The sequence below is a fragment of the Canis lupus genome, chromosome 16 (genome assembly GCF_011100685.1).
Source record: "Canis lupus familiaris isolate Mischka breed German Shepherd chromosome 16, alternate assembly UU_Cfam_GSD_1.0, whole genome shotgun sequence".
NCBI classification, from domain to species: domain Eukaryota; kingdom Metazoa; phylum Chordata; class Mammalia; order Carnivora; family Canidae; genus Canis; species Canis lupus.
In genome coordinates, this window is record NC_049237.1 from 15,089,760 (window position 1) to 15,230,350 (window position 140,591).

Genomic DNA, 140,591 nt, shown 5'->3' on the forward strand with positions numbered 1-140,591 from the left:
TGGCCCATGATGCCCTGAGGATGTCCCTAGGAACCGTGTATAACAAATGAATCACTCTGAGCCTCCCCAGACCACGGCAATCTTCTCAAGTCTGAACACCTCCAGTAGTCTTTGGTCCTCAAATTCCTGGGCTACTTAAAGGCCTTGCGCAGCAATGGCCCTCCACCACATATCTCCAAAATACCTCTGCTAACATCTCTTCCAGGCTCTGAATATCCCGGTGTTGCAAAGGATCATGTCCTCTGTCATCCCTGCAACCTCGCAAGTCACCGGTTGCATCGCCCGTAGCCTGCCCAGTGCACATGGCCCGTTCACCCAGTTGTCTGCCCCTGTCAGCTTTGATCTCCTGCCACCCATCGGCTTCACACCTCTCCCCTGCTCAGCAATGGTTTCCCATACAAGATCAAATCAAATTCCACAGCTGTGAGGTCTCCCATCCAAGACCCTCTCTGCACGCCAAGTCTGCTTCAAGCCAACCTCCTTGACCTTGGGTTTCTACACAAGCCCTTTCTCCAGTTCAGTGGGTTTCATTGGTCACAGCTTCTTAACATGGGAGCCTATTGCTGGCACCTTGCCCTTTAAGGAATCCCTGCATGGAGAAGGGCTGGCCTATTTTTCTATCTCCCAATCCTCCCCAGCCCCCAGGATCCCCTCAGACGCCCCCTGCCTCCTGCCTTCCCCCTCAAGCTGCTCTGAGTTCCCAGGCTCCTCCTCCTGTGGTCACCGGAGCACCAGTTGTGCACTTGGCACCTCCAGTATTCTGTGCAGGAGCCTAACTGCAGGCTCCTAGATCTGACCCTGCTCGGAAGGCGGTTCTGCAGCCCAGGACCCAGACTGGCCTCACAGGCCCTGCACAGCAGCCCCAGCCTCCGCCCCTCCTCCCCTCGCTGGCTCTGATGTCTTACCAGCCTTGCAGAAAAATTCCAGCAAACATAAAAGTCACATCCTTTCAAACGTGATCTCTTGAGTATCACTTCTCTCTGTGCATCTTTATAAAGGAGGGGATTAATGACCTCTTGGGTCTCTTCAGAGTCAGTAACAAGGCACCTTCTCTCTTAAACTCCCTTTTCCTGAACCCCATAAGTATGCCGTCCGGTCCTCTCCACCTTCAGACGCACAACTGAATCTACCTCCCTCCAATAGTCCTCATCTCTCCGCTTGTTCTTCGTGTTTTCAGCAGAAGTCTGGCCTCCGGCATATGGGGCTGAGCCCGGTCCTCCGCTAGCCTCCAGGAATTGTCCCTTCAAATTGCCTGAATTCTCTCTGGGTCACTGCCAAGTGCAGGAGCAGGGTGAGAGTAAGCCACTCTGTGGGCAATGTAATGCGCCTGCAGTTTCTCTTTCTATGCTTCACTGGAGGGCGATTGGAAATGAATGAATACCTAGAACGAGGGTGCATTCGTGCATTTAACAAATCCAAAGAGGGTAGCTTTGGTGCAACATACAAATAAAAAAGGTCTGACTGGAGCCTTTTGTGGCTTCCCCAACGACGGGCACCAGGGGCCTCTGTACCCCTTCCTAACCCCTGCCTGCACCCCTGGCCATGCCAGGCCCCACCAGCTGCATTTCAAGCGGGGCGGGAAGTCTGTCTGGTCCTGAGGGAAGCGGGTAGCTTTTGCTGTATCACGGTGTCTCCAGATCCGTCAACTCTCCCCGATTCTTCCTGACTATTCTAATCAACTGGGTCCTACTCCTCTGTCAACTCCCACGTCCTCCCCACATCGAGGCGCCCGCGATGGTCCGCAGCCAGGCAGGGCTGCCCTTCCTTAGGCTAATTCACTGCTTCAAGCTCGTCAGCCCTGTCTACATCTTTTCGATTTTATAATCGGTGGCATCTGCGCCCCCTCCGCCGCCCCACACAGGGAATGAGCACAGAAGAGGGGCTCAACGGAACCTGCCAACTGACACTAGGCACAAAGCCCTCGGCCACCTTCTGAAACCCTCCCCTTCAAAACCAAACAAAAACGGCAAACAGGAAACGCTCGTCTTTTAAAAATTACTCTATTATTATCAAATAGAACCACAGTATCCAAAAGGTAATTATAAAGTTCTATTCCCCAACTAAGTGGCCCTGCACCGCCCCTCCGAGTGGCCGGCGGCCAAATCACTCCCCCCGTGCTGATTGGTTTCATCCATTTTATTGTCAAGGAAATTAACAGCCCGAAAGGGTTCCCCAGGTCCGCGCACTCCCCCCCGGGGCCCTCGGTAAACACGGCAGCAAGCGACCTGGTCTCACTACCCCCGTGTCCTTGGGAGGAGGGACGAAAGGAGAAGGGGGGCTCACAGCAAAGGGGCTGGGGGCGCCCCGCCCCTGCCCACCCGGCTCGGGCCTCGCGGCGGCCGGGTAGGTCTCCGGGGCGGGCCGGGCCGCGCACCTGACGGCGCACCTGGCCGGGCGGCGCGGCGGGCGCGCTCACTCGCCCGTGTGGGTCCGCAGGTGGTACTTGAGCGACTGCTTGTAGCGGAAGCACTTGGCGCAGTGCGTGCAAGGGTAGGGCCGCTCGCCCGTGTGCGCGCGCTGGTGCTCCAGCAAGTGGTGCTTCTGCGTGAAGCGCTTGCCACACTCGGCGCAGTGGTAGGGCCGCTCGCCCGTGTGGATGCGCCGGTGCTCGAGCAGGTGGTGCTTGCGGATGAAGCTCTTGCCGCACTCGGGGCAGGCGTGCGGGCGCTCCCGCGAGTGCACTCGGCAGTGGTTGGTAAGCTTGGACTTCTCGCTGAAGCTCTTCTCGCACTCGGGGCACTTGAAGGGCCGCTCGCCCGTGTGAGTCCGCTGGTGGCGCAGCAGGTGCGACGGGCGACTGAAGCTCTTGCCGCACAGGCTGCAGATGAAGGAGACCTCGTGCTTGCCCGCGTGCACGCGCTGGTGGATCACCAGGCTGATGTGCAGGCGGAAGCTCTTCTTGCATTCGGGGCACGTGTAGGGCCGCTCGCCCGTGTGCGTGATCTGGTGCTTGGTCAGGCTCGACTTGTGGCTGAAGCTGCTGTCGCACTCGGGGCACTTGTAGGGCTTGGGGCCGCCGCCGCCACTGCCCGAGCTGGGCGACTTGGGGCGCGGCTTGAGCGTGTGCTTGGGGGCGAAGCCGGGCCCGCGGTCGGGGGACGCGTAGCCGCCGCGGACGCGGTGGATGCGCTGGTGCAGCGTGAGCTGCTGCTTGTGGCGGAAGCTGATCTCGCATTCGGCGCATTCGTACGGCCCCTCCTTGATGTGATTGCGCTGGTGGATGATGAGGTTAATCTTCAGCCGAAAGCTCTTGCCGCACTCCATGCAGGTGAACGGCCGCTCGCCGCGCCGGTTCCGCTGCTGCTGGCTGGAGGAACCGCGGCTGTCGCCCAGGTGCCGCTCCCCGTGTGTCGGCGGCGCCAGCCTCTTCACCGCAGGCTTGCCTAGCTGCAGCGGCGGGGGGCTCTCCTCGCCCTCGGGGGACAGCTCCCCGGGCAGCGGGGTCTGGTACATGCTGGTCTCGTAGCGCCCCGACAGCTGCCCGAGGGCCTGCAGGTGCTGGGGCAGCTCGTCCTCCTCCTCCTCTTCCTCCTCCTCCTCCTGCTCCTCGGTTTTGATCACGATCCCCTCTGCTCCAGGGACAGGGAGAGAGACGGACAAACGTCAGCCGTTGCCCGGGGGCCTCTGCCCTGGACGTAGGCAGGTAAGGTGCCTTCGCCCTTGCCCCCACACATTGCCTGCGCATCCTCTGCCCGGGAGCCGCCTTTGGGGAAAACACTCCTTTCCGCTCCCTGTGGCCAGCCGTCGCCCACCTCTGTGGGGCCTCAGGCCTTGGTTCAGGAAGGAGCCCAGGCCTCACATGGCCCATGGGAGCCCTCTCTGGGAACCCTATGTGGTGGGAGCCCATCTCCCCAAGCTGGTGGCGGACACCACCGGCAGGAAATTAGGACACGGACACGCAGGCACCCTCCCCCCTCAGACCCCTGGGCCCAAGGTGCCTGAAGCTTGCAGCCTTGTAGACCCAGCAGTTATGTGGATCAATAAGCACCCCTTCCCTTGTGCACCTGAGCTACTTGAGGGCTGGGTTTCTACCACCTGTATGGAAAGGGTGCGGACTCATCAGGCTCCATTTCCAGCTCTAAGGCCTTCCTCTGCCTGAACTCCCCCAGCCTTACTGGTCTGCTGCTTTCCTGAAAGCACCACCTGTACTCACCTTCCTCCAGCAATCTCCCCCTCCTCTCCATGGCTCCAAATCATGCAGCTCCAATCCTGTCTTTGCCCTAAAACCTTCTTCACCTGTGGCCCTCAACCCCTCCCTGGCAGCACACAGCCACCCCAGGACTCAGGACCCCCGGCCTAATCATGGGGCACTACAACCCCCTCTCCTCCCTGGTGGGTGACTCACCTGCTCTGACCCTACCAACCCTGGACCTAGGGCCGAGGGTTTCTTCTGCCTGTCTCTCGGATTCTGGTATGCGGGCAGTGCACACAGTAAGTTTAGTTCTGTGAATACCCCAACTGTAGGATGTCTTCCTCCTCCCTGGCCCTCCATCCTCTATGCTGGCCCTTTCGGAGCACCAGATCATGTACAAGGTGTTCTATTCTACAGTGTTCCCCCAGAATGTAAGTCCTAGGGAAGAGGAATGCCCTCGACCCAGACTCCTATTTGCATTTTCTCAAATGCCTCGTACTTACTTGGCACTCCCTAAAAGCTGTCAATTGCAGAGCTCTGTTCTCAGTTACTGTGGACTCGAGAAGGCACTCACTTCTGAGCCCACCTGTCAGATGGAAGCTGCCATAATAGTCCGTATTTGCAGTATTCTTAACAGCAAATAAATGAGAACTTTTCGAGTTCTTGCCTGAGAACTTGTGACTTTTTATTCACAATCTCTTATAGGATAAGCCAGGCAAGAATTATCCCCATTTCACAGATGTGGAGCATCCAAGCCCCAGAGATACCAAGTGATAGTTCCAAAGAGAGTAAAGCCAGACCTTTTCAGAGCTTGCATCTTAGGGACCATCTAGTCTGCCCCTTAGCTGACAGGGAAACCAGCTGGCAGTGTGCATGAGCTGGCCCAGGTCTTACAAAGTAGTTGGTAGTGACTGCTGGGCCTTGGCACTTCCTGCTGCTTCTCCGAACCCAGGAAATAGTGGGGTCACACTTGGGACATAGGTATGCCAGTCCCAGCTCAGGCCTCCTGTCGTGGCTGGTGCTGCCTGGGCCCTGTTAGGACTCTCAGTAGAAAGTAAACCAGAACAGCCAAGGAACATGATGCCTAAAAGATCTGGAAGGAGGAGGCAGCTTCAGAGGTCGGCAATTAGTCACCCGGGGGCTTACCCTGAAAATGCGACACAGGGTCAATAGGCACCTTGGGACATTGAAACTCTCCTTGAGCATCAAAGGTTCTTTTTTGTATTTGTTTCCCCTTTAATGAAATAAGAATGAAACAGCTGGCCCTAAAATCCAGGACACAACAGCAACAAGTACCGCGTAGTACCTTCCTGAAGTTCTCACTAGAATGAATGGGAGTGCCCAGGGCAGGCTGGCATTTCTACTTGGAGGCTCCACTGCAGCAGAGCCTCATGGTCTGCCCTGCACCTTCCACTGTTTTACACAGACAGCCTGTGTATTAAAACACTTTCGGGAATATCATGCAGTTATTTAAAAACAAGGAATTAGATCCATATCTTTTGATCAAGAAGGATGTCTGTGGTATTTTATGAAGTGCAAAAAGGCCAACTGCAAAGAAATTCTCTACAGAGAAAATGAAAAAATTTTAAATATCATCAGCATAATACTTTAAAAAAACTATTAAATAAAATGGATGTAGATACAATTCTAAGTACAAATAGTACAGAAACTGCTATGATGTTTACATGCAAAAGAGCCAATAACTAAAACATCTAAACAAAAAAACAAAACTGGGATCCCTGGGTGGCTCAGCAGTTGACCATCTGCCTTCTGCTCAGGGCATGATCCTGGGGTCCTGGAATCGAGTCCCACATTGGGCTCCCTGCACAGAGCCTGCTTCTCCCTCTGCCTGTGTCTCTGCCTCTTTCATGAATAAATAAATAAAATCTTTAAACAAAACAAAACACCTAAGTGTGTTCCTTAAAAATTTGGTAGAATTCACTTAATTCTTATACATTATTTTCAGAATATAGAAAAAAAGAGAAAAAGCTTCCCATTTCACCTCATAAGTTGAGTATAATCTTACTTCTAAAACTAGATGAGAATGATTCAGGAAAGGATCAGGCTGATTTCATTTATGAATATAGTTGAAAAACTCCTGAATAAACAGCAGCTAAGTTTAATAGTGTGTGTAGAAAGTACACCGTGATGACAAGCTTGAGCTTTTCTCAGGACCGCATCAGACAATCAGCCACACAAGATGTCCTGAGATCAGGCTGCTGAGAGCCCACTTCCTCACTGTTGAACTCATAAGGAGCAAGAGCGCAGGATGGCGACCAGATTTTTTTTTTTTTAATTTTTAGTTATTTATGATAGTCACACAGAGAGAGAGGCAGAGACACAGGCAGAGGGAGAAGCAGGCTCCATGCACCGGGAGCCCAACGTGGGATTCGATCCCGGGTCTCCAGGATCGCACCCTGGGCCAAAGGCAGGTGCTAAACCGCTGCGCCACCCAGGGATCCTGGCGACCCAGATATCTTATAATTAAACATAAGTGATGGCTAGATTGTAGCAGGAAGAGACAGTACGTTATTTTAAAAAACATGCTTGGCCAGGGTTGAGCTCTCTGGATCACTGAGGCTTCTAGTGTGACAGAAGAACTATCAAAAACACATCAGGAGATGGAAGTTCTAGCCTTCCCACAATTGCATGACTTTGGGCATTTTAGTTGACCTTCTGTGCCTGTAGAAGGAGGGAGTTGTAGAGGTGATCTCTGGGATCCCTTGGGGTCAGCATCTGACCTAGTCTTTGCCTGGAATACCTTCTCCCCAGCCCAGAGACAGATTCTTATAAATCCTGAGGCAGGAAACCAGCACCTGAGGCCATGCCTGGGCTGTCACACCTGTGAACCCATCAATGTCAAATGACCTCTCTGAAGGACAGCCCAACTTCCCCACACAGCAGGGGCCTGCCCACAGGCTTGCACCTGTCCAACTGACCTGTGCAGTTTCTCTGCTGCACCAGCATCTGTTTGAGCTCGCTGAACTCACTGGAGCCTTCTGTGGACTCCTCCAACGTATTCTCCTGTTCCTGCATGTCCAAGTCTGGCTGTTCTCCACACGGGTCACCAAGCTCTGAGTCCTGAAAGCCGTGCTCTTCCACCTGCCCCATCAGGGGCTCCGGCGTCTCCAGACTTTCTGAGCCCTCATCGTTGGTCTGCACCTCGATCTTAATCACGATCCCGTCGTGTGCTGAGCAGGTAGGGAGGGGTGGGGGAGTAGACGAGAGAACGAAAGAACCCAGAACACATTCATTGCACTAGGTTTCTGAAGCCTAGGATTGACATCTCAAAAATTCTCAGAGACCATGAGGAAATATAATGCTGAGTGAGCAGACATAGAATTTTCTGGACATTCTGTAGCCTTGAATATCAGTACAAACCAGACTAAAAGTTAAAATAGATGTGGAGTTTGTGTTCTATGACTCCTCCATTTAAAAAAATTGTATTGTCAGGTTTTTTTTTTTTTTCTTTTATAAACAAGATCTTAATTCCCTTTCCCGGGTCAGGCCAAAGTCAAAAATTTCTTTCTCTTAGTCAAAATGAATAATGAAAAGGCTAATCACCTCCTCACCCTGCACACCTTTCCAGCCCCCACCCCACCCAGGTCCAAGGCTGACAGACCAGACATCCCGGAGCCCCTGCCCCAGCCCAGAGTCACAAGCACCACATCTGGGTGCACTTGGAACTCTTGGGTTTTTAAACAGCATCTGATTACACACATTGCCCTTTTTTTTTTTTTTTAACTTGCCAATAGGTCTGCAGGTAATTTCAAATGTCAACACACACACAGGCATCCTTTTGCATAAATGAAATTTAGCACATATTCTTTTAGCTCAGTATTTTTTCTCTTTCCATTTCCCTTCTGCTGCCCATCCCTTCCCATTTCACAGCTATGACCTCCCCACGTAACCCCTGTAATTAACATAGTATTTTTCCTCTATGCTTATGTAGGTATTTAAGGCAACACATTTATGTTTATCTGCTTTCATTTTCTGGCCATTATTGGTTTAAAGAAATAAAAACTGGCATATACAGAGTCCTCTCCATTCCTTTTCTCAAATATCTTGTAGAAATCCCTTCAAAGCAGTTTCTGTAGAGCCACTGCCTTCCTAAATGCTGCCCGTAGTCCCACGGTGAGGACAGTGCTGTGGTGTGTTCAGCCATCCCCTTCCCAAGGAACGTTCTTTTTTGTTCTGGGTCTTTTGCATGATGCAAAATGTGTACTGCAATCACATGTGGATTTACATGCCTAACTATAAAACAGGGGTTTTATTTCCACAAGAGTCCCAGGAGTGGGGCTGCAGAGTCAAAGGTGTGGCTATTTTTAATCTGATAGATGTCATCAGGCTGCTTTTGAACAAGGCTATGACAATTCATATTTCTACCAGCTGTGCGGGAGAACATCCTTTTCCCTGGCCTCCCTGCCAGCAACAGACACCACTGCTCTTTTACATTTTCCTCAGTCAGATGGGTGTAAATCGATAATTTACTGATACTTTAATCCCACTGTCCTGGCTAGGGCAATCTGAATATCATTTCTTTTCCTTCTTGGCCTTTTCAAGTTGACTCTGTATGAACTGTGTTCTGTTTTTGTCAACTAAGAGTCCTTTGGTTCTGCTAAAGATAACCCGTTTTCTCTTATCAGCATTTCAAACAGTCCCCAAATCTAGTGCTGGTCTGTTGACTTTGCCACCTCTTATCAGGCTGCTTTCTTAAGTTTTCCTGTGGTCACACACATGTCCCTCCTTCTTGTATGGCTTCTGGGTTTTCAGTGAAGTGAAGTTTTTTCAATAAAAAGAGGTTTTTTATTGTCTTATTATTTACATGTCAGTCTTTGTTCCATCTAAAATTTACTTTTACTTTGTGTGGAGTGTAAGGTAGGAGTTCAACTTTACTCTCTTCCCTATGGGTAGGGCTGTGCCCAGCATAAACTCCCTCACAGGCTGAAGATGACTTGTTTGTTAATTAAGGAAATTATAAATGTATAATGCATAAACATATTCATTCACTGAATTCATTTATTCAATGGTTACTTATTGAGCACCAACTATGTGCGATGGACTATTCTAATGACTTGGGATGCATCGGTGAACAGAACAGAGCTTCCCACCCTCAGACATCTTACCTAAGGTAATAAACATAATTAATAAGTTATATGGTGTGTCAGAAGGTGATAAGTGCTGTGGAAAGAGAAAAGAAACCAGGAAACTCATAAACAAAGCCAACAGTCCGTGCTCCTGGGAAGCCTCCTCGCTGTTAACTACACCTGCTCACGATCCCCAAGCTAAAAGCCGGGAAATCAGATCCACTCAGGATGCTAGCAGCTGATGCCCTGGGACCCAAAACCGGGTTCTCTCTGAGAATTCAAGAATGCTTGAATTCTCCTCTGAGCAGCCACCCAATCTCCAACCAACTGTGTGGAGTAGCAGAGCAGCTCTGATGGCCCCCGATGCCTTATCTACAGCTTTGAACTCGGACCCTGCCTGCCTTCCCCACAACCAAGTCTTCAAAACATCTTCATCCTAATCTCTGCCTCACAAAAAAGAGGAAGTCACCCTCACTCACATCCCTGCCTTGCTCCTGCTCTAGCTCACAGTTGTCCTGCTGTCCCCCTTTTCTCTCCCTCCTGGGGAGAAGCAGAGACCCGCCCTCTGCTGGCTCCCTGAGCCCTGCTGCATCCCTCTGGCCACTGGGCTCCTCCCTCTGCAAATACTTGTCTCCGCGCTAGAGCCATAAGCACCACCATGACTCCAGCGTCAGAGAAATACCTTCCCTGACCTCACAAACTCCGGAAAATATTTTTGTGCCTCCTCCCTACAGCACTTTTTAAAAACTAAGCGCTCCTTTGCACGTTTTTGAATAAACATATAAAATGCGTCAGTAACTGCAAAAGATGTAATTTCTGGAGTATGGTAAATATTAATGGTTTAAAATAAACTCTTTTGTCACTTTTTAACATCACCAGTGGGATCTGAGAACCCCAGCAATTTTCAACCCACCATTATTCACTTAAAAAATACAAAAACAAGTTCTTCTTTGATAGTTGAAATTTTTATATCATTCCTTTTCACCGTGAACTTCTATTTCCATTCCCACTTTGCCCACAGAATTTTATCCGAATAGAACATATTTTTATGTTCAGCAGCCTTTTACTGATTTCCTCGTCTACCACTCTGCCACAAAAATGTGTATGTAAATTGAAAGCTTAATTTTGCTTTCATTTCTAATAACCATGGGGCTCTAAGTGTTGATTGTTTTCCTGGCTTAAGTTATCCTTCGTTATTGTTACTAACGAATGATGCACAGTCACTCAAGACAGAACACCGAAGACATTGGAAATGGCTCTTACAAAGATGGAGAGGAATTTTTTTTCTTCCAATTAGTTTGCTTATCTGAGAATGAATATTCTTTATTACTTGATTGAGACGAGAGTTCGGAATAAAATCTGTTCCTATTTTTCGTTTTCATAAATACAAGCATGGGGGAAGCTCATTTACATAGATATATAGATGGGCTGGCAGGAGCTTTGTTACAGAATCATCACTTGATTCTTTGAATTTGTTCTGAATTATAATGCTATGAAAGCACATGGTTAACATATCATCAAAAATTGTTTCTAATGACCTATTAGCTGACAACTTAATTAGGTTCGTTTTCAATTTTGTTGAAAGCAAAGTATTGCAAATGATCTAACTTGCAAAAGAATTTGCCATCCAGGCCCCAGGGCGCTGCACTTGTGGTCTTGTACCCCTGCGAGCTGGACCGTCTCTGTAACCCAGAGGGCTTCTTCTACTTCGGAGAAAGAACTCCTTCATCAGCTGGGGATGGGTGAGGGATGTGATTGGTGAGGATGAGCATCACAGGGGCTCTATGTGTTGTGTGCTCTCATTGAGGAGTTTTAAGAATGAGAACAGATTGACTAAGGATTTATTGAACTCTCAAAGCCAGCTATGGCATATCCCTCTTGGAAAGTCTCCTTGGACCTCAAGGGCACTGGTACTCCAGCTTGAAGACCACTGCCTTCCAGTACCCGCCCCTACTTCAAGACCTCACTCTGCTCAACCTCTTACAATGTTCTCAGCTGAACAGAACTGTGCTCCTCTCTATGGCGTTTACTTCTTCCCCCTTGAAATGTACTGTATTTACACATTTTTGCCCCTCTCCTCCACTTGTTGGACAGTAGGGAAGCCAGTTGTCTCTCACCAAAAAGTTTTCCCCACCCTAAACAACTTTTGAAGGAGTATTGACAATCAAATTGCATTTATAAGCAGTCGTTTGTTCTCCCATTAAAAAAAAAAAAAAAAAAAAAAGGATGAGATGTCTGGGTGGCTCAGTGGTTGAGCATCTGCCTTCTGCTCAGGGTGTGATCCCGGGGTCCTGGGATCGAGTCTCACATCGGGCTCCCCTTAGGAAGCCTGCTTCTCCCTCTGCCTATCTCTCTGCCTCTGTGTGTCTCTCGTTAATAAATAAAATCTTAAAAAAAAAAAACAAAAGGCACGTATATTGCAGGAATATAGTTTGTGATCAAAGGTAGAATTTGAAACCAGTGGGGGAAAGTTTTAAATAAATGGAGTGGAAATGAATGGATAGAGTGGGGACAACTGGCTTCCCAATAAGAAAACAATCTTCACATCAAAATGAATTACTGATAAAACACAAATTTAGGGATCCCTGGGTGGTGCAGCGGTTTGGCGCCTGCCTTTGGCCCAGGGCACGATCCTGGAGACCCGGGATCGAATCCCATGTCGGGCTCCCGGTGCATGGGACCTGCTTCTCCCTCTGCCTGTGTCTCTGCCTCTCTCTCTCTCTCTATCATAAATAAATAAAAATTTAAAAACCCCACAAATTTAGATACAAATAATGAAATCATACTACTATTAGGGAAAAAAACCACCTCCTTTACTTTTTTTTTACAACTCTGAGCTGAGAAAGTGGCTGTGCCTAGCCCTCTGGGACTTCAGATCCTCCTTCTAGAGGCTGTCTGGCCCATCATAGCAGACATTACATGTGCCCAACACATACCAACTCTCATTTTTAAGTGTACATCTTTTTTTTTTTTTTTTAGGTGTAAATCTTTTTGAAACAATTTCTGTAGCTCTGCCTTGACATTGTTGGGTGATGAGGAACTTATTTAATTTGTGCTTGGCTTGTGATCTCTGTAATTATATTTCTTCCTGAGAACTCTTGCAAGATGGGAAAAAAAATTTATCCTACAAATTGTTTCCAAATGTATCATGTGTTTGTGAGCACTACATTTAATAGTTAATGAAGCTGATATAATGTTATATTTGCAGACACTTAGTTAAAATACTTAACTGTTTGCATTTTGCAATTTTCCTTTTGTTTTCTGGAGCAAGAAATATTTTACTTCAGATTTCAAATATTTTTAGAGGTTTTTGAAAAGCTCATAGGCTCAAGAACTATAATCATATACTGAATAAGGGGCTAAGTATTTCTACACTTAATACGAAACCCAGACCAAAAAAAGGTTATGGGTAAATTTGAATATATAGAAACTTAAAATTGATAAATTCAAACATATAAAAATTTAAAATAGTCATACCACACACACAAATACAAAGGTAAACCATATATTCAAAAACATATTCATATACATGAGAAAAGAGCTGATATCTTTAACTTTTAAAAATATTTTACAAAAAATAAAAAGCTTTTACAAGCTAATAATAAAAAGATGAATAATCCAAAAGGACAATGATCAGAAGATAATTAATAAAATAAAACATCCTGGTGATCAGTAAAGCCCGATGTGGGACTCGATTCTAAGACCCCAGGATCACGACCTGAGCCAAAGGCCACGACCTGGCCTCAACCACTCAGGTGCCCTGTATCAAATTTTTAAATGGGTATATCCTTTGGCCCAGAAAGTCTACTTTTTTTTTTTTTTTTTTAAGATTTTATTTATTTGCTTGAGAGAAAGTAAGAGAATGCATGTGCATGTGTGGGGGAGGGGCAGGGAGGGGCAGAGGTAGTGGGAGAAGCAGACTCCCTGCTGAGCAGGGAGCCGACTCAGGGCTCAGGGCTCAGGGCTCAGGGCTCGAGATCCATCCCAGGACTCTGAGGTCATGACCTGAGCTGAAGGCAGATGCTTAACCAACTTGAGCCACACAGGCATCCCAAGAAAGTCTACATCTAAATAAGTTTTGAGAAGTACACAAGATTTACTTATAAAGGATCTTTCATGAAGAATTGAAACTTGTAAACACTCTAAATGTACATCAATGGGAATTCATTTAAATAAATTATGAGGTCAATACATAGGATACTACAATCCGCTACTAAGAAAAGAGATTTATATATTCTGACATGTAAAGATGTTGAAGATATGTAATTAAAAAGCAAGTTGCCAATGTACTTCTACATTGTTGGATTTTCTTACAATGAGAATTTATTTATGTATTACTTATATAATTAAAGCCGTGTGTGTGTGTATTACCATATGCTCATAAATTGGAAGGAATAAAGTGTTGTCTTGAGAGAGAATTGTGTGGGATTTTCACTCTCTCTGCATTTATTCTTTTTTGAGTTATGCTGATGAAACTTTGCATTTTACTAGACAGTAAAAACCAGTGTTGTCACATTAACTTTTTCCACCAGCTGAAAGCAGAGAAATGATGGTTGACGTTGGCTTTCCAACCGTTTTATGGCTGTACTTTCTGTTAGATTTTTAAAATTTTTGGCATATTTATTTTTAAAGTCTTTATTTAATGCATTTAAAAATTTTTTGCTGAGTGAAGTAAGTCAGTCGGAGAAGGATAAACATTACATGTTCTCATTCATTTGGGGAATATAAATAATAGTGAAAGGGAATATAAGGGAAGGGAGAAGAAATGTGTGGGAAATATCAGAAAGGGAGACAGAATGTAAAGACTGCTAACTCTGGGAAATGAACTAGGGGTGGTAGAAGGGGAGAAGGGCGGGGGGTGGGAGTGAATGGGTGACGAGTACTGGGGGTTATTCTGTATGTTAGTAAATTGAACACCAATAAAAAATAAATTAAAAAAATTTTTTTTTATTTAAGTAATCTCTACACCCAACATGGGGCTCGAACTCAAGACACTGAGACCAAGAGTCACACACTCTTTGGACTGAGCAAGCCAAGTGCCCCAATTTTCAAAAGATTTTTGAAATCTTTTTTTAAAAAGTTATATATGGGGGTGCCTGGATGGCTTAGTCGGTTAAGCATCTGCCTTTGGCTCAGGTCATGTTCCTGGGGTCCTGGGATTGAACCCTGTGTTGGGCTCCCTGCTCAGCACAGAGTTTGCTTCTCCCTCTGCCTTGACCCCTCCCCTCTGCTCATGCTTGCTCACTCTCCCTGAAATAAATAAAATCTTTTTAAAAAGTTATATATGCACACAGGCTGAGCATTAGTTTTTCAAAAGTTGTTTTAAAAAGCTCTCTTCCCACTTCCAACCCATATTTCCTGCTCCTTAGGGGCAACTCTTCCAATTCCTCTAGTTGATTCTTTGGTCATTTCCCTTCATAACTCTAAGGAACATACTCCTATTGCTATTCATTGAATTTTCATGGTAAACATCACCTGTCGACTTCCGAATCCCTGATCATTCCAATTTAGTTTGCATTTCTGGTTGGATTAATACTGAGCATTTACATTATTAGATTACATAAATGTTACATAAAATTGAAGTGGGTAGTATACTACAGTTATTTTTCTATGTCTGGGGAAACTTTTTGTCTTCCCTGGGGTTTATAATTTTTTCCTTGGCTTAGCTTACTATTTTCATTAAGTCAGCTCCAAACTCTCCCACCCTTTCTGTAAGCCTCTCCTCAAAACATTCAGACAGAATGGGTATTTCTTAATTTCATCTCTTCGGAGAAAAAATTTTTCACAATTTTCTGATGTGCTCCAGTCTGGACTGGTTGCCTCCAGGTACAAAGCTGTCTTCTTGGGCTCCCCCTTGGGCAGCACCCTGGGGATTGCTCTCGCCTTGCTTGTATTGGAGCTCCTGACACCTCTTTCTTGGTGTGCTTCTTCATTTCAGCAAAGCGCCTCCCCCAGTTTGAGGAAAGGTGCACGGGTGACCTTGAGAATGTCGATTTCATCTCTCACATTTAATGAGAATAGTCTGACTGATATAAAACTCTAGAATGGTCAGAAAATATTTTCCAATTTTAAAATTTAGAGACTTTTAAAGGTATTGCTCTATTGTCTTCTCCAATATCGTTGAAAAGTCCAAGGCTATTCTAATTCTTGTTCTTTGTATGAACTCCCTCCCCTCCACTGGCCCTCCCTACCCCTCGGAAACTTATAAGATTGTTTTGTCCTCGCTTGCTCCGAAACTTCTTGCTTGAAGTATCTAAGGCAGGGGTCTGCCGTGTCACTGGATCTGCAGGTTGGCAACACCAGTGACCTCAGCAAGAGAAGCGTTGGTGGTGCGATGGGGTGGAAGCTCTTTGGAGTGGGTTGAGGGGAGGATGGGAGGCAAGGGAGGCTGCTGGGCTCTTTCAATCTGGTAAACCGGTCTTCCAGTGCTGAGAATTTTCCTTGAATTATTTCATGCTAATTCCCTCCTCCCTATATTTGCTTTTCTTTTCTTTTTTCTCTGATATTCTTATTATTTGGAGTTCCAACCTTTACTTTTTAAGATTCTTTCACTATTTCTTTTGTCTTTTAAGATTCTTTTTTTTTTTTTAATTTTTATTTATTTATGATAGTCACACACACAGAGAGAGAGGCAGAGACATAGGCAGAGGGAGAAAGAAGCAGGCTCCATGCACCGGGAGCCCGACGTGGGACTCGATCCCGGGTCTCCAGGATCGCGCCCTGGGTCAAAGGCAGGCGCCAAACCGCTGCGCCACCCAGGGATCCCTTAAGATTCTTTCATTATTTCTTTTGTCTTTCTGCTCTATTTTCTGGGACAGGTACTCAACTTTATCTTCTAACACTTTTTAATTTGTATTATTTCTAAATTCCAAGAGTTCTTTTCTATTTTTTTTTTATAATAAGCATTATACTTTTGGATCATGGATGTATTCACTTCTTTCATCTCTTTAAGGAATGTGAAATACATATATGTTATAAATATTATACAAGCATATATGTATATATTTAAGCATAGTTTTAAAAATCTCTCTGCATGGTTTCTTTCAAATTTACTTTTTCTGCTTTCTTTTCCTTTGGTCTCTGTATATGAGAGGCTTTTCCCAAATGTCTGTGGTTCTTGGTTGTCTGTATTTAAAATTAAAATACTCCAAAGAGACTAAAAGTTTGGTGCATTTAGGTAGAGCTTGCTAGGGAAGGGTTTCCCAGTAGGATGGCTCTGCTGAGTCATTTCATGAGGAGGTACCTCGTTCTGGTCCCCAAAGTGTCTGGGCAAGACTTGTCCAGCATGCTCCCTGGGGGTTCCATCCCAGATGCTCCATCGCTTGAGAGCCAAGTTAGGCATGAAGGCTGGAGATCTCAGTATCTGCACATCATACTCCTCTTATTCTCTTGTTTTCAGCATGGTGCTCCACCCTCCACTGTGCCTGGTGTCCGAGTTCAGACATTCTCTCATCTGGCTTCTCCAGAGAAGCCTCGGCTATCTACTGGGGCTGGGAGAGGCAGATGCTGGCTATACGGACTCAGGGAGGCTGTGGAGGGGACATGGTAGTGCTCACATGCTTCTCTGCAAGATGTCTCACCCATCCTGTTTTTAACTGCACCTTGCCCTCATTTCTAGAGATACCTAGCGTCTCCGGTAAGGCTCATTCCAAGTCTTGAGTAGGGGCTAGGGGTGGAGTGCAAATTGAGTTTCTTTTCTGCTTTCCTCAATACCAATTTTGGATTTAGCTTTCTAAATCAGTGATCACCCAGTCATCTGCTTTTAGGCTTCCAGAATGTGGTTGCTGTCGTCTCCTGGTTCATTCCTTTTACAAGTCCCTTCGCTCTTGCTTTAGGAGGATTCTGGGAGGTAGGAGTAAACACATGTTCAACCTGCCATCTTTAACTCGAAGCCTTTCTTCATGCATTGTGGTTTTTTAAAAATTATTTTTACTGAATAAGAAATAATACATACTTATTTCAGAACATTCTACAAAGCATAAAGAGATACGATTTCATTATGTTTCCATTCAGTTTTTCCCTATCTTTTGTTTACATCACAGACTTCATGTTACATTTACATTTTCCATTTCTACTTCATTAACTTCCCCTATCAACTGGATCACTGCCATCAGCACTTCACACTGGTGTTAGCAATCCCCATCTTAAGCAAATAAGATCCCCACCCCCACCCCCACCCCCAGCTACTGCCCGGTATTTCCACTCCCCACTCACAGCTAAACCTGAAACAGCTGATGATGTGTGCTGCCTCCCTCGCCTCCCATCCTCCCCTCAACCCACTCCAAAGGGCTTCCACCCCATCGCACCACCAACGCTTCTCTTGCTGAGGTCACTGGTGTTGCCAACCTGCAGATCCGGTGATACGTCAGTCTTCGCCTTACTAAAACCACACTGCAGGATTTAGCATGGTTGATCATACTCCCTCCTTCTGGAGACACTCTTCTCTGAAATGCCCAGCGATGCACTATCCTAATTGCGCATGCTGTATGACTGAGCCAGCCAGGTGCCCTGGCTATCCTCATTTCTTGCTACCTTTCTGACCACTCCTGTTTCCTTTGGTTCCTCTGTTTCTTCCCTCCTTCTCCAAATCCTACAACAGTGGTCTTTAGCCCCGGCTGTGTGTTAGGATCATAGTGGAAGCGTTTGGAAGCATACCAACACCTGGGCCCCACTCAGACCAATATATTCCAGATCTCTGAATCTGCTCTAAGTCAGGCCTTCCAAGGGCATGGCCTCTTTCTCTTCTTCTCTGGACTGGGTCGATGCTATCAAGGCCCAGATATCTGTCTCTAGCTCAGATCTCTCAGTTTTTAAGTTTTTATTCTACTGCTTCTTCAACACTTTCTCCTGGAGACCCCCCACGGATCTCAAGCCTGACGTGTTCTTGCTGTTTCTCCAGCTCTGCACCTCCTGGGGTCCTCTACCCAGCATCCTACTGCTGCATAGGCAGGGGTGTGCCTCCCTGCCAACACCTGCCCATCGCAAGTCCCTTGAAGCCCCTACCACTAAAACAGGTCCCCGGGGATACACACTTCCTTCCTGGCCTGTGCCATGTCGCCTGCCTGGACTACGGAGTCTCCACTGGTCTCTAGGCTTCCAGACTTTCCTCCCTCCAGTGAGTTCTCCTCAGGGTCACTGGAGCTCCTAATTGCCCTTTAGATTTCCACTAAAAATTCTACTTCCTCAAAGAGGCCTCTTCTGTTGTCCCAGGGCAGGAAAGTCTTCCACACCGGGTGTCTCATTGGCCTGGGTGCTCACCTTCACAGCACTACCGCTGCTCTTTATAATTTTATATGTGAGTGTGTGGGGGTAGTTATTATTATCATTCTCTTGACATAGTACTTGGCCCCCCCAAAATACTCAATGAACTAAATAATAAACATACAAATGACACATATGGAAAAACAACTTCATTTATGATTTTAGTGGCTACGAGTCTATCATAATGTAATACCTGTCCATCTTAATCCATAGTTCAGATTCTTTTCCATGCTACAGACTCTCAGAAAGGAAATTCTTAAGTCAAGCATATGAACATTTAAAAAATTTAAAACATAGTTTAAGATTAAAAAAAAAAAAAAGACTAAAAAATATTCAACTGCTTTTCAAAAAGACTAACACCTTGGATTTCTAGCCACGCCTTCAGGTTTGTTTTTACTCCATTACCCACCTTCAAGGGCCATGAATGGGAGCCCCTGCTCTGAGTATTTTGAGAGCAGAATTGTATCTGAATCATTTTTGGATCTCCTTGCCCTTAGGGATCCAAACCATAAATAATAGTTTACTGAATTCACTTAGCCAGTTCATAAAATCGTCACGTGCAGTGTACTTGAAATTATTAAAATTCTCAACGTTCCAGGCTCTTCCCCGTCGGTATCAGACTGGCACTGGTTCTGCAGCCACCCTTCTAAGGGAGAAGACCTGAGAGCAGACAGGTTACCGCTGGCATGTTTGGGGCTCTGATAGCCATAGATTCACAGGACAGTCCTACTATACAGAAGCTAGGGTCTTTGGTTTCACACAGAGGTGCAAGCTTACAGCCAACCCTGTGTGGCGGGGGTTCCCATGTCCTCCCCGTCCTCCCTCTTGCCTGGGCCCCGAGTGGCTGGAGATAGTCAGTAGAACAAATGGAACATTCCAGCCTTACAAGGCAGCCTCTGTGAGGTTACCACTTCCCACAGAAGCTCAGGCCGTGGACGTGCGTGTGCCAGAACAAACTGGGCCTGAGGCAGAGTGGGTTGAGGTTATTTGCTTTCGATTTTGGCCCTAGTCTGTGGGAGGCCCATCTGTGACGAGGGTGTGAACCAGCACACAGGGGAAGGGGATCAGTGTCGTCCCAGCGCTACTGAGAGGATGCTAGAGGAGCAGCACCTAGACCACAAACCCCCACTGGGACATTAGGCTGGATATTAGGGTATTTACCATTAGCTACCCTCCCATATTCTCATCCTCTGCCTCCCAGGCCTGCTTTCTTATTTCTTCTGCTTTGAATCGTTCTCTTCTTCCCATGTGACCCTTGTTTTTGGCTGTGGCCAAACTTTGTGGATACACTTATTTTCTTCCAAACAAAAGGACATCCTGCCACATGCCATTCTCTGTCCCCAAGTCCCCAGTCTCACCTGCCTTTAAATCACCTTTTTTGTCTGCCAGAATGAACTCACATCAGCCTCTACTATCCATTTAAATCTCTAGGCAAATCTCTAGAAAGTAAAGACACTGGATTTCTCTGAAAGACACTAACACTTATTTTTTCACAGGCTTCTGTCTCTCTGCTACCTTGGCTCTTGGTTCACGGGGCTGACATTACTCTGTACGTCTCTGGACCTCCTGATAGGAGCCAGTCGATAGGTCCCAGGATCAACGACATTACTTCATAACAAGACCTGGCTGTTGGTGCCAGTGAGTTCTCCAGCCAGATTATCCTTTTTCAAAAGATATGATCACCCATGATGTCTGGGTGTGAAGGACAAGGATCAGCTTCCACTGTAGACCTTCAAGGTAGAAGATTCAAGTCCAAAGGCAATTCCAAAGCAGGAGCTCCAGAAAATGGACCACGCAGCACTAAAGCACCCATGGGGCAAGCATGTGGGCTGGGGAGGGATGACGCTGCATGCAGAATGACAAAGGCTGCTGGCACATGCCAGTCACCACATCAGGCCCTACAGCTTAGTACCCATCCTACTTTATAGGCGGGGAAAACAAGCTTCCAAAAAGGCTGAGTTCACTAAAGTCATCCTGCCAGTGAGCAAGGAAGCCGGGATTCAAATGCAGGCACCTGATGCTGGAGTCTGTACTTGAGACCCATGGCCAGTCCTGCTGGGCACCTTTCTGCTGCTTCCATCAAACTGCCCCATCTAGACACTGTCCTGCATAGTACACAACATTTCATGGAAAATCTCTCCCTCCACTATCCCTCCACTGACTGGCTGTGGGACCAGATACAGCCCTTCTCTGGAGAGCTCCACGAGGCACAGTCACTGGCACCCTGACAAATGACCACTTTTCTTTCAGTTCTGGTTTTGGTTCCTGCAAAGAGTGAGGTGACACCTGGTGTTGTCAAAAACTCCCTGAGACCCAACGGCATTCTTATTTACCAGCCACTTGGGCCACTGGGGGGTGGGTCAAGGAGGTGTCAGGCAGGTCTTAGCACCTGTAGGCCTCCTTCCTGCACAAAGCTTGCTAAAGCGGCCCTCCATGGTCTACTGTGGACTGCAACACCCCATGCTGGGCCTCCTGAGTGATGAAAGATCCAGAAGGCAGAGCTCTGGGCCACCCAGGAGCACTCACCAGCACTGGGATCTGCGGGTGTCTCGCCTTCCTCAGAGTCCTCCTGCTCCTGCATGGTTGGCCTCTCCCCACGTTCCATCTGCGACATGAGGTCTGGTTTGGAAATTGCATAGTCTGGGCAGAAGGAAGGAAAGAAGACAAACTATGTGGTGAGGTTACACTGGATGTTGTCAAGGTATCACCTGCATGAGTGGGACACTAGGAGTAGCCACCCTCCCAGTGGTAATGTTGGAAAAGAAACGGGTCAACCTCCCAGCCCTCTTCCTTAGTCACCACAGTGTGTGGGCCTGTGCATGCATGCATGGGGGGCCTGCATGCATGTTGCTGGGGTGAGGGGGAGCCGCACACATGTGTGCATTAACCACGGCCTCCCATGTGGGAGCAGCAGTGGGCGCCACCTGCCCACGCACAGAAATTAGCCCCCTGTCATCTAGGGATCCTGTTGCTCACAGGTTGCCAATGCCTACTTGGGCTTTTCATACCAAAAGCACAAGAGAGATTTGAAATTTTACAGAGTAAAAAAAAAAAGAATCCTGATAAAATCTAGAAGCTAAAATACTAAATACTAATAGTGTCCCTCACATCAAAAAAAAAAAAAAAAAGAAGTTTAAAACTCTGGAAATAAAGTTACAAGATGAAGAAGCTTGAAGGAAACACAGAGGTGCATGCACGCACACATAATAGTCGAAATATTCGTCAGATGTAAGGCTCCTCTGTAAATGGTTAACATCCATTATTATAATAAAGAGCCTCTATAATTAGTAAAAAAATAAAAATAAAGCAAATATAAATAGGTAATTCATAGAAGAAATGCAACTGGCCAGTAAACACAGGAAAAGATGCAGAAGTTCACTAATCATCAAAGAAATACATTCTAAAATAAGGAGGTGTCATTTTTCACCCATCAGAGAAGACAAATATTTAAAAGAAAAGAACATCAAGTCAGGTCAGGGCCTGGAGATGGCATTGCCATACTCTGGAGTGTGATTATACACAGCCTTCTGGGGGACGTGGCCATCATACTGTAAATATGCATCGTCTTCATTGGGCAGACCTCCTCCCTGGAATCTGTGCTACCAAAATACTTGTGTAAGTGCACATGGATACACAGAGATGCTGATTACAGCACTCTGTGATGGGCAGAAGGTGGAATCAGCGTGTTGCTCATCAACAGCAGAAAGGTCAAACACCCAGGGGCTCATCTGGAATGCTGCACTGTCTTTCTGAGCAGGCCTATATGTGCAGACATGGAAAGTGGTCTAGGGCCTATCCTTCAGGAGATTAAGTGACCGATCCCATTTGTGCAAACCACAGATTGTATCCACACAAGCACCTGCCCTCATGTGTCTGTTTGCATGTGCACAAAAGAAGATGAGAAACAATGCAGGCCAAAGGGTTCATGGCTGTTACCTCTGGAGGGCAGTACCAGTGGGAGGGTGGGGATTGCTCTATACTGTATAAATCTAAATTGTTAAATTTTCACAACTATGTATGCGCTTTAAAAAGAAAAGAAGAAATATGAGTTAAAAAGAAAAGAGTTAAAAAAAAAAAAAGAAAAAAAGAAAAGAGTTGCCCTAACAGGGAGGTATGTGTATATACAATTAATAGTTCTAGCAAGAATCAAAGTTTCTATCCAACTTGCATATGTAATGTTTTTCTAACTTTTTGTGTGTGCCCAAAGAGTTCCCCATACCAGAGCAAAGGATACATATAAAACTAAAGTATATTTTCCTAGGTTTTCCTCCTTGAATATACTTATTGATGAAAATAACAAGAATGAACAGACTTTGGGGTAAGCGGCTTCTCAGTGGAGTGGTGCCTCTGTCTACCAGTTGTCCTCATCTCTGCTGCACGAGTACATGTGGGCATTTATTCTGAGTGTGTGCTCTAAAATTCAATTTTCTTTGTTTTTGATTATTGGTAGTACTAGAGTTCAAAATTCCCACGGTTTCCAAGTGAGCCTCAGGCTAGGGTCACAGAAACCCCCCACCGTGAGTGAACCTCCTCCTTACCCATAGAAACCAGAGACTCGTAGTTGCCCCTCATCACATTCTTATAGAGCTCCTTCTGCCACTCAGACAGGTTCCCCCACTCCTGCTCTGAGAAATGGACAGCGACATCATCGAAGGTGACGGGGACCTGAAAACACACAAGCTCAGCTTAGACCAAGTGGAAGGCAGTCACAGGCCCTCAGCTGCCAAATCCCAAGGCAACAGATGACTCCCCCTACCCTCCACGCCACCCCCCACACCCCCCCGCCGGCTCTGGCTCAAACACCTCTTCTTAGGACTGGAGTGGGAAAGGCCCAAAGGCATGGATGTAGGTATTCACCACAGACCTCTCTAGAAATCTGGCCTGACTTCAGTACTGTCCTGGCCTCACAGAGAAAGGGCCTCATTTTGCTGGTCCACTTTCTGTCTAATGGGATAATCCTTGCTGCTATAAAGCATGGTCTGCAGACCAGCAGACATGGCACCAGGGGACGTACTAGAATGCAGACCCCTAGGCCCCACTCTAGACCTCCTAAATCAGATTTTGCATTTAGTAAGATCCCCAGGTGATTCAAGCACACAGTAACATTTGAGAAATGCTGGCCTGGAGAATATAGTCCAAGTCTCTTCCCTACATAAGGCTGAGTTCAGGGACAACACACAAGAGAATTAGAAAGAAAACCACTCCACATTCAAGTTCTTTCAGAATCTTCTGGGAATAGTAAAACCTAACTATTCTCTAGTTTTTTAGGATACCTCTTGGAATCACATTTTTACTGGCATTTACATAATTCATAAGTCAACTGATAAAAATTGTGAGGCAGGATAGAGCTCTGGAACATTTCACCAGGGTCTCGGTCCACCTGGACAGTGAACTGCTAAGCAATTCACACTTCTTGTGAACTGAATGCCCTTCCAAATGGACCATCCCTGATCACTAACAGGTTCTCTGATCTGTTCCCCTAGGGCTTTATCAACAGGACAAATCACTGGATTTTGGCATGTCTTGAGCTTCGGGAAGTAATGCTGGCAACTAGGTATCACTCTATTTGTTTCCTTTTAACCATCTCTTCTTCCCTCTTTTAGATGAAACTCCTAAAACACATGCCAATTCCGGTCACTGCTTGGGAAGCCCCAGTTGGGAGTGGTTTACCTTGGGGACCTCTCCATTGCTGCCTGGTGGCAGCCGCAGGATCCAGAAATTTCGATTTTTCAGTAGGTTCTCCATGTTCTCCAGCCGCCTCTGTAGCAGCCCATACTCCTGCAGCAGGGTCCCCAGCACTACCCACTTGCTCTCCAGATGGTTCGCAAACTCCACAGCCGTCTTCTCACAGTCTGCCAGCTTCTTCTCGGCCGTCCCGGTCCGTCCCTCCAGGGTCAGGAGCCGCATGGCCTGGGCCTCTAGTTTCCTCTCCACCGCTTGGACGGCAGCCCACACGGCCAAGCGGGTAATCTCCGCTGTCGGGAGTGGCGTGTCCTTCTGGGCTGCAGAAGAGATCTGGAAGGGAGTGTCTTTTTGGGCAACGGGGCTCTGAAGCAGGGCGTCCATGTCAGTCTCAGGAACCGTGGGGGAAAGGGTCAGGGGGTCTTTCTCCGGAACTTCAGGCGAGTGGAGTGGGGCCTCTTGGTGGGGGGTGGAGTGGGAGAGAAGTGAGATTTCTTGTTCAGCAGCAGCTGGGGGTGGATACTGGGTCTCTTCTTGGGAAGTCAGGGAACCCTGGAGATGAGTCTCTTGCTCAGAAGTGGCAGGATACAGGAGTGAGGGTCCCTTCTGGAGAACATGCGGCATTCGGCCAGAGGTCTCTAGCTTGGGAGTCTGGGATAGGGAGCCTTGTCGGGGGATGGGAGGAGATGAAGAAGGAATTTCTTTGGGGGGAAGAACACGGGATTGGAACAGAGTATCTCGGGGGAGTCCAGTGGGGGTCTGGCGGGGGCTTTCTTCTTGCAGAACACTGGGGAATGATGGAGGTGATGGGCGTTGGGTCTCCATGTCCAGCTGTGGGACCTGTGTTCAAGGAAAGAAAGGATAGGATTGAAGGCCACGGTCTCCAGCTGACAAAGTAAATGCCAAAGACAGGCACCCACAGAAAAGGGGCTGCAGGTTCATGGGCAGTAAGATATGTTCCACAGACATGAATGTCTGTCTTCTGGAGAACCCAGCATGGATTCAGAGGTCAATTATAAAACTGTTAATAATAACAAAGAAAAGGTGGCAATGCCACCTTCTGTGTTGGGAGAGCCATCTCTTTCTTGATGACACACATGTCCAGGGATCCCCATGACCAGGAGTGGACGAGAGGGGTAAGGACACTGGCCTTGGCTCTCAGACCTGTGCGTGTCGATTGCTGCCTGGTTACTTGACCTCTCTGTTCTCAGTGTCCCTGCACGTAAAACGAAGACAGTAGCTGACACATCTGCCTCCTCACTGAGTTTGAGCACTGGGCATCAAATACAACAAAACTCTAAAACGACAGCAGAATTTTGTCAGCGCCAGGCACTGTTACTACCCCAAGACTCCCAGCGAGGGGGGAGGAGGCTCCGGCGGGGCCAGTGCTGTTTAAAAGACTTACCTCAAAGGTGACCTCGACATCTGGCCCCACTGCTTCCACTTGTGTCAGCAGGCAGTCCCAGTGTTATCTTTCCCTCCCTTCTTCCAGGAATGGGAACACACAATTACCTTACATTCTCCATACTCTCTGGTAAAAGCTGAATTGTGGACTTTATCAGTCAAATTTCTCAGAGCATTTATATGGTGTAGGTTTGCCTCTAAGACATGTTATATGGGCCCAGCCCCTCCTGGAGAGGCCAAATGCGCTTCTGGGCATCCCAGGCTGACTCCTGCTATGAGCAAAATGGGAAGAGAGACACCTTGCCCGAGCCAGGCCAGCGGATGGCAATTCAGCCACTTGTATGGAAGCCCAAGTCCCCGGGGTAGATGGTCCACTGCAGCAGGTGTATGCTGGTGGTCTGAGCTCTTCCCTACAGTTGGTGAGGTGGGGAATGAGGAGCCAAGGCCCGGGGGGACTGGATATGGGGCTGGAGCCCCCCAGTTCTGTGACTCACATCAGGATTGGTGGGGACAAGAACCAGAATGAAGACCAATTCCTTTGGGGATTTTCATTACGCACTCTCTCCCTGTTCCCCACCTTGCACACTCAAGGTTGAGAGAATTCTTGTGTCGCCAGGGAGGTGAAGCCAGGGTCTTCTGAGTGGCCAGCCCGTGTTTACTTATCCAGACAATCAATAGCTTTAGTGGAACTCAATATAAGTTCTTCTATAGCATGTTTGTCCATTTGCTCATAATCTTCCTTCAGCGAATGCGCTGATGGCCCATCACTGTGCCATGTCCAAGTAACCTTTAATACAACCGAAATTCCCATTCTCTTCGTTTGAAAGTGAGCACATCCCCGCTGTCCAGTCTGATATACAGTATGTGCTCAATAAATGTCTGCTGAATTAATGAATGGTATAAATCATTGGGTCACGGGAAAAAACATGTTAGGGTAAATGACATTCCTTGGGTCATCTAGGAGAGCCCTCTCAACCTATTTCTATCTCCTACCACTTCTCTTTCCTTTACTTGCTCATACATTCACTTATGAGGGCCTTCACTGAGACAGCACCATGCTGTCAAGCCAAGAATTGAAAACTGAAGGCCCGTTCAAGCGGAATATTTTTGAGGTGGCATGATCCAGTAGCTCTGCAGCTAACCAGATGTGAGAGCTAATTAGTCAGATAACAGCTAACAGTTAGTCAGCATTTACTGTGCACCGTGAACTGCGTTAAGCATTTTAAAGGGTGATCTCACACGTAATCCTTAGGAAGCCCTACGAAATAGGACTCTGAGAACTGTTACCCACACTTAGCATAATGAAGACTCTGAAGCCTAGAGAGGGCCAACTAACCTGCCCAAGGTCACAGAGAGGGCTGGCTGCCGAGACTGGCCTTTCAGCCTCCACTGTAGGTTGCCTCCACTGTAGGTTGTCAACAGAGGCAGCAGCTTAGCTCAGTTAAGTGTTCTGAATCCTTTCTACCTCTAAAATTCAGAGAGGCTTGGAGATTCAACAAAGACCTGTGGGAGGTTCTATAGTGGGGGAGGCCCTGTCCATAAAGGCATTTCCACTTAAAGCTGGGATCAGGGACCCTTTTGAAAACCTAATGAAAGTTGTGAATTCTCCCCCTCAAAACACACACACACACACACACACACACACACACACACACACACAAAATTCTTCAAACACTTTCAAGTGGTTCACAGACCCCTAAACCTGAAGACTCATTAACAACTAAGCCACCTCTCAACTCTTAGTAGGTGAGGGCAGACAGGACAGCTCCCTGGGACAGAGGCCTCACACAGGGGAAATGACTAGCATAATGCAACACAATAGGGTCATTATGACCCTGTCCATGGATGGGGGTTAGGGTATTTGCCTACAACTAATAGGAGAAGGGAATTCCCTGGGGGGCCAAGTTAGTCCCCCAGAGTAATACAGGGGTTTAACTAAAACAATGGGGAGAAGCTCCAGTACAGTACCTAAAGCCAGCAGAGTAGATACCTTTACCAACTAGTTTAATCAGAGCTTAAAGGAAAATAACATTTCTTTGCTCTCTTACTAGACTGGCTCTCTCCACTTTTAGATTCGGAAGACTGTAGAGGGATGAGGGGGACACGGGGGCATACCCCCTTTTCCACCCCCAAATAACACCCCTTGCTATGATGTCCTCTATACCAATAAACCTGTGGCTTAATTTTACCCAAAGCATAAAGACAGGGATGGAGCTGTAAATATAGTATCTAAGACTAATAACCTGGCATTCTCAAACTGTTGGGGTGTGTGTGTGTGTGTGTGTGTGTGTGTGTTTGTGGAATTCTGGACCACGTATCATAGGATTTAACCGACCCTCCCTACCTCCTGTATCACAAGTGGATGGGTCTCCAGGATACATGCATCTTAGCAGGAAAAAATATATATACATAACCATTAATATAAATTTATTTAAAAAAAAAAAAGAAAAAGAAAGAAAGCAAGCCATGCCATTTTCTTGTGTGACCCAGTGTGGTTAACTCAGAATTATATACCACTCGAGGGCCCTGGAGACTGAAGCCCAGAGGTAGGCATTCTTAAATCTCCATTTTATTTTATTTTATTTTATTTTATTTATTTTATTTTCCAAGAGAGGATTATTATTATTTATATATTTATTTTTTTTTTTTTATTGAGCCGGGAGGCTCTTTAAAAAGCATATATCCCGACCCCTTCCTGTCCACGATAGTAAACTGAGGCTCACAGACGCTGACTCCCATGCAGCAATCCTGCTCCCCAGCACAGCCACTGCATCTTCAAAGAGCAGGTCTGCGGGGAGATTTTTAAGAATGGCCCACTACACAAGACCGTCAGCCACTAAGCCCTTAGGAGCTCGCTCCCCAGACCCCATCCGTCCCGACGCCCCTAATTTGGCGGGGGGCCCCCCTCCAGACACAGTGGCTGCAGGCCCAGGCGCCCGAGCCCGAGGGTCACCTGCTCCCCACGACGCTGCGCAGCCGCTCGCCGGGCTGGGCGCTGCCCGGCCTCTCACCCCGCCGTCACCTCCCCCCCGCCCCCCCGACGGGCCGCGTCCACCACGCGGAGGGCCAGGCCCCCACCGCCCGAACCCAGGGGAGGCCGCCGCCAGAGCCGCCCCCTCCCCGTCCAGGCCCGCCGCCCGGGAAGGCAGGCATTTCTGGGGACGCGGGCACCGGGCCACGGAGGACTCGCTACGTGACCTTGGGGCAGGCCGGGCAGGTCGCCGCCAGGCGTCTGTGCCTCAGTGTCTCCGCTCTGAGAAATGGGAGAGCCGCGTCAGCGCCGCGCTCCGGCCGCGGGAGGCTCGGCGGGGGCGAGCTCTGCGGAAAACGTGCGGCGGCAACCCCGACGGACGCAGCGCCGGCTCCGCAGGGAGCGAGGCGCGCCGCCCCGGGCGCCCACCCCCGGGCCCGCGAGCGCGCCAGGCCCCGGCGTCCCCGCAGCCTCGCCCGGACGGCGGCCGGATCCTCGGCCCCGCTCCCATCCCGCAGCCCCCCCCGTTAAGGGGCGCGCGAGCCCTCCGGCCCCCACCCCCACCCCCCGCCCCCACGTCGCGGCGTCTCCGACCCTTACCGAGACCCCAGGCCGGGCCGCCGAGCCCGGGACGCGCAGGCCGTCCCCCGGGCCCCGAGTCCGCGCGTCCGTGCGCGCGCGGGCCGCCCTCACCGGAGCCGGGGCCGCCTCGGCCATGGCCGTGCGCTGTCCGGCCCGGCCCGGAGTCGCCGCCGCCGCCGCGCGGCCCCACGCAGGCCGGCCCCCGGCCTCTCCGCAGGCGGCGCCCGCCCGGCCCTGCCTTCCCCGCCCGGGCCGCGCGGCCGTCGGGCCCGGCCTGCTCGGGGCGGGCGGGGACGGAGCGGCCGAGCCGGGCGGCGGCGTCGGAGCGGGGCGCGCGGCGGTGCGGGCGGCCGGGCGGGCTGCGCCCCGGCCGCGAGCTGGGCCCCGGCCCTCAGCACCGGCCCCCGGCCCGCGCGCGGCCCCTGTGCGGCCGCGGCTGCGACCCCGGCTCCGGCCCCGGCCCCGGCTGCGAGCTGCGCTGCCGTCCCGGCGCCTCTTCAGCAGGGGAGCTGCACAGCAGCTGCCATGTTGATACAAACTGCATCCTGGGAGGCATGTCCCTCTCAGGCCGTTTAAAGAGAAACACTCCGAGGCTCGTCGGAGGCTGCAGGAACCCAGACAGCTCCATCTACAGCCGGTAGGAGCGAACAGTGTCGAGCGAGCCGCCGGGCGGCGACGGACACGCCCTGAGCCCCGGGCCAGCCCGTCGTGGAGCCCGGGCCGCGCCGCGCGGCCTGCCCCGCTCCGGCCCCCCCCGCCCGCCGGCCTCTCACCTGGGGTCCTCGCCTCCCCGGCGGCCTCGGCGAGACCCGGGGGCGGGAGAGCCGAGCGCTAACGGCCGCGCGCAGCCGAGGCGACGTGCCGGGGTCTGGAGGCGGCTTGATTGGCTCCGACAGCCTCTTCCTCCCGCCGGGTCCCCCTGCTCCTCTCAAACCCAGAACCCGGGTCGTTCCCTTTCAAAACCTGCGCGCACAAAGGGAGCTCAGAAACCCGTCACACCAGAGACAGCCCGAGTTCATGTGACCAGCTCTGTGCAGCCCGGGTTCCAGGGAAGCGGGCTGTGGTTCCAAGGGTAACAAGGGGGTGGGTGCTTTTGTCCAACGCCCGAGGGTTGTTTTCGACGCGAAAGGACACAGTTGCGAGCATCAGAGGGAGCTGGGGCTGGAAGGGGCCGGACCCGTCATTTGGGAGGAAACTGAGGCCGAGTGGGAAAGAGACGAAGTTGCTGTGCCAGTCCCTCGTAGGAATGCTCTCTCTCACCTTGAGAGACAGCCCAAAAGAAATGGTAGAGCCTAGGGTTGGCGGTTCCCTTTCCTGGACAGGTTCACCTACACTCATGTTTGTGGGATAGCTACTGGGCGGAGGGAACCAGAAATGATATTTGGGGGCGCGGGAGGTAGGAAGGAAGGAAGGAAGGAAGGAAGGATAGCAGGCCCCCTGGGGACAAGTGACAAAAACCCTACTGGAACTACCTTAAAGGGGGAAGAAAGATAGGATATCTTTGTTCACCTCTGGGGACCCCAGGGGGCGGCCAGGGATGGAGCTGCTTTGGAAGGCAGCAGGAGCAGGACTCAGGATGCCAGTCAGCCCAGACGTCTCTTTAAAAATGGAAAGTTATGGATACAGGTAAGGCCAGTGCCCTGGACCCCATTTCCTTCCCTTCCCAGAGGTTGGAGATCCCACTCATGTCCTCGTGAATCAGTGAACAGTATATACCGCTGGGTTTGGTATTTTAAATGTTTATGTGAATGATGTAATTCACTCCATATCAGATTGCAGCTTGCTCTTTTTTTTTTTTTTTTTAAGCATCATTGTTTTTGAGATACAGTCATGTTTAAACAAGAATATCTGGTTCATTCATTTTAACCACTATATAGTATTTCACTGAATAAATAAACTCCAGTTTACTTCCCTTTCCCCCGAGGGGAATGAAAACAAACCTGCTGCCAGGAACATCTGCACTCCTATCTCATTGTGTAGGTTTGACTTTCTCTGGGAGAGACCCCAAGACTTCCCTAAGTTCACCAAACCGCTCACCAGTGAGGTGGCGCCCAGCGACGCTCCCACCAACAGTGCATGGGGTCCTGTTTTCAGAGCCTTGCCAACAGTTACTGATTCTGGGCTTTGAACCTTGTCAACACAATGAGTTTGAAATCATAGTTCACTGTCTTACTTTGTGTTTGATATTTGTATTTCCCAGGTTATTACGAGAATTGAACACCCTTTCATATGTACTAGACATTTTGGTTGCTCACTCTTCAGATTTTCTCTTCATATCCTTCCTGTCATGAACTCTTTTTCTTACTGGTTTGTAGGTTTTTGTTTTTGTTTTAGTTTTGTAACTGTGAACCTGTCATCAAACTTAATGTGCTTACTGATAGGATTGCATTTTATTTTATTATTTATTTTAAAGATTTTATTCATTTATTTGAGAGAGAGAGAGAGCGAGAGCGAGAGCATAAGATTGGGGGAGACGGAGAAGCAGAGTCCCTGCTTAGCAAGGAGCCCCACGTAGGACTGGCATGACCTGAGCTAAAGGCAGATACTTCACCAACTGAGCCACCCAGGCACCCCTATATCCTACCTTATGTGAGTTATATCACTTCACTTCAATGCATTAATCTTACAGCAGGTTAGCCACCATCTTTTGTGTTATTGGTAGCGTGCATTTAATGTTTCCAAATGTGATAATCAGGAATTTGAGTCCTCTAACTCTGCTCTTTTCTTTCCAGATTGTTTTGGGCCATTCGGGATGCCTTGAACTTCCATTTGAATTTTAGGATCAGCTTGTGAATTTCTACAACTAAGCCAGCTAGAATTTTGATGGGGTCCAGAAATCAACTAATCTGCTAATATCCCTCGAAGAAGTACCCAGATGGATGAATATATGATCATTCTTTTTCAGATGAATGTAAGATAAGAAATTCAGTATTAATTCTGGATTTTCTTATTACCAAAGTAAAACGAAAGACTCCAACCACCTGAGTAGTTAACTTATTTAAATTTATTTTCCTTTGTCTTCTGGTATATGTGAAAAGTGGAAGAATAAAAATATACCTTCCATTTGACATTTTTAACATGAATCTACTTTTATAACTGTATATCCTCTTGGTATATTTCCCCCCTCAAGATTACTAGTTGCATATTTGATACATTAATATTAAATAAATATTCTGTAATCAGCTGAAATTTTTTGTTATAAGCTTTTTACAGTAGCAATTGTTCCAAAGAACAAACATGTAAAGCAGTATTAAAATAGGAGCTGGGGCACCTGACTGGCTCAGTTGATAGAACATGCAACTCTTTTTTTTTTTTTTAAGAAATATTTATTTATTTGAGAGAGAGAATGAGTTTGCACATAAGCTAGGGGGACGGGCAGAGAGAGGGAAAGAGAATCTGAAGCAGATTCTGTGCTCAGCGTGGAGCCTGACAGAGGGCTGGATTCCACAACCGGGAGATCATGACCTGAGCCGATACCAAAAGTGGGCTACTTAACTGAGTCACCCAGGTGCCCCATAGCATGCAACTCTTGAGCTTGGGGTTGTGACTTCAAACCCCATGTTCAGTGTAGAGATTATTTAAAATCTTTTTTTTTAAATGTGAGTACAAGGAGTTTTGCTTTTTTTCTTAAATGGTTCTTCTCTGTTGCAAACATTTTGTTGTTTTTTTTTTTTAAGATTTTATTTATTCATGAGAGACAGAGAGAGAGAGGCAGAGACACAGGCAGAGGGAGAAGCAGGCTCCACTCAGGGAGCCCAATGTGGGAATCGATCCTGGATCCCCAGGATCACACCCCAACTGTAGGCAGCACTAAACCGCTGCACCACTGGGGCTGCCCGCAAACATTTTATATATCCTTTTATTATTTCTAATTTATTATGCTGTGATTTTTTTAAAATTTTTTATTTATTTATGATAGTCACACAGAGAGAGAGAGAGAGAGAGAGAGAGAGAGAGAGAGGCAGAGACATAGGCAGAGGGAGAAGCAGGCTCCATGCACCGGGAGCCCGACGTGGGATTCGATCCCAGGTCTCCAGGATCGCTCCCTGGGCCAAAGGCAGGCGCTAAACCGCTGTGCCACCCAGGGATCCCTTATGCTGTGATTTTAAAAAGGGGTCTGAATAAAATTGGTTATTTGGAATTTGTTATGATCTGCTTTGCAGCCAGCTTTTGTAAATATTTCATGCATGCTTGAAAAGAACATAAAATCTCTAATTGTTTGGAGAGAATTAGTTTAATACACTTTTCAAATATTCTAGATTCTTACTAATTTTTGTTTGTCTTATCAAATAGAGGTATATAGAAATCTCCCATTGTGATTGTTTTTCAAAATTTCCCTCATAATTCTGTCATGTTTTGCTTTATATGAGTCCATGTTGTTAGGTACATGGTACCTTATTTTTTTCATAATACAGTGATCCTGTTTATCCTAGTAATGCTTCTAGGATCAAAGTCTATTTTTGGGGAGCCTGGGTGGCTCAGTTGGTTGAGCTGCCTTTGGTTCAGGTCATGATCCCAGGGTCCCAGAATCGAGCCCCATATTGCTAAGCAGAGAGCCTGCTTCTCCTTCTCCCTCTGCTGCTTCCCCTGTTCTTGCTCTCTCCCTGTCAAATAAATAAATAAATAAATAAGATCATTTTTAAAAGTCTCTTTGGGGCCACCTGGGTGGTTCAGCGGTTGAGCATCTGCCTTCAGCTCAGGGTGTGATCCCAGGGTCCTGGGATCAAGTCCTGCATCAGGTTTCCCACAAGGAGCCTGTTTCTCCCTCTGCCTATGTCTCTGCCTCTCTCTCTGTGTCTCTCATGAATAAATAAATAAAATCTTATTAAAAGTCTGTTTTGTCTAAAGGTATTTACTAGTCCATTTTCTTTCGATGAGTGTTTGCTAGTCCAGCTTTTCTCAATTCTTTACTTTGCACTGCATTGTACTCTTAAGTTTTAGGTAAATCTCTTATAAACTGTGTGACAAGATGTCAAGTGTCATTTTGTCCTTGTCTGGAGATCGAGGCTAAGGCCCAGAGCTGAGCAGCCCACAATCTACCCCACAACTTACTTTTGTGTGGCCAGAAGGAGTTGGGACAGTCATTCACCTGCGGAGCTTTACTAGGAGGCCCCACCTGAGAGCGGGCATCTCGTCCTCACACACGTACATGTACAAAGAGGACAGGAGAGGAGGCAGTGCTTGGTCACCCTCCTCTTTCCACGTGAGAGCATTCACAGTGTCCTCTGTGGAGCCCAGGACTATGCTTGTCGCCCTTTCCAGGCTCCCTCTTCCATCACAGGGAAGAAGGGAAGTACTCTGGATACGGATCCCCCAAAGTTTGTGAGTACCCTTGCACATGGAAGTGGATGGCTTTTAACGCAGAGATTTCTGAAGGCTTAAAGACATCACAGGCAAAGGAGAGGCTACTCCCATCCTGCTCCAGCTCCCCTCGGACCCCAATGATGCAAGATAAGACCCAAGGAGCTTCCTTGACCTCCTGTAAAGGAGCATGTAGTGGAAGGGGACCTCTGAGGTGCCCACATGCCCACAGGCCACATAATGGAGGGTGACTCCTGGGAAGAGTAGGGGCAGACATTTCTTGATAGCCCTCGGGAAATGCTTCTCCCTGACAGAGGAAGTCAGGGTAAAGCTGAGGACTACGCCCAAGACCACCTCATGTCGCCCCTCCTGGAAACCATGGTACCCATAGACCTTCACAGTCCCAGGTGAACCAAGCTGAACAAAGTTTCTATGGCAACACACAGGTGCACATCCTCCTTCACGTCCTTTATGAACCCTCCATGCTTTGGCCAAAGGTGAGGCTTTGTGAAGGCCTAAGTTAGAGTGAAGGAAGTGTGGGAAGACTAGATCCTGGGACTCCAGGACCACACCCCGAGCTGAAGGCAGGCTCTAAACCGCTGAGCCACAGGGATTCCCTGATCTCTATTTTTATCATAGAAGTGTCACTGGTCACTCTGATACCTTTTCCTTTCATGTCAATCTGTCTTTTTCTCCAGCTGCTTTTAGGATTTTCTTTTTGTTTTTGGTGGTTCTAGTTTCACCACGATGTTTCTACCTGTGGCTTTACCTTTGAGCTTGAGGATTGGCCTCTTGAGTTTGAGGATTTATGTCTTCCATCGTCTTGAAGCTCGTCAGCCTTTCTTTTATAAATTTATTTCCTCCTGAAGGAAATAAATTATCTCTTTCTAAATGAGAAAATATGATTAGATAGATCTATTGTGGGTGTTTTAATCTCTGCTCTTAAACATATCACATATGTTTTGTGTCTCCATCCATCATTTTCTCTTTCATGCTGGGTATTTTTCTCATCTGTAGCTCATTTTACTAATTCTTTGCAGCCCTGTTTAGGTCAGCTGTTTAACCCATCAACTGAGTTTTTAAAAGTTCAAGGACTATTTTATTTCCAGAAATTTTGTTGTTTTTTCAAATATTACTTTCTTTTCTTTCTTTTTTTTTGAACCTTTTCTTTCTTTTTTATGATAGTCACAGAGAGAGAGAGAGAGAGAGAGAGAGAGAGGTGCAGAGACACAGGCAGAGGGAGAAGCAGGCTCCATGCACCAGGAGCCCGATGTGGGATTCGATCCCGGGTCTCCAGGATCGCACCCTGGGCCAAAGGCGGGCGCCAAACCACTGCGCCACCCAGGGATCCCAATATTACTTTCTTTTTAATAGTATCTTGATTTTTTCTTAAGGTTCGATTTTTTTTTCTATTTACCAGGCATTTCCCATGCCGCTTCTTCCACTTTCTGCCCTTTGTTAGTTTTATGTCTTATAAAACTATTCCTGTCTTATTCTATTTTGAATTCATGTATGAATTCAAGTTCTTGGATTGTGATCCTGCCTGTTTGTTGTATTCTCACTAATGGTGGACTATTTCCTTGTGGGTTTTGCAATATGTGATTGTGAGCTTATATTGAGCCAGGCTCACGGTCTGGATTGTGGGATAATTCCTCCTGTTTTGGGTTTCCTTCAGCCAGAAACCTCAAGTGCTATCATTGGTCCTTGTCCAGTTTTTATGGCAATTGATCTGCCCTGTGGGTAATGTAAATTTGAATCTCACCCACTGCAAGGTACAAGCTGTAGTTCTAGATTCTTAAGGAAGATATTGCCCCACCCACTACTATCACCCAGAGCCCAGCCTGAGGCATCAGCTTTTTGTTCTTTGTGGCAGCAGTGGAGTTCTTCTGCCACTCAGATCTTTAGGAATTTACCATTCAGCTACAAGGAGTGCTGTTAGCTGACAGCTCCAGTTATTAATGCCTTCAGGAAATGCGTTGGCTTTCAAGCTTAGGCCACGTCGTACTTGGGCAGTCCCAGCCAGTGAGTGAGCAGGTGAGTTTTTAGGGCCTGGGCATTTCTGCTCAATACAGGATTCCTCGAATAGGAATTACTTGCTCTAGTATCCTTTGTTTGGTTTGGTGGAAGTTCATCAGAACCACAGCATGGGGATGCCTGGGTGGCTCAGCGGTTGATCCCAGTTGACACCCTGCCTTTGGCTTAGGGCATGATTGCAGTTCAGGGATTGAGTCCCACATCAGAATCCCTGTGAAGAGCCTGCTTCTCCCTCTGCCTATGTTTCTGCCTCTCTCTGTGTCTCTCGTGAATAAATAAATAAAATCTTAAAAAAAAAAAAAAAAAAAGAACCACAGCATGTTCTGTTCTTGCTGCCCAAACCTGCTTGCACTCCTCGTCCCTTTCATGGATGTTAGGTCTGTGCCCTGGTCAGAGATTTTGCCTGCAAAATCCTGCTTCTTCATGCCTTTACCTTTCATAGCATTATTTCCCCCTAAACCTCCTGCACTTTAAAGTGTGTCTCGACATCTGCTTCCTGAGGACCCAACTAAATATCATCTTTTAGTGTTGGGTGCATTTTTTCTAAACCATGTATTTTCTGAATATGAGGCCTTTGGGGGACTTTCTCTGGAGGAGGCATCAGCTCCAACTCTGAACTTCATGGGCCCAAGGCCTATATAACCTTCTTCTCCCAACCCTGTTAGATGCAACAGTCATTCACACGCTTATAATGTGGGTGTTGTTTTGTCTTCATTTCTGGTACACTAGGATTTCCCTTTATTCCATCCTAAGCTATTTAAAATTATGTTTATTATATCCCATCTGGAATTTCCAGATATTTCCATCAGGTTATACAACCCGCAATATTTGCATTTATTTCTTTTTGCCCTATTTTTGAAGACAAATTATTTAAGTGTATATGTTTAATGTCCAAATTGTGCTTTTAATATTTTTAAATAATCATGTGTAAATTGCACAATACTCAGGGTTCAAAGGAGCTTGACAATTATGTCAAATCAGGCACTTTGTTTATAGCTGTCAGGGAAGAAAGCCTGCCTTATGACTTGTGTAAGTGTACTGCCTCAGCTTTATACATACCCCTTTATTATTTTATTATTTTTAAAAATATTTTATTTATTTATTCATGAGAGACATTGGGGGGGGGCGCGGGCAGAGACACAGGCAGAGGGAGAAGCAGGCTCCATGCAGGGAGCCTGATGTGGGACTCGATTCCAGGTCCCCAGGATCATGCCCCGAGCCAAAGGCAGATGCTCAACCTCTGAGCCACTCAGGTGTCCCTACATACCCCTTTATACACACTTCCAGGAACACATTATATGCAAAGTCGGGGAGCATCTAATCAGAAGACAGAAGAAGCCTGAGCAAGGGCACTTCAGTGCCATCTTCAGAGACACCAGGGACAGCTAGGTGATGCTGAGCCATGATCTGAGGGGTAAAGAGTGTACCAGGTGCATGGGGGTGTGGTGGGCATTGCATGTAGCAGAAACAGCATGTGCAGAGACATGGAATAGCATGGTGCTCAGGGAAGACAGGCAGTCCAGTTTAGGCAGGAGATGAAGATAGGGAGGAGTCAGCTATGCTGGACTAAAATTTGGATTTTCAGCAAGTAGGTGATGGGAGCTATTGAAGGATTTTAAGCCAGGGAGCAAGAGTGCTCCAATTTCCCTGTTAGAAAGGTCACCCTGGGTCAGTATGAGGGGTGGAATGGGGCAGGACGAGGTGGGAGTTACACCCTTGAGGCTCAGGAGGAACCTCAGAGGAGGAGGGGTTATCTTCCCAAGACTGAAGACATAATAGAGTAATAGTTAAAGGGGCCAGCACAGTCCTCAAAGGTCTTGATGCCATTGAAATGCTTAAGGCACAATTGATCCCTCTCATCTTAAGTCTGCCTGGGAGCAGGACAAAGATGTACCACTGCTACATAATGGAAAGTCAGAAGGTATGGGGGCCATCTCTGGAGGCATCAGGAATAGAATGAAGTTGTGGAAAGATGAAGAAAAGATGTCAGGAGTCGGGCAGCAGAGGGTGGCTGAGACGAAGGAATGGCTAGGCATGATGAACCTCAAATGTTATAACATGGGAGCATCCGCGGAGGATTTGGCCTGGCCTCAGACAGGAGGTGAGAAATGCCCTGGGACTTAGGGTAGTAAGCCAGACATGGCCCCCCAAAGCTGTCCACATCCTAATTTCTAGAATCTGTGAATATGGTACCCTACAAAGCAAAAGGCACTTTGCAAGTGGGATTAAATTAGAATCTTCAGATGAAGGGATTGTTCTGGGTTATCTAGGTGGGCCAAGAGTCGTTGCAAGATTATTTTAGAGAGAGAGGGAGGGAGGCAGGAGAGTCAAAGTCAGAAAAAGATGTGATGATAGAAGCAGAGGGTGGCAAAAAAAAAAGAAAAAAAAAAAAAAGAAAAGCAGAGGGTGGAGTGACTCGCACAGGAGAGGGCTGTGAACCAGGACGTGCAGGTGACCTCTACAAGCAGGAAAAGGCGACACAATGGATTCTCATCTGGACTCCAGGAGGAACACAGCCCTGCTGACACCTTGAGTTTAGCTCTGTAAGATTCATTTTGGACTTCTGACTTCTAGAAGCATAAAATGAATCTGTACTGGTTTAAGCCATAAAGTTTGTGGTCATGTGTTAGAGCAGCAAATGGACACTTGAAAGGACTGCAGTGCTTTGGCCTAAGCAGGCTGCTTCTGAGCGGTACCTCAGCCTGAGGTGCTTGCCTGGTCTCCTAACCACTGATAGGGTACTCCCCTTTCTGGATGTTGATACTGAACTCTACCCCCGCCCCCCAAACCCTGTCCTGCCCACGTTCTCTGTTTTGAGAGTGCACCCAAGCTAGAGCTTAGGAGTCGTCCACTGAGTGAACAACTAAATGGTTGGGAGCTTTGGTGTGATACATGGGGTTCCTGCCCACAGGGCATGTGGCAACACCTGGGCCTGGTGCTGGGGTAGATGTATGGTGAGCTGGGCAGACACCAGAAGTGTCCCTCGTTGATTTCCAAGGACTGGAGACAGGTCCAGTGGGCGGGGAGGGCGGTGGACAAGAGGCACACTTGAAAGGGGCCAGAGCTACTGGTAAGGAGTGACGCCATCCTCACAATGGCCCTGGATGAGGCCCACTTTTGCTCCTTCCCCATCTCCCACTCCCATGCCCTTGTGGCAGTTTGAGGCAGATTTTATTTTACATTTTCTGTAAAATAAATTTTACAGAATTTTACTGATCATTTTCTTAAAACGACAATGATCAAAATGAAAACGACTGAAAATAGGAGCTAAAACATTAACAATTGTTAACTCTGGTTGACGGGAACATGGGTGTCAGCGCAACACAAACGCCACGGGCGGACTTCACTTCCGGACCAGGAACACAACCACCACAGGCACCGTCAGTCCTTTCTTCACCTCCGCCCAAGACAAGATGCAAAGAGAGAACATCCTGCATCTGCTTTTCTTTGATATTCTGCCATTTTCCCCCCAGGCCTAGCTTCATGCCCCGCATATCAAATTACATGAAGCCAAGTTACATAAACCATGATTATATCCTGAAGCAAAGTGACTGGATGTGTCACAGTTGTCCCTCCGCAGAGTCTAACTTCTCTGGATTCTTGCACTCGCAGCCCTCAGGGACAGCGGCCCCCTGGGATCAAGGTGACCAAGGGCAGGAGGACGGTGTGAAGAAGCTGGCCACATAGCTCCGAGCGAGAAGTATTTCGAGGTTCATCAGTGCCCAAGGTACATGGCTAAGAATGGAACCAACCAAAGTGCCTTGGTGCTGGTTAGGTTTTATTTTAACAGGATGTTTCCTCTTCATTTGTTTTTCAAAATATCAGTTATATCAATATTAGAAGTGTAAACAGGTACAAAATATACAGTACATAGAAACAATTTTTCTTAACTAGTCTATTGCCTAATAAAAGTACGCATGAGGGAGCTGACTGAACGGATGCCATGGTCTCTTGCTCCTCAGGGGAAACAAATTACCCATTTCGGGGTACTTACTCAGGGGGGGAGGGAATCAGTGGCTGCTCCAACAAAACGGGAATGGATTCTTGTGTGGTAGGGACAGCATTGTGGTAGAATCAAGAGACTTGGGCCATTTCTGATTCTACCTCAAAGATGTCAAACGGGAAATGAGCAAGCCCTTGCCCCTGACCCAGCCACTCAGACCTGCCACCGCGCGCCCTCTGTGGGGATGAGCTCACAGACCCAGAAGGCCAGTGCTCAGCTACATCCTGACCCCTGACGATTTTGCTCAGGTAGATGTGGTACAGATCTTAAGAGGGTGAAACCAGAAACCTTCCCTCCTCCCATGGATGGGCCTTGTCTAATCTGAGGCTCTCCTCAAAGGCTGGCACAGCAAGGTGCGCCCCCCGTGTGAGGCTGGGATGTGTCCCCCTTGAGGAATTTATTTCCTCGTCTCTAACAAGAAAGAACACTTGTCCTGCGTGCTTCACAAGGTCACAGCAATCAAATGAGACGTGAAGTGAAAGCATTTTGACAATGAAGAAACACTACACAGAAAAGAAAAGAGAAGCATCTCACTGGAGTGGAAAGCAGCCCCACGTGGGGGTGGGCAGGCCACGCTTTGTTTCTGGCTCTGCTGGTATCTGACATTGAAGGGTTCCACTTGCCCGCCTCTGCCTTCTCCCCTCTGCAGCTCTACCACTTGGTGTTCAGATAACTCCACATTATAAGGCCCTGAGTCACCTCACAGGGTGACACCACCTAGATCCCTTTTGATAGGGGTGACAGATGGCCAGTCATAGGCCAGCACTATGGGGGGGCCTTTTCAGGTAGAGGAGAGCTGGGAAATGGGACGGGCTACTGGTGGACAAGTCCTTCTCCCAGTTGACACGAGGTGGGGGGGGGCGATCCACAACTGAGGAGCTGGTGCTGACTTGGGGTGGGGAGCTGGAGCCCCAGGCCCAGATCTGCCCGGGGCTGAGCACAGCCTGTGGGATGGAGGTCTCAGCAACCCCAAATCCTCGGCCACCACCAGCCCATCATTCCATCCCTTGGAGTCAGTGGGGCCACGGAAGTCTACCACCCCACCCCACCCCACCCCCACCCCCGAGTCCCGGGCTGGCCAACTCCCGGTTCGCTCACCGTCAGGCCTGGTAAGGCCATGGCCGGCACAAACACACACTCCGGAACCAAAAGTACACTACGAAGTTTAAACTGGTACTACGACTATTTTCCAGCTTTTTTTTTTTTTTTCCTCAAGAATTAAAAAAAAAAAATTCATAATTAAATTACTTAAAATTCTAGGCTGCTCAGTTTCACAATCAGAGAATTCTACTTTGTTTCGAGGTGGAAGCCGGATAGTTTCTCTTTCTCCAGTGATCAGTTCGGCAACTCGGAAATTTGCTTTCCCCGGGGCCCCGCTTTCACCGCCACCCCGATGTCCAACTCGATGTCCGCAGGTGGGACTTCCGACCTCCGCGGCCTGGGCTGGGGGTGGGGTGGGCTGGGGTGGGGCAACAGGACCGGGAGCCCCCCTCCAGCCAGCCCGGGGGTGGGGTGACGGGACGGGGGTGCCCCTCACAGGTCTGCGCCGTCGCTGGGTCCCAGGACGCTCAGGCCACAAGTCCAGTCGGTCACAAGGTCTGTGGAGGCCAGGGGTCCTTTGGCGGCCGGGCTCTTGAAGGGGTCCGGGGGCCCGGCCGGGAGGGGCGGGAGGGGCTGGCCGCGGACCGGGGCCTTGGCCCCCGCCGCGTGGTTGCGCTGGTGCTTGCGCAGGTGGTCCTTGCGGATGAAGCTCTTGCCGCACACGGTGCAGGCGAACGGCCGCACGCCCGTGTGGGTTCGGTAGTGGTCGATGAGCTTGGAGCGCTCAGTGAAGCGCTTCTCGCACTCGGTGCAGGGGAAGGGCCGCTCGCCGGTGTGCAGCATGCGGTGGCGGATGAGGTGCGCCGGGCGCGTGAAGCAGCGGCCGCACTCCCCGCACCGCAGCGCGCTGCCGTCCCGCGCCCCGCTGCCCGCAGCGCCCGGCGCCCCCGGCGCCCCCTCGGGCAGCCCGCAGCCACGCTGGTGCGCGCTCAGGCTGACCTGCAGCTGGAAGCTCTTCCCGCACGTGGCGCATGTGAAGGGCCGCCCTCCCGGGGGTGCCGCGGGGTGCTTCTTCAGGCCCGGCTTGTGGCCGAAGCCTTTGGTCCGGCCGGGATATTTACAGGGGTCGCTGAAGGGTCTCGGGGCCTGGCTGGGGTCCAGCACGGCCTCTCCGGTGTCAGGGGAGCTGTAGGGCACCCCTTCAGGCCCAGTCCTCGGGTTCAGGCCCACGGGGGGCTTACACCTGAAATTCCAGCCCCACCGGACCCCCCCGAAGAGCCAGTCCCCGGGAGGGGTCTCCTCCTGGGCCACTGCGGGGCTGAGCTCACCCATGTCCCGCTCTGGCCGGGTGGGCTCTCTCAGCCCCAGCACAGGGTCTTGGCTGGGGAAGGAGCTGCCCTGGCTTTCCCAGGCTCCTTCCTGGACGGGACTAGGGAAAAACCTTGTGGCTTGGCCTGGTCCAAACAGGGTCCCATGAGCCTCTAGGTCAGTAGGATGCACTGGTGTGGCCACCACCTCCTCTTCCTGGACTTCTGTTTTTATCACAATTTTTACATCTGCTGAGAAAGACAGAAAGACCCAGTATCATTCTGTCCCCACACCTGCTTAGAGAAGGAAGACCGGATACGTGGGTCAGCTTCAGGACTACCACTGCTCAGCCCTACTCTCCCCACCTCAGGATCCAGCTCAGCAGAGCATCCTCCCGGTGGTCATGTGGCTGCCTCCAACTGGGGGGTGAGGACCTTCACAGGTAAAGCCACCATCACATCTGTTCACCACATTACATGTTCACTTTGGCTATTAAAGGCTAATCACACATCTATCCTAAGGTTGAACCACTGATGCCAAGGTTGCCAAGGGGCAAAAAACACAGTGTTGGGCTGAGGTGGATCTGCGATGGTACTTTAACCCCTCCTCCCCCAACACAGACCAGCTGTGGACTTCGGGTGACTTTCTGACCAACAGCTCATCTGTGATACCCTATATCATAGGGTTGTAGGAGGATTAAACCCTATGACATGTCTGAAAGCACTTAGCATGCTATTTGGAAGGTAGCAAGGATTCAGTAAATGAGGCCAGCTACCTAATGATAAATATATTAATGAAATGGTAAAAATGTCTTTGATTTTATATAAATGTATTTGAATCTCACATCTTGAAGTTTTATATCAGGGATCTAGGCTTTTATCACATTTTTTGGGGGGGGGGTGCTAAAATATGATGGAAATGATTAAGGTAATAGGTAACTGGCCTTCAAAACAGGAGTAAATAGAAAAACAATCCCTAAATGTGGTAGTGGTTCTTCCTGATTCTGGCCCTCACATGCCTGTCTTTGGCGGTATTGATATCTAAGAAGCCGTTCTGGTTTGGTTTTGGTGTATCAAGGTCAGCCTGAAGCCAGGGTTGCTGAGTACGGGCAGGAGGGGCATCCTCTCAAGGCATCAGCGTATCAGGGTTGACCAGTTAAGACCATATGAGATAGGAAACAAACTGAGGGTCACTGCAGGGGAGGCGGGTTGGGGGACAGGGAAACTGGGTGATAGGCATGGGGGAGGGTGCGACATGATGAGCACTGGATATTATATAAGACTGATGAATCACTGATCTCTGCCTCTGAGACTGATAATACATTATATGTTAATTAACTGAATTTAAAAAATGAATAAAAAAATAAAAGCTCTAAAAAAAATAAAAGACCATATGAGAAAGGGACAGTTGGAAACATTCTTAAGAAAGGCTGTTCAAGCATAAGACTTTGGAAGGAGATAAAGGACAGACTGTTCAGAGTCCGAACATCACAGACACCTAGCAGCCTGGTGGCTGAAAGGTCAGGGCCGTTCACCAGTAAAAGTGAGGCCCTGGGCTGAGGCCACCTTCCAGGCAGACGTGAGCCCTTCCCGTCCTTTCTCTACCAGCCCATACCTTCTGTGGAGGCTGCCGTGTTGAGCTTCAATGTCCCGTCTGAGCATGCTGAAGAAGGATGGTGGGGAGGGAGGTCCGCCTGCCAGGAAGTGGGTGGGATAGTGGTTGAAAAGTTGGAGTGGACACCTGCAACGAGAGATCAGAGCCCGTGGGTTAGGGGAAGGAAGGGGGCAGAAACCCCGTGGGAAAGGAAGGGCAGGCTAGACCCTGAGATCCTGCTTGGGTCTCTTCTGTGGGAGCATAACAGTCCTGCCTCTCTGCACCAGGTTTTCTTTTGCTCCTTCTCTGAGGCAAAAGGAAGCACAGATGTCACCGGCCTATTTCATATAGTCCTCTCGGTTGCGAGGCAACTGGCAATTTAAATGCCTGATGGTGGGGGCAAGAACAGGAGTGCAGCTGATGAAGTTCAGGCAGAGACATACCAGGACAAGAGCATCACCAAACCGAAGGGGGAGGGGCTTCAAAATATCATTTGGTACGGCCCCCTGCCTTCAGGTGGGGAAACTTCTCAATGAATCAGGCTAGATGTTTGAGAGCCCACAGCCCCCACAGTGCTTCCAGAAGGTCTTTCCCCACACCTTGCCCTTAGTCCCTGTACCTTATTCCTGGTATCTGTTCTAGTTGCGGCCACTCACCAGAGGCAGCATCTGTAGAGACGTCTCCTGCTCCAGAGTCCAGCTGGCTGAGGCCCCATGGCTCCTCCCCGATATCTGGCTGTCCGGTTGCCCATGCCTCTACCCCCAGAGCCTGCTGCTCCTGGAGCTGGAGCTCACCCTCCTGCTTGATCTGCATTAAGAGGTCAGGGGCAGGAACTGGGGGCCCCGAGCCTAAGAAAGGGAAAGTGCATGAACATACAGCATCAGGGCCCCTCGGCCCTCAGGTGGACACACATCCAGCCAAGGAAATGGGACAGGGGCTTACCACGGTCAAACAGCGGAAGAACCTGGTGGGAATGCAAGACCAAAGCAAGCAGGGCCAGTAGAGCCTTCTGGGCAAAGCATGAGGTTACACGGTGTTGAGCACAGGGTAGGATGGGAAAGGGTGAGGAATGCAACAGTGCATTCTCAGGGCTGGACCTCTGGCCCATGGGGAAGACTGAGCTGCTTGCTCTGGGGAAGTCCTGCCCCCACTTTTAACACAGAAATGCTACAGAAAATGCAACCCCAACTATCCCCCAAAACCTTACCCCCATATATGTATATAAGTGAGCAGAAAAGAAAGATTCCAGATATAAGAATCAAAGGGCAAATACAAAGCCAATCAAGAGTTCAAACAGGAGCCAAGTGACCTGGAGAGTTGCTGGAACAGGACACAGGCCTTAGGTGCTGGGCTTTGGTGTCCAGGTGAAGCTGGGAGCACCGCTGAGCTGCCTGCATGAAGCCCGGAGCCAGAAGGCTCTGTCCCATCAGTGAGCTGGGGACTAGTGAAACTCCATCCACCTGAGGGCACTACAAGGAAGCTGCCACCTGCCTGGGGCCATGAGTGGGATGGGACAGCCACCCTAAGAAATTAGAATTTCCCCACATCCACACTGAATTTGTGCCTCCCACATGGTGTAGAGACCCAAAGCTGAGAAATTCACAGAAACGTTGGCTGACCACCATGGCAGCACAGGAGGCCACCCCCAGCACGGGAAAATGCAAACCTGCTCTGCAGGGACACCCCACATCCCCCCACAACTCAGGTCCCTGTGAGAAAACTAAACCTGTAACCAGAAGAGGAGCCAAATGACATGAGAGCTGCAGCTGCATTCACTCCCAAGGAGTAGGGGAAAAAGAACAAAGCTGAAGGATATGGGGACCCAAGTCCCACCCGAGGGACTGACACACCGCAGCCCAAGGGTATCTGGTGCCAGGTCACACCATGGAGTGGCCTGGAGGCTTTCAAGTGGCTCCTGAGGACCTGCAGAGGTGGACAGTGAGTCTCAGGAGGACAGCACTGAGCCATTACCAAAATCACAACCAATCACACGCTAATAGTAAAAGTAGTTGTGTCAGTGGGTCAGCAGAGGTCAAACACTGCAGGATCTGGGCCTGTAGAGATGCCAACCTGGGATTATCATATGCAGAGTATAAAGTTTCATATGGAAAAAACAAAAAGGGGGAGAGGCCGATAAATGAGAGAGTATCAAAACTGACCAGATTTTGGAAAAGAACAAAATACAATAAAATACAATAACTGTAATGTAAAAATCCAATCTATAGGGCAAAAGAACATAACACAAACAACTGAGCAGGGGACAGTGCGCTAACTAGAAGACAGATAAGAAACGATGGATGGAGTTGAAGATATGAAGAGACGTCCACAGTTACTAAGGATAGTACAAAAATGTTCCAGAATAAACAAGCAGGGAGGAGGTGGGCAAGGCGATATTCAGAGAGATAACATTGCAAAATTTCCCAAACTGTTGAAAACTATTGAAAATTAAAGCTGGATCAAGAGGAAGAAATCCATGCCCAGGCATGCTGTGGTAGGAGTCAGAGGCCTGCTTGGCAGAGAGAAAGGCAGATGGCCCACCAGGCCACAATGGCTAGACAGGTGGCTGGCTTCTCAACTTCCTCCTCTCAGCAAAGCATCTTCGAGGGGCTAGGAGAAAGTAACATTCACCTGAGAATCCACAACCCTCAAATACAGGAATGGAACAAGAGTATTTTCAGACACACAAAAACTCCTGTACAAACACAGAATGGGAGTCTGTCACTGACAAACCCACAACAGACTTCTATTTGGAAAAAAAAAAAAATTCTCCTAAAATTCACCTCTAAAATTCTCCTAAAATTCACCTCTAAAAGAACAGAAACAGGGACGCCTGGGTGGCTCAGCAGTTAAGCATCTGCCTTCGACCTGGGGCGTGATCCTGGAGTCCCAGGATCGAGTCCTGTGTCGGGCTCTCTGCATGGAGCCTGCTTCTCCCTCTGCCTGTGTCTCTGCCTCTCTCTCTCTGCGTCTCTCATGAATAAATAAATAAAATCTTAAGATAAATAAAAAAAAAAATAAAAGAACAGAAACAGAACATAGAACTTTCAAACTAATTAAAAATAATAGTTTGAGGAAGAATCTAAATGGAGAACTCGCAAAGGAGGGGTAGTAAAAAAAGAAATATAGAAAAAGTGGTCTAAAGTCAAAACACAATTCAAGATGGTGGGTGAGAATCCGAACACGCTAGTGACCACAATCAGCACTGTCCGTTGGAGAAACTGGGCAGGCCACATAGCTCATTCTAGATTTTCTAGTACTATGTAAGTAAGTAAATAAATAAATAGAAACAGGTGAAATTAAGTTTAACAATAGTTTACTTAACCCAAGCTAATTAAGATATTATTTGTCAAAATGTGTGGTCTATGTCTACAATGGTAGTACTTAGAGGAATTTTATGACCTCGTATGTTTATATTAAGAGAGGGGCACCTGGGTGGCTTAGTTGGTTAAGCTTCTGCCTTTGGCTCAGGTCATGATCCTGGGGTCCTGCAATCGAGCCCTGGGTCGGGCTCCCTGTTCAGCTGGGAGCCTGCTTCTCCTTCTCCCTCTGCCTGCTGCTCCCGCTGCTTGTGATCTCTCCCTCTCTCTCTCAAATAAATAAATAAATAAAATCTAAGAGAGAGAGAGAGAGAGAGAGAAGATAGGTAGAAAACTAAGGGTCAAGCAGTCAATGCAAGATACAAGAAAAGAACTAACCAAAAAACAAAAAAAAGAAATAACATCAACAGAAATCCTTTGAAAAGTAGAAGACAAGAAATTATATGAGAGTGTAAATTAACAAAAGAGAACACAAAGATAGAATATAGAGAGCCAAAAGCTGTTTTTTTGAAGAGAATATTATGCCACTATATCTAACAGATTATCAAACAAAAAGGAGAAAGCACCAATAACCAACAAGGAGAATGAAAAAAGAAAGTGATTATAGGAACAGCAGAGATTAGGGGTGCCTGGGTGGCTCAGTTAGTGAAGCGTCTACCTGGGGCTCAGGCAGTGATCCTGGGATCCTGGATGTAGCCCCACATCAGGCTCCCTGCTCAGCAGGGAGTCTGCTTCTCCCTCTCCCCCTCCCCCTGCTTTCTCTCTAATGAATAAATAAAAAATTTAAAAAGTAGCAGAGATTAAAAAGATAACAAATAATTTGTAAACTCTGGAGAAATGGACAAATTCCTTAGAAAAACTAGAACTTGCTAAAACTGACTAAAAAATAGAAAACCTGAGTAGTCCTATACCTATTAAACAACTTAAATCAGTAGACAAGAATCTCACCTACAAAGAAAACTAGAACCTAGATGGCCTCACAAGTATTTTTTACTCAAAATTCAAGGAACGGGTAATTCCAATATTACACAAACCCTCTGAGCAAATAAAAAAGGGATCACATCATAGCTTATATCTTTAATATCAAAAGTAGACAGAGTCTGAGAAAGTAAAATCATATAGACCAGTCTCACTCATGAACAAAGATTCAAAAATCCTAAACAAAATAACTAGAGTATTAAATCCAGCAATATATATATAAAGGATGATGACTAAGTTAGGTTTATTCCAAGATTACAAAATTGGATTAAAATCACACAATTTATCATATTAGCAAGTTAAAGGAGAAAAACACATAATCATCTCAACAGACATCAAAACAGTATTTTTTTTTTTTTTTTTTTTTTTTTTTTACCAAAACAGTATTTTAGAAAAATTGAATGTCTATTCTTTTTAGGAATATCTAGTCAACTGGAAATCCAGGCAGCTTCTTTAACCTAATAAAAGGGCACTGATAAACTTTTAACAAATGTTAGATGCAATGTGAAAAGTTTAAAAGCATCTTTTTGTTGTTGTTGTTCAAAGATCTTATTTATTTATTTATGAGAGACAAACAGAGGGAGGTAGAGACATAGGCAGAGGGAAAAGCAGGCTCCCTGTGGGAAGCCCGATGTGGGACTTGATCCCAGGACCCCGGGATCACGCCCTGAGCTGAAGGCAGATGCTCAACTACTGAGCCACCCAGGCATCCCTAAAAGCATTCTCTTTAAAATCATTAACCAAGGATACCGCTATCACCACTTCTATTTAAGGATTTCTTGTAAGTTCTCAGCCAGCACCATAAAACAAAAGGAAAATAAACCATAAAGATTTGAAAGGAAACAAAAAAGTCTTATTACTCCTAGAGGATATGATTCTCTTTTCAGAAGATCTGAGGATCAGCAGACAATTATTAGAACTGTTATTAGCCATAAGGAGATTTTGAGCAAGGTTCTTAGAAATATCAATAAATATAAGACAAATGGATTTTTGTACACTTTCAAAAAGGGTTTTAAGGGAGTCCATCAAATACTATTTTTCTTCCCTGTCCTGGAGCTTAACAGAGAAATAAAAGAGGAAGGCAGGTGAGGGTAAGCTAGTTTTACTACTGATAACTGAAAATTACCAGTGGGCAAGAGGGATCCTAGTACTGACTCTAGGATAGGAAGTCCCCCACTGGACCATAGTGAAGGAACCTATACCAAGCAGAGCAACAGAGATGGCCTGGCCCCTGGAGGTGGCCAGGTGCTCCAAGGGAGGAAGATGGATGGGCAAGGACTATGCTTGTCCAACTCTGCTTGCACACTCTCTGATGATGAGGTATGTTCCTGGTGGGCTCCGTGGAGGGATGCCCGGGGGCAGAGAGAGAGAGACAGGATATCATATAATTGAGCCTCTACTACATGAGAAAAAGTGCTGGGAAAAGGAGTTCCCTGCCCACCCTCCCCAGCCCCCAGCATATGCCAGCAACAAACAAAAAGTAGGTCAAAAAAAAGGCACCACTGGGGCACCTAGGTGGCTCAGTTGGTTAAGCTTCTGATTCTTGGTTTAGGCTCAGGTGCTGATCTCAGGGTCATGAGACTGAGCCCCGCTTTGGGCTCTGTGCTAGGTGTGCAGCCTGCTTAAGATTCTCCCTCCCTCTGCTGCTCCCCTCCCAGCTCTTAAACTCTCTACAAAAAACAACAAAAGGCACCACTGATAATACATGGAAAAAATTTTAAAAATAATACAAGGAACCTAGGAATATATCTAACAACAACAAACTGTACAATACAAGATCTTCTTTGGAGAAAATTCTAAAACTTCATTGAGGCATACCAGACAAATGAGCTAAATGGAGGGGCTTAGGCCATTCACAAATAACATGCCTCAAAACAAAACAAAACAAAAACAAATAACATGCCTCCATATAGCAAAGGGATCCGTTCTCTCCAACGTGATTAATAGGGTGAATACAATTCCCATCACAATCTCAACTGGATTTTTCATGGAACTTGGTATAAGGTAATTAGGAAGATGAACCCAAAGAGCAAAGGAAAAGAAGACCCAAAGAGCTAGTGAGAAAGAACCAGGGTTCCGGCCTCGCAGCCAAGAGCCTGAATGTGAAAGACAGAACTCTTAGAAAAAGATGTGAGATCTTACTGCCTTGAGGTAGGGGAAATTTCTTAATTGTGACCAAAAAAAAGGACAAACCATAAAGGTAAAGTCCAAGTACATTAAAATCAAAAGCATCTGTTCTTTAAAATATACCATATATGGAGAAGATATTGGCAATACACACACCTGAGAAAAAGATTAACACGCAGAACATGAAAGGAGCTTCTACAAATGAGTAAGTAACGGGAAAACAAAAGAAAAACGCACAAAAGCCATAAACAGGCATTTCACAGAAAAGGAAAAACAAATGGCCTATAAACAGAGGGTATAATGTTCAGTCTCCTTAATTAGGAAAATGCATGTGTTAAAATAGGAATCTTCAACCAATGCACTCCTACCCGATGGGCAGAAGTGAGGATGTGAGGCATTTCCAGGGCTGGTGAGGATGAGGTGCCATGGGGACCTGTTGTTGTTGTTGGGCGTCTGGGCACTGTGCACAGGTGCTGGCGGGTGGGGCCCCTTTACGGAGCACTCCCAGATGTTACCTGGAAAAGTCGAACATGCACCTTTCCTACGACCTGGCTGTTCAATCCTGGGACTACACCTAGGGAAACTTTTACTCATGCACCACAATGTTCACAACAGCATTGTTCCTAAAAGCAAAAATGTTAGAAACAACACAAGCGCCCATCAACAGAAGGAAGGAATGCACTGTGTCCCAGTCATAAAACAGAAAACCATACAGTCATGGGAAGGAATGAGGGCAGCTGTACTGTGTCACCATGGATGATTCTCAGAAACAATGTCCAGTGAGGAAAGCAAGCTAAAGAAGAATATAGATGCTGTGATCTCATTCATAAAAAGTTCACAATGTTATTTAGGAACATATACATACGGTATAAAAATGTAAAGAAAAGCAAGGGATGGATCACGTCTATGTCTGGATTTTCTGTTTATTTGTAAAAGGAAGGGAGGGGGATGGGATCAGAGAGGGTGATGGAAGGTTCTGGTTGTGACCTATTTCTGATGCAGGGGTACTGAGAATGTGGGGGTCCACGCTTATTCTCTAAGGGTTACATGGATTTCATTCTTTTTTTTAAATTTATCTATTCATGAGAGATACAGAGAGAGAGAGAGAGAGAGAGAGAGAGAGAGGCAGAGACATAGGCAGAGGGAGAAGCAGGCTCCATGCAGGGAGCCCAACGTCAGATTCGACCACAGGTCTCCAGGATTAGGCCCTGGGCTGAAGGCAGTGCTAAACAGCTGAGCCACCCAGCTGAGCGACCTGGGGTGCCCATAGATTTCATTCTCTACCCATTTGTTAATGTTATGTATGATACAGTTACAATGTTTTAAAGAAACAAAACACAAAATTAAGAAAGCAAAACCAACAAAACCCATTTGATACAATGCAACACTTGCTCACAGTAACTTCATCCAGAAGTGGAAGGAAACAAAACATCTATAAACTTTTATGAGAGTATCATCAAAAGTCTATGGCAAAAATCATCCTTACTGCTGAGACCTTCGAAGCACCTCGCACAGATCAGGATGCTGGTTATCCCCAGGACTTAACAACATCCTGGCCAAACTGCTGAACAAGAAAAATAATAAAATTTGTAACGATTTTACACTGGATCTTAGCCCAAAGGCTGAGAAGAGAAGTGATAAAAGTTGTAACGATTTTAAAAGAAGAGATAACTTTTGTGTTGTCTACAGAAAAAAAATCCATGAGAACCTAAGCTGACAAGTATTATAAATAATAAGAAAGTTGAGCTAAAGTGGTCTTTTACTAAAGAAAGTCAACAGCAGAGCTGCATACTTGTAATAACTATTTAGAATGAACTTAATGTGAAAATGCCACTCACAACAGAAACAATGATCAGAGAAAATGATGGAGTCTATTCAAGCCGCACAGAAGCCTTCACTTGGTGAGTCTTCTCCTGGGGGAGAGGGGCTCATGTTGTGAGGAGGCTAATTCTCCAGAAATGAAATGAGAAAGTACATGCAGTTCCAATCAAAATTCCAGCAGGATTTTCTGAGAATTTGACATGAAGATTCTGAAACTCAGAACAAAGGTTGAACAATAGCCAAGAAAAGTTTTGAAGAGCAAGTAGGGAAGGCTTGGTCTTCTAGATTGAGGACTTCTTATGAAGCTAAAACAGCAAGTGTTGGCATAGAGGCAGACAGAGACCAAAACACCTGAATAAAGAGCCCAGAAACTGTGCACGCATGCATGGGAACCTGGTTCATCACCAGGCTGGCATTACAAATCATTGGAGAAAAGACAATATTCAGCAGACTTTTTTGGGAAATCAGATGTCCGTGTGTGTGTGGGGGGGGAATTTAAATTCTCCCTGGCAACCTACACAAATATTAATTCTTGAGAGATTAAAGACTTAAATGTGCAAAGCAAAACTTCAAAGTTTTGTCAGAAGATGGAGAAGAAAGTCTTTCTGACCTGGAGTGAGGTAGGGAAGGCTATCCTATGACAGGAAAAGTAGATCATAAAGGAAAAAACTGGTAAGTTTGACTGGACCCCAAATTAAGACATCTATGCAAGCACAACAAAGTTAAAACACCTGCCCCAGACCGGGAAGATACTTGTAATGCAAATAAGAGACAAAGGGTTTGGATCCAGAACCTGTATACAGAAGTCTGAATCAATAAGAGAGTGAAAAGCACCAGTAGAAAAACAGAAAGAGACAATTCACTGAAGAAACCAAATAAACATGAAAAGGATGCTCCACTTCAGTAAGAGTCGGGGAAATGCAAATTAAAATAAGATGTCATTTCAACCTCCATCAGATTGACAAGAATCTAATGCTGAAGGAGGGCAAAGATGTAAGACAACAGGTACTTGTAACTGCTGATGGGAGCAGTACAAGCTGTGTCACCATGGCAATGGTGAGGGTGCCAAGTATGCCCCGTGATGCGGGGGGTCTGCCCTGGGTCTGTTCCCCGGAGAGCCCGCAGTGCAGGGACACAGAGAGACGGGTGTCTCTGTGTCTCTGCCCACTGTGGTATCAATCGTGAGAGTGAAAAATCAGAAACAGCTTAAATGCAAATCAACAGACCAATGGAAGACAAATGGGAACAAAGTTGTTTTGGAGAACAGATATTAAGCATCTGTTAAAATTAATGATCGGGATCCCTGGGTGGCGCAGCAGTTTAGCGCCTGCCTTTGGCCCAGGGCGTGATCCTGGAGACCCGGGATTGAATCCCACGTCGGGCTCCCGGTGCATGGAGCCTGCTTCTCCCTCTGCCTATGTCTCTGCCTCTCTCTCTCTCTGTGTGACTATCATAAATAAATTAAAAAAAGAAAAAGAAGAAAGGAACTTAAAAAAAAAAAAAGAATAAAATAAAATGAATGACAAATCTGAAATACATGATAATTGAGTGATAAATACAATGACATTTATACCATTTCTCAAAACACACGAAACTGTATCATATGTTCCTTGTGGTTACATATATACATAATAGCTTTAAATAAAAGTTTTAAAATGTGGGTAGAAAGGACGAGATAAACATCAACTTCTGGACAACTGGTTACCATGGGGAAGAAGGAGTCTAGGAAATCTAACAAGGAATTTAACACACCTATTTTAATACACAAGTATTTTAAATTCTGTACACTACATACATTCAACAAATAATTGAATTCCTACTCTGTGCTAGTCAGTATTTGAGGGGCCTGAAATGATCGTATGAACACAAGAAATAAAAGTACTTGTCCTTTTGATATTCACATCTTAATGGGGAGAGCCTGGCCGGCCATACAGAAATCTATAAATATGAAATCTATCATCTGTCTCTCTGAAATATGTGTAATATCTACCTCTATCAACTCTGTAAGTATGAAAGATATATAACAATCTAGAAATACATATACTAGATGATGCTATCTGCTGTGGAACAAACCAAAGCAGGAAAAGGACACTGGGAGTTCTGGGTGGGGAAGGGGGCTGCAATTTTAAATAAGGTGACAATTTAAATTTTAAGTCAGAACCCCAAAGGAGGGAATGGGTGGAGCCTAGGGAGTACCTGAAGGGCATTCCCGGCACAGGGCACTGTGCGTGCAAAGGCTCAGAGCCTGGAACAGCCCCGAGTGTTGGGGGGACAGCAAGGAGGATGGTATGGCAGGAACAGAGGGAGCAAGATATTAACAGAAAAATAAGCCAAAGTATCTGAGTCAGAGGGAAGCCAGTAAGGGGTTTGGAAGCAAAGAACATAGGCCTTACTCCGGGGGACTGAATAGTGCAGGAGTGGGCAGGCTGGTTGGGAGGGGAATCACAAGAGATGATGGGTTTGGGTGGCAGGGTAAAGGAGATGAGATGTGATAGCATTCTGGATGAGTCTGGAGGAAGTGTTAGCTTCTAGAAGTTCCGATGGATGTAGGTGTGAGGAAGGGTCGAGGCTGACCTCTGGGTCTTGGCCTGCAACTGAAGGCCAAGGAGCAGAGGAGACACTGAGTGGAGGGATGAGGGGAGGAAGAGATCTGCTGGGCACGTACTTGGCACAAGATGTCTATCCCATCCAAGTGGAGACAGACTAGGCAGCTAGGGGTGCAGAATTCAGGGAGGAGCTGGACAAGGGCACCATGGGAGCTGTCGGCACAGAGGTGGCATGCAGAGCCCTCACAGCCACTGCCAGGATGGCAAGTGTGGGTGTGGAGGGAGGAGGGAGGATACCGTGACGCACAGAGGTCAGGAAGAGCACCAGGAAACAGAAAAGGAAAGGTGTTAAGTAAGGCAGGAGAAAACCAGGAGAGGAAGTACCATCAAAGAAATGAAGCTGGGAAGAAAGCGAGCAATGGTGGCAAATGTCACCAATGGTAAGACCAGATCTTTAATGCCATGGGGGGCCCCTGTGGCCTTGACAGGAGTATTGATGGAAGGGCCTCCAGAGTGGGAAGAGGAATGGGAGAAAGCAGGCACTGGAGGAGGGTACTCCTGGGGAGCAGGACACGAAGGTAGAAATGGGGCAGTTGCTGCAGGGATGTGGGGTCATGAGTGGTCAGTGCCCAAACTGGACAAGTGACAGCAAAGGCAGAGGCTGGTGGGAAGGATGGGGAGGCAACCCGAGGCCTCACCAAGGTAGCCTGCGCTGGGTCTGATGCCCAGTGGAGACAGGTCTTTGGAGGAAGGGGTGGACACAGCAGCAAACCCAGAGACCAGGGCCTGGGTACAAGCAGATAGGCTGGTGGGGTGGGGGCTGTGAGTTGTTTCCTTTTTTTTTTTTTTTTTTTTCTCAATTAAACAGCGTTTTTTCAACAGGAAAACCATTCTAAGCTGGTGGGCCAAAAAAACACAGTGGGTGATTTGGCCTGTGGGCCAGAGTTTGCCATCCTCTGGGCAATTGAATGGACCAAGGAGACACTGGGTGACTTGGGAGGGCAGTGCTGAAGGCCCCCCAGCCTGCAGGTGAGAAAAACAGGGCTCAGGAGGTCTCTCCAGCTGTGTGCAGCTGCGTGGGAGCAGGTGCAGATTTAACCAAGATTACAGTTCTGCCAGGTGAGTACAATGACGAAGAGGGGTGAGGGGGTGAGGGTGACACTGGGCCAGAGCCTTGGCTGGGCAAAGAGGGAACCCAGGACCAGCTGGACCATGAACGGGCTGGATGCTAGGGTCAGGGCCTAGGAAGAGAGATCTGCAAAAGAAGGAGAGGGGTATGGGGTGGGGACAGGTTCAAACTGAGATGATGGGAGGGGTGCATCACTGTCTGCAGTGGGTGCTGGGGCGGGGAGTGACCTTAGGGTGGGTGGTGGAGGGGGAGCGGAGGCTGGGGACCTCGCAGGGCCTCTGGGAATGCTGCCCTAGCCGGCCAGAATGGCAGGAGCAGAGACAGGGTCTGCAGGAGGCAACTGAGGGAGAGGTGGGGTTTCCAAGGAGGAGGGGAGCACAGGGGCCACATGGAGGAGCAGGGACACGGCTGTCCTGGATGTGAGGAAGGGGTGGGACGCAGTGGATGCAGGCTCCAGGATGCAAGAAGAGCTAGGACTCATTTGGACAAGAATGAGGGGGATGCTCGGGGAGAGCCTGGGGATCTGAGGCCTTGCTAGGGACTGAGTGCCCCAAAGTAGTGGGAAAATTTAGGAACTGAAGACAAGTGGGATGGCAGGTCCAACAAGGGGCTGTGCAAGCACAGACAGGGTGCGGAGCGAGCTGGGGGGTGGGGTAGGGCTTTTCCAGCTGATGTGGGTGGGGTGATAGGGTCCTTGATGTCAGGGGAGGTGGAGAGCGGAATTTGTGTTGGAGGGGAGGGCGTGTCGGGGGTCTTACCAGCAGCCACCGTATTTCTGGGCCCGTTCTCACATTCATGAGTGGCGGGGTGGGAAGCGGAGAGGCCCCCACATCTGTCCCCCCACCCCAGGCTAGGAAGGCAGGCTCCATGTCTAAGCCTCTTCTCCATTCACAGAGCGTTCTGCTTAGTGATCTCTCTGTCCTCCCCTTCCAGCTCTGGCCTTGGCACCTAGCATAGTCTCAAGGGATGTCTGTGGAACTCAACTGGTGACAGCTGTCCTGAACACCGACTGTGTGGCCGGCTCTGCGCATGGGCTGCTCTGGCAGCATGACACTCTACTTGCCTACTTACGGTGGAAGACGCATGTCAGTAATCACAAAGGAAACACAGTAGGACTTTTTTAGTAACACAGGCATTCAGACAAGGGAACCCGAGGCAGGTGGGACAGGCAAGGCAGTTCTGTGCAGAAAGTGGGCTGAGCCTGCAGAGGCAGGGTCTCCTGGCCAGGGATGGACTGTCACCTCCCCGCACCTGCCGAGGGCCTCACTTCAGTAACCTGGCTTTCCTCACGCAGCCACCTGCCTCCTCCTGAACTTTCAGAGGTGCTGGCTGGCTCCAGGAAGATCTGAGGCAGGGATATCGGGTATCCAGATCCACCTTAAATAAATCTGTCGTTATAATCATGTTGAAACACGTGGCCAGCCACTGGGATTGGCTCCTGGCTGGGGGTAAGGCTGGCTCTTCAGAACACTGGGAAGGAATCAAATTTTGTCTTCAACACACTCCTACCTTCCCGATCAATGTCCTATCTTCTCTTCCCCTGATCTGTGCACTGGCTCTATCTCTTTTCTTTTTTTAGAATTTTACTTTTTTTTTAAAATTTTATATACTTATTCATGAGAGACACACACACAGAGAGAGAGAGAGAGAGAGAGAGAGAGAGAGAGGCAGAGACACAGGCAGAGGGAGAAGCAGGCTCCACAAAGGGAGCCCGACGTGGGACTCGATCTCAGGTCTCCAGAATCAGGCCCTGAGCTGAAGGTGGTGCTAAACCACTGAGCCACCAGGGCTGCCCTATCTCTCTTCTAAAAGACTAGGTTTGCTGCCTGTTTTCCGCACTGGGAAGTATTCCTGGAGTGTCTGCAGAGCAGGCTATAGGTCATAACTATTAAAAAACTTAGACTTAAAACATTCGAGTCTGAGGTTTCTTCTTGGCCCTTCCTGGAAAGGTCATACCCCCTGTGGCCCTTTACTTCCCTGTTTCCACCTGACTGCCTGGTGTCCCTTGCCTTCTCTCAGCTCCTCACCTGGACTTGGGTCCACAGGAACATCTGGAACCTTGGGGCCAGGGCGACGCCAGCTGCACGGCTCCTTCCCCTGTTCGGTCTGGGAGAGGACCTCGGGCTTGGAGATGGCATAGTCTGAGGAAGGACACAAAGGTTAGCTTTGGCCATGGAGTCCCATTCAGAGCTGGGGACAGGCAGCCTAGGAATCCAAGAGTGGCCAAGAAATGAAACTTCTAGATTAGTATAGAGCACTGGTTCTCCACCAACAGGCAATTTGTCTCCTAGGGGACATTCAGCAGTTTGGTGTCTTTTTTTTTTTTTTTTAATTTATTCATGAGAGACACAGGCAGAGGGAGATGCAGACTCCATAGAGGGAGCTTGACGCGGGACTCGATCCTGGGTCCCCAGGATCAGGCCCTGGGTTGACGGCAGTGCTAAACTGCTGAGCCATCCAGGCTGCTCCGACATTTTTGATTGTCACGACCGGGGGTTGGGGGGTGAAATGCTCCTGGCACTGGTGGGTCAAGACCAGCTGCTGCTGAACATCCCACATTGTACAGACCAGCCCCACAACAATCATCTGGCCCCAAATGTCAGTGCCCAGGTGAAGAAACACTGGTAGAGTCTCCCCATTAGGCAGCAGTGCATTTCTTCAAACTGAAATATAATGTCACGCCTACACCTGTTCCCATCTTCACTGAGCATGCCTTACTGCCTACAGATCTGAGGTCACACAGAAACCAAAACCGTGCCAAGAGGAAAGAAGCCCTGGAAGGAACAGCCTCTTGGGGCTACCATGTGTGGACCGTGACAGTGGCCCCAGGGTCTGAGGGAGCAGAGCCTCGAGGGATGAAGACAGCACTGGTATGGGAAGCATGGTCTGCCCAGATTCTTCACTAACCCAGAGGAATGTCACCAGAAAGACCACATATTCCTGTAAGAGAAGGCCAAAGGAATCTGGGCCCATGACATCCTGGACCTGAGAGCAGCCAGAGGCTTGACTCTGTCTCAGCAGGACAGAGACGTCCATGCTCCGTGCCTGGTTAGGAGAAATGCCACCACCCCTCTCTGTCTGGCAACCTGTGAACTTCACCGGGTACAGGGAGCTTTTGACTCGGTCACCTGGTACTCATCTTTAGTAAGAGGAGGAAATAACTCTTTGCATGGTCAGAGTTTCTAGTGATTTACACATCCTGGTGACGAAAGCCACCAGCATGGAGAGGAGTTTGGAGACACTCAAAATCACATTTAACAGAAAAATGAGTATCAGGCCTTACCCAGGGACACCAGTGTCTCGTAGTTGCCCCGCATCACGTGCTTGTAGAGCTCCTTCTGCCACTCGTCCAGCTTGCCCCACTCCTGCTCAGAGAGATACATGGCCACATCATCAAAGGTCACAGGCACCTGGAACAGTGTCACGCACGCTCACCCACACACTTACAGGCACCACCCCTCAGGCCATCCCACCCCAGGTGCCTGAGGGATACCTTGGGGACTTCTCCTTTGCTGCCTGGTGGCAGCCGCAGAATCCAGAAATTTCGGTTTTTCAGCAGGTTCTCCATGTTCTCCAGCCGCCTCTGCAGCAGCCCATACTCCTGCAGCAGGGTCCCCAGCACGGCCCACTTGCCCTCCAGCTGGTTCCCGAACTCCACAGCCGTCTTCTCGCAGTCCGCCAGCTTCTTCTCGGCCATCCCTGTCCGCCCTTCTAGGGAAAGCAAGCGGGCAGCCTGCGATTCGATCTTCCTCTCCATGGCCTGAATTGTGGCTGCCATCGTCCACGGAGAAATCTTTCAGAAACAAAGAGAAGTCTGTGACCACTCAATCCCTCCACCACGTTCCTGGAGCCCCTCTCCCCCAGGGGGAGGGGGCTTGGCAAGGGGCGCAGAGCTCCTATTGAAAGTGGGGATTCCCTGTGCCACATGCATGATCTCAGCCTAGCTATCAGCTCCTCTGGGTAACCCAGGCACCACCGATGTGCGCTGTGCACCACCTTCCATCCACGGCCTGGCACTCACTGCCCTGCCCGGTGCCCTCCCGCATTTGCCCATCCCAGCTCTCTGAAGGCAGCACTGCATCTTTTGTAGCACAGCACGTGGCCCGTGGAAGGTGCTCAGTGCAATTCTGTTAAATAAACAGTGACTTAGCACTGCCAGCGCCTTTCAGGGGATAAATAGTAAACTGCAGATTTACTAGAGCCCAGCCAGCACCTCCCATCATAATCACACAGGAACTGTCTACGGATGATGACCTAGCAAAAAAAACAGCTGGTTCACTGAACCGGCACAAACATGAGCATTGCTCAACTGCTTTTTTTTTCCTTTTTTTTTTTTTTTTTTTAAAGCATCTCGTGCCTCTTTTTAATAAACATAAAAATCAAACAGCTAATTCCTCTTCCCCCAGTACAATCAGATGGTCTCCTCCCAGCTGCTCCTCCTTAAACTAAACATCACCATTAGTGTAAATCTCCCCTGGCCAAGAGTTAGACTTTTTGACACAGGTAGTGTGGCTGGTCAAGGGGACAAAATCAACACAGGTCCACTGGGGCCCCAGAGTCTGTTTCTCTCACCATACCCACCCCTCTCAAGGGCCTGAGACATTTTTGTAACTACCCCAGGATCAGTGGCACACCTTACAGATTTTAAGGTAAAACACATGCCATAAGGCTAGACTTTTGTATGTACGACAACTGTCATAAAGCTTCTCCCAAGCAGTGACTTACTTCCCTGTTGCTGGAAAGTTCACATGGTAGCTTGAATGACCTGACTGGCAGTTGGGAGACCCTGAGGAAAGGGCACATTTTGCTTTGGGCAGGGGCTGAACCACCTGCCCAACCCACATCTGAAGGTGGGACCCCTGGGTCAGAGAGAAGGTCCAGACATCTGTGCCTTCTTCTGGCAGTGCCTGAGGACGGATGTTTCCTTACAACATTTTGGAAACTCTTCCCAAACAAATGGCTGGTGACTATCTGCATAATGAAATGACTAGTAGGAACCAGTGTGGGCTCATTTGGAGAAAGTCATCGAGAACTACAGCAAACAGTGAGAGAAGAGTAAGAGCAGAGGCCAAAAAAACAAAAACAAAAACAAAAACAAAAAAACAAAAAACAAAACAAAAAAACAACTGTCAAGCACCATCAGTGCTTCTGTGGTTGTTTGGAGGGAGGCTGCATCAGATGACCTCTGACCCAAAAAAAGGGGCTTTCTCACTTGGTCTCCAAGGATGGGAGCAGCTGGATAGGCAGAGAGCCCCTGGAGGGACTCTTGCTCTCCAGGGGTGGGTGCTTCTGCCCCAAGGCTGCAGGGACTGTGCTAGGCTGGCACCTCAGGCCACCCTTGACAGCTGCTATTCCTTCCTTGCCCTCTTATCCTTTCTGATCAGCCCCTGCCATCTGACTCCAGCCTCCAAGAGTTCGCTCCAGAAGTATCCATTTGATTCATCACCCAGCTCCCCAGCTGCTGAAATCCTATTCAGCCTCCACATGCAGTTGACTGCCATATTACTGCAAACTTTGCGTTGCAGGAAAAGGACACCCGCATAAACTCAACTCCCTTATAAACAGTTAAGGCACACACAGTGTGCTCACCATTTTAATGGGGCAGGGAGCCCTGTATAAGACCTTCACCCCATTTAGTGGGAGGTGGTGGCTGTTTCTGCTCAGACCCAGCTCCTTACTAAATGGTGGGTGGATAATATGGGGCTGTCCTCAGACTCCTGCCAAGGGAGCAGAAGCCCTATCCTTGGGAGGACCTGATGGTAAGAGACTCCAAATTCTTCAAGGACTCCGCACCCACAGGATGAAGTCCAGGCATTAAAACCCCTTCCAACTCTCCCTGCAGCCTTCTCTCCCACTGCCTCCCTACCAAAACCATCTCCCAGGGAGCAGTGACTGCTTTCTAGTCCTTGAACATGCTGGGCACTGTCTTCTCTCTGGGAGTGCCAGCCAACCTCCCTACCTGAAAAGTTCCACTGGTCCACTCCGCCAGATGAAATCCTAGCCTTCCCTAAAAGCCCAGCTCAAATCACAGAAGCACAGGTCAGGAAGGGGTGCCAGCCCCTCCCTCTCCTTCCCCTGCCCTCCCACAGCACCTTTCTACCTCAATGCAAGAACCACTCACCTCTTTCTGTTTGCACTACTATCACCAGGGTACCTGCCTGATCCCCCAACACACCATATGCCCCTGAACACAGACCAACTGTGTCTTTTCACACACTTTCTAGCTGTGCGATCCCAGGCAAGTTAACTTCTCCAGGCCTCGGGTGTTTCTTTTGTGTGACGGAACGAGCACCTACCCTACAGGTTTGTTGTGAGGACAAAATAACGCTAACAGGGCTGGTGCCTGCCTGCTTCTACAAGAGGGAGCAGCTGTCTTCCGCCCCGACCTCGATCGGGCTGGGCACTCGGTGTGTGCGGAATCCAAGCCGCTTCGGACACCTCCCAGGTGCCACCAGGCCGCTGGGGGGAGCTGGGGGGTAGGAACGCTGAGGCAGAGCGGTGGGCAGAGAAAGGAGGCGCGGGGTGGGGGGCGCGGAGATGAAGGGGCCAGCGGATGGGGCGGGGGCAGGAAGCCGCGGAGGGCTGCAGGAACTCGGCGTGGGGCGGCCTCCGCTGCGGGCTCGGCCGGTGCCGCCCAGCTCGGGCTCGGCCGCGGATGGGGGCCCGACCGGGGCGCCGTAGGCCCCGGCGGACCCCGCGCCCCGCTCGCCCGGGCCCAGGCCCGGGAGCCCGGCGCGGCCCACGGAGCCCCTCCCCGGGGCCTGCGGCGCCGAGTGCTGGGCCCGGGCCCCGAGTCCGCGCGTCGGTGCGCGCGGGCCGCCCTTACCGGAGCCGCGGCCGCCTCGGCCATGGCCGTGCGCTGTCCGGCCCGGCCCGGAGGAAGTCGCCGCCGCCGCCGCCGCCGCCGCCGCCGCCGCCGCCGCGCGGCTCCACGCAGGCCGGCCCCCGGCCTCTCCGCAGGCGGCGCCCGCCCGGCCCAGCCGTCCCCGCCCGCGTCGCCGCGCTCCTCGCTGGCCGGCCCGCGCCGCTCCGCCCGCAGACGCGCCGCCGCCGTCAGCGCCCGGCCGGTCCACACTGCATCCTGGGAGCCGGCGCAGGCCCGTGAGGCTTCCTGGAGGCAGCGCGGCCGCACAGCCCCACCTGCAGCCCGGAGAGGCGAACGGCAGGCGCGGCGCCCGCCCCGCCCCGCCCCGCCCCGCCCCGCCCAGCGGCCCGCCGACCCACCCACCCGCCGGACCACCCGCCCGCGGATCACCTGGATCTGGGTCTTCCGACCCACCCGCCTCCTGACCCCCCGCCTCCGGACCCTCCGACCCCCTCCCGGGCGCCCCTCCCCGGCCCCCCGACCCCCCGCCTCCGGACCCTCCGACCCCCTCCCGGGCACCCCTCCCCGGCCCCCCGACCCCCCGGCCTCCCGACCCCCCGACTCCGGACCCTCCGACCCCCTCCCGGGCGCCCCTCCCCGGCCCCCCGACCCCCCGCCTCCGGACCCTCCGACCCCCTCCCGGGCGCCCCTCCCCGACCCCCCGATCCCCCGGCCTCCCGACCCCCCGCCTCCGGACCCTCCGACCCCCTCCCGGGCGCCCCTCCCCGACCCCCCGATCCCCCGGCCTCCCGACCCCCCGACTCCGGACCCTCCGACCCCCCCGACTCCCCAACCCACCGGCCTCCGACTCCCCGACCGCTCCACTCCGGACCTTCCGACCCCCCTGACCCCCTGACCCCCTGACCCCCCCACCCCCCCACCCCCCCGACTCCCCGACGCCCCGACGCCCCCGACCTCCGGATCCACCAGTCCACCCGCCCGCCGACGCTGCCCGCCCCACCGGCCTCCTGACCCCGGCCCCCTGACTCACTGACCCACAGACCCACTTGGACCCACGGGCGCTGTCCGACCCACGGGCCAGCCGACCTGCCAGCCCCCCGACCCCCTGAACCACCGACCACCGACGCGGCTTGACTCAGTTTTCCCGACCCCTCCCGACCCCCCCCCCCCCCCCCCGCACCAACGCTGCCACACCCACTGGCCCCTGACCTCCGACCCACTGGCCTCCAGACCACCCCCCCCCCCGCCCGGGACCCACCGGCCTACAGCCCGGTGTGCACTCAGTCACCGCCCGGACCCCGCACCCGACCCGCCGCCCTCGCGCTCTGGACCCCACGCGCCCGAGACCCGCTCATCAAAGCTCCAGGGACCAGCCGCGCGGGGGTGGGGGTGTGACCGCGGCGACAGCAGCCGCTCTCCCTGCGAGCCCAGGGGACCAGCGCCTTCTCCCACGAGGGCTCCCGCCACGTCGCCTCTGCTGCTCTAGGTCCTGCCAGGCAATCTGGGCTTTTCATGTATTTATTTAGTCAGACAGCTGTAGCTCACGTCTGTGTTGGGTTGAGATGGAATAAATCCTTCCAACAATAGGAAAATAGTCGGGTAAATCCCGGTAGGCAGCCACTTAGAATTCTCTGTAATGTGTTTATTATTTATAACAAATATTTCTAAATGGAATGAACACAATACCATATTTATAATTATTTTGGTGAAGAACTTGGTGTGGGAAGATGTTCGTGGTATTTTAAGAGGAGAAGCCTGTCCAGAATGATCTCAGTCTTGTGTAAAAGAAAAAAAACACACGTGCCAGTTTGGAGGCATATAGATGAACACAGAGTAGTTTCCGTTTTCCTTCACAGTAAGACCACGGGCCGTTTTTACACATTTTCTAACATTTTATTTTTCCAATCCGTGTTTTTATTTTGTAGTGATAAGAACCATTTTTAAAACAAAAAGGCGACAAGAATTAAATAAATAAACGGAAAAACTCCTTAAGAGGTAAACCCAGGCTCGCGGATGGAAGGAGCCTTGGAAGGGGGCCCCCATGTGGTCACAAAGCCGCATTTCGAACTTTTCCTAAAGAGGAACCTACGCCCCACGTGGTCCAGCCCTCTGCTGGGCTTTGGGGTCTAGCAGACCCGGGTCTTCACTGGCTCTTCGCTTTCTCTCCACCATCCTGGCCTGAGGGTAGAGAGCAGAGGTCATCGCAGATGCATTCTTCTCTGTGTGTAAAAGCGGAGCCTCCCTAGGAGTGGGGGTGAGGGGGACACTTTGCTCAGGAGTCTGCTTCCTGAGCCTGATTCTCTTTTTCTCACTGATGTTAGCCAGGCTGTTGCTTTTCTTTCGTTCGTTCTTTCTCCTACCACCCCCCCCCCCCCCCGCTTTTTTTCACTTTATTTATTCATGAGAGACACACAGAGAGAGGCAGAGACACAGGCAGAGGGAGAAGCAGGCTCCCTGTGGGGAACTCAATGTGGGACTCCATCCCAGGACCCCGGGATCATGCCCTGAACTAAAACCTAAAATGCTCAACCACTGAACGTCCCAGGTGCCCCTGCCCCCAGCTCTTGAAGTTTGCCCCTCAAATGTGGGGATGGGTAGGGAAGGGATAGAGGATTTCCAGGTGGGAACCCTGGCTCCCTTTTGGGGTAAGTCCCTGAAAGGATATAGTGGATCCACTCTCTGCAGGAGAATGTTCCTTTTCCTATCTTTCTCTTCTAGCTTTGTTTCTGCGTGATTCCTTCCTCTCCCAAGTAACACATTCCCTCTACCAGGGTGGAAACACGTTTTATGGGCTTGAATCTTATATGATTTAGAGAATCTTATTTTTTTTTTTTGCTTTTTTTTTTTTTATTTATTTATGATAGTGAGAGAGAGAGAGAGAGGCAGAGACACAGGCAGAGGGAGAAGCAGGCTCCATGCAGGGAGCCCGACGTGGGATTCGATCCCGGGTCTCCAGGATCGCGCCCTGGGCCAAAGGCAGGCGCCAAACCACTGCGCCACCCAGGGATCCCTAGAGAATCTTATTAAGAAAAAAAAAAACTTCACAAAATTGCAAATTTAGAAGGAAATTCGGAGCTGGTGCAAGTCTTGGGGCAAGACAGCCAGCCTCTCAGATGTACAGTGAAAGATGGGACTGGGCTATTCTGTAACTTTCCTGAGTCTGGGTTTCCTTTCACCCCAATTTGCTTTGACCAACTGAAGACCACCGTGTCTGCTCTCACTATGGCCTATATGCTGGGCTCTGCAGGAGAGCTTGCTCAGAGTCTCAGGGTGCCACATGTTGGTTGGTCAGTTGCTGGATTACCTCGGGGAAGGGGGCTTCTTTCTTTTCAAGGAAACAGAGGTGTTATCTCCTTGGTAATATGGCCTCTCAGGGTCCCAGCACTTCCATGATGAAACGGATCACCTGCCTCACCGAGGATGTGAGCAGTGTGGGGCAGGGTGCAGCCTGTGTCTCTCCAGTGAATTCTTCCCGGGAGAAAGGATCTGATTGGGCTGGTTGTTACCTCCAATAAAGAGTGCCACTTTTGAGCAGAGCTGAAAGCCACACCCACAGGTGGTTGGGCCCATTCATCCATGTACTTTCCAAGATTGGCAAACTGCCTAGCATATGACTGGGAAGAAAGTGTGGGTGTGCATGTGTGTGTGTTATGCCTGTGTATGTTTTTTTTTTCCTTTTTTTTTTCAAACAGGGCAGACCTTGTAGAGTAGGTAAAATTTGAACTGGATCTTGAAGGACGGGGAGAATTTTAATAAACAGAGCATTTCAGACCAGAGGGTGGTAGTAGAAGTGTTACCCAGGGGACAGCCTAGAAAAAAAATTGGGGTGGGAATGTTTAGAAGGAACATGGTCCCATTTGGCTAGGACATTATTTTTATTTATTTGTTTGTTTTAAGAATTTTTATTTATTTATTCATGGGAGACACAGAAAAAGAGGCAGAGGCACAGGCAGAGGGAGAAACAGGCTCCCTGCAGGGAGGGATGCAGGACTCCATCCCAGGACCCTGGGATTACGACCTGAGCTGAAGGCAGATGCTCAACCACTGAGCACCCAAGTGCCCATTGGCTAGGACTTTAAACCACAAGGGAAAATAGGCTGAGGTGCTGGATTCAGTAAGTGGGGTGGAGTAGTGACTGAGCCAGTCATGAGGCTGATAGGGAGACTGACCTGCAGGCCATGTGTGGGAAGGATTGAGGGGGACAAGAGATTAGTTGGGAGGATGCTACAGAGTCCAAGTGTCAGAGGAGAAAACGTCTGGCCAAATGTAGCAGGAGCAGGAACAGGAAGGAAGAAATGACGGGGAGAGAGAGAGAGAGACAGAGAGCTGTAAATGATATGCAATAAGAGGCGGTAGCCAACTGGAAGTGGAGTTGATGTGAGCAAGAATTCCAGACTAGCACCGAGGAGCTATGTCCAGTGTGTGTGTAGGGTACGCACCTGCCACAGAAATAAAGTGAATACAAACAGGAGCTAGTTTTCAGGGGATCCCTGGGTGGCTCAGTGGTTTAGTGTCTGCCTTTAGTCCAGGGCATGATCCTGGAGTCCCAGGATCAAGTCCCACATCAGGCTCCCTACATGGAGCCTGCTTCTCCCTCTGCCTGTGTCTTTGCCTCTGTGTGTGTGTGTGTCTGTGTGTGTGTGTGTGTGTGTCTCATGAATAAATAAATAAATATTTTTTTTTAAAAGGAGCTAGTTTTCAGGGATATGACTGAAAAATTCAACTTTTAATATGTGCCATGTCTAGGTAGAAATTGCCTATCCTGGTGGATTCTCAGACCAGCTCCATCTGTGGGAAAGCTTGTGAAGGGTACGGATTTCTGGATCCCATCCCAGATATACAGAAGCGGAGTCTCTGGGGATAGGTCCTGAGTGTTATGAGGGAATCTTTTAAAAAAGAAGATCTATTTTTAGCAAGCTTGTAGTAGGGGGTGGGTGTAGGGGTGGGGCTGGAGCTCTGCTGCACTGCCAAGTTTGGGAAATAGTGATTTGCACCACCAAGTTTGGGAAATAGTGATTTGCCCAACCTTCCACATAAAACAAGAATCCATTGCAAAGTCTCCCTGGCTGGCCCTCTAGCCTCTGTTTGCAAAAAGAATAAAGACAACATCCCCCCCCCATTCGATTAAACTTTATTTACTTATTTGAGAAAAAGAGAGGTGGGAGCATGAAGGGGAGGGAGAGGCAGACAATCTCAAGCAGACTCTCCGCCAAGCATGGAGCCCTACATGGGTCTCTATCTAAGGACCCCGAGATCACGACCTGAGCTGAAACCGAGTCAGCCGCTCAATCAACTAAGCCACCCAGGCACCCCATTCTTTTAACTTTATTTTTTAAAATCTCCTCCCCTTAGATTAATGTGAAAGACCTTCTGTAGCCTCACCATCCATTTCCAACTTGATGGTATGGTGTGTCCATATACATGTCAGAAACAGACATGAGATTTCCATGCCTGTGCCTTTCATCATATTCTTTCCTTTCCTTTTACCCACATAAGGCACCCCCAATCTGTCCATGACCAGTTCATGCTCTAAGTATCCCACAAAGCCTTTCCATTCCAATCAAGTCCGCAGTGAACTCTGCTTTGGCCATGCTCATAACTTAATATTTTGGTACCATTCATTCGGCACTTAGAGAAAAATTATAACACAAGGTAACAGTGTCCTAACTCGCCTCACAGATCATAAGCTTCTTGACAGCAGGGGCTATATCTTATTTCTTGTGTCCTCTAATGCGTTCGCTAGGGTAGGTTTACAGAGCATGCAGTAATCCCATGGTATCAATCTTGACTGATGGTTTTACGTATGTGATACTTGAGGGTCTCACAAACTCATCACTCTCTGCTGGTCCATCACCACTGCCATTCCCATCACCTCCATCCTCCCAGAAAAATCCAAAGTGGGTGGTCATGGATTATGTGCAGCTCACCCAGCAGGAGTGGGGAAACTGGTGACCATGGGATTCTATGTCAACCCAGGGAATTGGAGAGGCCTGAAGCGTGTGGTTCAGACTGCTCAGATGTAGGGGCTGCTGATGCAGGAGCTCCTGTTGTACTTCTTATGCCGGGGCAGGTACAGCAGTATGCACAGAAAAATAGACCTCCATTTTTCCAGCTTCCAACCTTAGGCTTAAGGTTTTTCCCTTGGGACCAGGCACACACCCCAAAAGTTCAGTGCTAGGCCTTTCAAAAAGGTTGTGGTAGTCATTACTGCTGTCCACCAAAGATTTCCAGTTGGCTTCCCTGAGGGACATGGCTGGATTGTATGTCCTGACCTCTTCTCGTTGGGTCTGGCCAATGAGCTGTCATTTCTGGGCCAAGCATTTAATTATAAGTTGGGGCCTTCCAAAGATTTCTTTCCCTCTACTATGATGATTAACAATATTTCAGAAGGCGGCTGTTCTATTAGCCTACATCCTGGAGGGAGGAAGGACTGAATAGGATGTATGTAGCAGATGCACTAAAAAAAGAAAAAAACAACAACTTTGCTGTAAGAAGTCCTATAATGTGTGGGTTGATCGCTACTGCGGCTAAACCTCGCGCATCCTGAGACAAGGACCTGGTGGAGGTTGGCCAGGCAAGAGGGCAGGTGTCCTGAAGATGGTGTCTGTTCCAGCTTGATTTCTCACATGAGCCTTTCTCCCCTGCCCCTGGAAGGGGAACAAAGGGACCCTGGGCTTCTGCAGAGAATGTTGCCCCGCAGCTCCGAGTGGCAAGGTGTTGGAGAACTTGCAGCTGGCTCTGGGACAGTGCTAGTTCCTTTCCTAGAACTGCTCAGGGACAGCTGCACGGGGAGGCGGTGGTTTTCAGCTCTGAGGAGCTCCTTCTCTCCCGCTCTGCTGCCAGGAGGCTCCACAAGTCTCCAGGACCTGGTGGCTGCAGGCCAGCGCCTCACAAACATTTCACACAGCCATGCTCAAAGACAGAGCGCAGTGCAGGTGTGTCTTGTGAGCCTGGAAGCTGCCCCACGTGGCCTTGGCAAGCCAGGAGTTGTCATACACTAACGATCCATGTAAATATTGCAGTTTCTTTATAACACTTCCATGCTTGTTTGAATTTTAAAAGATTGCTTGGACTTATTGACTACTAAAAAGATCTGATGATTCAGTGCTTCAAGATCTTTCTCTTGCTGCCATGCCCCTCATCACTCCGGGCCTCCCTTTTGTGGTGGAGGGAAGGTCCATGCCTCAGTCAAAGCTAGTTCCGGGGTCTCAGGTCTCAGGTACTGTTGGGTTTCCTCTTCTTTTTTTTTTTTTTTTTAGATTTGTTTATTTATTTGAGAGAGAGAGCAAAGGAAGGGGCAGAGGGAGAGAATATCCAAGCAGACTCCCGCTGAGCATGGAGCCAAATACGGGGCTCAGTCTCACTAGCCATGAGATCAGGACCGGAGCCAAATCCAAGGGTCAGATGCTTAACAGAGTGAGCCACCCAGGTGTCCCTGAGTTTCCATTCTCAGTGAATCTGGAGGTCAGCTCCTGAGGTGGCTTAAGGGAACTGGGGTAAGGCGGGCATGTAGCAAATGTGTAGAGGAAGATTCAGTGCCCCGGCATCCATGATTACCCTTCATACTTTCTGGAACCTTCTGTAGCCTCAGTTATTCCAATATGCTGATGTCAAAACTTGCCTACACTGAGGGTGCCCATGACTGATGACAGCTTAGAGAGTGACCCATATCAGGGTCCCTGAATCTTCTATGGGAACAGAGCTTTGAGCCTCAGGAATGAAAGATTGAACCCTAGAGCATCCCAGGCTTCCTCAACAGAGAGAAAAGCTATGGCCCTGGACTCCCTGGGGCAGAAGTGAGGTCATCTGGAGCTGGTAAAGATGAGGACTAAAGCAAAAGAAGGTATGTGGGCCTTACTTTAAGCAAACTCCAAATGTGGAAAAATCCAGATTTATATGAAACAAGTGTCAGATTTTTTTTTTTAATTTACTTATATATTTGACAAAGAGAGAGAGAGAGAGTTCCAGAGAGCGCAAGTGGGGGGAACAGCAGAGGAGCAGGGAGCCCGATGTGGGGCTTGATCCAGGGATCCTCAGATCATGACCTGAGCTAAAGGTATATGTTTAACTGACTGAGCCATCCAGGTGCCCCAAGAGTTTGTTTTTAGGTTTATTTTAAACATTCAGTAACTGAAGTTATTGAATTCCCCATAACTAAGTTACCCACAGCTTTTGAAAATAGCAAATTAGATTTCTCATCATGTGCATTAAGAAACACATACTGTGCAAAACATGGCCCACCCCAGCAAAAACATTAATTATAATAGAAACAAACTTATTACTAGGTTCTGATTCATTTTTACGAGAGATTTTGAAGTTTTATAAGGCTGACCCTTGAGTCATCAATTTTGGGTGACCTCATAATGAATACAATACAGCTTTATGGCTTTTGGGGGTTGGAAGGGAACCTGTCACATCAAAGGCTAGTCAGCTGAAATTAGGAATATTTTATAGGGACATCGAGTTATTTCTAGCTTGGCTAGGGACAAAACCCATTCAGTAGAAATTAGTCAACCAGTCCGTACTGAGTTACTAGCAGGTTCTCAGCCTGGTACTGGACATGAAGATTATATAATCAAGGTGATCATATTTTCTAAACAAAAACCCCAGGGTTTTTAGTATCACAAAGGATTTTTATGTCACTTATTGACACTAAGAGATAGTCTGGCAGATGTAAATTGACCCTAGCTATAGAAAAATCTGGAACAATTTAATAGATTCCTGTGGATAAAAGGGAACATCTGAAATTAAAACTATCCTAGGAAAACAAGCATGTGAGTTCGTCTGTTCAAGAAAAACTGCTCAGCGTTCAGCACAGTGATGACAGATGCATCACCACCTAAAAGAAACTCCCTGTTCAGTGAGAGGTGGATGTGCATACCAACAATGAGAAGAGGATGGATATGGAGAAAAGATCCAGTGGAGTGAAGGAGTGCTACATCTTGCCTGGGGCAGCTGGGGGAGGTATTAGGCAGGGAAGGCCTCTCAAAGCACACAACTTGAACCCAACAGTGAAGAGTCAGCAGGAGTTTGTTAAGCAGACAAGGTGGGGGGAAGAACATTCCAGAAAGAAATCAGAATGTCTGAAGCATGGGATGGGGGATGGAAAATTAACACACTTTTAAATGACTCATAGAACCGAGAAAATTCTTTGAAATGAATGATAATGTAAATAGGACATATGCAAAGTTTGCATGTTACAGCTCCAAACACATTTAGATAGAATTTTTTTTAGATAGAAATTTAAACCCTTAAATTCATGTATTAGAAAAAGAAGAAAGGCTGAGAAATCAGATAAGAACAGAAAACAAGTGTTCATGGATAGGATCAGCAAAGCCAAATTTGGTCAGCGAGTAACAAAATCGATATGCCATTAGCTGGAGTGATCAAGAGAAAAAGAAAGAAGACACATATGGATAATATGAAGGCTGACAAATGATGGGCCCCTGGCTGGCTCAGTCGGTAGATCTCAGGGTCAGGCTCAAGCCCCACGTTGGGCTTGGAGCCTACTTTAAAAAAAAAAAAAAGGAATGACAAGTGAGAGAGTAGTTCAGGTCCTGGAGACACCAGGGAGATATAAGAGCACTATTATGAACAACTGGAGGCCAAGCCATCTGAAAAATTAGATGTAATTTTCAAGGAAAATGTCAAATTCCTTCAAAAACATAATTTATTAAAATTGACCAAGAAGAAGTAGAAAACTAATATTTTCACATCTATTAGATAGACTCTCAAGCTAGAAACCTTCCCAGAAGGAAAACTTGAGGCTCAGATGGCTTCACTGGCGAATTTGTCCAAATGGACGAAGTAATACTAAACATATATACAGTCTCCCAGAGAATTAGAAAAATAGGAGGTACTTCCCAACATGTTTTATGAGGCCAATGTAACATTGATATTTAAACCTGACAAGGTAAGAATGGACTATTGTTGTCCAATCTTTCTCATGAACTAGATGTGAATAAAAAGATAAAACATCACAACCAATCAGATTTATTCCAGGAATAAGTCAAGGTTGATTTAACATTGATCCATAAAATTCATCACATTAATAGAATAAAGGAGGAGATCATACAATCATTTTTAAAGATGCAGAAACAGCATTTGAAAAACTCATAACATCTCTTCATGATTAAGAAACATTTAACATACTATTCATGGGCAATGTAGTTTCTTATGGCTACTATAACAAATAACCACAGACTCGGTGGCTTAAAACAACCCACACTTATTATTTTACACTTCTGTAGGCCAGAAATCCAATATCAGTTTCACTGAGGCAGAAATGAAGGTGTCAGCAGGCTCCAAGGGGAGAATCCATTCTTTGCCTCTTCTAGCTTCTGGTGGCTGCCAGCATTCCTCGATTTGTGGCAGCATCCCTCCAATCTTGGCCTGCATGTCCTATATATATTTTTTTGTCTGTGTCAAATCTTCTCCCTCTCTCTAGAAGTACACTTGCAATAAGTACACAGGGCCACCCAGATCATCTAGGATAATCCCAGTTCAAGATCCTTAACTTAATCACCTCTGCCAAGATCCTTTTTTTTTTTTTTTTTCCCCATATAAGGTAACATTTACAGGTTTCAAGGATTAGGACTTGATATCTTTGGGGGCCAGTATTCAATCTTCCATGGAAGGTAATGTTGTTAATCTGATAAAGGGGGTTAGAAGACTTTCATAGGAAAAAAAAAAAAAAGACTTTCATAGTAAGCATCACGTTTAATGAGGAGATACTGGCAGGTTTTCTTTTGAGCCTGGGAAAGAGGAAACGACATCCAGAGTTAACGCTTCTGTTTAACTATGTGTCCAAGGTCCTGGCTAGAGCAGTAAGGAGAGAAAAAAAAAGGAATAATAAGCACAAATAATAAGAAAGGAAGAAATAAGATTGTCATTAGTCACAGTTGATAGTATTGTGTGTGCAGAAAATCCAAAGGAATATACAGACAAACCATTGGAATTAAGTGAATTTGCCAGGTTGCTAGTTACAAGATAACAATACAAAAATCAATTCTATTTCCATATGATAGAAATTTAAAAGGTAGAAAAACTTTGAGCAATTCTATTTCCAATAACATACAAGAAAACAACTACTGAGAAATAAAAATAATCAAAGATGTACAATATCTCTCTGCAGAAACCTATAAATCATCATTGGAATAAATTAAAGACCTAAAAATAGTAGATATACTAAATTCATAGAATGTAGTGGGATATACTAAGTTAATAGAATGTATTAATTATTAATACATAATAATATGTATAGTAACAATAACAGTTCTCCCGTCTTTATAGACTCGAATAATCTCAACCAAAACCATATAATTTTTTTGTGGATATTGACACACTGATTCCAGAATTTTTATGAACATGCCAAAGGCCAGGAACAGCAATACATTCATGAAGGAGAACAAGGATGGGTGGATTGTACCGCCGGATATACTATATATAATAATCAGTGCAGCAGGGATGGGTAAGTATGTAGATCAATGGAGCAAAACAGAAAGTCTAGAAATACACCTATACATATATGGGGCCCTGATTTATGACAATCGTGGTGCACAGAATAGTGAGGGGAAAAATGGTTTTTCCAGCTAACAAGGCTGGATTAGTTGGATAACCATGTGGAGAAATGTCTAGACTCTCACCTCATACACCAAACTCAATTCCTGGTAGACTGTAGCTCTGAATGTAAACAATAAGCAATATGTTTCTGGAAGAAACCTTAAAAGAATATCTTTGTGATCTGGTGAAAATATAATGATTTGCTCATGAGACAGCAGAAAATACTAAACATAAAGGGAAATACTGATAGACCATTATAGTTAAGGATTCAGTTCATCAAAGGACAGCTTTAAGAAAGCTGAAGGTTTCAAGGGGAAGATATTTGCAATGCATATAATCAACAAAGGATTTCTGTCCAAATTTAAAGAAATGCCTACAAACCAGTGAGAAAAAAAAATCAGGCAACCCTATAGAAAAATGGGAGCGGAGCAGGACATTTCACATAAGACATTGTCCAAATGGCCAATAAATTGGTACATGCAACCACTTTGGAAAATTTTATGTTATTAACTACTGAAACTGAATGGTTACATACCTATGATTCAGCAATTGTGCTCCTAAAGGAAGTGCATACATGAATTCATCAAAGACAGGCACAAGAATTTTCATAGCTGCTTATTTATAATAGCCCCAAACTGGCAACAACCTAAATCTTCTTCAACAATAGTTTAGATAAATAATGAATATTCTTGTAGCAGAATACTATACGGCAATGGAAGGAAACAAACCTTTCTTACATACAATAGTGTGACTAGATGTCACAAACAATAAAGGCAGAAAGATATGTAAAGTTCAAAAATAGGGCACAGATGAGGTCAGGAGTTAGAATAGTGGTTACTTTGGAGAGAGGATGCTAACAACTGTGAGGATGCACAAGGGTGGGTTTTGGGGGTGCTGGGAATGACATTTCTTCTTTTCGTTTATAATTGAAGTTTTAAACATACTCTTCTAACTTTTTATTTAGAAAAATCTCACATCTAAAGAAAAGATATAAAAATGGTACAATGAAAATCTTCATACTCTTCCTGGGTCACCAGTTGTTAACATTTTGCCACCTTTGTGCTGTGTGTGTGTGTGTGTGTGTGTGTGTATGAAATTTTTTCTGATTCATTAGAAACTTTGTTGAAGTCATCCTGTCACTCTTAAGTAGTTCAACATTGATTTTCTAAGAACAAAGGCATTCTATACAACCACAGCACACTCAGGAGGCTTATCAATGATATGGTCCAATCATTTATTATGCAACCATATTCTATATTTCTCAGTTCTCCCTAGAATGTCATTGTTAATTGTCCTTTATTTCCAACGTAGGGTCCAGTCAAGCCTTAAGCACTTTATATGGTTGTCACGTGGTTTTAGATTGCTTTAATCCAGAATGCTTCTCCAGTCTTCCATTTTCTTTCGTGAAATTGACAGCTTTGGAGAGTCCCTGCTGAGTTATTTGGCAGAACTGTCCCTGTGGTCAACATACATATGATAGCTTGGCTGGATCTCACCAATGAAGCGTTGGAGGTGTGGGTATAGAAAGTCCACAAATAGGGCAAAAAATGTGTTAACAGGATAGTGGTTTACTTTTGGAGAGAAGGATTTTTCTGATTGTTTCCTCATTATTTAATGTCCAATATTTCCGCAAAATGGCTACATAGGTGACACTAAGTCCTTCTCAGGTTTTATGTTATATTTATGTTCATGTGTTATGCATATATGTTATATATGTTTATCCTATGTCTATGCATTACATCAAGAGGCAATGATGTCACTTGGCTCCACAACTGATGAGGTTGAATTTGATTATTCAGTCAAAATGATGTTTGATGGATCTTTCTATAATCCTGTTTCCCAACAATTTTCATCTTGCAAATTTAGCATCCATGAATGTTTCTGACCAAAATCAATTACCACACTGATGGTTAGGAAATGGTGATTTGAGATTTCTATTGGTCCTTTTACATTTATTATTTGACTTTGTTTGTTTGGGTTTTTTTAAATAAATTAATTTTTTATTGGTGTTCAATTTACCAACATACAGAATAACACCCAGTGCTCATCCCGTCAAGTGCCCCCCTCAGTGCCCGTCACCCATTCACCACCACCACCCGCCCTCCGTTGACTTTGTTTTGGATTAAGAACAGCTTTCCTTTCTCCACCTAAAATAAGAAAACAAAACCTGTAATAAAACGGAATTCATGGATTCTTTAATTTAATGAGCTACATTCCTATTTTTGTTTGTCCTATATGCTCAAATGGTCCCAAATTGAGCTAGTGCCAGGCATCTTCAAGTGAGCCCTGTGTTCTGTTGACATAGTAATCACCAATTTTGGAGCTCTCTCTCTCCTTCTGGCACAAGATGTTAGGTTGTTTACCTTTTAGGTTTTTTTGCCGGGCCCTGGATTCAGCCATTTCTCTAAGAGTTCCTGGTTCCTTTTAATGGTATTTAGTAACCACAATGTGAGCATTAGGAGTGCTCATTGCCACAGAGACTTTGTTTCTAGCCCCTTTCAGAGGGCAGAGTCAGGAACTGTGTGTGCATGTGTGTACACATTTGTGTGTATGTTCACACTGCTGCTGACAATTCCAGTCCCTCTCTAGGGGAGAATTCCAGTTCCTTGCCTTCCTCCGCTCTGGATTAATATTCCCTGTCTCCCACAGTTAGGGCCCTGGTTCCCCAAAATATCAATATATTTATTCATTTGCTTAAAAATAGATTTTGTGGGCAGCCCCAGTGGCTCAGCGGTTTAGCACTGCCTTCAGCCGGGGGTGGGATCTGGAGACCGGGGATTGAGTCCCATGTCGGGCTTCCTGCATGGAGCCTGCTTCTCCCTCTGCCTGTGTCTCTGCCTCTCTCTCTCTGTGTGTATGTCTCTCATGAATAAATGGATAATATCTTAAAAAAATAGATTTTGTAAGTTATACCAAAACAACTTACCAAGTGAAGTTCAATGTCTCATTGTAGTTCAATATCTCTTTTTTTCCCCTTAGAATACATAGCACTGAGAATGTTTTCTTCTTCGTGGTCATGTTATCCATAAGATATACCATTAAGTTTTTTTTTTAAGATTTTATTTACTTATTCATGAGAGACACAGAGAGAGGCAGAGAGAGAGGCAGAGACAGGAACAGCAGGCTCCATGCAAGGAGCCCGATATGGCACTCGATCCCAGGACTCCGGGATCATGCCCTGAGCCAAAGGCAGACACTCAACCGCTGAGCCACCCAGGTGTCCCACCATTAGGTTTTTGGATTTTGCTTATATTTATTTTTAGATTTATCTCCTCATACTTATTGCAGGTCTTTTTTTTTTTTTTGAAGTGTAAAATATTAAAGTGATTTAAAAGTCTAGGCAATAGGAAAATGTATACTCAGGGAAGAGCCACTCCCTATTCCACCCCTCCACACCTCATTTTCATCCTCTTCTGAATAATGTTCTATTTATCGATCTGGATGTAGGGTTGCCAGGCTTATTATAATTTTTTTTGTAATTCATAAAGATGAACACTTACAATTTGTGCATTTTTGTATGTTTCATACCCAAATGAAAAAAGTTTAAAAAATAAACCCACTGGAATGTACCAGTCAGTATTCAATCAACGCAGTGGAATCACAGTAAGTGTTATTGAATATGGGAATTATTATAGAAATAAGACCTTGCACAATTACGTGATGGGCTGGTAGAGGGAACAGTCCAGGAGAGGGAGTTGGAGGATCAAAGAAGAGTCACCTCCTAGGGAGGTGGCAAGGGATGGCAAGGTGGAAACAGATGAAGAGAAATCCAGCCAAGCACATCCTGCCACTAGAATGGGACCAGGAAGGGGCTGGTGAAAACTTGGTAGGAAATTACCACTTCTGCTTAGCTACCAGTTCTCATCCTCAAGCAGGTATCTGGTGGCAGCACGGGTGCTACTGCTGATAGACGGAGCTGGTGGTTGGGAACAAAAGCTGGGATCTGCTGGTGCCTGTGTCTGTACATCCCAGCACCTAAGCACAACGACTTTCAGAGCATTCCCTTTAAGGAAACTGAGGCACCAGAACCCTGTCCTGGCCAGTCTGAGCCCTGACTCTCCAGAGCCCCTCCTGCAGGCTTCTCCATTCTGATAACCACAGCTCCTCCCCTTTTCCCTCTCAGCTCCAGGAGTGAGCGCCACTTTCTGGGGTAAGAGGTGTGCATTGCTCTGCTGCTCTCTTTCCTCGCACATCCTAAGCACAACTTAACCAATTCCCCACCTTACATTCTCTCTGTGGAAATGCCCAGTGTTGCTTCTGATTTCTGACTGTACCTTCACTGGCAAATCTCTCCTGATATGTGACTCACCTTTATTCTCTCTTTCCAGAGGATTTCAGTGCACAGAAGTTCTTCATTTTCATGAACTAGAATGCATCCATCCTTTTCTACATTTTTTAAAAAAGATTTTATTTATTTATTCATGAGAGACACAGAGAAAGGCAGAGACACAGGCAGAGGGAGAAGCAGGCTCCATTCAGGGAACCCAATGTGGGACTTGATCCCAAGACCCCAGGATCACATCCTGAGCCAAAAGCAGAGGCTCAACCACTGAGCCACCCAAGTGCCCCTTCTTTATGGTTTTTCTGTGTGTGTCTTAATAAAGACATTCTTTTTCTGCTTCAAATTCCTTAAAGGGTTTTTCTCATAGTTTCTTCTAAAGTTGAAAAGATTTGTCTTTATATTGAAGTCTGCGATCCACCTGGAGTTTATTTTGGGTATGGAGATGTATTGGAAAGTGCATCCTTCCCCGCGGCTCTACCTACCATGCTACCTCTCCCATATAGCAGGTTTCTTTCTATGGATGGGTCCATTTCTAGAATCTTCCTCTGGTTTTAATAGCCTTCTCTGTCTGTCCTCAGGCCAGTACTACCCTGTCTCACAGCTTTATAAGTTTCCACAGCTTATAGGGCTAGTTTCCTTTGGAAAGGCTAGTTTCCCTTCATTTTCTTTTGGAAAACCCTAGCTTTCCCCAGCTCTTTCTCTTCCGACAAAACCTTTAGGACTAGCGTGTCAAGCGTGATGAGAATCATGATTGGGATTTTGATTGGAATTGCACTGAATCTATAGATGAATTTGGGAAGCATTAACATCTTTACAAAATCATTGTTTTGTCCTATCCAAAATATAGCATATTTCTTCATTCATTTAGGTTTCCTTTAATGTCTTTCAAGGAAACTTTAAAATTGTCTAAACAAAGGTTTTGGGGGCACCTGGGTGGCTCAGTTGGTTGGGAGTCTGCCCTTGCCTTAGGTAATAGTTTTGGGATCCTGGTTTGCTTCTTTCTGCCCCTCCCCTCTGCTCCTGTGCTCACATGATCTCTCTCATTTTCTCAAGTGAATAAATAAAATCTTTAAAAAAATGGTTTGGGGGCACCTTGGAGGCTCAGTTGTTGAGCATCTGTCTTTGGCTCATGTCGTGATCCAGGGGTCATGGGATTGAGTCCCTGCAGGGAGCCTCTTCTCCCTCTGCCTATGTCTCTGCCTCTTTCTGTGTGTCTCTTATGAATAAATAAATAAATAAATAAATAAATAAATAAATAAATAAACAAACAAACAAATAAATAAATCTATCTTTAAAAATTTTTTATTTTTAAAAAAAAATTTAAAAAGGTTTTGTACAACTTTTATTTATTCCTAGGACCCCATATTTTTGTTACTATTTTAAATGCTATCTTTTCAAATATTTTATTTCTAATTCTTCATTACTGGTGTATAGAAGTAGATTTGATGTTGATAATTTCATGGTTTGTCTTGACATTTATTAAACTCGGTAATTCAAATACTTTGTAGGTTATTTTCTATTGAGATAAGTATAGTATCCGTGAATAATGGATGTTTTGTGTCTTCTATTCCATTCCCCTCCCCCCTCTTTTGCCCTAATACACCATCTCTGGTTTTAGGTACAATCCTTGCCTTGTTTCCGAGTTCTCGAGAGAAGGCTTCCAATGCTGCCCCACTGTGAATCGTGATTCGTGGTGCTGTTTTTTTTTTTTTTTTTTTTTTTTTTACGCCCTCCTAATGGATTTTGAGAATCTTTTTTTAACAAGAGGAATTTTAGTATGAGGATTTCCCCACTTCCTTCTCTGCCTTTTCGCTTTTCAGTAAGAAGGGGGAACATCACTAAAAGAGCCAGAAGACCAGCAAGGGAGATCAGCTGGTAAGGGGCATTCTGTGGTGAACTGGCTCCTCTCTGGCAACAAAGAGGAGAGCCCCAACTTGGGGTGGAGGGTAGGGGTAGGGGGTGGGGTGGGGTGGCATGGAGGTGTTGAGTTTAAAGGAACAGACACCAAAACACCAATGGTGTTTATGTGGCTGGTGGCGCCTCAGATAATCTGGATTTACTGCATACAGAAGCCTTTGTGAAGGTTGCTATCTTTGCTTCCATCCAACAAATTTATCGCACACTAACTTTTATGATTACTGTTGTGGTGGGTCCTGTAGAAAGATGCAGAGACATTGCTTTTTATTTTTTCAACAAGGAGGACTTTCTACTTGGGTCATGAACGTAAGTCACTAAACTAGATTGAAGGAATGATGGGGGGTTACTCCCCTTCCCCCGGTTTCCCTTTGTAAGTCTGTGCACTCTGAGCACGCAGACATAATAGGCATAATACGCACTCTCACTGCCCCTTGGGCCCCTTTTGGGTGAGTGTCTTTTCTCTACACTTCTGTGATCAATGGCCTTGATCTTGACGGTATGCGGGCCAGTAGGAGGTTCACCTCCTAGGGCAGCAGTGCTGTGCCTCAGGGCAGGGGTTCATCCAGCAGAGGTTCTCCAGCACCATCCCTGCTGCTCCAACTGTGCGGACCTTCTGGTGTGAGCCTCCTTAGGACAGTTGGGGTGGCTTCCTGGGCCCCAGGCTGAGGATTGTACCACTCTAGCTAAATAATTCCAGCCATTTGTCTATATTCAGTCAGGACCCTGCCAAAAGCCAGGAGGTAACTGTGGCGAGAGGACAGAGCAGAGAGATGAGGAAGGAAGCCCCCACATCCATCCCGTGGTGGGACAGTAGGGTGCAGAGGGCAAGTTGTAAGTAGGTGGACTCGCTGAGCAGAGCAAGGAAGGCCAAAGAGGCCCAGCTCTTAGCAATGAGTTTTCAGGTAGGGCCTTCAAAGCGGTGCTAAGAAAAACAAGACTGCAAGATTGTGAGCAAAGAAGTTTCTGGGAGCCAGAGTTAGGTGGAAGTGGGAGGGGTGAAGAGGGTGGGATCTATATGGAGGAACAGGGCCAAAAGGTGCTAATATCCTGAAGGGAGACTTTCTTTATCTCCAGAGCTTTCTAAAAATTGATAGAAATTTCAGTGCACAAGGGAGGCAGGTGTTGCAACACAGGTGAAAAGATATTTATTAGACAACTAGTAAACCAGGGGTTATAGCTCAGGGGTAGAGCATCTGATTGCAGATCAAGGGGTCCCCAGTTCAAATCTGGGTGCTCCCTGGCCTGAGTTTGGCTTTTGTACTCCCACCAAATGAGACCTTCTGGCTGGCACTTGTTTGGCAGATTGAGGGATGCTGTCCTTTGTGAAAGCTGCAGGAGACAGAGAGGGAGCTCTCTAAGTCATCTCCTGTGCTAAGGCAGTGGAAAGTTCCAGAAGCAAAAATGTGGTTGGAGTCATGACCATATTAAGATGCTATGTGGACCCAAGGTATGTCTGAACAGGAGGATTACCAGGGAAGGTGATTAAACACACACATTCCTCAGGCCCCCAATCCAGAGGGACTGGTTTACTGGTCTGAGCTGGGGCTCAAGAAGCTCTCTTTCTCAATAACACTCTTCTTTCTTTTCATCCTCCCACATCACAGAAACACTAGATGATTCTCCTGGGCTGCCACATTTAGCAACCGCTGTTCTGGAGCATTCTAAATGCCTTTCTAGGATAACATCAGTGGCTTTAGATGTCTTGGTCATGAGCTGGGGTGAGGAGGAGCTGCAGGGATGTCGGGTGGAAGGAGGTTGGGGCCGAGAAAGGACAAGGTGAGCAGGAATGGATCCAGTCTGCAGTGGAGCTGGTTTCGTGGGGTGCCTAAAAATAAACAGAGGGTGTTGATGGGGCGACCAGTTGCTTAGGAGCCAGCTAGAACAGGTGGGGGCAGGTGGAGGCAGGGGGTCTACCTACAGATCAAGGGTCTCCCATGCAAACCCACATGCCTCCTACCGCCTCTCAGGTTTTGACTTATGAATGACTGTCTTCTCGCTGTTGGGCCCTGCAGGGTTGAGTCTTCCTGAAAGGAGAGAAGGGAGCCCAGATGGTTTTAATCTTTGCCAGAAAGCCTCTCCAGCTTCTTGGGGCTGCAAGTGAACTTCTCCAGAACTGGCCTAGTCCCCTGTTAACACTTACTGTTAGAGCTTTGCAGATATTACCTTTCCCGTGGTCCCACCTCCACCACCTATGAACACCTATGTGGGGGATTGTGGGGATGGAGACTCAACTCCTTTCACCTGCACCTCATCCCTACTGAGCTTGTCATTCCTACAGAACACCTCATCCCTACTGAGCAACTCATCCCTACTGAGCATGTCATCCCTACTGGGCACGTCATTCCTACTGAGTGTGTCATCCCTACTAAGCATCTCATCCCTACTGAGCACCTCATCCCTACTGAGCATGCAGCAGACCCCTGGGTCTCCAGTTTCTCTGCTCTGAGCTGCCTCAGCAGGGAGTGCACAGAGCAGGGGGTCTAAAGGGAGGGCGGCGAGGGAGCCCTTCAAGGAGAATGCTGACTGTAAGGAACTGGCTTATATATATGAGAGGCTTTGAGTCACTGCACTCAGGAGGCCCTGTGTCACCCTGGGGCTACTTTTCTGCCCCCTGCATTCACATGGCGACCTCGGTTGCCTGCCTTCAACAGGGACACTGGGAGTGCACTGTGGGGCATCTGCTTTCCATCTGAACAGCAAGCAGACACAGGTAGGGCCCACTGGGGTGAGTAAGTTGTAATGTTTTCTCAGGAAGATGACCAAGGTTAGGGAGTTCTTCAATGCTGGCTGGTGGAATTTTGGAGGAAAGACCAGAAAGGAGTGGTTTCAGTTCTGTTCTAATTAGTGCTCACTTAGACTGTGTGCCAGCATCTAGATGGTGGACTAGTTGTCCCTTAAAGGCATTCACAATTCAGGTCCATATACCCACATCATGAGCATATGGCAGGGGGTGCTTCTAGCCAAGTGATTCCTGCAAGCTATATCAGACTTCAATGTGTCAGTTTACTGCTCTGTTTTATTCCACTTGAAATTCTTATTCAGGACATCAGGAGACCTCTCACTCTATTTGACCTCTCCATAGATTTAAACACAACAATAGCTAAAAACAAAAATCTAAAGCCAGTCCTTGATAATCCCTGGCAGGTTCCACACCGCCTCTCCCCATCAAAAACAAAGGAATAATAATAGTCAATAATAGTATCATTGTAGCTACAATCTGCTTACTCACATAAAATATTAGCCTAAGAAACAAATACATTATGTTGTAAGGAGTAAGGCAGTTTCTTTGCATATTTTGAACAGTGTGGAAGGAAGCCGGTGCCTCCTCTAGGAAGCCTCTTTGGCTCTTGCAGAGATGCAGGCAGGGGCAATCTGGGCAGGAGAAAGAGCATAAGCAAAGTGGGACATAAAGTGCCTCCAGAGATGTCCTAAGTGCTTGGGGACGAAGAGTGGATGGAGTGGGTTGGAGCTCCAAGGGGAGCAGAGCCAGAGGTTGAAGGGCTTTATATTCAAGCATTTGGTTTTAGTCCACTGAAACCCTCTATCTTTTCTCAGCCCTCCAGAGTTTTCTTTTACCCCTTTGCTCCCTGCATCAGTTTTCATCTCTCACTGAGGTCAGGTCACTCTGCTCTGGTGGGAAGGACACTGCATTGCACCCCAGACCGCTCTACCCTTTCTCCTCCAGGAGAGCACCCAGTGGCACTACTTAATCAACATTATTTTCTCAGGGCCAAAAGGATAAACAAGTCTTTTTGAGGTAAGCCAGGAGTTTCCGGGAAGCTGCACTTGTCAGGACTTTATGGTAAGAGATGGCTTGCGATGAGGGCCCTTGAGTGGGGCCAAGGGGAAAGGTGGGAGTTTGGCATGATTTGCTCATCCATCTGAGGCCGAAGTGGGCTTTGTCAAAGTTCCAACTTGTGTGGCATTTATTTGTAGGCTTTACAAATTCAGGATCTAGCGGGTGCAAAGTAATGAGAGGTTCAGAACTGTCTGTGTGGATGTTAAACAAGACTACATGAGGGGCACTTGGAATTGAAGCAGACCTCTTGGTCTTCACTCAGCTACCACATCAGGCCCCTGGTCTGGCCCAGCCACCTCTCTTCTCCTGGAAGCTAAGACCCAGGGTCTTGTTGCTTGTCCTTTGTTCTCAGTGTGCCTTCCAGCTCACCAGCAGGCCTGCTCCATTGCTAGGCAGACTCCTTGCCAGTCACTCTCCCCATCTAGTCCCCAGGCCTTGCCTTCAGCAGGCCCTCCTCAACCCTGACCTCTGCATAGGCCAGGAGGGAGTGGGGATGGAGAAGCTAGAATCGCTTCCTCGGGGTTCATTTTGGCTCTTCTGGTTGTGGAAAATCTTAGGTATTCAAAGAAAACTAAGCAGTTGAAACATGAAGTTATCATGAACTTCAGGAAAAACAGAAAGTTTTACCAGAATTCTTAGTTCCATTTAGCACTATGAACATTACTAACTAATAACAATGAAAATACTAAACTTAGAAAATTACTTAACCAAAAGTCAAGATACAGTTGCAATAGAAAACTGAGAAGGGAAGAAGGCACATAAGTTATAATCTTCATCATAAAAGTAAGACAGTTGATGTCTAAACCTGATTAAGTTAGATATTACATATTATGAGATATTTATATTATTTGAAATCATGGCAGCAAATGGACTAGAAGAAACAGGCAAAACGGTAGAAGGTGGTTGCCTCTGAGTGGCAGGAAGGAGATAGAAAGGATTGATTTTTTTGTGATAAGCTTTAAAAACAGTATTTGACTTTTAAAAATAATTGCACAAGGTACTTCAATAAAAACAAAAAATATAATATTAAAAATATCTATGTTCTGTGGGTGGCGGTGTAGCTCAGGGTGGAGATATTCACTGTAACTCAAGAGTTCCCTGGCTGGAATCCAGAGGCCCTGTGTAATCCTCATGTCTCCATGTCTCTGAGATACTTCTAGAACAACTCCTTGATCCAGATCAGGGACTGGAAATTTCACTAACCTCCCCAGCTGCCAAATTTGATGAATAGACCCACACCCTGGAGAGACATCTTCATATGTAAGTACTGCATGTGTTCCCAAAGAGTTTAGGCAGGATCTCTTCAAGTTGCTGTTTTGTGGTGTAGAACTAGAGAAAAGCAGACAAGTAAATCCTAAGAGGCCTTGCAGTAATTAGTCAGTGCTTCTTCTGGCTGCTGCTATGACCACAAACTGAAGAAAAGGGGGGAGATGCAGACATGTGGAGGGGTAAGGCTGGGGACTCCAGGGACTGGACAAGGACCTCTCTGGGCTGAATTTGTGGAGGAATAAATTGCTCGTTTTATCAGCTCTCTAGAGACAAATAGAAACAATGTGTTGTAGGAGTTCTGGGTGTGACTATGAAGGTAAAAGGTGCTTATTAGACATTCCTATCAAGTAGGGGGGTATAGCTCAGGGGTAGAGCATTTGACTGCAGATCAAGAGGTCCCTGGTTCAAATCCAGGTGCCCCCTGCCCAATTGTTTTTCCTATTCACAGCTGTTGCCCATATTCCAATGTCCTTTCATCCATGCTAATTATGGTCCCTCCTGAAATCAAAAGCTACAGTTTGGCCCTTGCACAACAGCAATCTGGATGGATTGCCCCTTGCATGATTGCCTATACTAATGCGCTGGGTATCCCTCCTCCTCTTGGCATCTAGCCTTTTCCCCCTTTCTCTATATATCTCATTTCTTTAACTCTATTGGGTCTTTAAAGAGAAGGCAGGGACTCATGCTGGAAATTCTGCTGGGCTTTTCCCAGAGTAGACCAGCATAGATACAACAAACTTCCCAGGATAGGACAGTAAATGGTAACCTTAAATTATTACCCTCACCCCTCCTTCCCACCAAAAAGTTTGGCACAGTGGGGTCATGGTAAGACCTACAGAGACAAATCATAGCATACAGGTTCTCTTAATGTAGGCTAGACATTTCCCTCTGGGGTCTTTTCCCACACCAGAGCTCACTTACACACTTGCTTCAACCTTCTGGGTCTACAGCCTGGCTTAGATATTCTAACAAGGGAGATGGGAACTCTGCAGTATTGCTCCTCTAAACCCCAACTATTGGAGCTCTGCAATACTGTCTGAATTAGAGTTCATTTCTGTTTTCATTGAAAGGAGAAAGACAAGGACTGGGAGCCCTGATGGGTGGGTAGTTTTGGAGATAGTTGGGCGGGTCTTGGGCTAAACCAAAAAGGCAATGGGAAATGGGTTGTGGGATTCTTCAAGTGGCTTCTCTCTTTTCCTTGCTAATGACCCTACCAGGAACTAAGGCCTGGAAAGCTGCAAGTTGAGGGAGGATATCTTACCATGAACCAGGTCCGGCAACTTCCAGAAAGTCAGTCCTGGAAGGGGGCCATGACTTCATTTTGCAGAGCTAAGTGTTACCAAACAGATGAAAGGTATAAATTATGTAGCATCTGCAGCCTGGGGGTATAGCTCAGGGGTAGAGCATTTGACTGCAGATCAAGAAGTCCCTGGTTCAAATCCAGGTGCCCCCTTATTTATGTGCAAGTTTGGATAGTCCTTCCCCCTGCCCCTAGGATGGCTCCAGATTAAGAAGAAAGGTACCAGGAGACGTGCATAGACCATCCAGCTACACTCATTGACTCGCTGAACATCAACTATTGGTAGGTGCCAAGAACTTTGCCATGCTTTGGAGTTGTGAAGACAACTTGCATACATTTAGCAGCAACAGGTAGACATCAGAAGTTCTTGTGGGGATGTCTGATTTGATTCTAAGGGTCCCTGGGGTGAGGTAGAGAGTGTCACCCCAAATAAGTAGCTCAATCTCCCTTGCATCTATAAAATAGAGGATAATGATAGTACCACCTCATAGGGTTTGTGTGGGGGGGGGGGGCGGGGGGAGAGAATTTAAAGCATTTGGAACAGCACCTAGTACACAGATGTCAGTTATTATTAGCTGCAAGTCGGCCCTCAGGTAAGTGAACAGATGGTGGCTGTGTGAATCCTTTCATTATCGAACTATTTTGGAGACTGTCTGCTAAAGGCAACGATTTTGGTCTTAGTGAATTATTCTTTCCAGTGGATATGAAACCTTAGGACCAATGTCCTCTGGAGAAGTTCATAAAACTAGGCCACCAGTGGCAAGGGTGGTGCTTGTCTCTGTTCCCTGTGACAGAGATGCTATGATCGGTATAAGCTGATTCCTGAGTAAGAGGGAGTTCTTGGGGCTTCTTATGCTACTTAAATTTCTTTCCAGACTCTAAGGAACTGTTCCTACAAAGCCCAATTTATTTTATTTTTTTAAATGATTTTATTTATTTATTCATTATATATATATATATATATATATATATATATATATATAGAGAGAGAGAGAGAGAGAGAGAGAGAGAGAGAGAGAGAGAGAGGCTACCTTCCTCAGGCCTTCTGAGTTTATTAGCTTGTGGGAATAAAGGCTGATGTCTCAGACAGATCCCCTGCCCACCTAAGAGAGCCGTGAAATTGGGAGAAAAGTCACCTGGTTGGTGCTGAAGAAGCCCATGGGCTCCTGAGTCATATAAGGACTTAGAGTTGGAACCTTGCCTCGGTCCAGAAAGTTCCTGATCTCAACCATTCACCCTCTTGCGGAGGGAGAGGGATCTTGACATTTACCAAGTTCAATGAATAGAAATGAGAGTGAGTAGTGGGCATGGAGATGTGAGCAGAGACCTCTTCGCCCACTGTGGTGTACTAGATCTAAGCTGTTATGTAGCCTGTCACCCCACAGAGGAATGAACGTATCTTCCCAACAAGTGTCTTTCCTGTGTTGAAGCCACACTTGTGATTGTGCCATTATGAATCAGTAGGGTTGGCCCGTAGACAGCAGGCAGCCAGCCCACTGAAAATGCATTCATTATTTGTCTTTCTGCTGCATGTACTCCCCTCATCCCTGCCCGCCCCCCTGCCGGGCCACCTGGGAGGCCTCTGGTAACAGCCCTGCAGCCTCCCCTCTCCCATCAGTCACACTCCCGGGGCAGGGCAAAACCCCAGAGAGCAATCTGGCCTCTCAATTGAATTCCTCAAATACTTAATGCTGAGCTAGAGGCCAGGCCTGGGGTTCCGGAGGTGAGTGAAATCTAGTCAGATATTTTCTTCGACCCTTCCCCTTTTCAGAGGCTCTCCTTCTTGGGAAGAGTGATTTGCAACATAAAATATATTAGGAAGGAGCCTGGCCAGTCCAGGCTGACTCCATGAGGGCTCTGCAGAGATGGTGGGGTCAGTTGGGTCTGGAAGGTGAATGTCAGGCAGTTTGTGGAAAGCACATATACAAAGAAACAAAGATGCCATGGTTTTGGAGTGCTTTCTGGATCAAAAAGGTATGTATGGTGCATGTTTGTAAGAACCTGTATGTCATCGTGTATGCACATGTGTGTGACCATGCGTGCAGGGGTGTGTGTGTGTCTGGAAGAAGTTGGAAATATGTGTGTGTGTGTGTGTGTGTGTGTACACTATGACTATGCAAGGGACAGGGTGGAGGGCGTGTGACCGTGACCTTATGTCAGAGGCAGACCTTCAACAGAGGAGAGTCTGTTTGTAAGAGAGGTTTTGGAATTCAGACTTTGTTCTGTGGGTCACAGGGAGTCCTGCAGGCTGCAAAGAAGCAGCAAGAACCATCACTTTATCTCATGATGTCACTTAGGAGACATTAGCAAGAATGTTTACATGACTGAATTTGCCAAGACTCTTCCTTAACTGGTATTATTTTTTGAGCACCTACTGTGTGCTGGAACCATGCCTGGCAGTTTTATCTGAAGTTAACCATATTTGTCACAAGAAACGTATTCCTGTTTAAGACCAAGAAACTGAAGCTAATAAAGATCTTGCCCAGTGTCACAGACGGAATAAGGAAGCAGATGCAGAGGAGCAAAGGAATTCCAGAGAAACCTTCAGGAGCAATTATACAGGACCTGGTGACTGATGAGATGTACAGGATGAGGAACAGTGTGAGAAAGCAGAGTCGGATAATGAGAATGACTTTTGTCCAGAGAGAAATACAGAATAGCTACAGGGAAGGTGGGAGACCTAATCTAATTTAGGCTAGAGATCGGAGTGGGCTTTTGGCAAGGGGGAAGGAGCAAGACTGAGAAAAAACGGAGTCAGCTTCAGTCGTGGGCACCAGGGTAGAGGAGTCGTTTACTTGGAAGGGATGCGGGGCGTGTTTTCTTTGAGAAGAATGGGAAAGTAGAGGGGTCTCTGAGGTGTGGCTGCTTCTGTCCTGTCTGTTAAGCAGGGGTAGGGTCTCTGCGGAGTGAGGGGACAGATGGGGGAGAGGCATGTCCTTGATGAGCCTGTGATCCAAAGGAGTCAGAGGATCTGCTGTGGGGAGGGATGTAGCTTTATTGGAGCTGGGATCAGGTTTTGCTCCTCCATGACTCCACCTTTTGTGGACACTGAGAAAACCGCTGTTCCCTAGAGACTCTTGTCCCCACCCAGGTCAGCACAGGAAAAGAGCTAATGATTTTATTCCCGATGTCCCAGTTTTTTTTTATTCTAGGCAAATGCCAGCCCAAGGAATCTAGGTCACTCTTAATAGCAGACAAGTTGCTGGTTCCCTTGTATACACTCTGGGTCCAGGATCTGTTAGACCCACACTAACCATCTTTTGTGTGATCCTATCCTAAGAGAAATCTGTTAGCTCCCTGGACTCTCATGGATTTCTACCAGTTCCATTCCAGGGTGCAGGGATCTCATCTCTCAACTCCTGGGTCTCTTCCTATAGTTACCAAAAAAAGACAGTGAAGGAGCGTAAAAGAACTTAGAAGTTTCAGGACAAAGAAGGAAGATGACTTAAACCAAAATATTACCAGTGTTAACATTAAATATAAATGTATAAAATGGCACAGTAAAAAGACAAAGAATATAACTGGATCAAAAAACAACAACAACCACCATAGGTCGTTCCTGAGAGATAGGTAGAAAACAGAAGGATGTAAAAATATTAAAAATAAAAGGACAGAAAGAAATGTAACTATGGCAACTATATATCATGTAGCTGTATTAATACCAGACAAAATTGTTTTTGAGGCAAAAATCATTACCAAGGATAAAGACCATAATTTTGTATTGATAAAAAATCCAATTTACCAGTTGAGTACCACAATTCTAAATTTGATGCACCTAATAACAAAGCCTCAAAACATATTAAGCAGAAATTAACAGATTAAAAAAGGAGAAACGGGAAAACTTCCAACTGTGCGAGAGATCTTTAAATCCTTCTTTTGTGAATTGAAAGGACAAGCAGAGATATATCAGAAAGATATAAAAGATCTGAACAACATGATTGACAAACAGGGCCTAATTAACACATAAAGAACCTACACTCAGCAATTACAGAACATACACTCCCCCCCTCCCCAAGTCATTTATGGAACGTTCACACAAATTATTCATATTCTGAACATAAAGCAAGTCTTTACAAATTCCAAAGCAATTCAATCACAATGAATATGTATTCTGACTGAAATAAAATTAAGTTAAAATTCAAGTAACAACAAATAATGAGAAAACCTAACAAATCATTGGAAAATCCCCATCTTCTTGGAAATTAGAAACTATACTTCTAAATAATGCAGGGGTCAAAAAAGGCAAAAAAATTGCAATTGAGTTGGAAGTCAGAAAATATTTGAACTACACGATAGTGAAAGTACCAGATACTGAAACTTGTCAGTTGCCACCAGGGCAGTGTGCAGAGGGCAATTTAAAGCCTTCCTGCATTCACAGTATTACGAAGAGATAAGGTGAAAGTTAACTAACTCTGCAACTATCCCAGAAAAGATATAAAAGGGACAGTGGGCATGCTTGGGTGGCTCAGTCAGTGGAGTGACTGATCCTGATTTTGGCTCCGGTCATGATCTCAGGGTCATGAGATCCAGCTCCATGCCCGACTTATGTGCTGGTGGGCATGGAGTCTGCTTGGGATTCTCTCTCTCTGCACCCACCAGCCTCTTCTAAATTTTTTTTTTTAATTTAAAAATGAAAAGGATAATAGAGTAAAGCCAAAGGAAAAATAAAGAAGCAAGTAATAAAGATGAATTAATGAAGGCATAAATAGATTTTTTTCATTTATTTTCATAAATTGATTATATAGAACACAAACATACAAGAGATATGACCAATGAGGCAAAAGTTGTTCTTTGAAACAAATAATAAAAATGATAACCCAGACAAGACCAAGGAAAAAGAGAAAACACTAATAACTGATATAAGAAATATTCGAAAGAATACTTCATTACAATTTTAAAAAGATCATAGGATTATATTATGAATGACTTTGTGCCAATAAAATATAATATTCAGATGGCATGGAAAATTTTCTAGGACAATATAACTTACACAAATAGAGTGAGCAAGCTTAGCAGGACTGAGCTGGGTCAGTGGAAAAATCCAAGATTTTAACTGTTAGAGATGTCAGTACACCAACTTCCTACCCAATGAATGGTAAAGCTCTTCACTCTACTGTCTTCCAACCAAGATCATTTCCTTTACCAAAACGTCCACTCTTACATGGTCCCTCCAAACTTCCTTGTAAATACATGATATATGTATAATTGATGGGTTCATATCCAAAACATATTAAGAACTTGGGCAAAAGAATAAGAAAAATACAGACAACCCAACAGAAAAATGAACAAGAGATTTGAACAGGCCCTTCACAAAAGTAGAGACCCAAATGACCAATAGGGATTCAAGAAGAAACTCAAACTTCCTTAGTCTTTGGGGAGATGCCATTTAAGCCACAATGAGATAGCACTATATCCTCACCAGGACAGTTAAAATGGAGAAGGCTGATGGTACTGAGCATTGTGAGGATGTGGAGCAGTAGTATCTCTCCTACTTTGCTGGTGGTAGTGCAATTTGATATAACCACTTCAGAAAATGGTCTGGCATTATCAGTCAGAGTTGAAAATGTGAACCCTCTCTTATTCAACAAAAATATTCCAAGCTATAGACTTTAGAGTGCACATGTACATATAAGATTGTTCATTCCAGGGATGCCTGGGTGGTTCAGTGTTTGAGCCTTTGGTTCAGGTCATGATCCCGGGGTCTTGGGATTAGGTCCCTGCATCAGGCTCTCCCCATGGGGAACCTGCTTCTCCCACTGCCTGTGGGTCTCTCGTGAATAAATAAATAAATAAAAAAAATGTTCACACCAGCATTTCTCTTAACAGCTCCCAACTGGAAACAGCTAGAGTGTCCATTAGCAGTAGAATAGATAAATAAATCATGTATAGTCATGCAATGGAATGCTAAACAGGAATTAAAAAGAACACATTAGTGTTAGAGTGGACAAACATGAATAAATCTTAGAAATATGAGGTTGAATGAAGGAAGCCAGACTCAAAAGAATAAATCCAAGAACAGGCAAAACTAATCCATGGTGATAGAATGCTGGTTATCCTTGGGGAGAGGAGGGCAATTGGAAAGGGGTGCTAGGGAATCCTAGGAGGTGCTTAAATTTTCTGTGTCTTGATTTGGGTGATGGTTTTGGGTGTGTGTGTATGTAAACATTCATTGAGCTATACATTTAAGATTTGTGTACTTTGTGTACAAATTCTTCAATAGAAAGTAAAAAAAAAACAAGTTAATTACATCTTCCATTACAAGAACGTCTTATCTGATTAATTTTTCAAAGATACGTGATCATGTCTGAGTCTTTTGCTCTGCAATCTGGATTCCATGTCTCTCTTTTAAGACACTCCTTGATTTATTCAAATAATTCCATGGATGGAGTTTTTGCAGGTCCATTCCAATGTTTACTATTTCCGTTGACTCTCATGAATGTTAGCTAGTTTTCTCCTACATTTTTAAGTTTGTTCAGCAAACAGTGACATAGAGCTTCCTGTGTGCCAGTCCTGGTTCAAGTTTTTTATCTGCATTAACTGATCGAATCTCTACACCAGTTCATCAACTATATGGTATTATCATTTTACAGCTTATGTGGCAGAGGCATAGAGAGGAGAAGAAAGCGGAGAGAGAGGTCTCACAGCTGGGGCAGGTCTTGGATCCAGGCTCTCTCTGCCTTCTGAGTCTACCTTGTGGGCCTCCATACTACTCTGCTTCTCTCACACTTAGATTTGTTAAAAAACCCGACCCAGGGGAGTTCTAGGAAGTTTGTTTCCTGGTGCATTTCTTCAGGGAGGATTTACATTTGACTAGGAGCCTGGGGCACCAGTCACCTGAGTCCAACATGAATTAAAATAACTGCCTGCAGCTTTTCAGACCAGATGAAGGGTGTACACTTGCTCCTTAAGAGCTTAGCCCCTCCTAAGTGCTGTCTTTAGGCAAGCCTGTTTCTTTTCTGATTGCCCACCACATGTCGGGGTCAAGGCTTCATCTCTGGAATGGCCCCCCACCCCTGTACCACTGACACTGCAGGCCACCGTAATCTAGAGATGTCCACATGTCCTACTACATCGGTGCTCACTTCTGGGGCTCTTGCTGGCACCCAGTCTCTGCCCTCTGGAGAGTTCTGTGCTCTTGCAGGCTCTTGAATCCTTTCCATTTGACCTGGCAGTCTACCCTCTTTGTCAGAAACAAGAAATCCTGAGGTTTAGCATCATGGTAGAAAGCAGTGTAGAGATGAGAGTTTCTGCAGCCTCCTGGCCAGGAGGGGAAAAGAGAAGCTTCGAACTGGCTTCCGAGGAGATTGCCAGGGCTCCAAGGGAAAGGCTGGTGGGTAAGAGGGGGAAATGCCCATAGTAGGGAGAGATGGTTTGCAGAAGAGAACGTTTGCCAGCTCCTGTGACAGCAGGGGGAGCAGGGACTTGGCAAGGCTGGAGATGAAAAGGTGCTAATCAAAGATAAATTCATCTTTCAGATGTGATGGGGCATTGCCCACAGATAAGAACCCCTCTGGGTCAAATGGGGTTCTTCTCTAGTAACATTTCTTGGTCCTCGAATTATGTTAGTACAGGTCTGTTCGTGCTCTTGAGGATTCCTAAATCTACTCAACCATCTATTTCTGATGACTTCTTGAAGTAGATCATTCTCTGTCTAATTAGCCGGAGAAATGGAAGTTGGGAGGATCATCTTGTGTCCCAACTTGTGGATTAGTAGAAAGTACCCTGAACTGAATGTCAGTTTGTAAGGGTGGTGAGGGTCAGGCCCTCATTCAGTAGGTTTGGATAGATACTCAATCACATCAAGTTTCTGGGTTTTAGGTTCTCACCATGACGGGCATGACATTTGCCTCTGCAGGCATTCTAACAGCCAGTGTCGAAGCTTCTCCAGGCTGCTGCCCACCCCTAGGGGCTCCAGGCTGCTGCCAACCCCACAGGCTGAGGGGCTTTTGAGAAGGGAGCCTGTTGCTTGCTATACAGCACGTTGGTGAGTTTTCACCGAAGCAGGCCTGGCAGTTCCCGAGAGAGGTCCTTCCTGAAGTGGTTACTCATCACTTTACAGGTAGGCTGGGTGTGGCTGCACAAATGAAGAATATTAATTAAATCATACCATAGCAGAAGGGGGTATAGCTCAGGGGTAGAGCATTTGACTGCAGATCAAGAGGTCCCCAGTTCAAATCTGGGTGCCCCCTACTTATTCCTCATTTAAATGGATGCTGTATTTTTTTTAAACTTCTTCCTTATTAGACATCGACCTAAAGTTGTCTTTCCCCCACTGGAACCAGCAAAGCACCGAGATCTGGGGCTCAGGGAGGGGGCCCTCTCTACCTGCTCAAGTGCACACTGAGGCCCTGTTCAAGACCATTGTATGTCTTGTTCAAGCTCCACAAGTAAACTTCTGCATAAGGGACCAGTGAATTCCATCACCCATCTCAGAACTAGGGAGCATAATGACTTTGCATGGTTTGGAGGACAAGCAGCTGAGTGTTGGTAGACAGACTCAGAGTTCAAGGAGTTCCAAGATCCGGCGTGGAATTCAGAAGCGAGAGTCATTGATTTCTATCCCGCCTCACACCTTTATGACCTTTCTCCTGACTCCCTAAAATACATTTCACCACCCTCCGGGCTTAGATCAACAACAGACCTACACTCTAGATAGTTCTCATAATGAAGTATTTGGCAGCAAGAAAGCCTCAATCTCTATTACACGGGGCATCGGGAAAGTGCCGCAGAGAAGTGGCCATTGAGGGCTCCACAGTGGGACCCTGCCTAACCCAGGATGCTGGTCCAGAGCCAGCAGGTGGCAACGAGTCTCTGTCCTCTGTCCTCTGAGTTCTGTTATCAGCACATGACATGAGTGCCTGAGAAAACAGAACTCCTTTTATCTTCGGGGATGCCCTTGGAGTTTCCCTTTCCTTGGAGCTAATTCCTTTTTGTTAATGAGAGACTTGAATTTCTTAATTAGTGCTTGCTTATTTTTCCGGTTTCATAAACACTGGGAATTTTGGCCAGAGAGCTGGGTGGCTTGTCCTTTTCCTGTCCCTGCCCTCTCACGACACCTTCTGATGTTGGACCTCTCTTGGTGGTTTATTTCCTCCTCCTCCCTGAGGGGCCCGCTGGGATTGTGCAGGCGCTGCCTCTCTTTCTTACTCTTCTGGAGTATTCCCTAGGGACCCCTGCCCCCTGACTTAGTGTTTATGGGGCCGTGTGGATTTTCATCACTGAGCTGGGGCCGATCCCTTCCTTGACTATCTTGCTCCAACTGTGAATATAAAAACCTTTCTCACCTTTGGAACTGTCTGTCACCCTTTGGTTTTGTTGAGTCTCTGAGGACCTAGGAGGTGAGCATTCCTCTCATGATTTTCAGACTCCTCATGGTCTACACATCATCAGGCGCCCCCTTGGTGCCCCCTTGGCACCAGAGCCTTGAGTCCGAGAGGCCTCTGGGCAGGCTGAGAGGTCAGGGTGGAGTAGGCAGGTGTGGAAGAGGGCAGCGTGTGGCTGAGGGGCCAGGTGATGCTGGGGTCTGGGGAGGGCAATGGGCTGGCCCTTTGAGCTCAGACCAACCAAGGACATTGTGCATCCCAGCTGGGTGGTCAGTGCACCACCGGTGTGTGAAACCACAGCGACAGTGCTGGAGGGCAGGTGGCAGGAAAACCCACAGAATTGACAAGTGTCTGCAAACATTGCCGCAGATGTGGTGGGGGGAAGGACAGACTAGGGGGGCTTCGGGTTTGTGGCTGGCTGGGGTCCAGGGAAGGCAGGAAAGGAAAGAATACTCATAGCACTTTCTCTCAGTTATTTTTAACCACTCAGTTACCTGGAAGGCTGGAATGTGTAAACATTTGGGTTATTACATGTGTAAATTGGAAAATAAAAGAATCCCCTCATTGGCAGCAGCTGTTTGGTTTATTTTCTCCCATAGGAGATAAGATGATATATGTATTTTATAGATATGTTGTCTATAGCATATAAATACATATAAAAATTTATATTTACTTATTAAAGATTTATTTATTTATTTTTATTTATGATAGACACAGAGAGAAAGAGGCAGAGACACAGGAGGAGGGAGAAGCAGGCTCCATGCCAGGAGCCTGACGTGGGACTCAATCCTGGGACTCCAGGATCGCACCCTGGGCCAAAGGAAGGCGCCAAACCGCTGAGCCACCCAAGGATCCCCTATATTTAAATATATATTTTAGGGGTACCCAGGTGGTGCAGTCGGTTGGGCATCTGACTTGGTTTTGGCTCAAGTTGTGACCTCTGGATGGGGTGATCAATCAGGCTCTGCACTCAGCACGGAGTCAGCTTAGGATTCCCTCTCCTTCTGCCCCTCCTCACCTTTCTCTCTCTCTCAAAAAATTTTATATATATATAAAAATTTAATGTTTATACATTAATGCCTTTGTATGTGTGTATAATCTTTTTTTATTATGTAATCATATGCATACATGGTGTCTTTTTGAAAGCCCAAATGAGTTCACATCATACACATGCCACGTAATTTGCTTTTTGCCTTTAATGATACTGTTTAAGAGTCTTTCCATGATCGTACTCTGGACCTATGTTATCTTTTTCTGTTGCATCATACCCCATTCTCTGACTGCACCATGTTTGTAACCTATTTCCTGTCAGTGGATAGTTAGGTGGTTTCCAGTTTATTGCTAACACAAGAAAGATAAACGCTGCAGCAAGTTTCCACATACGGGCATCTTTGTGCACTCATATGGGTGTTCCTGAGGGATAACCTCCCAGGAGTGGAATTCTCCTAGAGTATAATTTTTCTTAAGTAATATTTTTATTATTTTTTATTTTTTTTTATAAAGGTCACATGCTCAACATGGAAAACTTGAAAGATAAATAAGAGCACCGAAAAAAGCTGAGATCATCTATAATTTCATTCAGACACACTGTTTCGTAACCGGTCTCTTCAGTTGACAAAGTATCATGGACATTCTTTTTTTTTTTTTTTTTTGAGAGAGAGACAGACAGAGCAGGAGCAATGGGGAGAAGCAGAGGAGAAGCAGGCCCCCCATTGAGCAGGGAGCCCTAGGACATGGAGCTCGATCCCAGGACCCCAGGGATCATGACCTGAGCCGAAGGCAGATACTTAACCAACTGAACGTCCTTCTATGTGATTAAGTAACATTTGGACATGGGCTCTGGACCTTCTCTCAGCATAGGGGAAGGCGCTGCCACCTGGTCACAGTTATGTCACCATGCCAGGGTGCCTGACATGGATGCTCAACAACTGTTACTGCTGGAGAGAGAGTGATCTGGATGATTTTAAAGCTCTCCCTGCCCATAGAGGTTAACAAGGTGCCCAGGGATATCCTCAGCCAGGTGCATATAGTAGAGGGAGAGGCCTGGCTGGTTTCCTGCAGGAGGAAGGCCAGAGCTGAGAGAAGCAGAGCTGGCAAAGGCATTCCAACCAGGGAAAACTGATCCCTGATGTATCAACACAGATATAAGGTGTTATTTATTCCACTATACCAGTTAAGGGGGTATAGCTCAGGGGTAGAGCATTTGACTGCAGATCAAGAGGTCCCCGGTTCAAATCCGGGTGCCCCCTTCCTTAACTTTACTTTTTTTTTTCTCTTTACTTTTGATCACAGGTGGGTCCCCTGTAATACAGGAGTAGCAGAGCCAGCAGGGGGCACTGCAGTAGGGTAGCTGCTTAGCTTTCTGAGCCCAGCACGGGGAGGTTAGCCTGCTCCAGATTCACAGACCCATGCCCCCAGGGAGGAATTCTGATTGGCTCTGTTGGACTGACCCCAAGGAGTGAAACTGTGAAAGACAGATCTTTCCTACCTCTTTTCTCTCTGCCTTTGGTGTAGAATCATGAGCTCCAGCGAGTATAAGGAAGCTGGAGTTGCATTCCAAAAATCAGTGAGCACAAGGACATGTAAGGAGCATCTGTCCTTAAAAGCTCACCTCACTCTGACAGGAAGACTTCTGGCCCCTGTAATTAATTCCAGAACCCCTTCAGACACTGACCTACTCCCTCAGGTCCAGTCAGTCCATGAGCCCTGCTCTGCTGTAAGCAGGAGGCATTCCTGTCCACCGTCCCCCTCTGCACAATCCTCTGCCTCCACCAGCCAGCCACAGCCTGAGACATCAGTGTCATCCCAGGGCTGTGTCGAGTGGAGGGCTCTGGACTTCTCCAAGGCCAGGGGTCCCCACTGGACTGCCCATCACTGCACCTGCTGTGTGAGGCAGTAAGAGCAGCAGAGTGTGCTTTCATGGAAATACAGCTCACAGACTCCAGGTCAGACTGCCCAGATCAGAGCAGTTGGGCATGGGGCCAGGGGACTCTATTTTTAACAAGCTCATGGGACGATCCCTGTGGAAAGTCAGAATTGGAAACTGCCAATTTAGTTTGGTGCCCATGTTATAGGCTTGAAAAGAGGTCATAATTAAGAGACATGCCCAGGCACACACACACACCTGATTAATACTAGGGTTGGGTCCACATCCCACATGGCTGGGCTTGGGTTCTTTCCACTTCCCTAACATGGGACAAGACATGACGGGGCCCACTGCTGTCGGCTGCTTCTGCCTCCCCGTAGCCAGGGCTGCACTGGGCTAGATGAGTGAGGCCTTCCCAAATAATGATCTGAATGATGTCCACCTCACATCCAACATGAAACAAGATAGGCTCACAGCAGCCTGGGAATCTGAACCTCAGACCTCCTGACCTACGGTCAGACCTCCTCCCTTGAGCCAGGGGCTCACTTCAAATTGTGTCCTATTGACACCATTTCATGATTGTGGCCTCTCCCAGGGAGGGACCCCCCCCCCAGGACCCAGTAGTTTCTGTTTATTCCTGTCAGCCCCCTGTCCTGGCTGACTCACCATTTCCTGATCATAAGCTCCTTCCCATTTCCCACTGACCCCTCATCTGATGCCTAAAGCCCCCTCTGGCCTGCCCAGTAACTCCTCCTCTTTCTGTCCCTGGATGGTACACTTTAATGCTTCCCTTCGCCTTCCCTCTTCACTCCACCTCTTCTGGGCTCATTTGTTCTCACCCCTGCTCCCCCCTCCCTCAGCTTCACCTCTTCAACCACTGGCTGGATGTTGCTTCTTCATCTCAAGGCCAAATCCCGGGGCTGAGCCTGGGGGAGGCATTTGGCCAGGAAGGCTGAAGCCACCCTCTGAGTGAGCAGCCCCTTCTGCCTTGAAAGGCCTCATGTCTGGGCTCAGCACATCTAAGGGGGCAGGGATTGGGTCTAAGGCTGCCTGTTTGGGGTACCAAAGCCCCACAGCCTTCTGAACTGGCGTGGGGACTCTCACTTTGTTGCGGAGCCACTGCCTAGGACAGTCAGATCACACCCCTCCCCTGCAGGGGACCCTACACTATCCCTTCCTGGAGCCATTGGCTATGTGGATTCCAAGCCTGTAGCACAAATATCCTGGTGGCCCAGGAAGACCCCCTGGGTGTTTTCAGTTCTCACAGCCTCACGGCGAGTGGGCAGCTTCTGCATTTGGTGGGCCAGGGCCAGGGGTGCTGGACCCTCTGCAAGTAGTTCTATCAGCCCCGATGTAAGAGGAAACCCATGAGGATTGGTAGCACTTGGAGCTGGGATTGTTTTCTCCATATCCTCTCATAAATCCCCTTTACCATTTGGGGAGTACTCTTCTTCCCAGATAAATGCCCCAAGTTTCACGCAAGAGACCAAGGAGGCTCCCAATTGAAATGAATTTAGCACCTGCAGGATCCAGGTTTGCCTTTGGGGTTCTGCTGTGCTACGAGGTGCCTTCAATAGATTTTCTCATTGAGGTCATCAGAGCCCCACATGTCCTTCCGAGGACTGAGAATGTAGAAGCTGGACCTTTGATCCAGTCATTCCCAGTGTGATGGAATCAGCCAACGGGTCCCTTGCTCCCAGTGGCACTTCATTTCAGCCAAGTACAAGCAACACTTTATTCGGCTGTTTTTGCCTCTGTTAACCCTGGGCTGCTAGATTCCTAACCAGGAAGGACCAACTGGACTTTTACTGACTTCAGTACAACTAGGTCAGGCAGGTAACCCCCGGTTCCCACACATCTGCATTTTTCTGAGGATCTCTTGCTTGCAAATTACTCTGGGTCCCAGTACGAGTCACCCACACAAGTACAAACCCAGCACATGCCTCTGTCTGATGGAATCAGACTAGACAGTCGTTGGCAGGCTGGCAGGAGCCCACGGTCCTGGAGGGAGGGTGGGAGGGCGAGGCTCAAAGGGACCCCCAGTGGCTGAAATCGCAGCCAAAGCTACAACTAGCAGGTGGGGCAGGAACCACTGTAGCCCCCAGAGACCGCTGGATGGACCACCAGCTCTGCTGAGGAGCCAGAGCTCTGTGTCCTGGAAGGAAGCGCACTCTGTAAAGTCTGAGCTGGGACCTAGGCCAGCAGTGGGAGGGAAGTGGGGGGCAGCAGCATTTGGCACATCTGTTTGGTATAGCAGGTTGCAGAGCTGTGCTTTCTCACCAAGACTCACTATTTTGGGGTGGGGTTCAGGTGCTGGGTGGCCACAGAATAACACAAATACCCACTGGAGGCCACTAGAGAGGGACTGACCAGCATGGTGGGGGTGGTTGGTAGAGCCCACTTGAATCTGTGAGAAAGGCAGGAGGTGAACCCCAGGGGTCCTGGTCTGTCCCTTATCTCTTCATATTGGTTTCTTTCTTTTATATGTATATGTATATATATATATAGCTTTTTCTTTATGTTTCATTCATTCATTTATTTATTTAATTGAAGTTCGATTTGCCAATATATAGTATAACACCCAGTGATCGTAGAGGTTTCAATGTTGGGGGTACAACAGCTGTTATAGGGCATAAAAGCAAGCATAATAAGAGGCGCCTGGATTTGAACCAGGGATCTTTTGATCTGCAGTCAAATGCTCTACCCCTGAGCTATACCCCCACTCATACATAGGTGTCTAATAAGCACTCTAATCCTGCGGAGCCACACCCTGACCGCCTCCACCTGCAGAGGTGTCCTCGGTAATACTCTGCTATCCCACAGCCCTGCAAAGGTGCCCTACCTGTCTGTCCACCCCTGCCCCTTACCTCTACTTATAGCCAGCACTTTTCCATCCCTCAGCCCCTGGCTGGAGGCACTAGCCTTAAAAACGTTGAGGTTTGCAGCTAGGACATCCTCCAGACTCACCTAGAAGAGCAGGACTCAGAATTAGCTGCTCAACAGACCCTCTGAGGTTAGGGTCGGGGAAGTAGGGCTAGGAAAAGTAGATGTTGTTGGGCCTCACCTGGGAACCCCTACACCAGACTCTCTGGGAAGGGGGCAAGGGACAAGTGGAGTTCCTCACAAGTTCCCGATGATTTTGGAGCTTCCCATTTACTTTGTGGCTTGTCCTACCTGGTATAGATCAGGAGGAGGAGGAGAGACCGTCATTAAAATCAGGCCCATGGAGATCCCTGGGTGGCTCAGCGGTTTTCCCTGTGTCTCTGCTTCTCTTTCTCTCTCTCTCTCTCTCTCTCATAAATAAATAAATAAATCTTTTAAAAAAAGATTAAAAAAAAAATCAGGCCCAAATAAAACATGCCTGGTTTAGTGACCAAGTTATGACTTGAATCTACATTTATGATTAAAGGCATCTCTGCGCTAAACTGGGTGGGAGATGACCTCCTCCCCCCTTCACCTTTCTTTTCGCCCTTTATGTTTCATTGTTCCATGTGCTGGATGGAAGATAGAACCTGAGAGAAGGTGCAATGTATGGAGAAGTGGTGAGGTAGGAAGGAGAGGTTCATGGCCATTGGAGCACAGACCCAGACAGGGTGATTGCAAATGTGTGGTCAGAACAAGGGGAAGGGCCAACAGGTGACACATCGACTTGAACCAGGGACTACATGACATGGGGTCAGATGCCCTTGCCCTGAACTCTGTCCCCGTTGAGTGTCAACACCAACACCAACATCTGCTGGGTGTTCCACTGAGCACCGCATCCCCTGTGTGGTTGTGCCTGAGCAGCCATCGTGCATAGTACCTTCTCATCTCTACTGAACTAGGAGGAACTGGCTGACTAACCTCATCTGGACAGACCCCTATCTGACTCTGAACTTACTCTGTCCTCCAGAGACTTCTAGAGATCTTACTTGCCCACAGCTCTGCACCTCCTCCGTCTCTATGGGGGGCAACAATCATCGTTGAGAGCTGGAATCTTCCCTCTTTCCTTCCCTCCCACTCTGCTCCTACTTCAACTGCCCACTCCTTCTAGTCCCACCCTGATGATCACCCTCTGCACAGCAGGGTTCCCTGGGCTGCCTTACATTGTCTATTCTGTTCCCTCTGCTCTTCTCATTCCCTACTCCTTGGTTTTATTTATTATTTATTTATTTATTTATTTATTATTATTATTATTTTTTAAATTATTTTTTATTTTTTTACTGCTTGGTTTTAAAGGAAGGTGCCTCACTGGAGAGGTCATGGCGCCATGTTGGCCCTACACCATCAGCTCAGCACAGCTGGATGACTTGGGACCAGATACAAGGACTGGCTATTGGAGCACCAGACTCAGGCCTCAGTCTCAGGCCATCTCCTGGACTGTGACCAGAGTAGTTCTATCATTGTAAGAAATTATATGCAAATTATAAACATACTATCTCTGAAATGACCTATTTGCTTTTCTCCACACAGGTTAGTTTTGTTTAAAAAAAAAAAAAAGCAACAATTCTAATTGTCGGAGTCACTTAAAAAAGATATGCTTTTATCTGAAAAGAGACAGATTTCAACAGATTAAAAATGGATCAGTGGAGACTGGTCCCAACCGTCCGGGATCCCCCAACCCCACCTGTTTTCCTCCTGATGATGCTATCCCAAGGGCTCAGTATCCAGGCTGGTGGTCTCATAACACAGAGACATCCAGATTCAGGATCTCTGGCCTCATTTTGGTGCCACCAATGGTTTTATTATTTGGGACAGTTTTTGCATTTCTTTAGAACCAGATGGATTTTTCTCATAAAGCTTCTGTCCCTCATCCACTGGGCCAGTCCAAGCATGGCATCACGTTGCATTCCAAATGCTAGAAAGCAAGAAGAAGGTGAAGGCATTTGTACCATTTGGTATTTTTCAGCAAACTGCCTTTTTAATTTAAAAGAACTGATTGGAAATACACCATAGAATTGCTAGGAAGCAGAAAATAAGCCTTGGAAAAGGCATAGCCATGTCGGCCTGAGAGACTCATGGCAAGAGGCCAGAGTGGTCAGGGAACTGCATCTACACCATCCAGAACCAGCCATTCTGGGTGCTTTATCTCTTGCCCATTGCTTGAATCCTAAGGAGAGCATCAACATGAGATAGCTAGTACCAGGGCATGGCTACTTCCTCGGTATAGAAGACCCTAGATTCTAGTTCTGCTAGCCCGCATCCAAGGAAAACTGGGACTTTTTAGGAAGGGAAATGGGTGTTGTGAAGCCAAAAAAATTTCCTAGATGTCCACAACACCTGTTTTTATTGAAACATTGCATCAGCAAATATATAGGAATGGCTACTGTGCTTGACCATGGAAATGGTTGTTGTCACATCTGAACATATGGGAGAATGGGAACTTTGGGAGTTCAGTGTTTTCCTGTTCTTTATCTTTTGCTGAGGCATCTGCTAAATATCCCTTTGAACTAAGCAACAGAGCTGTATCTCTTATTCCAAAGCTCAGTTCACTGTTGAATAGAAAGCAGAAAGGCTAGGGCATCACATACATTCAAATGGAGAGACAGCCAAGTGTGTATGTATGGATTTGTGCACCCATGTGCCCACGAGCTAAATATTAGAGAAAAGCTTTGGGGATTATAAAATATAAAAACAGCATAAAAACATACATACACGTAGGTAGAACTTGACAGCAAGTACCCACCCCTCTCACTACCTCACCATTCAGGGAGATCCTTTGTACCTGAGTATTTTGCTATCCTGGCACCATTACCTGGGTAACGGGAAAGGTCCCAATAGAGGCCAAAATGAAAGCAAGATGTAGCAATTTGCTTGTCAAATTTGAGGAAATGCCCTGACATCCTGTGAAGCTTCATTGAAGTGGCAATTCATCCAGGAAGTGGGTGAAACTGTGAAGCCAACCAGGATCACGATTGGATGATCTTCTCTTTGTTTTTCAGGATCTCAATCACTCAGTAGAGTGGGGGGAGTTTTTAGCTTTGGCTTGGGCCTAGATCCTGTTTTGTCACAACAGCTGGTCCCTGAAGGTTTTGTCCTCCAGGGGGAGCTTTATTTCGGGAGTGGTACTCAAAATATTTAGCCATCGCGGCAGCACGGATACTAACCAATCAGAAGAGACGTCAGCTACAAAAAGCCATTAGATGCCTACCAGATGAGTAAGCCTCTGATCCATTGGTCAACTGAATCTATGTGGTCAATTAATCAGCCCATTTACCACTGAGGGCCCATGGGTTCGCAGATTTTCAGCCCTGAAGAATCAACTGGATTTCCACTGTCTTCAATCCTGAGTAGGTCAGAAAAGCAATCTTACATCCACCGCACTTTCTTTGAGGTCTTTGGCCTGCAACTAGGTCCAAATGTCGTATCAGCGTAGGCACATGGTTACAGAAATAGGAACTGGTTCTGTCTATGGAAAAAGGTGAGACAATCATTGTCCAGGTGGCAGGGAGCCAGCCCGGAGCACTGCAGGGAAGTTGGAGACTCAGGTTCTCGAGACAGGGGCGATCCAAGGGGACGCAGCCAGCTAGGCTCTCGGACCGGTTAGGGAGCTGCTGGACGATGCGTGGGCTCTGCCAACACTAGAATCTGTGTCACTTGATCTGAGTGTAGTGTGAGTCAGGAGCACCTGTTGGTCCAGAAGTGCTAGGGGGCAAAGGGGAGAAATAGCCTTTAATTTTGGCTTCTGCAGCTGCAAGGAGAACCATTTCTTCTGCCAGGGCTCACGTAATTGGGGATCCTCAAAAGATGGAAAGAGGGTTCAAGATTGGGAGGGAAAAAGAACACATTTGAATTACAATCGGGGACCTCTAGGTTATCAGTCAAACGCTTTTCTCAGGCTTGTCTAATTGGCATGTTTCAATTCTGATTTTAAGGCAGAGTCGAGTTATCAGTTATGCCTGTCACCACACCTAGCAGTACTGAGCCACTGCCATCTGTCACCACGCTACCATGCCCACACCTTCCTTACCTTGTCCTCATTCTCTTACCTCTGCACCCCTGGCTGCTGTCTGTGCCTACACCTTACCTCTTATATTCCCTCAGTCCTGGGCTGAAGGCACTAACCTGAAAAGTCATTGATGTTTGGCACCAGAATGTTGTTTAAAATTATATAGTGTAAATTCCAAAATAATTTTCCAGCCACTTGGAATCACTGGATGTTATAGTCAAAGTTAGCGGGGGGCAGGGGGGTGTGCCTCCCCAAAACACAAGTTCCCAGGTACCTCCTCAGTTCTACAACATCATAATTCCTAGGGCTTATCTGTTTTTAAGTAATTCTGGTGCGGACAGGCTGAGTATCCGCTGATCATAATGTAAACTTTAATGAGGAGCTAAGGAACTTCTGCTACACACACATCATTGGCAACAGCACCATGACATGCCCCACAGCCCAGAAGTCATTTGAGAAAACTGACACAACATCCAAGGAGGGTGGTGATGTAGGTGACTTTACAAAGAGCAGGATCCTAAATGAGACCTCTGTTTGCATTTGGCAATAAGTTAAGCCATCTGTAGGGGGCACCCGGATTTGAACCGGGGACCTCTTGATCTGCAGTCAAATGCTCTACCCCTGAGCTATACCCCCTTGCTAGAGCCAGGCTCCTCCTTAGCATAGTTCACCTGTGTTGCTGCATCCAAGCATTCTATAGCATACTGTATGTTCTATTCTCTCTTGGTCTACCTATGAACTTGGCAAGCCCACCACAAACTGGCTGGAGATAACCCTTCCGTTCCCCAAGAGACCCTCCCTTGTCTAATAGCACTTTTCTACCCTGTAGCCACAACCTGAACTCCTTGGATAAACTGCAATCTCCTCCCCACTCCTTGCCCACTACCTGTAGGAGGGGGAAGGAGAGGACGTCTAAGAATACTGCCTGGATTAGCTACATCTACAATAATGTTTCATAACAAATCCTCCCCAAATCTGGATGCATGCAACAATAAACATGCATTTTCATGTTCCTATGTTAGCAACATGGGTGGCAATCAGTGGGTCTAGTCTGGGTGTGACCTGGTTGGTGGCCCTGCGTCAAGCTGAAGGTCCATCTGTGCTTGGATTCTTTATGTGAGTTAGGCTTAGGTTTGCTCCAAGTCTGTTTATTCTCGGGTCCAAGTTGGAGGAGTGGCAGCTTGCAGGGCAACTTTTCTCATGGCAAAGGCAGAAATGAAAAAAAAAAAAAAAAGTCAAGACCAACTATGCAAGCAGGTTTCAAACCTCTGCTTGTATCACATTTGCTAGCATCCCAGCAGTGAAAGCAACTCTCAGGACCCAGCCCTAAATCAAGGTCAGGGAAATCTGTCCCACTTCTAACGGCAGCATCTGAAAAGCCTCACGGCGAAGGACGTACACAGAATAAGCACACAACTGAGGCCAACATTTTAATCTACTGTGATCTGCCCTCTTGGTCATAACTACTTCCACATGCATAATCTACTCAGCTTGATCCCAAGACCCCCAAAGCCTCCTGCAGTCAAAGTCTGGTATCTTATGATCTACATTAGATCCAGGGGAGGCTTCTTTTGATCAGGAGAACTATAAACTTAAAAAACAAATGATCTGCCACTCACACACCCAAAATCCAATGATGGCACAGAAACAGACTTAGTGTAATACACAATTTGCATCCAAAAACTGATCATGATAGGAAGCACACACAGTCATAGAAATTAGCTCACAGAAATTGAAATGCTAGGCAAAGTGGCCGTGCACTCTGCTACCTTGGGTTCCAGCCAGAGCCCCCTTCTGGATCCCAATTTTAGAATTTGCCAGCCTTTTCACAATAATATTGTATAACAAACTACTCCCAAAACTCAGTATGATTAGGCTCTGGTTCTGCTACCTCAGGAGAGCTCCCTGTCCATGGTACTGCATGACTTGTGGTCCAACCCTCTGAGAAGTCTTCCTTTTCCTTCATCCTTCTCTGCAATTTCTCAAGAGATCATTGGAAAATATGTCCTTTCTGGTTGTTGAGCCTTCTTCTCAGTTTGCTTTCCCCCTGTAGAATATGCTGGAAGCCAGGTCCTTTTACTTACCTGTCTCCGTGTCTTTTTGTCCAGGCTAGTAACACTCTTGTCAGTACAGCAACTGATTTGACTCCATGTGCCAGAAGCCACAATCACAATTCTTTTTGACATATGCTCTCCCTCCGGCTCAATTATAAATATTTGGGCACGCCTTAGTCTTTCTAGGAATATTTTTGTCCGACTGAGAGGATGTACTGGGCACCAGTTTAATTTTTCAATGCTCTTGATAAAGTGCATTCAGACTATGAGTTCGTTAAGCTTGATTCGACTATGCAATTCTGAGCTGTCTAGATTGCCTCAAAATTCTGACTGCAAACCAATAAGTTCTCTTCTGACCTCAATTTTTTTGTAGCACCTTATTAAAAACAGCCTGAACCAAAATAGCTCACACCCTCACTATTTTTCCTTGAAATATCCTACCCCTAATTCCACAAGTTCAAATGTATTTTCTGCCTTCCAGGTTATCATGAGCCTCTGACTTCTCAGCCCTCAATAATAGTTTTCCATTTCCCCAGGTGATTGTAAGAGTTCCCTTGCCACCCATTGCTTCATTGAGAAGACATGCCAGGTACTTCACCCTTTTGTTTTAGCAGTAGCCCCCTTCTGTATGTCAAATTTAGCATTTGCCAGTCTAATGTACAATATGTTACAAAACAAGCCACCCCAAACTGGTGACACACAACAATAAGCATTTATTCTCATGCCCATGGGTCAGAATATTGAATGTGAATCAGTCGATCTAGGCTGGGCTTGTCTGGGTAAGTCCACTTCAAGCTGCGGGTCCAGCCAGCCTTGGCTCCTTAAGCTGGGCTTAAGGTTAGGCCATGTGTGTCTATCCTGGGGCCCAGGCTGAAGCGGCAGCAGCTCACAGGATAAACCCATCTCCTGGTAAGCCGAAGCGCCAGAGCACAAAGCACAAACCCAACCTTGCAAGTTGATCTCAAGGTCCTGCCTGCACACACTTGCTAACATATTGGCCAAAGCAAACCACACGATGTACCAGTTATATATATATATATATATATATATATATATATATATATATATATATATATATATTTTTTTTTTTTTTTTTTGACGCTCGTGCTCCCACACTCGCGCTGCAGTGGGGGAGGGACCGGCTTCTCCAAGCGTTTCTCCTGCAAGTGAGCGCAATAATAACAGCTGTCAGTAGAGGGCGCAGCTGTCAGTAGAGGGATGTCGCAGGAGAAAAGGGGATTGTCTCCCTAATTTCTGCCAAGTGTTGTTGGTGGGTTTTTTTTTTTTTTTCCTTCCCCTTGGTCTCTGCTGCATGGCTGGTCAGAGGTGTGGGTGTGTGAGGGCCCACCAGGCACCCAGAGAATGAAGTTCCATGGCGATCTTCCATCCACAGCCGGGCAGGCCACCACCGCCCCAACTCCCCGTAAGCAACTGCCACCTGCGTGCGCAGGCCAACCCCGCTTGCATCTGCGGCTCCGAGGTTTAGTCCCCGAGCCCTCCGGGTGCAGATGCTGCACGCTCCAGACCTCACACGTCCAAGCGGCTCTCCTGTGCCCAAGAGGTTCGCTCGCCCGGGGACAGTGAACAGGGCAGGCTGCGGCAACCTGGCGAGTGGGCTGCAACCAAACCTCCCCGCCACCCCCCGGGTCTAATCGCAGCTTTGTAGAGGGGTCCCCTTTCCAGATTTGTCCTTTGAGTCCCTCTCCCCCGGGATAACTGGAGTTTGTTTTGCACTTTTGTAGTTACTCTTTTCATAACACAATATTTCGTTATATTAAACTTCCCACTTACGTTACTGTGTGGGTTTTGTCTCCGGGTCGGTCCAGACTGGTACCTATGGCCTAGCCCAGAGCAAGGGGGTGCAGAGCACACGTCTGGGGGAGAAACGGAAGAGTCACGAAGCAAAGGCAACGGAAACTGAGAGGTGAATGGAAACCGAGGGGTGAATTGCAGCTAAGAGGTAGACCTACCAAACTTCAATATGCCGGGGAGAAAAGACACCTGAGACGCCAGGGTGTGGGGAAAAGTGGCGGGGAGGGCACCTGACGACATTCAAGAGAGTGGGGCATCTGGGAAGCCATCCTCTGTGTTCGGCAATAAAGCAAAGCTCCAGCAGGGGGCACCCGGATTTGAACCGGGGACCTCTTGATCTGCAGTCAAATGCTCTGCCCCTGAGCTATACCCCCTGACGCTGGGTTGGGTGCTCTGTACATTACTTCACCGTGACGCCACACCCAGGCATTCCACAGCACCTCGGACGTTCTCCTCGTTGCTAGCAAGCCTGTGACACCCGCAGGCCCTCCAGACTCACCAGAGGCCACCCTGTTCCCACGAGGCCGCCTTCTCCTTCCCGCAGAGACCCCTCGCTCCTCTGATAGGCGCTTTCCACTCCAGCCACACCTGAGCTGCAGGAGGCACCAGGCTCTGCTGACCCCGCCCCATCCTTCCTCCCCTCCCTCCTCCCTCCTCCCTCCTCCCTCCTCCCTCCTCCGTCTGCTCTGGCCATCCTCCCCAGCCTTACCCCTGCTGGCACTCCAGCCTGTTCCGCACTTCTTCCCCTGGCTCCAAAACCCGTCCCCTCTTGGGACAGTCCCCTAGGGGCGCGTGTGACCTCCGAGAGACAGCCCCAGAAAGGCAGGAGCCCCTGAATCCTTCCACCGCACAAGGGAGGAAGCTAGGGCAGGCCTGAAGGCTGCTGTTTGGGGGCCCCAGGGTCCCTGCTTCATGATCAGAGATCTCTTTCTTCTGTTGCCCAGCAGGAGAGCCCAGGCCCTGCAGGTCCCCCCACCCTCCCGCCCTCCCTGCTTGCAGACCTCCATTCATATACTGGGAACACACATCAGTCCTTCCTAAAAAGCATCAGTGCATCACCTAAGGGGTATGTTACATGGTATCAGAGACTGGCCAGATTCACCTTCCAGAGACCACAGAGGACACTGAACCATGAGATGGAAGATAGAGTAGACGAGTGGAGATCCTTTTCTCATTGCTCTGCAGCTCACATCTATTATTACTGCGCTACACAGGTAACATGTTTTACCTCAAAAACACAACGTAAACTCAAAATCAGTATTCTGGTGAGAATAAAGCAGTGCCCATCCATGATATTTCTACTACAATCCACCTGCTCCCATGTTGCTGGTTACTAGCCACCTACACAACACCATCCTTTCCTTAGAGGATGTAACTGGAATGTGGGGGCCCTTTGCCCAGCCTGGCTAGGTTCCCCAGGTGAGGTGATATCCATCTGCCGGAGCTGGTTCTAGCCTCCATGCCTGATGTTTTCACCTTTGTTTCTGAGTCCACTGAATAAGTGCTAAGTGGGTGGGATGATCCCACTTTTTGCTGATTAGTGTCCTATCTGTCACGCATGGCACAATGATGCTGTGCATTTAACTGGCATTGTAAGATCACACCCTGCTTTGGCTTGGAGGCTTTTTCAGTGATTCAGAGGTAAGAGACAAGGCTGTCTGCACTCAGCGCTGACTAGAGGAGAGCCTTTACATATTTGAGCTTCATTTTCTTTGTCTGAGTCCCTTAGCCACTCTACTGTAGGTTGCTTCCTGGTGTTCTGTGGTAACTTACTAGAGCAGGGCTTGGCCCTCACTGGGTACTTCATTCCAGGGGACCCAGGCAATATTCAACTTTCCTGCTTGGTCATGGTATGTCAATGACAGCCAGGTTCCAAATCCTGAATAACTGGCCAGATGTTCCCAGTTTTCACCCCAACAAGGCCAGATAACCAACGCCATGGTCCCCTCACTTCCCTCACCTGACTTCTAGGATTAATTTTCACACAGCCAGCATTCTGTCCCAGTAATAGTAACAGATAGTGGCTAATTGAAGCAAATAAGGAAATGCCGGGACAATGACAAAAATCTCAGAACCCTCAGGAGGTATACTCTGAAAATGGGCAGAATTAAAGGGCAGCCGGGTCAGAATCATTTGCCCCCAAACAGATTCCTGGTTGAGGGGGCTGGTAATGCCCCCACTGCACAGGGTGCAGCCATCAGCCCGACTGTCCATGCCAGAGCTCTGGCTCCCCTGGAATAGATTCCAGCCTCTTCCTGCCTGTGTGTACCTTGTGCCATGTTCCGAGTCTTAACCTGTGCATGTGATTGGCGAAGCTTAGGGCACGGCTGGGGTTGGTGGGAGGGCAAAGTCTGCTACTTTTGCCTGTTGTAGTGGAGGTAGGTCCTGGTTTCCACCAGCCATGCACAGTGGTGGACACTCTGCCCCCCAAGTGGAAAGGAATTTCAAATGTTGAAGGTGTAAGAAAGATAGTTGCATATGCCTACCACCAGTATGGAGATGATTATGGATCAAAGCCAGAATAGGGACTGGGGGAAATTGTATAGCCTTGCCAGGGACTTGCCTTGTGGCCTAATCTGCCTCTTCTCTTCCTCCTCCTCCTCTTCTTTTTCATCTTCTCCTTCTTCTCATCCCCCTCTTTCTCCTCCTCCCCCACTTCCTCATCCTCCTCCATCTTTTCTTCTTCTTCTTCTTCTTCTTCTTCTTCTTCTTCTTCTTCTTCTTCTTCTTCTTCTTCTTCTTCTTCTTCTTCTTCTTCTTCTTCTTCTTCTTCTTCCTCCTCCTCCTCCTCCTCCTTTTTCTTCTTCTTTGAAATTCCAATGTAGTTAACATACAGCATTATATTAGTTTCTGGTGTACAGTGTAGGGATTCAGCACTTTCATATGTTACTCAGTGCTTGTCAAAATTAGTGTTACTCTTAATTTCTCTCCTCCCTTCTTGCAGAAAGATGTGGTTATCTGGAATGCCAACAAGTCTAAATAAAGATGGCAGGTCCATACCATGGAATATTTTTCAGCCACAAAAAGAAATGAGCTATCAGGCCACAAAACGATATGGAGGGACCTGAAATGCCTATAGCTAAGTGAAACATTGATCCTGAAAGGCTACATATAGTATGCTTCTAACTGTGACATTCTGGGGAAGGCAAAACTAGGGTCAGTGAAAGATTGGTGTTTGCCAGGGGTTGGCGGGAGGGAAGAGGAATGACTAGGAATAGCAGATGGAATTTTTAGAACAGTGGGACTATCCCTATGAAGCTAGGTAATTGTGGATACATGACGTCATGCATTTGTCAAAACCCATAAAACAGTAGGAACGTTGATGTAAACTATAGGTATCAGTTAATGATAACGTATAGATATTCGTCCATCAATTTTAACAAATGTACCACACCTGCAAGATGTTAACGACTGGAAACCTGTGGGTGGGGGTGGGACTAGGTAAGAGGGAATAGGGGAACTCTATGTATTTTCTACTCTGGGTAGTGTAAACCTTATACTGCTCTAAGAAATAAAGTCTACAAACATACGTATTTGTAATGACAGCATGTGAGGGCTCAATGGATGATGTTTCCGAGACCACCTGATCTATGTTCCAACTACTCCCCTAGGAGCCTGAGCGCTGTTCCCCCCGCCCCCCGCAGCAATATCCAGAATCCAACACAGCAAGTCGCCCACGTCTTCCGTGGGCTTGCCTGACACTTGGGGTGGGGCGGAGACCCTTTCCTTCTAGGCCTCCGTCTGCACCTGGCAGCTTCTCAGGCCCCTGCCCAGGCCACCGGCTTTGAGAACCAAACACGTTTGGAATCATCAGGCCTAGACCTTCCCCAATGCACCTGTCAGATTATCTAGCGGCGCAGCGGGGTTGGGGGGGCTGCTGGAGGAAGGGGAGAGAGAGGGCGCCTCGGTTTTACAATACAAATGCCCTCCCCCCTTCCCGGGCCTCCATTAACAGAGTGCCCAGCGGGTGGGGGCTGAGACCCAGGGCCGGTGCTCACGAGCAGCGCCCCCGCGCGGCTCCCGCACGCACCCCTAACTGCCGCTCCCTCCCTAGAGAAGGGAACTCCCCAAGCACGCTCGCCGGTCAGAGGGTCACCACAAAACCTCCAATTCTTAACAAGGTGGCCTTTCCACCTTTTCACCCTCTCGCACTTTCTGTCCGCGGAGCCCTTCAAGAGGGAGCCAGCCCAACTTTAAAATCCACCTAATAATAGACGGAGTGAAATCACTCAGGTCATTCACAATGACCAGGAAAGAAAACCGACAGGGGGCACCCGGACTTGAACCGGGGACCTGTTGATCTGCAGTCAAATGCTCTGCCCCTGAGCTATACCCCCACAGCCGCTAGAGTTTCCTAACTTGCTTCTTTTCACTAAGGTTGCACTACCCCAGTGTCCAGTACACTAACTGCCATTCATTCTCAGGAAATCTGCGGAACTGCATGCTTCTGGTCATCAGCCTCCTCTACCGACTCCTCTACAGGCTATGTTTCAGCTGGGCTGGTTTTGTTTTGTTTTGTTTTTCTTCTATGCGCAATTAGTTATTCATCCATCTTGTCCGGTGATCTATACCATCTTTGTTGCTTTATTATCAGGAAAACATTCTTATTTTTAAAATTGTATATTTAAGTAAAAAACCCCATATAATGTAAAATTAAAGCGATCTAACAGGCAGATTTATATTTTAGTAGGAACCTCACATACACACACACATTTTTCCCCAAAGTAAAAAACTCAAAGTATATCTCAAATCGCCACAGCCTCAAATGTACTGTTTGCATTGTGTGTTGACCTAAATATTCTCACATTAAACCCAGGATAGTCATAGTTATTCAGGATTGTTTAAAATGCATATTTTCTAAATCATGTAATTCCTTCCTTTACTGTGTTATTTAAAAAAAATAAGTTGTAGTTGAGAATTATAATTCAAAGTATTAAGCACCGATGTACATAACCTTTCTGCTGTGTAGACCCTTGAACCATGGCATTTTGAAATTAAAAAACTTTTGACACTTTGGTGATATGAATAATTGAATAATATAGTTGTCTTTATTGATATTTTCTATTATTATAAAATAAGTATTTTTTTACATATGAAGAAAAACAACTTCCAACCTAGAATTCTGAACCCAGGGAAAATAATATTTAAGCATAAAGGCAAACCCTGGGTGGTGCAGCGGTTTAGCGCCTGCCTTTGGCCCAGGGCGCGATCCTGGAGACACGGGATCGAATCCCACGTCAGGCTCCCGGAGCATGGAGCCTGCTTCTCCCTCTGCCTTGTGTCTCTGCCTCTCTCTCTCTCTCTCTGTGTGTGACTATCATATTAAAAAAAAAAAAAAAAAGGGCAAAGAAAGGACATTTGAGATGTACAAGATCAGAAAGCAGAATCTCATTAAATCCACAGCTGAATCGTGTGGGGAAGAGACTTGAAATGCACATGGATGAGCCAGTGAGCCCTGCAGCCTCCTCTCTGAGCCAGGACCTCATACTTGATATCTTCATTCAGAGATCTACTAGGCCTTTCAAACAGAATATGGGAGAAAGAGAATTATTAGTTCTCACCCAGGCCAGCTCCCCACTCCACCTGCATTGCCCACCTAAGTGGTATGATTCTCCCAGTAACTCAGGCCAAATACCTGCCAGGTCACCTCTATCTTTTGCATCCAAAGCCAGCAGCAAGTCCTGTCGGCTTTGGTGTCAGACGTGTGTGCATCTGAGCAGTTCCCGTGGCCCACTACCATGACTTTTGGTCCAGGCCCATGTGACCTGTTATCATACTCTCCTGACAGGTTTTCCCCTATGTGTATTTCAGACATGAGTCAGGAAATGTTTCCCGATCGGCTTGGTAGTCTTGCTCCCCTGAGAGCAAAATCTCAGTCCATGCTGCAGCCTACAGGATCTATAGGAGCTGGCCCTGGCTGCTTCCTCCCCTAACTCCTTCCCTTTTTGCCTCCAGCCACACTGATCTTCAGTGTTCCTCCAAGGGTGCCACTTCAGAGCCGTCCGGTGCTTCTCCCCTGCACTCAGGGCTCTGCTTGCCATTAGCTCATCAGTTAGGCCTCCTCTGGTGGCTCTGTCTAAATTGCACCCTGTCATTTCTATCCCCTTGCTTTGCTCTGTTTTCCTCGCAGTCCCCATTACGACCTGCATTATAGTAATACAGATTTTTGTTAATTATCTGTCTCCCTCACAATTCATGGCTTAAAAACAAAACAAAACTAAACAAAACAGCAAGTTAAGAATAAAAGCAAATTTCTGTTAAGGAAATCTCCAAGGACAAGGATGTTCGGATGCATCTCTGGAGAACTCCACATTTCCATGTTCTCACCTGGATACTTTCCTTTGTGGGGCCAAGGATACCTTCTCGCCTTCTATTTCATTTGTAAATAGGAATAATTCTACAACCAATCCCCTCAAGCCTGACTTTTCTGAGATGAATTCAGCTTTTGAACTCACACTGGGCTGCTCCAAACAAAACAGGTGCATCTCTGGCTTTACTTGCTTGAACAAGTTCTCCCCATATTGGTGAGGGGTGGAAGGCTTCTTGGGTGTTGGTTTCCTAAATGGCAAAGTGAGAAGGTGACTGACTAACAACTGAGAGCATCCCAGTGGTCCCAGGTAGGCACTAGGAGAAAGGGGAGAGGGACCTCAGGACACTGTCTTTGGTGGAGTGAAGGCATCAGTGCCTGGTGACCATGCAGAAGAGGCACCGGTGAACAGGTGCCCTGGCTGTGGCTGCAGATGTGTAGAGGTCTAGAGTGGTGCTTCTCAAGGTGAGGCCCCAGGATTACTTGAGACCTTGTCCTTACAAACTTTTAGGGGTGGAGCCCAGCCATCTTAGTTTTAACAAGCCCTCCAAATGATTCTGAGGCACCTTAAAATTAAGAAACACTGATCTAGGGCAGAGTTCAGATGACAAGCAGTTTGACCATCGTCTTTGGTTTTAATCCTGATTGATCCTGGAGGGGGTGCTCCAATTCCGAACCCATTCCTTTCTTGGGTGTTTCAGTACCTGAGTCTTTCTCCAGGTGGTACAAAAGGAAGCCATGATGGTTCTGCGGACAGTGTTTCTCAAAGAGGGTCTCCTGACTTTCCATAAGGAGTTTGTTCCTAACCCCAGATCATATCTGCATGTTTGACAAGCTCCTGAGATGATTCCTAAGTACAAAAATCTGAGACTGGCCCAATGTAGTCCATGCACCAAGTCAAATCCTGGTGTCCTCCATTAGCTTTCCCCTTGTGGTCTTTGAGCTGTGTGGCATATTCATGCTCTAGAAGCCTGCATTCTAGTCCCTCTGCTGGTCTTCAGGTTTGTATAAATCTATTCAGATGGCTCCAATTGTGTGGCCTTTACATTTTTTGACTGATGGAAGATAGGGATGTGAAGAAGTTAAGAGAATCATTGGTTCAATAAAGTCAGAAAGAGTGGATTTAGGTTCTGATCCTATCAATAGAGGGCTTTGTGTGGTGGAAGACTAGTAATCCTGAATATCTGCATTCAGATGTTCGCTGTGAATGGCACAGACTAGTGACTCTGAAGACCCTTCCAGCTTTAAATGTTGGGATCAGTGCTCTTCTAGAAAAAAGCAGGGAGGCAGCTACAGGGAGGGGGGGAGGCTTTTGCTCATTTTGCATCAGAGAGGTAAAATTGTGGTGAGGTAGTCTTGGCAGCTTCCAGGAGGCCCAGCCAATGAACATTTATGACAAAAATTTATAGGTGTTGGGTGTGGCTGCACAGGTTAAAGGTATTACTTAGGCCCACACCTACATCAGGGGGTATAGCTCAGGGGTAGAGCATTTGACTGCAGATCAAGAGGTCCCTGGTTCAAATCCAGGTGCCCCCTGCCATTTCCCACTTTTGTTCAGGGAAGCTGGTACTAAAGATTCAGCTCCTTTCCCTAATACTGAGCCTGGGGATATTGAGACTTCCCAAATCTGGAAAAAAAAAAAAAAAGTCAAGGGTACCTTAAAACCCTGTCACCGAACACCACAGCCCCACAGTGATAGATTCCTCCAACTTTGACTTCATATTTCACTTACCATGGGTCTTGTTCTACATAGGCGTACTTTTTCTACATGTTTTTATTGTTCTACATCAGTGATATGCTGGTAAATATTTAACAACCAGCTCTTGGTGGAGGGTATTTTTTATTTTTAGTGTTTTCCAGTTTCATGGTACAAATAATCTCACTGTGACCAATTTCAAGCTACAAACATAAGATCTTCGAACATGGGATGAAGAAGATATGCTAACAAGTGACTCTCTGGTGCGAACCACACCACTGTTTCTAATCCATCTTCCCCCAAAGAGGCATGGATGGGCTCTTTGGCCCCTACTCCATCCTCACAATGCTTCCTGACATCAAAGCAGTGGCTGACATCCACCTGTTTATCTAGAATCATCCATTCACTCAAGACATTTTTGATTCCCACTCAATGCCAGACACAGGAAAGACATAGTTGGGAAGAACTGTCTGTGGTGGGTAAAACAGTCAAATGAAGAAATGGTCAAGTGTATGATAAGGATTGCTAGACAAAAGAGAGGGTCATTTTAAAATAAAAAGATTTCTGTTACAGAAATCTGTTAGATTAGATAATCTAAAACTCCTTCTACCTCAAAACACCCAGAAGTGAAAGATAAAATATCACTTTATCAAATGCTGTCAAACAAATATCCAATCACAGGTATAGATGAGCTCTCATGACAATAAAAGATATCTTGATTGGGGAATAAACTAAAGTCTTAACCCCAAGAATGCCTGTGGTTATGGTGGGACAGCTGAGGTGATGAGTTTTAAGAGCCATGTGGATCCAGATTAGGTCTAGATCTGAAACACCCCTCTTGCAAGTAAAGTCATATTCCCAGAGAGCCACACCATTAGTAGAAGGGTGGGCTAGTAAAATACCAGCACAAACAGACAAGAGGTCTTTCTCTTCTCAGGGAGGAAGGGAATCTCCCCTGAAAATTCATAACCACAGATCTATACTTGTTAGAACTTTGAGTTTATGCTACCTGCATGGTTCAGAAATTCCCCAAGCTAAAAGTTGACATAAAAAGTGTGCCCAGGCTAACAATGATTGTGGAGAAGCAGACACAAACTCTGAAGGGCACATCTGCAAGTCAGGCCACACAGAATTCCCATGGATGAAACCTGTCTTAAAGTGGGTTCACAATTAAAAATAATAAAGTAAACAAGGAATCAGCCAACCATGAGTGAAGACCACCAGACACAATAAAGAATGTCAGACAGGAGAATTACCATATAGATACTATGAAGTAAGTGTGGTCAAAATTATTAAAGTCATAGGAAATTGAATGTATGAGAATATATGACTTTCAAAAATATGAAGCAGATACATATAAAATGAAAAATACAATCACTGAAATTAATAGTATAATAGCAGATTAGACAGAAAGATGAGAGATTTGTAAATGAAATAGAATATAAATCTTTTAAAAATTCCAGGAATGAAATGCAAATGTGTAAAAAAAAATGCAAAACAAAAAAGAGTGGCTAAGACTAGAATAGAGTTCTGATAAATGTCAAATATGAATTCTACAAGTATAAAACATAACAAGGGAGAAGCAACATTAAAATATATAATAGCTGAGAAATTTCCAGGCTTGTACAAAGACCTCGGATTTAAGGAATGAATCCCAAAAGAGATAAAGCCACACCTAGGCCCATTGCAGTGTCTTCATAATACCATAGACAAAGGGCTGATCTTTCTTATTAAGAGTTTATTTATTTATTCATGAGAGACACAGAGAGAGGCAGAGACACAGGCAGAGGGAGAAGCAGGCTCCCCGCAGGGAGCCTGATGCAGGACTCGATCCCTGGACCCTGGGATCACATCCTGAGCCAAAGGCAGACGCTCAACAGCTGAGCCACCCAGGCGTCCCCAAAGGGATGATCTTAAAAACAGCTAAATAGAAAAGACACATCAGGTACAATGATGGCATAATTAGAATGACAGCAGACTTTTCAACAGAAGCAATGATGGTTGGTGGACAATGGAATAAAGTATTCTGAGTGAAAGACCATAAGTTAGAATTCTCTACTCAGTTCAACTATCAGTCAAAAGCGACAGAAATATAGCTGAAATAATTTACTTCTAAGATATCCTTGCTGGAAGAACCTTTAAAACTTGTAATTCCAAAAGAAGAACACTGAACCCAAAAGGAAGGGGAAAGAGGCAAGAGGAAAAACAGTGAACAAAGATACTAGTGAGCACATTGGTAAATCCAAACAGCACCAATTATACAAGACAAAAAAAAAAAAAAAGAGCTGAGGAGGGCTTAAAAATAATATTTAACCATAGAGAACAATTACACAGAAGACAGGGGAATGATGTGATTGAACTAATACATTGAAATCCTTCTTTTGTGTGGAAAGAGGGTGGAAATACTAATTATTGTTAGACTATATCAAATCAGATGTGTGTGTAAAAATTTAAAGAGCTATCCCTAGATATATAGAAAAGGAAGACTAAATTAAATAGTTTTCAAATTAGTAGAAAGATGTGAATCAAGGTGAATTCCTCAAAGGTGTATAAAGAAAAAGTGATCAATCGAATAGAAGAGTGGAAAGAAAGGCATAGGAAAACATCAGAATAAATAGAAAGCACAAAAACGATGGTAGAAATGAATAAAAATATATTACTAATCACAATAAATACAACTGGACTATTTGCCAATTGAGACAGAAATTGTCATTCTGGATTCAACAACAAACTCTAGCTATATGGTCTTAGAAAATGCTCTCCTGAAACATAAATAAAAAGTTTGAAAGTGAAAAGTTGGGAAAATATACACCAAATGAATACTGACCAAAATAAAGTTAGTTTAGCTATATTGATATCAGATAAAATGAATTATAGACTAAAGGTATTCCTAGGGCAAAGACTGTTGCTTTATAATAATAAAATGAACTTTCTCAGAAAAATACAATTCTGTACTTGTATTCACAGTGTCAAAATATATAAGGCAAAAATTGTCAGAAATACAGGAAGAAATGGACAAATCCACAACATTAATATATTTTAATACATCTTTCTTAGTAACTGATACATCAAAAGGCATAAAATGATAAGATGGAGAGGACACAAATAACACAATCAATAAATTTGATTTAATAGACCTAACTAGATCCCTACAGCCAACATTAGAATACACATGCTCATTCAAAGCAAAGTTTCAAACATTTATTACATACTTGATTACAAAGCAAGTCTCAGAAAATCCTAAACAAAAAGTGACATTATATACCACATTCTCTTAGTACAAGGTAAAACTCAATAACAAAAAGATAACTCTAAAAAGGACCCATACATTTTGAAACTAAAAAGTACTTTTAAATAACCTCATGGGTAGAAAAAGAAATAATGAAAAATAGAAAATATTTTAAAATTGCAGCCATTTTCACATGGAGCAGTGGACAGTACCATTTATCTATAAAAGGAAGCTAGCCAATTTATTTGGGAAAACTTTAGCTGGCTTATTCACCAAAAATCAATTCACAGAATAGCCAGGTAGCCAAAAGCCAAATATGATGAAAATGAAACCACTGATTATTGATTTGCTCCAAACCCATCTGAATTATTGAGAATTAAAAAAAAATCTGTTCCATCTGCACTCCTACCGTTGTCCGTGTCCAGAACTGCCACATAAACACTTTAAATGGAATTTAGGACAGTTCTCCACAATCATCTTGCGATGCGGATACAGAGACAGGGGTGATGCAGGAATAGGGTCAGAGGTACTAATAAAACTTTGGGGGTAGAGGGATAGGAAGGTTTCTCAATCATGGGGAGAATTGGCCACTCAGCAAATTGAGTTTTGGCAAACTGGTCATTCAGCAAATTGGATGTTGGTGAATTAATATTAGGAATGGCTGAGCCAGAGTCTACAAGCAGGGTCTAAGCCTACTTAGATAGGGTGAGGTTGAGTCAAAGAGGTGTCAAGATTCTACATGCAGCAGTAAAGGTGTGTCTTGGGTAGAGGCATTACTTTTTTCTAAATTAAGTGATTTTAAAGCTTTAGGGATCCTGAGATGGAGGGTGGGGTGCAGGCAGGCTCTGGGAGAAGGGTGACATTGGCTACTAGGAGGAAGTCTACCTCAGCAGGAACGTGGGTCACACAGCACAGGCAAGGGGCTTACCACTGGCTCTATGTCCTTTAGGGATCCTGAGATCAGATGCTGAACTTAAGCTTTCCTTTTCCAAGCAGTGAGAAGCTTGTGACATCTTCACATCCTCCTACACCCGGTTCACACACACACACACACACACACACACACACACACACACACGGGTCCTGTGCCAGGGATTCTTTAGGTATGAAGGAGGGGGCCTGGCCCGGGGGTGAAGCTGGGCAGGAACTGAGAGTGGTCTCCTCTCACGCCTTTCCGTGGAGGCCAGGCCAAGGATGACAACCCTGTACCCCAGAGTTCCGGGAGGTGACCAGTAGCAAGGCCAGGAGAGACCTACGGGGGGCCAGAGCTGCTTCCGGGAACAGCACTGAGACTTCTGGGCGAGAAATTCTCTTTCCCCAAATATTCCAGAGGAAGAGAACCTACGGGGCAGGGAAATGGGGGGCAGCGGGCTCCCCCCGCGGCGGGCCTCTCCGCCTCGCTGCACCCCTGCTTCTGTCTCACAGAGCGGGGTGAGCTCCACACGCCCACCTTCTCTGAGCTGTTCCAACAGGGGGTGGTCCTCCAGAGACGGGACGAGGCTCCCAGTCCTCGGCGGACCTGCCCCCCACCGCCAGCCCGCCGCGTCCTGGCCAGGAAGTGAAGGGGCTCATGCTTTGTTCACTCATCACACACTTATTTGAGGCCCTCTTACGTTCCAGGAGCTTCTGGGGTCACCTAAATCAACCAAATCGACCAGCAATTGGTCACACGAGATGTCATGACCGGGCTCAATGCTCTGGTGAGCGAGGGGCACAAGTCTGGGTGGCAGATCTGGATGTGCGGGGGTCTGGCACCCACCGCAGACCGCGGGGCCGCGCCGTCCGCCCTGCAGCCCCCCCGCCCCCTCCCCCAACACACACACCTCCCCTTGGCCTCGGAAACGGTTGGTTTACGGGATGTGATCTCTGGGAGAGGCGGGTCCCGCTTCATCTGAGCATCCGCACCTGGCACAGAGGATGCGCTCACTAACTGTTGGATGCACGCATGGGTGATGGATGGATGATGACGGACGGATGCGTACCTCGGACAAACACACCCGCAAGCTGGCCACCAGGCGGGACCCGGCGCGGAGCCCCTCCCCGCAGTTTCCTGGGGTCCTGAGAGAAGCAGGTGGGGAGGAGGCTTCGGGGAGACGGCCCCGGCTCCGCCCCCCGGCCCGCGCCACGGCGCCCTCTGGGAAGTGTAGTTCGCGCCTGCGCCCAGCGGGCCGCCGAGGCCGGGGGTCTCCGGGCGGAAGCCGGACCACCCCTCCTGCAGTGGGGGCCTCCGGCGGCCGCGCCGTGCCCAGCCTCGCCTCTCCCCCGCTGCCCGTGGCCGCAGCCGTGCTTCGTCCCGCGCTGACCTCGGTCGCCGCTGTCGCTTAGGGTCGCGGCACAGTCTGCGGCCGGGGAGCGGGCGCCGCGGGCCGCGCCGGAAGCTGAGCGCGGAGGCTGAGTCCCGGGATGGCGCGCCAGGTAAGGCGAACCGGAGGACAGACGGACCGACCCACGCCTCGGCGGGTCAGCTGGGCGCGGCGTGGAGCCGTCCCCCGGCGGGGGGGCAAAGACCCCGGCATCCACCAACTGTGGTATCGGGCTGCGCTCGGCCCGACGGGCCTGGTGCGCAGGAGTCTAGGTCCTCGGACGACCCCCGGCGCCCTCCCCAGCCCTTGACCCCCAGTGCCCTGTGCGCGGAGCCTGTCTCCACCTGCGGAAACTCGTTCCTTGGGGTTACGCGTCGCCCTCCCTCGGCCTGGCTTCTTTTAATTATTAGTTATCCTGGGAGCCGTGGGCATCAAGGCCTCAGGGGAAGGCGTAAATCTGATGCTTTTATTCTGGGTAGGATCCTGGATCCTTGGGGGAGGGGACATGAAACAAACTCCCAGGTTGTAGATTCTAGAGCTGGAGGAAGAGCCACATCTGTCACGAGTTGGGCGAGTTGTGTGCGGGACTGGGGAGATGCCAGGAAAACATGATGATACCAATGGGGAGTTGTTGCAGTTCCTCTGGGTGGACGCCTGGAGCCAGTTCTGTAATTTTGGTGGCCATGAACTTGGGCCATCCTCAGCCAATTGTAGACTCCATGGTTTGGAGGTGGGTGGGTATTGGGATAGCGGGCTGGGACATTCTGTGGCCAGACCTAGCCGCCTGCAGCCAGAACCTCCAGTCATTCATGGCCTGCAATCGGGAGAGAAACCAGGAAAAGTGGATGTTGTGGGAGCAGGGGCGGCCTTCCTTGCAGCATTGGCTGTGCAGCAAAGCAGCCCAAGGATACCCTTGCTCGGGTATGCCCACTGGTCCTGTGCTAAGCTCTCCTGCAATTTCCTCTTCTACGAAACGAGGGATTTGGACCACCAGTCCTTCAGATCTGATATTCCGAGTAGGATGCATCCTCACACTGTGTAGCCTCACAGAGAAGGTAGGTAGGAGTGGCTTTGGGGATTGGTAGATAACAGAGAGAGAGTTACAGGGAAGGCCTCTTGTCTTCCTGTCCAGTGTGACTCCCCAAAGGCCAGGGATGTGTGAGCACAGCCCATAAGTGGGAGCAGCAGGGTGCAGGGTCCAGACTGGGAACCCAAACTTGAGGCACGCTGGGGGATTTGATCTAGGCTGGGAAGGAGTGTGGAAAGATGGACAGGTCCTGTGGGCACCAAAGCTGTGGTTTTCTTGTTGGGCTAGTGACAGGGTAAGGAGGAATGTTTTAGGAGGAACAGCATGGTGGCAGTGAGCTCAGAGGCTGCACAGTTAACAACAGCCCTGGGTCAATCCAGAAAGCTTTTCTCCTGTTGGTTGAGGGAGGGAGGCAGACCTGAAAGCCCAAAGGAGTTGAAGTAGGGCCCAGGGAGGACAGTGGATCCAGACTGCAAGACAACATCCTCTAAGGCAAGCATACTCCCCACTTGTCCTCCACCTTTCCTGGGCAGAGGGAGGCCATTGATTGAACCACCTATTCTGGCCATAGTCAGTTCCCATTTCCATTTCATAAGAACTTTGTTTTGGAGAATTTGTCTTGATGCTAAGATGGTGAAAGACCTGGAATCCATCTCTTCCAGCTGTCTAAAGTATATTTAGCCAGGAGATAAAGAGGCAAAGTCAGGAGTAGTGTGTGCTGAAGAGCCCATTCTGTGTAGCTGGAGGTGGCAGGCTCTGACCTGCAGGTGGACGTCAAGCAGACAGATTTGACCATGTAACACTAATAGCCCTTAGTCCATCCCAGTATTTGTTCTAGCCTCTTTTCCTATGTTGATTCACTTACTTTTCACAACATCCCTGTGCTGTAGGTCATTATGATCCTGATTTTATAAATGAGTTCACCGAGGCCCAAGTGGGTTAAGTAGTTTAGCAAGGTCCCATAGCTAATATGGAGCAAAGCAGGGATTGGAACTCTAGCAGTCTGGTTCCTGAAGTCCAGCCCTAACTCCCATGCAGTAGCTCATCTGTGTGTCCAGCACTTCTTTTTTAAGATTTTATTTATTTATTTATTTTAGAGAGAGAGAGAGACCGAGTGCACACAAGCAGGGGGGATGGCCAGAGGGAGAGGGAGAAGCAGATTCCCTGCTGATCCCAGGACTCTGGGATCATGACCTGAGCTGCAGGCAGATGCTTCATCAACTGAGCCACCCAGGCACCCCTACATCCAGGATTTAAATGCCACATTGGGCCAGTGATAGGACCAGCTGCTGGGAATGTGGTGAGCCACCCATTACTGAAGGAGAAATTCTCTTCAAGGAGGAATTGAAGAGCCATCCTGTTTTGGGTGGAAATCAGCATTAAATGATCCCTGCCCCAGGACACCTGGGTGGCTCAGCGTTTGAGTGTCTGCCTTCCGCTCAGGGCATGATCCCGGGATCCTGAGATCAAATCCCGCATCAGGCTCCCTGGGAGGAGCCTGCTTTCTCTCTCTGCCTATGTCTCTGCCTCTCTTTGTGTGTCTCATGAATAAATAAATAAAATCTAAAAAGAAAAAAAAAGATCCCTCCCTTTAAAGTTCTAGGCAGTTGTCTGATTTCTGGTTCACAAATGCACAGCATTTGAGAGCTGGCTACTGGGAAGAAGGAGGGCCAAGCCTGTTTTCAGGGGTCTGTGCCCCAGCATATGTTTCATTTCCAGCAGGGCTGGGCAGGCCTCCAGCCTGTGACAGGGCTGCAGTGCTCCCCTGGCCTGTGGCTCTGAACTAAGAATTTGTCAGAGTCGTAGGAGGCTTGAAAACCTAGATTTCTGGGCTTACTGATGATTTAGTAAATCAAGGATGGGGCAGAGAAGTCAGACCTAATTAAAAGGAACGTGAAGTCAATCATTTGAACCTAAAAGCACTTTTATTTTTTCAGTCATTATGTTCTAAAAAGCTTCTGATAAGGCCGAGGAGAGAGTATTTTTCACTCCGTTTGTTAAACAGAGAACTTGTCTGCTGACATCTCGGGATAAACTAGCTCCCCAGAACATTCACATGGCTCTGCTGGGTCCTTCCTCCCATGTTCCCCGCCCCAGCCAGAGCAGTGCCGTTTGGACTCTGCCATTTAGCAGTGTCAACAGGAACATTTCTTTGTACTCAAGATCTGCCACTACAGACTTTACTGGGTAATGATAATTTCTAAAATTAGATGTTTGATGCTTGTTTTCTTAAGGTGTACCAAGATTACTGGTGATAGTCACAATTAAGCAGAGCAGAAAAGATCTCAGTTCAGAGATCCCAATCCTAGACTTGGCCCTGTGATTTTTCTACCAACTGGTCTGACCAGCTGCCTGTGGAGATCCGCCTTGTTAATCAACGAGAGCTCTGAAATGCTCGGAAAGGAAGGATCACACTTCTGATGTTTGGGTACCTTGACAATAGAGCCTGTGAGGACACATCTCAGTATCTAGCAGAGTGCCAGTAACCTGTGAGTGTTCAAGCTAGAGGTGATAGGGAAAGGCAGGTGGAGCCAAGGTAGGCTGAGTGTCTCACATACCTGGGCCACATGTAGGATAGCATGTGTCAGGGAAACCTTGCCTGCAGAGAAGTAGCCACATGCCCGTGATCTCTGTCACTGTCAGATGGGAGATGTTCAGGCTGGCTTCAGTTCACATGAGCTATGTCCCATAGAGAGGGCACAGGAGAGCATCAGCTAATATCCCGGGCTGGGGAAGTGGCCTTGGTAGAAAGAAGATCCTCCATGCTCAGTAGCTGATATCAGCATGACCTTCCCTGGAGCTCACTTGGACCTGGTGAACCAGCCATGTGTTGTGCTACCAAAAGGTAAAGAAGAAATGAGCTTTGAGGCCACCCTGACTGGTCTCTTCTTACTGGCCTCCTGGGGGTGTGTTTTGGGTAGAACTCTTGTTTCGAAGGTACAGAGCCTGATGTTGGTAGGGCACCCAGACTGTACATGTCTGCCGGTGGCTTGGGCCCCCTCCTGCAGATGGCTAATCTTTCCTGTGGGGTTGGTTTGACTAGTTTCCGGGTCCTGGGGACACCTTATTTTGTTCTGGTGTATTGGCCAGAGTGGGAGTTTAATAAATTTTTGTGTGGCAAACAAAAGACAGCAGAATAACTGTAGCCCACTGGCCCTTTCCTGCCCCTCCCCACCTTTCCTCCTCCAGAGCAGTGGGTGAGTGGGGTGATAAATAGGGGGTTCCAACCTTGTTCACTGACTCTGGGATCCTCTTCCTTAATGTTGAAAACTCCCCCGAACCCTACATAGTTGTATACTTAGTACATTCAGTTGTAGTGTTTGCAAATATTTTAAAATCAGTTCAGTATTACTTTTAAAGGATGTGCACGTACTCATCACAACAGCATCTATGTATGTTTAAACATAGTGACCGAAACGTTCAAGCAAAAACACATGTGGTTAGCCAATAAGACAGTGTTTGTGCCCATTCTGACACTGAGCCAGTTGGGACAAGTCTGAAGTTCTGGGACTACTGTGCAGATGAGGACTTTCTGACTGAGGTGTCCCCCTGCTCCATCAGCCCTGACGTTCCTCAGCCTAGGAGAGAGAGAAGAGTGGGAGTGTATCTTGGAGGAGCAGAGAGACCAGAGAGCAGAGCCAGGCAGGTGGGCCATGAGCTCTGGGATGGAAGGGAGTGGCTTGAGCAATGGGGAATGAGGTTTCAAACCTAGAACAAGGCTGGGCCATGAGGTCCCCTGCCAGGTGGGGGCATACTCTGAGCCCTTAAGTGTCTGTGTCTTGTCAGGAAATATAAGGGGACCCTGTATTGGGGCCCAAGTCCCTCACGAGGAGGACTCCCAAGACTCAGCATAGACTCATATTCACAGCTGTGATTTGTTACAGTGAGAGGACACAAAGCAAAATAAAATGTAAAGGCACATTGGGCAAAATATACAGGAGACCAGGTGTGAGCTTCCAGAGTCTTCTCCCAGTGGAATCACATGGGATGTACATAATTCTTCCGGCTGAGTTGTGATGGCTGGTGTGAAAGGTGGTCTACTAAGGGAGGCACCTGGTTTAGTCCATAGAGCACGTGACTCTTAATGTCCGGGTTGTGAGTTCATGCCCAACATGGAGCCTACCTACTTTAAAAAAAAAGGAAGAAAGAAATGAATGAAAAGAAATGTTGTCTACCAGGGAAGCTCACTAGAGACTCAGCGCTCAGGGTTTCCATTGGTGGCTGGTCATGTGGCTATTTCCACCTAACACAGACCAGAGTCCCAGAGCAAAAGTAGATGCCCAGCATGAACCACGCTGTGCAAATAGTTGGCCCAGTAAACCACCCTCCTGAAATCCAAGTTCCCCAACAGTAGCCCAAGGCCAACCTTGCAGGGACAGTGGCCTCAGGCCTGATCCGCTAGCTGTTCTGCATAGACCCTACCATTGGCTATGTTGTATCTGTCCAAAGTCCAGGAAAAATGAGGATGGCTCTTTGAGAGATGTTTTTGAGGGTGTCTGAATGTGTTCCTGAAAGGGAGCAACTATACTTGGCCTATCGGGGTGGAGAGGACTTCCAGAAGGTCTGCTGGCTGGCCAAGTGGGCGGGAGGGCATTTGGGAGCCTCTGGACTGAAAGCAGGTAGTCTGTGGATAGGCTGCCTCCAGCCAGGTGTGTGGACAGGGCCCTGACCAATTCAGCAGGAGAGTGGAGGGCAGTTGTGACCATGTGGTGGTGCCAGCTGTCAGAAGGTAAGAGGTGTGTGGGGAGCAGATGCCATCAGTGACAATGCCAAGGTTAGCAGCGATGGTTTTTATTTTTTTAAATAGTATTTATTTATTCATGACAGACAGAGAGGCAGAGACACAGGCAGAGGGAGAAGCAGGCTCCATGCAGGGAGCCCGATGTGGGACTCGATCCCAGGTCTCCAGGATCATACCCCGGGCTGAAGGTGGCGCTAAACCGCTGAGCCACCGGGGCTGTCCACAGAGATGGTTTTTAAAGTTGCTGACTTGAGTTGATGAAACAAGGCAGTAGATTAACTTCTTTGCGTTATTAGGAATGTTTTCATTTTGTTCAATAATTTTAATTACAAAGAGTTTAGCATCTGTTTCTACAGCAGAGGGACCCTTCCCATAATTGATATTCTGTTTGCTTAATTTGCACGAAGGTCATTTTTGCTGTAATTTTAAGTGCATGCCTCTCAGACGCAGGTAATCTTCTAGGGTCTGATCGCCATTTTAATGCCCACGTAGGGATGATTTTTAAAGAAGTGAGGACAGAATGTTTCTCATGTCTTACAAAGCAGGGGATACTGTCCAAGGATGATCCCAGGTCTCTTCAGAGCCCTTCCTTGCAGAGTAGACCACAGCGTACCAGGCTGCAAGCCTACAGGGGTGAAGAGTGGAGAGGTCAGGGAGGGGGCCAGAATGGGGGAGTGTGGCGACCAAGGCATGGAGGCCTGGATGGGTTCCTGCAGTGCATAGTACCCACGGGCTGCACGGGCTTGGTGGTAAAAGGTCATGGGGGTCACTGTGGCTGGCCGTGGCCCTGGAGGTCAAGCGCGGCCAGGGAAGTGAGGGCAGGCTCAGCCCAGCATGGGCCTGGAGTCCAGCAGAACAGCTGGACACCAGCACTGACCTGGCTGGGCCAGAGGGTCTGTAGAACTGTGGCCATAGGATTTGGGGTCTGAGGATCAAGGGCCACCAGTACAGGTGCATCGGCTGCTGGTTTTCTTCATTCCCAGTCACACAGCCGTCTGTCTGTCCTGGTACAGGAGGATCTGCCTCCTCTAGACTTGCCAAGCTGTTTGAGGTGTTCTCTCTCTCGCTCTCTTCCTTGTGGGGCTGGGAGGGGCCGCATAAACATTTTGCTTACTTGATTCCTGGCTGTTGGGTCATCCCCCACTAAGAGTATGGAGTGTTTGGTTCCTTATCAGACTTACCTGTTTTATGTGTATCTTGTCTTAATGTTGTAGTGATAGGACCCCAGGGCCTTGCACATTCAAGGCCAAGGTTGCTTATTACCTCCAGTAACTCTCCAGCATGGTGACTTTAGGGCTGGCTGGGCTTCCCAGCCTGGAGTTGACCTTTTCTTAGGCCCAGGCTGAGGGTCACAGAGTGTGAGGGCTCCTGGGGGGTTGCTGTGACAAAGAACCACACCAGGCAGGCTTTACCAGCAGGTGGATTCTCTCCCTGTGCCAGGGAGCCAAAACCAGGGTGGTGATGGTGGGGCGGGGGTGGGGGGCTGGGCTCCCTCTGAAGGCTCTAGGGGACAATCCTTCCCATCTCCTACAGCCTCTGCTGGTCCTGCCTTTTCCTTGGCTTGTGGCTGCGTCATTTCATTCTCTGCATCCATTGTCACCTGACCTTCTCCTCCCTGTGTGACCCTATTGCTCCTCTTCAGCTACATCTGTGAGGAACATGTTTCCAAATAGGGCCACGTTCATGGGGGACGAGGGGAGGGACTTCAGCATACATTTTTGGGGACACAGTCCAAACCCCAGCACTGTGTCTTGAGCACATTCCCGCCCTGCCTTCACCTGCTCCCACCCATCAGGCCCGCACCATACTCTCACTGCTCCCCACTTCCTGGTGGATACCTGGGGACACAGAGAGACTGGTGGCGCTGGGAGGGAACCCCCAACTCCCCCGAGATTGTGCCCACAGGTGTCCGTGGCCTTCCAGGACCTGGCAGTGCGGTTCTCCGAGGAGGAGTGGCAGCTCCTGGGCGAAGGGCAGAGGGCACTCTACCGGGACGTGATGCGGGAGAACTATGAGACACTGCGCTCCCTGGGTAAGGAGCGTCCCGGCCCCGCTGACAAGTGACAGGAGGCGCGATCCAGGACCAAGCCAGTCCTGAATCAGCCAGGGCCTGCCAGGCCTTAGTCTCACCAACAAAATGAATGCCATCTGAGGTGATGGTCCAACAGCCTCAGACTGAACTGGGGGCCTCACTGATCTTTTGTTCCATCGTTGTTTTGATAGCCTGCCCCAGGGTTCTGGGTAAGATTCAGTTGGGGCACTCCAGAATGGGCGGAACACTGAGCAGCCTGGTCTCTGAGCATCTTGTGGCCCCACGGTTCTTGAGGTTTGGAGGACCACACAAACACACCTGTAAACAGGTGCCTGCGTGGTTGTGGTAGGTGGGTGGAGGCCGACTTCCATTCCCAGGGGGCTGTGCCTCCTTCTTTTCTTTCCCAGGGACAGCTGAGCGGCTCCCCCTCTCTGCCTTCTTGTCTCCTACGGAGCCTGGAGGAACCATGGAAGGCAGGAGCTATGCTGGTGAGGGACAGGAGCCTCCTAGGGGAGGAGGCCCCCTGGGTGAGTAATCTTGGCAGATGAGGGACAGGCCATTTTGGATATCCTGGTCCCCCTGGGCAACCTTGTCCCTTCCACTGTGTGGTCCTCAGCCCCTGGCTCTACTCCTCAGGGAATGCTGTGACCTCAGCCCTTGCCATGCTCTATACCCAAACCTCTCCGAGACCTTTCACCCTTTGCCCACTTCCTTCCCTGCCCCCCAGGCTGTGAACCTGGCACACTGTTGCCCATTGTATGCAAAGCCAGGAAGAAACCTGGGGTCACTCTTGGAGAGTGTCCCCTACTCAAGCCCTCTTCCTGCCACCCACCATGCAGAGCCAGCTGGCAGCTCCTGAGTGCTGCCACAGGGCTGACTTCTGGAGGCCTTGGATGGGGGATGTGGCCCACGGGCCTAGCCCTGGTTAGGCTGGGAGGGTAGGAGTGCCAGAGGGTCTGGCTGGTGGGAGGGAGCAGCTCTCCTTGGCATTCCCCTCAGAGAGGTACCGGGTACCGAGGGATAGTACCTGGAGTTCCCAGCCCCTGGTCCTGGCTGTCCCCTGGGGCAGATCCTTCTCACTTCAGGGACCTCAGTTTTTCCTTTGCTGCTACTCACGGGGTAAAAGGCTGGTTTGAAGTCGTGCGCAGAAGCGTCAGTGCCAAGCTGACAGAGGGTGTGGGGGTTCACTGTGGCCTCTCCAGCAGGAGGAGCACCCCCGCACAGCCTTCACCTCACCGCCCTGGTGCAGCTGGTCAAGGAGATTCCAGAGTTCCTGTTTGGGGAGGTCAGCCCAGAGGGCGAGAGTGGGAGTGGAGCTGTCAGCCTGGACGGGGAACGGGGCAGCCCTGACGGTAAGTCAGGTGAAGTGGAGTCGCAGCTGGGTGCCGGGTGCCTGCCTAGCCCCGGCCAGACCCTAGCTAGGGTCACCTGTTGCACAAATGCCCAGTAGCACGTCTGCCCCCAAGAAGGAATGGGTCATGGGTGAGACTGGCTCCTGGCCTTTCTCGTGCCCATTTCTCCAGGGCTTCAGCCACACCGTCAGGGCTGTGTGGCAGGTGAGGTCAGTCCCTGTTCTTAGATGAGGAGAGGAAGCTGTGCCCCATCAGCATGGCCAGTGGGGCCCAGTACCCCCCCCTCAGCCTGTGCTCCTCCCACATCACCAGACTCTCGGTCCTTAACCCTGCTCTGCTCAGCTGGTGCTTTCAGCTCTCAGACTGTACCTCCTCGAGATGTCTGTGCCCACCAGCCCTGGCCCTCGAGCCTGCTCAGTGGATGGTAGATGACCTAGAAAGAAAGTAGGGGTGAGGTGGTCTCATCAGAACAAGACTCTGAATCGATGTTTCAGAGCCGAGGAATGATGATGCAGAGGATGCTGACATCTGGGTCATTGTAATGGAACAGGGCAAGGAAGGCCCAGATGGGACAACTTTGGGGGCATACCCCTTGCTGGGCTTAAATCTAGCTTCGGGTGTCCTCTTCCTCCTCCCCAGTAGCAGCTGTGACCGTGGAGACTTGCCCTCTCGGAGGCTTGCTCAGCTGCCTTCCAGAAACACCTACTGGCTGGCCCAGCATGGCTGCCACATCCAGCAGCAGCTCATCATCCAGTGGCCTGCCTGGAGCCGGTGGACAGGGAAGCCCCCTCCCCATCAGTGAGTGTGACCCAGCGGGGCCAGGCCTCTGACCCTGGAGTCAGGCAGACTGGACTCTGTGCTCTCTTCATTGTTCCTGGAACTCAGTTTCCCTTATTGTTAATGGGGGCCAGCTCCCCAAAGAGTAGGACAAAGGCCCCTGTCTGTAGACCAAAGAGGAAGTGTGATGCTTGGCCCCTGAGCAGCCTCTCTCCCAGCCCTGCTTGCAGAGCACCGCAGGCCTAGGGAACATGCAGGCCCATCGGCACAGGAATACACTTGTGTGCACCTGCTCTGAGTCTCAGACCTTCTCACCAAGGCAGCCCCAAGAGCAGCAGAGGGCAAGGGCAGCCACTAGAATTTCTCTGTAGAGTCTGATTGTATTTTAAAAGATTCTTGCAAATTTTGTATTTGTTGGAATATCTGTTTTTTATTTAAAATATTTTATTTATTTATTTTTAAAGATTTTATTTCTTTATTTGACAGAGAGAGAGTGAGTGCACAAGTGGGGGGAGCAGCAGAGGGAGAGGGAGTAGCAGGCTCCCTGCTGAGCAGGGAGCCCGATGTGGGGCTCGATCCCAGGACCCTGAGATCATGACCTGACTGAAGGCAGACACTTAACTGACTGAGCCACCCAGGTGCCCCTATTTAAAATATTTTAAAATATTTAAATGGGTATGGACTAAAATTGGCACCCCTGAAAAACAGACCCCATTTAGCCCATGATTTTGGGTGTCCTCTGGCAGATTTGCTCTGCGGGTACATGTGCTGAAATTTGAGAAGCATGAGTACAAGATTGGGTCCTGCGTGTCAAGGCTGCTGGACTCACTTATTGAGCCAAAGTCAGAGGCTGGAACTGGGGGGTTCTGGGTTATTCAGAGCAAGCAGTCTTGGTGTTTAAAATATAATGCCTGTGCCAGGACAGACTCCTGGGACAAGCCTGCAGAGACTGACTCTGCCACAAATGCAAGTTTCTAGGACTTGGCTGCCCTTTGGGGATGGGATAGGGGGCAGGGACTGAGAGGCCTGCCCTCTATGGGGACCGATCTGGGGCAATTCCTCTCAGTCAGGAGCTAGGGTTAGAAAGACCTTTCTGTCTCTCCTTTTTTAAAAAAAGATTTTATTTATTTATTCATGAGAGACACAGAGAGAGAGAGAAAGGCAGAGATACAGAGGGAGAAGTAGGCTCCATGCAGGGAGCCCGATGTGGGACTCAATCTCGAGACTCCAGGATCACGCCCTGGGCCCAAGGCTGGCACCTTGGGGTTGAGCCACCCAGGGGTCTCCTCTTTCTGTCTCTCCTGTAACAGAAACTGCTGACAAACCAAGAGTTACAGAGAAGGAAGGCCCAGAAGCCCTAGCTGGGGAGCCCAGCCCTCCTACCTCTAGCTCCAGCAGGAGCTCCAGCAGGAAGAAGGAGAATGGAAAACAGGAGAGAGGGACTCTGGGGACAGGTGAGAGGCTGGCTCTGCTGAGAGTGGGGTGTGCCCTGAAGCTGAGCGGGGAAGGGAAACAGGTATGCTCAGTTCACACAGGTGTGTCAGGCCCCCTGACAGCCCTATGCAGCAGGTGTTGTGCCTGTTCACACAGGTGGTCTTGCAGGTGCCATAGGACTCTCTCCTGGGAACAGCCCCCTGGAAGGCCTTATCAACTGCCTGAAGGAAATCCTCATGCCTGGGCCCCAGAACCCTGAGGTGTCTCCAGGCTTGCCACCTCCTGTCCCTGGCCAGGGCACCTCTCAGCTAACCAGAGTGGAGCTGGGGCCTGGGAGCCCACCCTGGGAAGGTGAGTCCCTGGGGACCTGTCTCCTCAGGCCAAGGTTTCTGAAACCTCTGAAAGGCTCGAATTGTCTTTTTGTAGCTGTTTCTCTGTAAGTACAATGTCTTCCCAAAGGAACCTTCCCAACACACCTGCTCCACTATTTCCTATTTCCTATTTCCAGATCCAGGTGGCTTTCTTAGCAGAATGACATTTGGTCAGCTGGTAGAAGGAAACTCAAAAATACTTTTCCCTGGATCCTTTTGTGATTTTTACTTGTCCTAATATGGAACCTCTCAGGAGGAGCTGCTGAATGTCACTTTGCATTGACTCTAAGTGGGTGTGTAGAGTCGGCAGGGGGTGGGGGGGACTGGGTGGTGCAGTGGGGGCAGGAGCCCCGTCCTAGAGCCTGGTGCCTGTTAGCTGCAAAGACTAGGAAAGCCTCCTGAAGCTTTTGAGGCTTGGTTTCCCCATCTGTAAAAGGGGATACTTGTTCCCACCTTCAGGTACAGTGAGGCTAGGATACAGTAATATACATGTGTGAGTGAGTGTGAGAAAAGCCTCGTCCTCTGCAGAGAGAAGCTCTGCTTGGGGCACAGGGAACCAAGGGCAGATAGGGACCTGTCAGCTCACTTCCTTTCCCGTGTGCTGGCAGGGACGCCACGTGCCCTGCCTTGGTACTGTGCTCTCACATCTTCCCTCCCTCCAGCTGTCTGGTTTGGGTGTGAAAACAGGTTGTTTTTTTTTGTTGTTGTTGTTGTTGTTTTGTTTTTTTTAGATTTATTTATTTATTTATTATAGAGGGAGGTGGTGAGGAGAGGGGCAGAGAGAGAGGGAGAAAGAGTCTTAGACAGACTCCTCGCTGAGTGTGGAGCCAGACCCAGGACTCTATCCCATGACCCTGAGATCATGACCTGAGCAGAAACCAAGAGTCAGGTGCTCAGCCGCCTGTACTGCCCCTGCGCCCCGGGACAGGCATTTATAAACCAAACACCAAGAAGACAGTGGCCTGTGCAAGTCTAAGTGAGTTGCAAAAAGACCCACATTTCCAGATTTCTGGCCCCTACCTGGATTGTCTACCTTTTGTTGTTTGTTGTGACTGGGCTCAGGGTGAAAATATGTTCCTGTTTCCTACAGTGAAGACAGAGGCAGTTTCTGGGGCTTGTCCCCTTCAGGGTCTGCTGAACTGTCTGAAGGAGATCCCGGAGGCTCCTCACAGACGTTCCGGCCCCTCAGGAGTGAGGGACCCACAGCTGCAGGAGGATCCAGGGGCCTGCCAAAGGAATTCTGGAGGTAAATGCCTGTGGCTGGGCAGGAATGGCCCCAGGGCCATCCCCCCTCCCCTGCTCCAAGCAGGGCTCCGCATCAGGCCCTCAGGCCCTCACCTCCTGTGTAGGTCAGAGATGCTACGTTAGGGACTCTCCCTGTAGACGGAGCTGGGCATGTAGGAGGTGTTTCATCTGTCTGTGTTCATGATCCAGGTTGGCTGTTAGAGGAGAGCTAAAAGTTCCAGAAGGGAGGAAGTGTAGGCAGGGGAGGCTGAGAACAGTGCTGGCCCCACAGACCCTTGGGGCATACTTTTGAATTGGGCGTTCTTGTCATGTTGTTATGTTTATGTGGACTGGGGTAGCATCTCCATACACCGCAGCTTCTCACACTGCTGATAAAGGTGAGTTGAGACAGGCTCACCAGCCTTGGAGGAAAGATTTGGTGCCACCTGAGGAAGCCGATGTGACATCTCTCAGTAGAAGCCTCTGGAGGCACCCCAGAGGGGCCAGGGCACGATGGGAGGGTGAGTTGCTGGTGTTTAATGGGTGACCGCCTTGGGGCTAGAGACTGCTGTGGAGGCCAGGGGCTTTGGTCCTGACCCTATAAAGGTCTCATGGGGTCTTCCCACAGGGCCCCGACCCCTCCAGACCCCTCCTCCTGGCCCTGGTCCTGGAGCTAGCCATGTGCTGTCTGTGGTGAAGATGGAAGATGGCTGGACCCAGAGCCCCCTGGCTCCTGCATCCTGTCAGCTCAGCAAGTGGACCCACAGCCCCTCTGCCACCAGCAGCCAGGGGGGTGACAGAGAGACCAGAGGGGGCCAAGTGCCCAGCTGGAGCCCCGTAGCTCAAGGTGAGGCCTGGGAGCATCTCTCAAGTCTTCCAGTGGGATTCTCGGCCCCACCGAGGCTCTGCTGGCTAATGGAGGGAGGACCTGGCTGTCCTTCTCAGGCAGTGACTTCCCCTCTGTTCACCCATAGCCGCCTCATCCAGCAGCCTTCCATTGTAGATACTCTTGTTTTACAGAGATTTCCTATCTGTCAGGAAGCTGGCCCCACTACATAATGTGTGGGTCTGTCCACCCGGCCCCTGGGCTGGGGTACAGATCATGTCATTACCCTGCAGGACCAGAGAGCTAATCCATGTCTCCCTCAAGGGTGTTATCCCTGAAGAAGGCAGGTTGGGGCAGCCAGCCTAGGGCTGGGCCAGGGGAATGTGCCTGAGATGGTGATAGAGCCATCTCCCCTGTACCAGCCAGCAGTGCCTCGAGCTCACCCCTGGAAGCCCTGGAGGCCTGTCTGAAGGGCATTCCCCTGAGTGGGTCGTTACCTCCCCAGCCGCCGGCAGCCTCTGGATTCCAGAGCTCTCAGCCAGGAGACCCCGGGTCCCAGAGGCCCCAGCTGCAGTCCTGTAGATCACACAGTGAAGGTAAATGGGGCCCTGGGCTCAGGGTGCTGAGGACGCCGGTGGGTCCCCCGCTTCTCATCCTGGGCCTCTGGAGGTGCATGGCCTTCCTAGCTTCTCACTGATGCCTCTCCCCAAACAGTTCCAGAGTGTGGTGGGAGCCACTTAAACTCTTCTGGTCTGCCGCCCCCTCTGAGGGCTCTTACTTGCTTTCCAGCCCCATGAGACAAACATATGGGTTCATGTGGGTTTAACTAGTGCTTGAGCCACTAAGCTAAGGGGAGACCCTGTGCGAGATCCTCTGGGGTAGGTGTCCTGGGTGCCCACCCATAGCCCAGGGCCCAGGGGACCGCCTGGCTAATGGCTTTCTCCTGATGTCAGCTGTGCTGTTTCCTGCAGAGGTGACTGTGGGGCCTCTTCTGGCTCTGAGTCTGCAGGGCTATGTGAGAGGCAGCCCTGTCCTCCCCTCAGGTCCCCACAGCACCCCTCCCAGCTTCTCCTCATCCAGCAGCACCGATGGGGACCTGGATTTCCAGAGCCCTGGGGGCAGCCAGGCGCGTCCGCCTGGAAAAGGTGAGCTGGCTGGCCTGAGGCTGGGGTCAGTCCTGGGGAAGGACGAGAGGGCCCCCTGCCCGCCATCATGTCGGACCCAACCAGCCCAGGCTGCTGTGCCCTCTGGAGCAGAGCCGGGGGTGTTGTGGCAGGAGCAGACACAGGGCTTGTTGCAGGGCGGCAGTGGGTCAGGGCGGGGGTGGAGGGGTGGAGGATCTGTTTTAGTGACTTGGCTCAGAAGGGGTAGGACAACATCTAAGATCCTTTAAAAAATAGAAGGTCATCTCCTTTGTGACAACTCTTTCCTTATCCCAGACACAAGGAAATGCCTATAACATCAAACTGATGTTTCCAACTTAGGAAAAAATGTCCTGAGTTCATGTAAAACCACCCTAAGGAATGTCTCTGGTGACCCATGTCTCTCCTCAGCTTCCCGCGTGGAGGTGTCCATGGTGAGCTGTCACACCTCTTTGGAATCTTGCAGGACTCTCTAGTGTCCCCTCTTGACCTTTGCCCCCACTCGAATCTTTGAGTGCTCTTGGTCTGCCTTGTCCACAGACACCCGGTCCCCTGCTGCTCGCCTCCAGACCTTGCGTCATGTGTTGTCTGCAAAAGGCCTGGAGCTGCCCCCAGGACTCTGCCCCCGGCTGGCTGGAGCCTACAGAGCAGCGCTGGGGCCCCCCTGGTGCCCGTGGCAGCCTGGACTCCTGCGCCCGGCCCTGGCTGGCTCTGGCTGTGGGGGCTTTTTCCTCCCCAAGTGCAGCCACCTTTTCTTTTTTAACTTTTAGGGTTTTTAAAATTTTTTATTTATTCATGAGAGACACACAGAGGGAGGCAAGGACACGGGCAGAGGGAGAAGCAGGCTCCATGCAGGGAGCCTGATGCGGGACTTGATCCCAGGACCCCAGGATCATGACCTAAGCCAAAGGCAGACGCTCAACCACTGAGCCACCCAGGTGCCCCAAGTTTTGGTTTTTATTTTTATTTTTATTTATTTTATTTTATTTTATTTATTTATTTATTTATTTATTTATTTATTTATTTATTTATTTAAAGATTTTATTAATTTATTCATGAGGGACACACAGAGAGAGAGAGAGGCAGAGACACAAGCAGAGGGAGAAGCAAGCTCCACACAGGGAGCCCGATGTGGGACTTGATCCCAGGACTCCAGGATCATGCGCTGGACCAAAGGCAGGCGCTAAACTGCTAAGCCACCCAGGCGTTCCAAGTTTTGGTTTTTAATAGGTGATCACAGGGTTTTGTTCAAAAGCTGCAAACGGTTATAGAGGAGAGATGCTGTCACCCCCCACCCTTATCCCCACCCCAAGTCACCACAGCTGAGTTCTCTTACCTTTCAGAGGCATTCCCTGCATGGCCCAGTGCTGGTTCCCTCACACAGCCAGTAGTGTTATATACACACCTCCACCCTGCTTTTTATTTTACCATTTACCTTTGGCATCTTCCCGAATTTTCTCTGCATGTTTCTTGAACACTGGCAGCACCCCGTTCCTCCGAACCGCTGCGCAGTGTCCATCCATAGGGGTTAGCATGGTGCTTGTTTGCACAGCTCCCGTTGGTGTACTTTGCTTTCTAAATAACGCAAACCACAGGAGAGTTCATGCTGCCTTCTACAAGCTTTCAGCCCAGCTCCCTGTGCTGCCTTAGAACTCAGGGTAACTGCATTTGGGGTCTCTTATAGTTGAACTTTGCTGTTCCAGCCCCATGCCGCAGCCTGAAACTCCCATTCTCTCTCTCTATGCCCTGTCAGCCCCGCGTCAGCAAACGCATTCAGGAAAGAATGTGTCCACCATGTCAGCTCATGTAGAAGGGGCTTTTCCTTTTTTGGACTTCTGGTTCATCTACTTCCAGCTGCTTCTACAGCTCTGTCAC

The 140,591-nt window shown here is 47.9% G+C and overlaps 3 protein-coding genes and 9 non-coding genes across 36 annotated transcripts in view; 6 read left to right on the top strand and 6 right to left on the bottom strand.

Moving 5' to 3' along the window:
- Window positions 1-1,984: 1,984 nt before the first annotated feature.
- On the bottom strand, window positions 1,985-30,031 carry ZNF777 (zinc finger protein 777). Of its 4 annotated transcripts, none has more exons than XM_038559632.1 (6): window positions 29,893-30,031; window positions 24,151-25,002; window positions 23,019-23,145; window positions 21,007-21,120; window positions 7,072-7,323; window positions 1,985-3,569 (listed from the first exon to the last, which is right to left on the bottom strand). In XM_038559632.1, exons 2-6 carry the CDS (start codon window positions 24,985-24,987, stop codon window positions 2,413-2,415), a joined length of 2,487 nt encoding a protein of 828 aa, XP_038415560.1. In that variant the 5' UTR covers window positions 24,988-25,002; window positions 29,893-30,031; the 3' UTR covers window positions 1,985-2,412. The 4 variants fall into 4 exon arrangements, with proteins under 4 accessions (XP_038415560.1, XP_038415558.1, XP_038415557.1 ...); XM_038559630.1 differs by lacking the exon at window positions 29,893-30,031 and adding an exon at window positions 29,138-29,224; XM_038559629.1 differs by lacking the exon at window positions 29,893-30,031 and adding an exon at window positions 25,568-28,008.
- Window positions 30,032-39,801: 9,770 nt separating this feature from the next.
- Window positions 39,802-64,480, bottom strand: ZNF746 (zinc finger protein 746). 5 transcript variants are annotated; one of them, XM_038559637.1, is made up of 7 exons: window positions 64,402-64,480; window positions 59,811-60,110; window positions 59,601-59,682; window positions 58,345-58,458; window positions 45,056-45,247; window positions 44,421-44,546; window positions 39,802-43,057 (listed from the first exon to the last, which is right to left on the bottom strand). In XM_038559637.1, the coding sequence occupies exons 2-7, from the start codon at window positions 60,093-60,095 to the stop codon at window positions 41,991-41,993; spliced, it is 1,866 nt and encodes a 621-aa protein (XP_038415565.1). In that variant the 5' UTR covers window positions 60,096-60,110; window positions 64,402-64,480; the 3' UTR covers window positions 39,802-41,990. The 5 variants fall into 5 exon arrangements, with proteins under 5 accessions (XP_038415565.1, XP_038415563.1, XP_038415562.1 ...); XM_038559635.1 differs by lacking the exon at window positions 64,402-64,480 and adding an exon at window positions 63,144-63,210 and having other exon boundaries at window positions 39,802-43,054; XM_038559634.1 differs by lacking the exon at window positions 64,402-64,480 and adding an exon at window positions 63,144-63,210.
- Window positions 64,481-86,323: 21,843 nt separating this feature from the next.
- On the top strand, window positions 86,324-86,395 carry TRNAC-GCA. Its single transcript has one exon. It is a non-coding gene; the product is annotated as a tRNA-Cys (tRNA).
- A 958-nt stretch (window positions 86,396-87,353) lies between these two features.
- Window positions 87,354-87,425, top strand: TRNAC-GCA. Its single transcript has one exon. It is a non-coding gene; the product is annotated as a tRNA-Cys (tRNA).
- Window positions 87,426-95,389: 7,964 nt separating this feature from the next.
- On the top strand, window positions 95,390-95,461 carry TRNAC-GCA. The gene has a single exon. It is a non-coding gene; the product is annotated as a tRNA-Cys (tRNA).
- A 3,311-nt stretch (window positions 95,462-98,772) lies between these two features.
- On the top strand, window positions 98,773-98,844 carry TRNAC-GCA. The gene has a single exon. It is a non-coding gene; the product is annotated as a tRNA-Cys (tRNA).
- Window positions 98,845-102,110: 3,266 nt separating this feature from the next.
- On the bottom strand, window positions 102,111-102,182 carry TRNAC-GCA. The gene has a single exon. It is a non-coding gene; the product is annotated as a tRNA-Cys (tRNA).
- A 4,771-nt stretch (window positions 102,183-106,953) lies between these two features.
- TRNAC-GCA lies at window positions 106,954-107,025 on the bottom strand. The gene has a single exon. It is a non-coding gene; the product is annotated as a tRNA-Cys (tRNA).
- Window positions 107,026-110,557: 3,532 nt separating this feature from the next.
- Window positions 110,558-110,629, bottom strand: TRNAC-GCA. Its single transcript has one exon. It is a non-coding gene; the product is annotated as a tRNA-Cys (tRNA).
- Window positions 110,630-114,520: 3,891 nt separating this feature from the next.
- Window positions 114,521-114,592, bottom strand: TRNAC-GCA. The gene has a single exon. It is a non-coding gene; the product is annotated as a tRNA-Cys (tRNA).
- A 3,434-nt stretch (window positions 114,593-118,026) lies between these two features.
- Window positions 118,027-118,098, top strand: TRNAC-GCA. The gene has a single exon. It is a non-coding gene; the product is annotated as a tRNA-Cys (tRNA).
- A 5,627-nt stretch (window positions 118,099-123,725) lies between these two features.
- The window catches only part of KRBA1 (KRAB-A domain containing 1), a 26,633-nt gene continuing 9,767 nt past the window's right edge, over window positions 123,726-140,591 (top strand). Inside the window, exons 1-11 of one of the 18 annotated variants that reach the window (XM_038559649.1) lie at window positions 123,726-123,902; window positions 131,464-131,590; window positions 131,998-132,117; window positions 132,793-132,942; window positions 133,582-133,740; window positions 135,030-135,173; window positions 135,310-135,504; window positions 136,615-136,770; window positions 137,377-137,595; window positions 137,997-138,170; window positions 138,528-138,719. In XM_038559649.1, the coding sequence (XP_038415577.1) occupies window positions 123,891-123,902; window positions 131,464-131,590; window positions 131,998-132,117; window positions 132,793-132,942; window positions 133,582-133,740; window positions 135,030-135,173; window positions 135,310-135,504; window positions 136,615-136,770; window positions 137,377-137,595; window positions 137,997-138,170; window positions 138,528-138,719 (1,648 nt within the window). In that variant the 5' untranslated portion in view covers window positions 123,726-123,890. Of the gene's footprint in view, window positions 123,903-124,139; window positions 124,846-131,345; window positions 132,118-132,792; window positions 132,943-133,581; window positions 133,741-135,029; window positions 135,174-135,309; window positions 135,505-136,614; window positions 136,771-137,376; window positions 137,596-137,996; window positions 138,171-138,527; window positions 138,720-140,591 lie in introns of those variants that run through there. The other 17 variants (XM_038559650.1, XM_038559643.1, XM_038559642.1 and 14 more) reach the window with 17 other exon arrangements.

What these genes read in the sequence shown, in the direction of transcription:
- ZNF777 (XM_038559632.1), bottom strand. Translation starts at nt 24,987, where the DNA reads ATGGAGACCCAACGCCCATCACCTCCATCATTCCCCAGTGTTCTGCAA. An exon ending in GCAATGGAGAGGTCCCCAAG is followed by an intron (nt 23,146 to 24,150) that starts GTAAACCACTCC and finishes GTGTGTTTTCAG; the next exon opens with GTCCCCGTCACCTTCGATGA. An exon ending in GCAGCAGAGAAACTGCACAG is followed by an intron (nt 3,570 to 7,071) that starts GTCAGTTGGACA and finishes TCCCTGGAGCAG; the next exon opens with AGGGGATCGTGATCAAAACC.
- ZNF746 (XM_038559634.1), bottom strand. Translation starts at nt 63,167, where the DNA reads ATGGCCGAGGCGGCCGCGGCTCCG. An exon ending in CCGAGGCGGCCGCGGCTCCG is followed by an intron (nt 60,111 to 63,143) that starts GTAAGGGCGGCC and finishes TGTTTCTGAAAG; the next exon opens with ATTTCTCCGTGGACGATGGC. An exon ending in TCCTGTGGACCCAAGTCCAG is followed by an intron (nt 45,248 to 58,344) that starts GTGAGGAGCTGA and finishes TCCCTTTCTTAG; the next exon opens with GCTCGGGGCCCCCAGTTCCT.